Here is a 142,715-nt window from a genome sequence, read left to right on the forward strand (position 1 = left end):
GCCCGGTGCCCTCACCTCGTTATCCGAGAGTCCCTCGCTGCGCCAGGCCTTCCTGGACCTCTCCGAGCAGGGCGAGGCTGCCAGTGGTATTGGGACCAATGCCCGCACGGGGCTGTTCGAGAGCGATTGCCCGCCGACGGCCCCTGATCTGCGGCCCACCTCCGAGGGCTGGCTCAAGCTCCTGGATGCCCCCTCCCTCCAGGCCCGCAAGGCCAGCTACCACTCAGCCTTCCGGCCCGTCGTGAAAGATGCCGAGAGCATTGCCAAGCTGCACGACGGCCTGGAAGACTTCGGCTCCGACCGACACCCGTCGCCCGGCACCAGCTGCAGCTACCAGAGCGAGAGCGGTGCAGAGAGCGACGAGGAGCAGGAGGTGGATGTGGAGACCAAGCAAGATGAGGAGGAGGCTGAGTTCACCAGCAGGGAGCAGCCGCAGTGTGGCCTGCATCTCCGGGGGCTCGCCGAGGGCGCGGGGGACAGGAGTAAAGAGCCTGGCTCTTTCACTGGCGTCACCCCCGACAACCTGGAGGACAAGCCCCGCTTGGCTGTCACTCCACCTGCCAGTATGAAAGCACCGAGTCCGGTTCACACCTTGCTGGAGGACACGGCCTACAAAAATGTAAATATTCCCTCAAGGCTGTTTAGCTAATTATTATTTAAATGCAGCTGCGGGCAGGGTTGATCTATATGCATGACAAGATTGATAGCCATGGCTCCCAGCAGAAATGAAACATTCAGGGTTCTGTGATTTCTCCTAATAAGCCCAGTCACGTATTGTTCAACGACTGCGTTTTTGTGTGTTCTTTCCTTGTCACCCCTGCCTTGAAGCCCCTGTAATCTTTAACCTGTTGACACCAGGTTGCCTGGAGCCCAGCAGCTCAGCCCTTGTGAGGAGGCGATGGGGGGGGTGGGGGGTGGGGGGGTGGTTATCGCTGCTGTACAGTTATATGAGCGGCTTTTTTTTTTTTTTTTTAAACAATTGTGGTTCTGCTTAAAATCAAAGGGTTGAAACAGCTTAGTTAAGGTACACTGTTTTTTTTTGGGGGGGGGCGGGCGGGGGTTGCTTCTTTGTAGCGCTGCACAATGAACCTCTGCTCTCATGGGCGGAAGCAACTCTCAACAGTGTCCCCTTGCCACTTTGTGTTCGCAGGCCCACAAAAACAGGGGGGACGGACAGTTAGTCTTCGGCACCAAAGACAGCAGCAGCCATTTAGGTGAGTGGCTTCTTTGTGCCGCGGCGTCATTAAAGAATTCATTCTTCCTGTTTTTATTCAATCAAAGCATGTAATGCAAGAAGCCCTAAAAAATTTTCTTTTTACATACCGCTGGTTTGTAATGGGCCTTGAGGTGTGATGTTTTGTTTAGAAAATGCGGAGAAATGTTGATTAGTCTAAGATAAGTGCTATTTGGGCTTGATGAAACCGCAGAAAAAACCATATTCCTCCGTTTTTAAAAGCAATTGCGCTCCTTCAGACAGTAATGAGATATTTAGATGCTGCAGATTGGTATTCCTGCCTCCAGACAGAGAGCAGGATTAATGGCCCCCTCAGTTTTCTCTGATTATTTTCCCCCAGATGAAAACAAAGATCAGAGCAACTTTTTCGTCGCTGAGTCGGACCTTTCTGGAACGGAGTACTGGAGGGAGAAAGCAGGTACGAGGCACGGCGAGCCCCGTCGGAGGGCAGGATGAGCCAACGCTCATGTCCTACTTTACGGTTTAAGATGTTACAAAAGCAACATCGTTCCTAGTTTCGAGTCCTCTATAATACCGGGCCGTGTGTCACGGTGTAGCGTTCAGGAGTTTCAACAATATCGCGAATTAATAGGCGAAATAAAAAGATTGCTCAAAAATGGAGCAGCTCCCTCGCAGTGTTACAATGTCATTGGCGTGCACGTCGTGTTGGGACCCATTACAGCTCCAGAAGACTATCAGCTCAGCACAAGGAAGGTGACAATCACCATTAGAACAATATAAAATGGATATAATTGCCTTTTTCTCCACAAAACCTTCCATTACAAAGATCACAGCTTATTGCCTTTTATATCTGTCAGAAAGACATTAAAAGTGTTTTATGACATCTATGCCAACATTTATATTATCTAGCCGATAATGATCTCTTCACGTAATGTATAATATATTTCAAAAAATTACACGGAACAAATTAAATGAAACCACCTTTTCTTGATTGCCGAACGTCTCCAAGGGCTGTGAGGACGTGATTAGAAGTTCTGATTCCAAAGAGACTCAGGCAGTGTCTTAGGGAGAGTTCTGTTTCTTGGGAGAAAAATAATCTAATTTTCCATTTATGTAATGCAAACTGCCTTGGCTTTGACTATTCACGGTTAATTGACTGTCAAACGAGGTTGTTATCCCGAGGCAGTGTCTGCAAATTTGCTTGTCAAATGAGACAGAGAGCAGGAGCGCCTGCGCTTTCCGAAGGAGGGAAAACGTGGCGGGGGTCGGGAAGCCCAGGCGCCGAGCAGAATATGAGTGAGAGAGAGAGAGAGAGAGAGAGAGAGAGCGAGAGAGAGAGAGAGAGAGAGAGAGAGAGAGAGAGGGAGAGAGAGCAGGAGAAGGAGGTTATACACACAAACGGGTTGGATTACTACATATAAACCCAGACACACACACACACACACACACACACGTGTCCTGCAGGTAGGAGTGTCACCTTCTGGGACCTTCGGCGAGACCAAAACATCGGATGGAAACATCTTGGAAAAAAAGATGCCATGAAAAAGACATAAATATACAGTCACCTTTAAACAACACTTTATTCTCGGTTTCTTGGAATTAATTTTGTGGATTTATAGATTTGTGCATTTTTTTTTTCTCCAAAAGTGCTCTCTGTTAAGTCCTGATCACTTGTGATGGAAGAGAGGTCAATTTAGTCACATAACAGGAGCTAAACACACTATGCAGACTGATGTAAAGAACCAAGTGATGTTATTTGTCCTTCAGCAAAGAAATTTGCAGGAGGAAGCTGTGGGAGGCGTCATGCTGGGGAGCCTTTTGGTAAAGGGAGCCAATGACGTTGGTTGAACCGTTTCTCCCCAGCATCGTTGCAGAATCGCACAGTGAACTCTGGGTACGTTCACTTAGACGAATGCTTGATTTCTTTACCTTTCGCCCATTGAGTTACCGTCAGCTCTCTGGCGCTTTCTATGCTGGTGGAAAGTGGAGCTGGGTTCATCGCAGAACCCTGAACAACAAATTGGATTATATCGCCACCTTTTGGAGAGAGTGGGGTTCGAACTCAAGGATGGAGTTTGTGGCTCGACATTTTTACAGGTTCGCTTGGCTTTATTAGTTAATGTCAGCTTGATCAAATGTGATCATTGCCATTGGCATAAGGGTAGTTAACCACCACCCCACCTCCCTGTGATAATCAACTGAGTTAACTAGGGAGCAGCAGGTAGCATAGCGCTTCGGGGCGTTCTCCATGGCCCTGGAGGAAGTGAAACTGCCGTTTTTATTTAAGCGCAGCATCTGAACCATATATTTCAAAATAGGTTATTTTTTTATTATAAAGGAGCGAATTGTGGTGGTGTTGCTACTGTTGTTGAAATGGATGGCACAGTGGCACAGCGGTCAGCTGAGGTGCATCTTCGAACCTGGGCTGTGCGATCGGACATAGGTTCGATCCCTTTTCAAGCTGGAGTTTGCATGTTCTCCTCGTTTGCGTGAGTTTCCTTTCATAAATCAAAGACATGCGTTGGTGAACATGAACTGGCGACTCTAAACTGCCTGTAGTGTGTGAATGCATGTGTGGCCACGATGCATTGGACTGCCATGCCATCCAGGGTATTCCCTTCCTAGCCTCGTGCCCTATGCTTTTGGGATAGGGTTCGGAGCATCACGACCCTGCAGTGTACAAATGATTATTAATTTGTACAGAAGAACTTTTTTTCCACAGACTTTTCAAAAAATATGTTTTTTTTTTTTTTGTAGGAGATCAAAGTCAAGATACAAATTCACCAGTTTCTCTGAAGAAGGATGTAGAGAGCATGGAAAAAGGTACGACCCACAGCAGAGCGACACAAGGGCAACTCTGGGTAATGTTGTGTATCATATGCGAGAGCCAATCAGTCGACTTTAATGTTCCAAAGCAGCATGTTCCGAAAAGTACAAATAAATGCATGCATTCTACATACCTGTCATGATCAACATACTCGGTAGCAGTCATTTGTACTTGTGACATGGTACTTTATTACGGAATTCGTTTATTATTTTATTAAAAGTCCTTAAGCAACAACCATTTATATCAATAAACAGTACAATACCACAAAGACAACTTAAAAAGGGGAAAACAATATCTCCAAGTGATTATAAAAGAGCCAAGAAACATGTGCAAGGCCATGAAAAGGTTAAAGCACAAAACACAGATAACTTGCCTTCGGATTGCTTTGTGACTGAATTCCCCCCCCCACCCGACTATTTCAGAGGAACTCCAGAAAGTTCTCCTAGAGCAAATTGACCTGCGAAGAAGGCTGGAGCAGGAATTCCATGCACTCAAGGGCACCGGCTCCTTTCCAGTGTTCCGTAAGTCCAGCATTTCACTCTCCTTTTTCTTTAAATTCAGTTTTACTGCCTCAATCAAGATGCCATATTATTCAGTCATTGCAGGTGTGACTTTGGGATGAATCATCTGTAGTGAATAAATTCTTCTTAAGTTCGCTTGAAATAACAATACTGATACAGTAATTATAACAACAATAGTAAGAATAATACATTATTATTATTATTATTATTATTATAAATAGTCACCTTAGTCAGTGTGTTATTTCTTGCATCAACAGATAACTTCCAGGACCAGATGAAGAGGGAGTTGGCTTACAGAGAGGAGATGGTACAGCACTTACAGATGGTAAGGACTGTTCAGTACAAGCCCCAATTTGCCAGTACGCAGCTGGGTAATATTTCTGTTACATTCAGTGTTAGTGCCTAGGTTTAAACAGCACCATTAGTGGGTACCCAAGCTTTAGAGAAAATAAATGTTGAAGACGATATCCCAGTACGAGATATGGCTAGAGGTTTGATGAGCTTGTTCGGAGTTACTGGCACTTACAGTGAATTAAACCTCTGCCTTAGCACTGAAGGGGCACTCGTGATCAAACATGTAATTTAATCAGTGTGCCGTCAGCTTTGGCGATGTTTTAGTGATCACATTTATCACCGTTTCACATTTATCATTTCAATAGAAAAAAAGAAACAAACATACCACATAAGCTGAGTGGCTCTGGCAGTGATTTTTTTTTTTTAATTTGTTGGAGTTTGAGAGTTAGTTTAACATCGTGTTGTATGTTTCAGATCAATCACTCTGACACGTGAGTGGTAATGCTCACTGACGGTGTGTTTGCTTCTTGTCGTTTAACATCATTCGTCAAGCGTGTGGATGGGGAAAAAAAGTCGCTCCTTTAGGGGACTGCTGTGTCTCTGCAGAGTGTGATGGATATGTTCCACAGCAGATACATTCACGCTAACTTAGCGGGGAATCCAGTACACAACACATATAAAAACACAGCATGCATGATTGCCTGTTTTATCCACTGTGTTGCTGAGAGGTTATTTGAAATGTGAGCATCACTTGGATCTTTAGTAGTCTCTGTGGTGAAGAGGGGGGGGGCATCAGCTGCTTGTTTAATAATTATTTCTTTTTATTAGCACATACAGACACCGGATTTCAGCCTGATCAGGATAATGACAGCAAACTTCATATTGAGCTGCATGCGCGAAAAGTCTGCAGCACCACTATAGTCAATTTCCTGTGTTGTCTTTCAGATTCCCTATGCAAACATCATGAGAAAAGAGAAAATCGGCTCACATCTCAATAAGAGCTAAAAGGTATGACAATGACTGCACCTCAATGTGCGGCTTTAATGCGAAACTGTGCATTCTATAACCCGATGGCACAAAGAAACATTTCACAAGGGTGCAGGTTGGATTTAGGTATAAGAAGGTGGGGTTCAGATCCACGTGCCTCTGCGCTAATGATTGACTCGCGTTTAATTTCTGCAGGACAGCTGGCCGAACCTCCTTCACCACCTCCACCAAAAACAATCGCCTCTCCCAGGGTTTTCCTGAAGCTCTGGGGTGGGAGAACACAAAGTCACCCTGATCCATGCGAGGACTTCCCGAGATGCAAGAAAAGTGACCTCATCCCTGTCCCTGGACTTCTCTCTGTGTAGGAAGCTGTGTAGTGACAGCAGGGGCGATGCCGTCCGTCAGTTGGCTGAGCACAAGCGACAGCTTGAACCTCAGACACTGCTGAGCGGCTCAGCCATGGAAGGACCACCCTACACAGTTATGACAGACATGACACACAAGAGATATCAACTTCAGTCAGCCAATCAAATCTAAATCGTTCTCAAATATTGTTCTGTACAGTGACTCCACATGCTGTTTTCTCCCCGTTTGTTTATTTATACAGTATAACTGACTGTGCAGTATAATGCTTCTGAAGATGGAAATAATGATGAAAAATGTAAAAGAGAATGCCATGAGGAAAAAGCTCTGAGATTAAATGTCAGAGAACAGTTAGATGAGCAAAATCAACACTTTCCCTTGCTTTGGGACTAGAACTGACAAATTTATTGCAAAGTTAAGAATGTTATTATGAACTGTTTACGCAAATACATTTAAAATGTGTTCCTGCAGTTTCTCTACTATTTATGTGGAAAAATAAAAATCTATAACATATTAATCAGATTTCTGTTGGTTTTATGTCATTGCGTTCTGTAATTTTTAACAGTGTCTTTGAAACTTTTAGAAAAATGGATGTAGTATACTGGAAACCAGTACCATTACCATTAGTTTTCAGGGTTTTCAAAGCAGACACAGCATTTACTGGTTGGAATTCCAGGAGATATTAGTAAAAAACATGAGTCCGTATCTGTCTACTAGTTATTAGAAATAGACTTCAGATGTCGCACAACACACACACACATTTTCCGAAACCGCTCGTCCCAAGCGGGGTTGTGGCGAGCCGGAGCCTAACCTGGCAACACAGGGTGCAAGGCTGGACGGGGAGGGGACACACCCAGGATGGGACGCCAGTCCATCGCAAGGCACCCCAAGCGGGACTCGAACCCCAGACCCACCGGAGAGCAGGACCCGGTCAAACCCGCTGATCTCAGCAATGTATAAATGAAGCTTTTCTAGATGCACTATGGTATTGGCTAGGACAACAGAATTATTATTGATTATTAATATTCATATATACATTCCTCGCATACTTTATAGATAATCATCACAGTTACACAGCACTAGTAAGTCATTTATCTTATTCCAAAAATACTTGGAGCACATTAAAGCCACATGAAATCTTCACAGAAAGTAAGAGCTGAAACTCTGAAAAAAAAAACCCTAGTAAAAGCAGATTCTCTTCAATATACATTTTTCTAGCAGCCAATGGGACACGGGCAGAACAAGTACATTTTCACATCAAAGCTGTGGTCACCTACTAAGGACACACCTCTTTAAACAATATGTCTGCAATACGTCTTTGGCCAGCTCCCCTCATTTTTCTACTGCGCACGCTTCATTTAACGTCTTCAATTGACTTGGCTCCTCTATCTTACTAATAACCCATGACTTACCTCTAAAAGGCCAGGACTTTTTTCCCTGCAGATATTTTTCCTTGACTTAGTTATGTGTTAAATCACTTTCATGTTTATTGTAATTCCGTGTCATTGTGTATTACATCCTGGAATTGTATTCAAATGCATTTTTTATTATAGAACTGGTTATTACAGTTTAATAGCCTATGTTTTTTAATTTGCCCTGAGTAAGAACATTGGCTACTGTACATAACTATCAAATAGCAAGCTTATTTCATTTTCTGATGTAAATGTGCAAAAATTCAAATAGCTGCCTGCAAAGCAGTACAAGGGGAATTACTGTCAGACATTTGCCATGTAAAGCAATAAGGATCTACATTAACCATGTTAACAAAACTTGCCTGCTGGCTTATATGTACACATTTCCATATATTACATTACCCTAATACTTACAGTGTAAGCTCAGCATTAAATATCGTTAAAGAAGAATAGGGCAGAAAGCCAAGTCTCCCAAGTTTTCAAACAAAAAACGTTTTATCAACCAGTTACCCATAGAGGCACCTAACTTCTCTTTTGTTATATCAGATATCTGAACACATGCACAGATTTTTCCTTTCTCTGCCAGGGTTTTCATCCAGTTATTCCCATTCCTGTAGGCCCTACTATGGCTAATTCCATTATGCATGAAATTTTGTGAAATAAGTAGTGTCCAGTGGACATAGGCACTGTCCAAAATCTGCAAAACAAAGCAGAAATGTCAACTGAATTATGTTGATCGACATGATGCACGTTCTATTCATGCAAGTTCTATGCATGTACTAATGCTAAACCTGACTGATAGAGAAGTCAAAGAAAGAAACTTTCTCAGGAAAGATATTATTTATTCTATTTTTTAAGCAAAAATTTGAAGTTTTAGTGGCATCAAATTTCTGTCTCAGTCTTTTTCCTTATTTTTTCCTGAGTTTGTCTGCCTTTTAAAATTGTTTGCCTCTTTATTAGGGTCTCAAAATTTTGTAGGCCTTAGGCAATGTGCCTACGGTGCCTAATGGGAAATCTGGCACTGGCCTTAGACCCCCCATGGCCGGCAGTAAATGTCATCTCTTTCTATTCCACACTGGTCACCATGGGACATGTACACTAGTAGATCTTTTTCTTCAAACTCCTGCTGTGAAAGCATGGTCTCAGAAAGTGGAGCTTGGCAGTAAACAAGGAATATGTGAAATATCTTGATGATCTAGGGTAGCAGGTAGTGAAGTATTTATAGCTGTTGCCTTTTGGGTCTGAAGACTTGTGTTTGAATCCTGCTTCTGCTTTTGCTGCAGCACCTTGATCACGGTTCTTAGCTTGAATTGATACAGTAATAATATTATTAAGTGACGTCGAACTGACTTTGACTCGGCCAAGCAAATAAAGAGAATGCCTCAAACATTCTGTCTTCCATTTGCATCCATAAGGTTTAAAGAAATGTGTAGTAAAAATATTGGTGTAGTAAGAATACAATGGCATATAAATGGATAAATCATTGTAAGATGCATAGTTTGCAAAATAAGTTTGTAAGTTGGCCTAGACAAAGCCACCAGCTAAGGACCAAAAACAACAATAATGAACGAAGGAATAGCAAATAGTAACATCCCTCCAGGTTTCCATTTTTAAAATGTGCAGTCCATGTGCTGTTTGTGCACTGGATGAGAAGTGTCCAGGCAGTTATTGTTCACAGCGCCTGGTAGTGATTTTTCATAGGCCTACTGTGTGCAGCATATCGTGTCCATGTGTTGGACCCGTGGAATAAAAAGAACGCGTCCCGAGCGCCCGCCCCGTTTGTCCCTCGCCGCCCACTGTCCATAAACACGTCATTAAGAAGACCGAAAAGGTGCCAGCATGGCGTTCACTCTCTACGCGCTTATTCAAACTGCTATTTTATGTGTAAATGCTATCGCAGTCTTGCACGAAGAGAGATTCCTTAGTAAAAGTAAGTAATACTTAAAGTTATGTGCATTTTAAAATTTTTGAATACATGATGGCTGGCTGCAGGAGTCATGCTGGCTGATGTTTTCTGAATGTACTGCTTAGATTGTTTGTTTGTTTGTTAACATCCGTGGCCGATTTAATAATTATAACTCCCTCATAACACAGACAGTTGTGTCGTATCACAGACAAAAGTAAGTTGCCCTTGGCTAGCATGTTGTTTAAATCGTCACGAACGTCGTCGTAGTGTGCAATCGGTTTGAGGAAGTACGGGCTTATTAAATATATATAATGTTTGTTATTATTATAATTATTAGTATTAATAGCGGCCTTTACCACTCCAACGAACGAAATGCTAATGTTTAGACAAAAACACAGTTACTGAACTCTCTGTCTCGTACAAACTTAAGTGGCGCGACGCGATCATCATGATTCCTTCGCTTCGGCTCCGTTTCCGTTCACTGACTCTCATACTTTCTGGGTCGTATATTTAGGACACGGATCTGCATTTTTAGATTGCTTGCCTTGTCCAGCTTAGCTACCTGTCTGGGAGATGGAGAAGCGGTTATAATTGGAAGGAAGGACACGAGGCAGCGCTTCCTGTCTCGACCGAGTCCCCAATAACTGCAGTGTGTGAATGACACGACATGATGATGATCCACGTCTCGTCTGTTTCCCTTTTCTCATAGTAATAATAAGAAAAGCTAATAACAATAAGTGATCATTTTTAAAAATAAGATATTCTGGCGCACAGCGCCGTGGGTTTGGATGGGGCGAAGAAGGAGGCGGAGGCAGCGCTTACAGCCAGCTTGTCTTAGCGCCTTTAGGCTCTCCTTCCAACACAGTGGCAGACACAGTCAACCCACCATTTCCCCCCGAAGTGGCCCCAGCGGTTACAGACATTATTTACAGATTTCCCACAATGCAACTATTTACATTAAATCAGTAACGCGGGTCGTTACAATACCATACCATTCCACCCCCCCCTTGCAATTTTCTCTTTTACATTTTACAGCATTTATTATATTGTTTATGTAGCACCATGATCCTGGAGGAATGTTTTTTTTATTTCACTGTACCAGTTGTATATGGTTGAAATGACTGTAAAACTGCTTGACTATAATTATTATAATATAGCAATATAAGCCTTTCTTTAGCTGCTAGGCAATAACTAAAAAGGGAAGAGCCACTGATCATTATTGTTTCTTGACTCCCAACAGTTGGCTGGGGTGCTGATCAAGGAATTGGAGGCTTTGGCGATGAACCAGGAATCAAATCTCAACTGATGAACTTGATTCGTTCTGTTAGGACAGTGATGAGAGGTATGTGGCGTGACCGCCACGTAGTCCACCTGACCGTTTGTGTACGGTCAGTGATGTAGTCAAGTTTAAGACCGGTAAACTGTAGTTTTAGGAGAAGCTCTGTTGTACCTTAGAAAATATCCTTTATGTCAGCTCCTTTCATACATAACTGTAATAGTTACACAGGAAATCCATTTTATTAAAAGTATTTCCATAAATGCGGTTTGTGTAGAAGAATGATGCCTGGATATATGCAAACGATGATTGCAATTTCGGTAATGTTTTAATCAGCTTTATATCTAGTGGTATGTCTTGTGGATGATTCATAGTCAAAGTTGCATGCTTAAAATTTGATATTACTTTATTGTATTGTTAGGCATGTGAAACCCTTTCATAAGCAGAAGAATCTATTCTGACCCTTTTCTGAGCAAAGTGGTTTCTTAAAGACTTTCTGTGAAATTCTTATGTTTTTTTTTTTTTTTTTTTTTCCCCTTGTTTTGCTCTACAGTTCCTTTGATAATAGTGAATTCCATCTGCATTGTACTGCTGCTCCTTTTTGGATAAGAAGCAGAGTGGACAACAGGACCCCCCCCAAAAAAAACACAAAATGGACTGAACACAGGAATGAAGACCATAAAAACAAAATGGACACATTTCATTATCAATATCATGAACAATATCCCCATGGCTGCCATCCCAGGGAATAACATCAGTTCCTGATTCTCATGATTATCCCATATGAAATTCTTAGATTCCACTTCATAGATTTTTTTTTTTTTTATTTTAAATATACATCTTTCAATGCCTGTGAGTAGTTGCTGTTTTCTCACATATATGTAAAAAAAGTTTTTCCAGACAAATCTTTCAGTTGCTTTATACGGGTGATTGCCAATTCATATGTATACAGCTGCCTTCAAAAAAGTGCTAAGGTCATTGTGGTGGGAAACAAATGTCGGTGATAGAGGGCAGCAGCAGAATGCAAATGGCACTGATCCAAATAGTAATTGCTTGGTTTTGAATAAAACCAGGCTTTTGACCACCCTCTTAAAAGTAGTGTTGCAGTCTAGTCACACTACAGAGGCTACAGTCATGGGAGTTGACAAGGAACTTTCAGAGAGATGTAAATATTCTGTGGGCCTGCTGCATGGATGGACTTTGGGGGAAATATAAAGTGGCATAAACATGCAACAGAGTGCAATGGGAGAAGATAAATGGGATACCTCTTTGGCTTTCTCTGGGCCTTTCCTGGATATTTTGTAATCCAGTGCTGTGCTTGCATTGGAAAACCCTGTCATTTTATTAAATTTTGTGAGAGAAAAAACATTGATCAGTCTTTTTTTTTTTTTTTTTTTTTTTTTTTTTTTTTTACAGCATCACAGCTACACATGAGCATACTAGTCTTCCTTTGTGTTCCGAGGTCTTCGGAAAGCAAATGAAGTACTGAGTACCATTTTAGCAGCCGGACGCAGTGTCGATGTTATTTGGACTGAACAGGGCAGAGGAAAGTTAAATGGTTTCATTAGCGTCAACGAACCGTGCACCCTCTGTTCTTCATTGCACAGACTCACCAGCGGGCTTTTAATTTGGTGGAACGATCCTGTCATTTTGAAATCTAGTTACCGGCGCCCCCCTCCCATGGTCTTCACATCAATGTGATAATTCTCCAGCCAGTACCCATTTGGAAATGCAAATGCCACTGTTAAACAGGCCATTAAAATTGCCCTAGCAGGGAAAGCACAAATGTTGATAGCAGTGGTTTAGGTGGTGGAGGTTAGGATGTTGGGGGCATTGCTAAGCAAAATACTAAGTTATTTTATTTTTAAACTTTCAGTCATTTGTTGTGTACTACATATGTGCATACTCTGTGGCTGCATGCTATATAAAAGGATTATCTGACTTTCAATGCCTTGGTTTGCAGACCAGTACAGGTTTCAGATTATATTTTCAATGTAGAAGTTTGTGTACAGTATGCAGTCAAAATGGAAAGTACTGAACTGAAATAGAGGCTTCCCTTACAGTAAAAACACCCCTTTTAAGAGAATTCAGATGCACGAGTAGGTATAATTTGTACTCTAAAGGCAAACAGCTCCATGTGTGGAGTGACTTTTGTTCATCTAAGTTGTCTCATAGCAGTATGCATGCTGGCAGCATCTCTCAGAAATCTGGTAACTTTGTCATAGCTTCAATCCATTATTAATCAAAATAGTAAGAACAAAAGTTAGAAAAAGCCTTAAGGTGCCAAAAGATGTTTGGAAAATGTAAAGAAGATTTTGCTTTTAAGTCTTAATGTGAGCATGCAAATTTGTTCAAGCAATTTTGAACCTATTGGTCTTAAGCCAGGATTTAAAGGTGTCCACAGTAATTTTGATATTCTGGATTTAGTTTTGAATGAGATGTTTTAAAAGTTAAGGCAGGAATTTTAAATGTTTGGTGAAAAAAATGGTGAAAATTTTGCAACTCTGGAATGCATTGCAATGTTTTGTTACATAATGGTGTCTTATACAGTGAAAAATTGCTATAGGGCTTGTGGAAATATATGCCCTTTTTTCCATGCAATAGGCACAGCAGCCTTTTTTGCCAGTTAGGCAATCCTTTTACTTCCATAAATATGTTTTGTGTAGCCCTGACAGAGATGAAACAGGCAGTACAACCACACACTCAAACTCATATAGACAATTCCCGACACTCACACCCTAGTTATTGGCTCAGTCATTCAAAACAACTGTAACAAAGCAGACATGGAATAAACACTCAAATTCCATTCCACTTATTAAAAAAACATCACAGATTAAAATAAACTTGTTAAGATATGGACAGGAATTTGGACTACATGGAAGAATAATGCTGTGTAATGAATTTTTACTTTTGCATTTAAATTACATTATTACATTTAGCTGTCAATTTTCTCTCAAGCAACTTACAATGTTAAGCTGCTTAAAGTGATTCACTCACTCACTCAAAACTATTGATTAGTGTCAATGTAATATCACAATCGAAACTGCAAATTTTTTTTTATTATTATTATTAATACTACTACTTCTACTTGTGCTACTACCACTAATGCTTTTCTCCAAAGCAGCTTATGGTGTTTTCTAAACTACTTACAGTTATTTAAACATATATACAGCTTGTAATTTTTTACTGGAGTGAGTCAGGATAAATACCTTGATCAAGAGTACTATGGCAGGAGGTGGGATTCAAACCCTGGTCCTTTGAGTCCTTGTAGAAATAAACTATAAACACATAACTATCAACTCAGTTAAATAATTGTGACATTGTGTGTTCTTTCAGAGAGCATGACTAGGGATGCTCAAAGGTATGTCTCACAATCATAGTGTGCTTCTGAGATGGGCTGTAGATCACATGACCCTGTACTGGACAAGCAGAGATTTATAATTAATGGATGAATGTATGTGTCACAGTTTCTTGTTACTTAGTATGGTCTTATCTGTAGATTTTACAGAACCTAACCAGTAAATAAGTGGAGGAACATCTGTATTACGTTTTTTTGATTGTGATAAAGGTGATTTTGGAGTCACCAACAAACTTGAGTTGTGAACAGACTTCTAAACCCTATTGTGGTCATAAACAGAGGATCCAGTATATACACGTGGCCTACATTTTTTTACCATGAGTTTTTTAAGTAATACCATTGGCAGCTGACCGAATGTTGTTCCCTTTTGAAAATTAGCTGCCTGTTGTTAATGGGGCTGTCTAATTGCTTAGGAACTATAGTGATGACACAAGATCAAGTAGGTTTCGTACACCTCTTGTTAATTCGGTTTGGGTGAAGACTATGTGTATATGGAAAAGCCAGTCTGGTTCATACACACTTTACATTATGGCTAAAGGACCTTTCCAGCTCTACACTGATGATCAACATACAAATGCGATTATCTGACATCTGTTTAAATTTGCTGTTTTGTGGGACAGAGGACCTTTTTCATTAACACTCATTTCAGTCTAAGTATACAAATGCAGAGGATTTGTTGAATTACAACCATATGTTTATCAGCGAGATCAAGCTTAAATCCAGTAAATGTAACATTAATTCTCCATAATCTTTGTCCAAGATAATGTGGCTACATATCCAGCAGCAATGGATCACAGGTCATGGATAGTGAGCATGGAAAATTGAACATGTTGCTGAAAAGTTCTGAGGTGGGCTTCTCCTGGGTGCTCTGGTTTCCACAGTCCAAAGTGCAAAACAGGTGAATTGGTAAATAAATTCACCTTTGTGTATACATATGGATCCATGAGTATATCCTACAAGGAACTGGTGTCCTATTAGGGGTGTACCTTGCCTTACACCCTATGCTTCTGGCATAGGGTTCAGACCAGTGTGACCCTGCAATGGACATAGTTATCAATAATGGATGGATGGATGGTTGGATGGATGGATGTAATACTGCAGATTTCTACGGTAAACCGTTTTCTGTCTGGTAAACCATTTATGTTTATGCACACACTGAAAGTGCTCATATTCAAAATGCAGATGAGTATTTTGGTGATAAAATATATACCAATATTGTTTCATGGAATTAAATGATTTTCATTATTTGAAGTAATATAATATCCATCTTGAGTTTACTTTTTTAAATTCATTTCCAAAATGCACAACGTGTGTTAATGTGCTTGACTGAATGCCTCTGAACTGAACGCATCATATCTTCTGAGAAGGCTGTGCTTAAATAGGCAATTAAAATGCTGTAGTACACATGCTCTGTTAAGTATGATTGTCCTAATGTGTTTACGTATCCAGTACTTTATTGACAAGTTAGTAATTATATGTAAGATTTTCTCTGGAGACCTAAATAAATGATTACTCTTAAAATATTAGAATGGCTATAATTTTTTTTTCTTTTTAGTAGGAATTTTCCTGTGCTGTGAGGCTAGATTTTGGATTATGGTTCTAAATTCATGTGATTATCATGCTTTTCCACCGTTTTAGATTTACAGAAATCTTCATAATGCAAAACATCTGTTTGTGGCTGATGACATACGTTTTTTAAATGAGTGATCAATCTGTCCCCATGCTAACCCTCTTAAGTGATTATTAAAGTTGCCAGCATGTTTGAAACCACAGAGCTTGTTCACCCTCCACAGCACATCCTCAATAAAGTAAAATGGAACCATTACACTGTAGAACAACCTTTCCCCAACACTATTTCACACCGAATAGGTTCTATTAAACATATGTGTATAAATTCCAACAGCTTAAATTTATTTTCCTAAAGGATGCTGTGCAACAGGGGTTCTTAACTTAGACCTCTGGGGGTCTGCTAAGCAGAGGCTTACTTTGAAAATAACACTAACTAAATAAAAGTTACAAATAAAACAAAATATTACAGTACTCTTGCTATGTATGACATAATTCTATGTGAAGGTAATCAGCTTTCAGTGCGATATTTTTGTACATTTTTCTGGAAGGCGGTTCTTAGCCTTCACCATAATCATAAATGAACCCAAGGCCTAGAAAAGCGTGAGGACCTTTGGTCCACATCAAGTTGGAGGAACAGCGAATGCTACAAAGCACTATTAGCAGACATGTAGTTTATACATATAATAACAAATAATAGCAGGAAGAGTAAAACAAGGAAATGTAAAAACAAAGATTAGTGATGCTTTTAACCTGCTGAACTGATTGTGCCCTGAACTTCCAGGATTGACGACTGAAAACTAGGACCCTCACTTGGCCAAGTAAATATGAATATGAATTCTAAACATGTTTGTTTGCTATTGTGACATCTCAATGAATACTTATTACGTTTTACATTTTATTATTATGCTATTACTTAGCGATAGTTATTTTATACGATTAGTGAGTACATTTTAAACAAGTACTCAGAACACCAATTGAGCTGGTAGTGTAGGGGTTAGAACTGTGCCCCCTTTTACCCAGAGGTCGCAGGCTCGAATCCCACCCATCTAGTGCCCTCACTTAGCAAGGCACTTCATCATCTAAATTGCTCTATTAAAAATTCCGCAGCTGTATTATGGTAAATAATGGTAGGTATCTTAACATTGTGACTCGCTTTGGAGAAGCGTCAGCTAATGAGTATGTACACTACTAATTTCGTAACACAGTCGTGGTGGTCCGGAGGCTACACACACTAGACGCCAGTCTATGGCAGCAGAGACTCCTGAACAATAGAAACATTTACACAGGTTAAGGAATAATTTTCCCTAATAAACATACAGTATCACTCAAACGATCAATTTAACTCGACTCAGGCATCTCCGCGGACACCTTTTTCCTCTTCTCGCTCCTCCGGAGCGGGAGGACCCTCCCGGAATCCGCGCGCACCTTAGCGAAGGGTCGCGAGCTCGTTGACTGCACGCGCGTCTCTCGGTGTTATAGGACCGAGAGCAACGTTAACACGGTACTCGCAGTGGGACAGTATGGCGCGAAACGCACGTCCTTTAGCCCGCTCGTAGTGTGTAGCTGTACCATACAGATGCACTCTTTTTTTTTTTTTTTTTTTGCTTGAAAAGCTATTCGCAGGTTATTCATAATTCAGTGAGGTTCATAATTTGTTGGATTAAGCTAAGCTAAGTATCAGAACATGTACTAGCATCCATCGACGCTAAATTCGCCTCAGCCCACACTGCGAACTCTTATCATGTATTTACTCGTTCGCATAATTGTTTGAAATGTGTACACAGTCGGTTTTTGGCGCGGGAGACAACCTGGTTTACACTGGGTCCGAATGTCAGTCGCTGGACAGCACATTTTCAGCGAAAAAAGGCTGGCGCATCCAAACAACACACTCGCCTTGAATTAAGAGCATTAATCGTGCACCCAGAACGATAACTAAATCGAATCCAGCATTTCTAAATAATTCAACGGATATTCCCCCGTCATTCGGCTCCAAAGCGGCGCATAATCTTTGCATTACTGGTTATCTGAGGAGAATTCAGGGCAGGTGGATGCATTCGGCAGGCAGACATGTAAAGATTATTTGCATTTCAATTCTGTTTGTTAGCTGGTGATCAGTTGGGTAACCAAATGACATACAGCTCTATCCTTACGCACCACAGTGTTATGGAAATAGTCACTTTTTAGTCCCTCTTTTCAGGGTTCAGTGGTAGGAAACTTTTTTTTTTTGGGAACATGTCAAGATGCTCTATCTGATTGTTCAGGGCTATGGTGCTGGTGATGCATGAAAGTGTTTTGTAAAAAGTGCTAAATGTGACCTTTTTGTGTGGCAGCCGGTGTCATGGCAGCAAGACGACGGCTGAAGGCTGTACTAATTGACCTTAGCGGGACGCTTCACGTTGAAGACTCAGCGGTGCCGGGCGCTCAGGAAGCCCTTGCCAGGTCAGTCATCTCAAGGTTGTTAACAGTTTGGTGGTAGGGACATTGTCCAAATCCATGTCCTCTTCCCACATAGGGCCACTGTTATGTCTGCACCGCCAGAAGTTTAGATGACCGTCTGACGTTGCTATGTTCCCGTAGGGGTGTTCCCACACTGAGTGACTCACAACATTAGTGTGTATTCGGTTTATTTTATGTTTCAGGTGTCAAGTCCAAGCATTTTTTTTTGTTTATCTTTCATTTTCTTCACTTATTTTCTGCAATTTCTCTAGTGGAGCAGCCTTGACTTGTTTGTCACTAGTCAGTAGATTTCAATAACATGCACCCATATAGAACAGGAGCATAAGACCCCATTAATTTAACTTTTTTTCTAGTGTTTACAGGTCTTGCCTGGTTTTTGTCACTGTCTGAGATCAATAGCTAGTGGTGCACATGAACAAATGGCATTGGGTCGGAGTTTATGGAAAGTTGCGTTATTTGAAATCGGTTTTCATGTAGCTCTAATATAAAAAAACACGACCTGTTTTTTTAAATAGCTATATCCAAGGTTCTTACAGAATCTAACCAGTGCATAAATCAAGCGTTATCTGTATTATAATTCTCTTATTTATTGGTTCAGAAGTTGAGGAGCATGCGTACTACTTTGTACTTGCTCAGGTTGCGGCGTGCCCCAGTTTCTGTGCGCTTTGTGACCAACACAACGAAGGAGTGCAGACGGATGCTGGTAGAGCGCCTGCATGGACTGGACTTCCATATTGAGGAGCATGAGATCTTCACCTCGCTGAGTGCTGCTTGTCGCCAGGTGGAGCGGGCGGGTGTGAGGCCTCTGTTGCTGCTACATGACAGTGCTTTGGAGGACTTTGCAGGTGGGTCACTCTTTCTGGGAAGGAGTATCACTGGGGGTTACTACTGTCATTAGCTCAATATGCTAGAGCTTTTGTTGTTTTCATGTCCCTTAGTGTCTTAGTATAACAGTGCTAGTGAGGCTTACCTTGACCCAGTTTCTCAAAGACTCAAAACATGAACAAAAGTTCTGCTGAGGGTGTATTACATTTGTGCAATCAGGCTACAGTTTTTGCCAGTCATTGCATAGAAGACCTGTATAAGCAGCCTCAAGCAACATAGTATATGACTGAATTTGCATGGCTTCTGTGACTGTTTGCTACAGGCATTGAGACCTCTGACCCTAATGCTGTGGTGATTGGGTTAGCTCCTGAGCACTTCAACTACCAGACGATGAACAAGGCTTTCAGGTGACACAACGTTTGCACTTTCAGTACATAAGCTGTGTTGACAGGATCACATATTTAACAGTGATGACAAAAGAAAACTGTCTTGCTTGGAGTTTAGCAAGACTTAACAGATTCTTTTGTGCAGAAGTCAGGGAAACAGAGGTGACTTAAGCAGTTTGAGTGACAGCTGACAGTAATGCTAGTGTTGAGTAACACAAGAATAATAAGGATCTGAGAGAACCTGTGTTATACCTTTCCTGCCTTCCTTTCGCCTGTAAAACATTTGCCCTCCCGTTTTTCCCTTCAGACATTAAGGTCTGAACTGTTCTTCTGTCTTCCATGGAAGGCTTCTCTTGGAAGGGGCTCCCTTGATAGCAATCCACAAGGCCCGATACTACAAGAGGAAGGATGGCCTAGCATTGGGCCCAGGGCCCTTTGTGACAGGCTTAGAGTATGCCACAGATACCCAGGCTACTGTGGTGGGTAAGCCTGAGAAGACCTTCTTCCTTGAGGCCCTGCGAGAGCTGGATTGCCAGCCTGAAGAGGCTGTCATGATTGGTGATGTATGTACAAGCTGCCTGTGGTGACCCAAGTATTATCCTGTTGATGTCCTTAATCTGATCACCAATGACAAAAAAGAGAAACCTGGTGTGTATCTATTTTTTTCAACAGGATGCCAGAGATGATGTAGGTGGGGCTCAGAACTCTGGAATGTTGGGAATTTTAGTCAAAACTGGTAAGAAAGATTCCAATGTGTAAGGTTCTCTGTTGGTCTACAGTGGCAGCTATAAGCAGAGGGGATCATTCTCTTATGCCTGCACTATGTGCATGAAGAGTCCAGGAACTAAATAACAATACCTATCATCCCTACAGGAAAGTACCGACCTGGAGATGAAGCTAAAATCAACCCTTCGCCTCATGTGACCTGTGACAGTTTCCCTCAGGCTGTTGACCACATCTTACAACACCTGCTGTAACCACAATGGCTTTAATAACAAGAATGGGGATAGGGAGAGTACAGACCAGGAGACAAGGTTGCTCATTCTTCTTACAAGAAAGCAACAGATATGACTGTGACACAAACGATAACCTTAAAACACCACCATGACTCTGAACTCAACACACTTTCATGAACATTTTAAACTCAAACTTTGGCCCAAACAGCTGGATGGAAAGGCAGTACCATGGATTGAAGCGTAACACTTGTTTGATGACTCTGTATAGCATTTAATTAGATTAATCCTGATTGTGTTATGTTTAGAATCTGAACATCTCCCAAAGTTGACGAACAACATCCAGCGGAACAGTATGAAACAAAATATACCATGTAACAGCATTTATAGAAGTCTGCTACATAGCACCATTGCAAGGGCACACTAGAATCAGTGTAGTGTTCATTGTTCAGTGCATGTACCTCAGTCCCACTACTGTAGTGTTTTTTCTGGTAGCGTAGTGGTTGAGTTGTTACCTTGCAATCAAAAGGACCCGGGTTTAAATCCCTGCTCCCACTCTAGCTAGCACCCTTGGACAAAGTATGAGTTTAAGTCAAAAAGTATCTTTGTAGATATTTTTTACTTAAATTTGCTGCTAAATTTTTTGCGAAATACTAACATATTGTGGATACTTTTTTCACTTGAACTTGGCCAGAATTGGTACACTAAAAAGTTATCCTGCTGTATAAATGGATAAAAAACTCTTAGATTAGCGTACAATGCTTAAATTTTAAATTGTCTTGGACATAGGTATTAGCTAAATGAATAAATATCTGCATGACAAGGTGGTGTGGGGGTGCGGTGGCGCAGCGGGTTTGACCGGGTCCTGCTCTCCAGTGGGTCTGGGGTTCAAGTCCCGCTTGGGGTGCCTTGCAATGGACTGTCATCCCGTCCTGGGTGTGTCCCCTTTCCCTCCAGCTTTATGCCCTGTGCTGCCGGGTTAGGCTCCGGCTCCCCACGACCCCGTATGGGACAAGTGGTTTCAGATGGTGTGTGTGTATGATAACAAGGTGGTGTTTCAGGTTGCCCTTAATGCTAAGAGCCTACTGTATATAAATAAATATATTCAAAACATAAGTTGTAGATTATGTGTGATGAAGTCCATGTAGGCAGCTAGTATGATGTAATTGCTGAGCCACGGCAATAAGGTTGGAGTATGGGAGCGTTCCTTTTTTCAGACAGACTCGTACTCTTTCTCCCATGCCATGTACTTATCAGTCAGGTTTCTGGCTGAAGGTTTGGTGTGAGCAATCACCTCCAGGAAGTCATCTGTTGTTACGGTCTCCAGCTGGATCACAGGCATCTTTGAGTTACCTACAAGATGACATTTCGTATCCCTCAGTACGGACGCTCGGGCCAAGCATTCCGCGATAGGTATGGAGTGTGTGACCTACCTCCTTCATGGTCCTCGAGTGCATCAAATATCTTCCGAACGGGCCTCATTGCAGCCTCCTTACACACCAGCTTAATATCTGAACCAGAGTAGCCTTCTGTCTCCTTAACCACAAAATAGTTTAATGTAAAAACTTGCATGTGCATGTCTAATTATCAACGTAGTGGCTTTGAATTGAATGTGGCTCCTCCCACCTGTGCCAGCATGCCGTAGTCCAGCTCCGTGCGCAGTTCGACACCCTCTGTGTTGCTGAGTGGTGGCAGCCAATGTGCAATCATAGCCTGGCGAGCAGAACACGAGGGCAGACCCACCAGGATCCGCTTGTCCAAGCGACGCAGCATGCCATAGTCCAGCTCCCTGGAGCAGGTGAATATGCGGGAGGAGGGTGTAAGAGGACCAACAATAAACAGTCTCCCCCTGAAAACATCATGGGTTCTTCCTTCTCTGGGTGTTTTAAACTCTCACTCTCACCAGGGCAGGTTTGAAGCAGCCAGCACAAAAACCAGGTCATCAGAGTGTACCAGACCATCCATCTGTACCAGGAGCTCAGTCTTCATCCTACGGCTTCCCTCATGCTCCCCTCTGGGTGTGTCGGATAGTAGATGAGCCCAGGGAAACAAAGACATGAAATCAGTGTAGGGTGGAGTTGGTTCTCTACCAGTAACTGTGATACACTTCACGAAACTCTGGAAACCCAGCAAATTAGAGAACGCTAAAATTATGGTCTGGAAATTGCGGTGGCTGGGAGTATGGCTAATGTGGCTATAATACACAATTGGAATCTCACCCTGGGCCAGTTCCTCTCTGGCTCATGACAGACTCCAGCTCATCTAGAAAGATGGTGGAAGGAGCATGGTACCGGGCCAGTTCAAACAGAACCTGAATGGGAGCAGACAAGTCCGTTGGGAACAGTTTGTTTTGGAAAAGTAATAGTAGAAAAACCAAGGCTGGAACTGACTGACAGACAGGAGGACATGTCCCTGTGCTGGGAATGCTGGGAAATGCTATCTGAAACTGTAGGACTGACCCGGACTAGCTTCTCTGAGTCGCCCCTCCACTTGCTGACTATGCTGGAGGCGGAGATGTTGAAGAAGGTCGTGTGGCACTCTGTGGCAACTGCCTTTGCAAGCATGGTCTTCCCTGTGCCTATAGGTAAGAGAAAAAGACAGCGGTGTTGCTGTTGATGGTGACACATCATTACTCAGATGGGACAGGTGAGCAACACAGAAAAATGTTTGAGAGACAAACATGGATAACGGATTTAGAAAACTAGGATTGAATGGGGCAATGCTAGGTAGGTGCTCTGGTGCTGTAGAAGTCAGATGGTTGAGTGAGGTAAGAGATGTTATGAAAACACTAACTGACCAGGGGGTCCATAGAGTAGGAGACCCTTCCAGGGAGAGAGGATGCCCGTGAACAGCTGTGGGTACTGTTAAGGGAAGAAAAAAGAAATCGAACTAGTTCTTTAAGATATTAACATGTTTCTTCACTCACTGACACTAGTAAGTTCTTAGTATCATGCGTCAAATCTCAGCAAAACCTTCATATGGACAAATGTGATCTATATTTTAACGGAGACTATGTGCATAGTTGATGGTACACACTGAATTGCGAGATCTATTGAAGTATGGGGGAAGTTCAGGAGTAGAATAAAAAATTCACTGGACTGTTTCAAGACGTGCTGTTCAACATGTGTTGTTACAAGGACAAAAACTCAAAAATCACTTTATTTTCAGTTTCTTTATGTCAGAACTCCAAAAACTAATTTATGGTCATCACCAAACAGGCAGGTGATGAAGGAAGGGGTCTCCGGGCCAGATTGGATGGTATTCAAGTATAGATTTAATGTCATGTTAAGAAATAACTGGAGCCTTGTTTTCCTGTACCCTTTACAAGAGATGTATTCAGAATCGAATTCCAGCGGCGGTTTGAGAAATACCAAGGCGTTCCATGGCCCCGCACCTTAATGGGGTAGACGACAGCCTCTTTGACTAATCGCTTGGCGGCCTCCAGCCCGATAATGTCGTCCCACCTCACATTGGGGTTGTGTAAATAGATGTCCTTTAGCAGAAGACATGAGGGAGATGGGATTGAGACCTTCATTAATACATGTTTGCACACAAATGGCAAGATGCAGTGCTGCCCTCTAGTGGGGAAAACATGCAGGCAAAACATAAAAATTGAGTCTTGGTGTTAAGGTTCATTTGTACCCAGGTTCACTTATAGCTATCATCACAGTAATGGGGTGTCTCTTCTCTATATGTACTTTTTATGATGACTCTGAGATCACTGTAAGCTGCTTTGCCTTTATCCAAGACACTGTCAAGCTAACACACATGCTGGTTTTTTCCACCCCAAAGCAAGCACATCTTTGGTGTGCGACTCTTACCCACCATGATATACATGCAGAAACTTGATTTCTCCCCACGGAGTTGTTGGTATCAACCCATGTTTTTTGAGCAAACTGGATTTTTCAGTAATATGACTTTTGTCAGTCACAGAGATAATTCACCTGCAAAGCACCTCAGTATCTACTATGATACAGTAGAGAAAAAAAAATCCATATATTTTCATTAGCGGTCCTTAACTGTTTCTAGGCGACAGCCTACTTTAAGGATCGAAGGAAAATTAAGGACCCCCTCTAGAAAAAGTGTCCATAAATCAGAGCAAGTACGGCACTGAATGTATTTCACTGAAACTCGATTATGGCCACACTCAAATCACAGGGTTCTGTTCAATGAAAAACCACAACAATGACTTATGAATACATTGCATATACCCTTTCTGATGTAGGACAGGCTAAATATTCAGGGAAATGGCATTTTTTTCCCAGTTAAGTCATCTTTTTACTTCCACAGTGTTTTTTTTTTTTTTACTGCCTATTAGGCCTTTCTCTCTACAAATCATGTAGACTTTACATACTGTTAACATGATATGAAGTAGAAAGTTTATAAAGTAGATGGTTTTGTTATGGAAAACCATCTACTCTATATACTTCCTTCTTCCTATCATGTTAACCCTCAAAGTAAACATCTCTCAACTGAAAAAGCAGGTTCAGTACTACTATTAATTAATTTAGCTTACCCTTTTCTCCTAAGTGAGCTTAAGTGTTAAGCTATTTACAGTTATTTACCCATTTATACAGCTCAATAGTTTTTACTGGAGCAATTTAAGTTATGTACCTTGTTCAAGGGTACTACGGCAGGAATGATAGTGGATCCTTGCTCCTTCAAGTCCTTATAGAAATAAACTATAATCAAACCATTAATGGATTATTTCAATTATATTGTGACACGTGTTGCTCGGGCAGCCAGATGGGGGGGGGGGGAACATGGGCCCTCAGCATACCTGAAGCCAGGCAATTCATAATTGACTGCCCGTTTCATACGTTTCTCCACTCAGTGTGGCAAAAACACAGGCAATTATCTTGCCTCGCACCCTGTTGTTACGGTGTAAATGAGTGAAAATACAAAACGGAGACATTCTAGGGTGAATAATTTTATCATAAAATGTTACTCTGATCATTGTTCTGTATAAAATACCTTTTATTTTGGTATTATTATTATTATACATTTTTGGTGATAGTTTTTTTATCCAGGAACTGATAATTCCACCCGTTAAGAAATTGTGGTAATTTGACCGCCTTGCAACTTGGAATTTTCCATGGATCAAATGTTTCCATTGTGTGACGAATATGTGCATGTCACAGACTGGAGGAACAAAGTAATGTTTTTGGCTTTGTTACATATTTTCTTTAGTGAGACAGTATTATCTTTAAAGCAAGTCTGACTTCACAGACCCCCCCGCCCCCCGAAGCCCACCCAGAGCTCTAGTTAACAACCCCCACCAGAGAGCATACTGCTGCCGTCCGGTTCCGCATTACCGCCGGGAGGCGCTGTCTCACCTTGCTGATAATTGCTGCAAGCTCTCTGGTCTCAGCGTTCATACCGCAGAAGGCGCTGATTGGTTTCAACAGGCGGTCCTTTCGCAGTGGTCCGGGGAGAAGCACCAGAGCGGGACAACGAGAGACATTTTTTTTCGTAAGACTTCATACAAAAGGTCCTCTGCACCGTGGTGGCTAAAGCACGGAGTCCAAAAAATTGCTGGTTCTAGGTTCAGCACCGGTCGTGTTGTTGTACCTTTGAGAAAAGTATTCAACCTGAATTCCTGAATACTGTATATCTGTCTATATGAAATGGTGTTTAAGATGAGTTGGTTGCTGTGTGCAGGTTTTGGTTAATGCTTTGAGTATCTCTTGAGCTCTTCGTTGGTAATTTATTTGACTTTTATTATAAGGAATTGTAAGGTATAGCTGGACACGGTGCATTCAGACCTGTGCAGCGAACCGTGTCTCCCGTCACCGCGGCAGTATACAGTCTATGAGTTGGAGCAGGAGCTAAAACGAATGAAAAGTAACATTTAATTGCCTCATGCTAGTAGAGAACCTACCGTGGGGTCTGAGTGGCAGGTCAGCTCACTGGAGACACCTCTCACAGCATCATGGATCAGGGTGCGATAGTCTAGCAGCTGAGCCTGCAGAGCCCGCAGACAAAGCCCATAAGGAGACGGTCAAGCACGCGGGGTTTTCTCAAGCTGTCCGCTACAGGTGAGCCCATGCCTGTCACTGAGCACTCTTACCCTCTTCACTTGTGCCGCCTCTCCCGCCCCGCTCCGGATGATGGGCAACACATTTAGGCCAAATTCAGTCATCTCAGGTGGGGATGACTGTCCATTCTCCTGTTGAGGGTTATGTTTAGGGCTCAGACATCAGCACATCACTGCATGACACCTGTCCTGCTGTGGACTTTCCGCTGGTCCACGTGACCCCCCGGAGACTGCAGTGACAGCACGTGGAGACTCACGCTGGCGGTTTTGCTGCCGTCCTTGGCCACCGTCTTGGACTCCGCCTTCTTCAGCCTGGATGAGGGGCAGTGAGTGGAGCTGATCCTGGGCAACGTGTGGGAGGCTGAACTGGTCCTGCGTGAGGATTAAAACACACGCCTTAAAAAGCGGTTTCCAAAGTGGGACAGTGGGAACAGAACATTTAAATACTCCTGGGTAGTCAAGTTATAAAAAGAGGTTATTTTTAGGTTTACCTTTTTTTACCACTACTTCGTGCCTGTCTGCTTTCACCTGGATTGAGAAAAGAAATGTTCACAAGAGAATATACTTTTTTTTTTCCACTTGGAGAGTATCAAAGTGAAAGAAGTAACTTACATGTTTCTGGTACCTTCTTGGTTAACTTGGGATACTTCTGGAACCTGATGAAATAATAGCTTTCATATTCCATAAGAATGGTTTCCAAGTCTATGTTGTCACAGGCTTCAAACCTATGGAGGCCAAAACTGGTCTCCTGCTCCAAGACCCCGGCAGCATCCATATACCTGAGGGAACATGAGCGCGAGCTTTGCTGTGACCGCCATAAAAGGGATGATGCTCTTCTACTTCCTGCTGCTAAACCTCCTGTAGTTTGCAGCAGCTGCGCTCACCCTTCCTCCTTCAGATAGTGGAAGATCAGGATCAGCAAATTCCGCCTTCTGGTCTCGTTTCTCAGTTCGTCCTTCGGGGAAAGGAAAGGGATCTGAGCACTTGGAAAGTGCAGCCGCATCAGGGCCGATTCCCCATCTGTCCACAGAGCGGCGCCATCGACTTGCAGGAACAGCACTTAATCGGCCGTGTGGAACGCGCGTCACGTGACGCTGTTGCCATGACAACTGAAAACTTGATACGCGCAGTACAAGTGGGACTTGCCATAATAAGAGTGAATTCTAGCTGCATGCGATTTATTTAGAGAAGGAGACCTATGATGGAAGTGTCCTCAATCTTATAGCCCTTCCTATGTTACCGATAAGTGCGGCCCAAGACACGCACTGTACTCCTCGCTAGACGAACAAACTGATCATGATGATGCCCCCCGAACGTAATTACAAAGGGAGATTTGCAGCGACTGATATTTCTCTTTGAAACATTCAGTTCAATATAAATATATTAGTGATCACAGCTTGTCGAGGTACACTGACTGAGTACTCACTGCTTCTCTCGCTTGATTCGCTGTTTTCATGGCTTGATATGAAAGTTCCATCGATTGTCGATTAATTCGTAGGCAATTTTCCCTACGGGAGTGTTTATTTTAATATTACCACAAATTAATAAATAAGCGATGTAACGATGTGCTCTATATCATGTCTAACACACATAACGAGTTCATTTACATGTGCGGGCTGTAGAACAGGTCTGCGCCTCCTTCGGACGGGCATTAGCGCTCACTGACTGACCGAGGATCTCTGGAAACCGTTGCGCGTTTTCATTGGTTCTCACTGAGAGACGTGCGCGTTTCATTGGCTGCCAGTGCAATGACGTAAAGGCATTTAAAAGGGTATAAGCGCATCCAGTTAGTAAGAATGGCCAGTTTGCTGGAAGTGTGCAGTTGTGTTGTAACAACCTGGAATTATGATTTTTATTTAATTGTTATGAAATTTTACTTGTTCTAATGTTGTACTTTGGACGAGAGCAGCCGTTTGCTCTAATTTGAGATAAAATCAAAGTTATTTTATGCACCCTGTTAAAAGGGCATTTAGGTCACAAGGGGAGAATAATTAGACTGAGTGTGTTTACCTGTATGGGGGTGCAGTAGTGCAGTGGGTTGGACCGGGTCCTGCTCTCCGGTGGGTCTGGGGTTTGAGTCCCACGTGGGGTGCCTTGTGATGGACTGGTGTCCTGTCCTGGGTGTGTCCCTTCCCCCTCCAGCCTTACGCCCTGAGTTGCTGGGTTAGGCTCTGCTTCCCTGCAACCCTGTATTGGACAAGCGGTTCGGAAAGCGTGTGTGTGTGTTTACCTGTTTGGGGGCACAATGGTGCAGCAGGTATGGCCAGGGCCTGCTTGCCAATGGGTCTGGGGTTTGAGCCCTGCTTGGGGTGCCTTGCAATGGACTGGTGTCCCATCCTGGGTGTGTCGCCTTCCCCTCCAGCCTTGTGCTCTGTGTTGTTGGGTTCGGCTCTGGTTTGGCGCAACCCTGCTTGGGACAAGCGGTTTCAGACACTGTGTGTTCGTTCCCCTGTCTAGAGTAGACTTTGGCATTGCCTCGGTCATGATCCCCTTAAGGGGATGAAATAGTTGTATTTTTGACATTCTTCAGGCTACACAGCTGTCTCAGCGCTTGAGCTATTAGGCCATTTTTATGAAAGCCGACCTAAAGTGGATTGAAGTAGTCGTTAAAAGTCCATTTCAGATTTATGGACACCGCTGGACGAGCAAAAGGAGAAGCGCAGCACAAAGCTGTGCAGTTTTATGGCAGCAGAAAAGCTGAAGTGCTGCAAAAAAACATTTTGCGGAAAAAAAATGGTAGGGATAGTAATTCTTAGCAGCGAGGCGAAGTGAGCAGAGCCTGGAGGAGAATGGATGAAATGGACTTTAGGATGGTTCAGTATCACAGACAAGCCGGGCAAATAAGTGGAGAGTGGGGTGCAATAGCTTCAATCTTTCTTTCTTTTTTTTTTTTTTTTTTTTTTAACTTTTAGGGATTATTTGGGAAGAATATTTAGTTGAGGAACACGGGGACCTTTGTCAACAAAATGTGACTTTTTTTTTTTTTTTTTTAAACAAGCCCACTGTGTATAACATTCAAACAAAGCAGCTCTTTGCTGGATGAAACAATTTCAAAACAGGATGCATGATGCATAGGCAAAACTGATTTGAAATGGTTACAGCGCATCATGTCCATTTTATGACTTTTCGGAATGATCCATCTATACATCGTCAACTGCTTGTCCCGAGCGGGGTCGCGGCGAGCTGGAGCCTTACGCAGCAGCACAGGACGCAAGGCCGAAGGGGGAAGGGACACACCCAGGACAGGACGCCAGTCCTTTCAGAATGATGAACTATTTTAAAGTGCATTTATGATTGACTGATACAGCTTTAGCTGATCAGTACTGTAACTGGAAGGAGGCCCGCAGGACTCCTGAGATACAATGGATCTTTTGGCATGAAGACACATTCAGTTCAGTGAGGCTCCTGGTAACCCTGGTCACACGATCAGCCCACGACCTGGTTTTTCTCTTATGACAACCGTTTGATGGCCTGCCGCAGTGCCAGAAGAAAATGAAAACAGAGATCCTTTGTTAAGCTTAGTTGTACCAAAAACTGCCTTATTCCTTTCACCGCAGGGAAACCCTGTGCCTTCACTACAAAGCCCCATCTTGGCCCCTGTTTAGATATTAATGTGGAACAAGACTATTACTTTATTTTTTCAGGACATTGATTTGTCATTAACACCACCATGTTATTGCAATATGTTCCTTGTTCATGTTACAACAGACTCTTCCAATAACAAATGGAACAGAATTCTGTGAAAACATGTGAATGTAAGACAAAATTAAACATTTCAAAACACGCCGGATGTAAAAGCTGTTTTCAGCTGTAAAATTGCAGTTGATTTAAAGCACAAAAAGATTTGATTGGATTTATCAAACTAAGTGCATAATAAATGTTTTTAATTTTAAATGACTTTTTGAATAAACTTTTGTGCAGCTACTTGTGTGATATATACTGGTTCATATGGTGGTGGAATGTGACAAATTAACTGTACTCCAGCATCACATGTCCGTATCCAGATCTCTCCTTCTGCTGGTGTAATGCATTGTCTCATTAGCCTGAGATGTACACCACCTTGGCGAGAAACATCTGCTAAATGAATAAGTGTAAATGTATTAAAGATCCTAGATAAAATGCATGGTTATTATACAGAATGAATAGATAAGTGAATATTTCTCTGTGATTGACTTTTTTTAGTCTCTAATCTGAAGAAAAGCATTTAACCAAGAAAACCTTAAGATTTAAAAGGCTTTAGATAAGGAAACTATAGATTTGACCGGCTGTCTGCAAGCTAGAACAAGGAACAGAATTTACATGAAAAAACTATTAATTTTTTTTTACTGAAAGATGCAAGTGAACAACACCATGAAAGGCTGCCTACATCTTGGATTGAAAGAATGTAGGGGGCTGAAATCAATAGGATGTTCATAATTGTACAGAAACAGCATGCTCTTCCCTGTCAATAAATACTTGAGTTTTAAGAAGGTGCAAGAAACCAAAGAACCATAACTGAACAAAAGTTGGTTTTTCCAAGAAAAAAAAAATAAAGTGACTCATGTATAAACAATATGCCAGTGTACTATTGACTACCACTGTCTGTTAAAATACCTTTATTCCTGAATCAGGTCATCAAAACTCCTTTTGTTGCTGGCTTCTGAAACAGTTGTATGAAAACAACACGAGCAGCACAACTGTAACCGTTTCTTGCAGTCTCCACATGACAACATTCCCAAGAGGTCACGCCAGCAGATGAAGAATATCTGGTCTATGACAACGGATAAACGGGTTAAGTCTCACAGCACTGCTGGGGTTCTTTGTTGCCAAAACCCAGATTCCAGATTCAGACGTTTCATCGGACAGACTGAACTGCTCTTCTGGGTTCTCAAAAAAAAAAAATTCTGATTTTGAAATTGTTTTGACATTTAAAACTCTTTGGGAAAGTGAACTTATTTCAGTGGTGCGATGTTGAAGGACGGAGGATGGACGGACTGAATGGGCTCACAAAAGCCCTGACTGGGTGAGTGCAGTGCCGGCTTCCAGGACCAAGGCCTTCATATAGACCCGCACGGTGTAGAACACGGTGAGGAAGTCCTGTGTGCTGAACACTGTGTCAGCCAGAGCAAAGCCCAGTGTGGAGGGGATGAAGCCCCTGCCGTACTCCACCATCCAGGTTCCTGCGCTCCACTGCACGGATGTGGCTTCTCCCACCGCGTGTACGATCGTGTCCCCTGGAAGGAGAGGCACGCAAGTATTACCGTTTCAGTTTCCACTACATTATGGCGATTTAAATGACTGTTTACATGTCCAGTTAAGTTTTCAACGTGTGCGTGTGTTCAGTTGGTCTTCGATGTCATTTTCAGTATTGCGGTAACATTTACTGACGTTTTCAAATACCGTATCAAAATTTATTGGAACAATGAAAAGTCTCAATGGGTAAACACTGACGTGCGCATGGTTCTAATAATGTTATTTTTTTCTTACCAGGATAATACACTTCACTCTTTGTTGTGCCCTCCTTCCATTGTCGAAATGTCCCAGAGATGACAGTATCTGATATTTCTGCCCAGTAGCGACCTAGTACAGAAAGTTAAGGGACCGTGATTTAAAGCCAGACTACTCTTCTTGTGACAACAACAGTGTTCCCAATATGTTAGCTTTACCACATTTCCTGATTAAAGACAGTATGAATCCTTTTGCAGAAACAACTTTTTTAAAAAAAGTCTGTAGCGACAGGTGCCAAGTGGGAACCTCACCAGAGTGGCCGCTGGTGTCCACTGCCGTGCCAAACAGAAGGACGTACTCAGTCAGTGAAGCGTGGAGGAGACACATGGAGCCCATCCACCCCCCCGCGTTCACAAACACCCACTGAAGGTCCTCGTCCGGCAGGATGTGACCCGGGTACTTCCTGCGCAGCGCCACCACCACTTTGGAGAAGGCCTGTTCCTGGTCCTGGCCTGGGGAGAGGAGCGGAACCAGTGATCATAACAATTGGCAACATGACGCAAGAGGATATTTAGAAGCCCCGAACGTGGTCTCCTGCAACAAGAAATGGAAAAGAGTGGGGTCATTTGGAAAAGAAAGAAAAGAAGAAAAGCACAGTGTAGTGGTTAGAGCTGCTGCCTTTGGACCCAAAGATGACAGGTTCGATTCCTGCCTCCAGCTATAGTACCCTGAGTAAGGTACTTACCCTAAATTAATACAGTAAAATGACTCAGCTGTATATATGGCTAAATAATTGTAAGTACATTAACACTGTACTTACAGCTAAAACTAATAAATGTAAATAAGGGCAGTTACAGCGAGTAGGCTGCCAAAAGAAGTTCCTTTAGTTAAAAAAAAACTCATTTTGTTAAGAAAAATACAGTCCTGTACAGAATAGTTTTGCAGGAAACCTTGTGAGGAAAAACGAGCCAAGGCAACGGTTTTGTTAAATGGAAAAGCAACTGAACTGGGAGGCAACGCTTTCGGTGTCGCGCGCCGGGGCTCAAGGCCGCGTGCCGCACACGGCTGTGACCTGCGAACCTCGTCTCGGGTCCGTGTCGCGTGGCGACTCGAACACTTTCCACAAGAGCCGAGACTGAGAACCGCCGACTAAGTAACTGACTGACATGACTCCCTAATATATCACAAATTGCGAAGCGCGTTCGCTTCCTCACGTTTTAGCCCTCGAGCTTCTGGCTATCAGGTGAAAGTCCATCATGCAGCGAAAGCGTGCGCGTGTTCGTAGGGAACTGCCGGCAAAGTGAGAAATTGCCTCGAGCTGCAAGGTGTGCTGGGAGCTCGACGCCGCCGCGCGACTGGGTTCCGCACGCGCGCATTTTAAAGTCGCGTTAAAACCGGGAGCGCAGGGGAACCCCGCTGGATTTTTAAATTCAATTAAATCAGTGACCAACGGTGACAAAGTTGCCAGAAAGTCCTGAGGAACCGCGTGCAAAACTCAGCAACGCGATCATTTCAGTGCTGAGGTGAGAAAGTGCCCGGCGCGAGCGCTTCCATTACTACTAGGCTCGTTAAGCGGTGACTCAGGCGCGGATATTTACCTGCGTACTGCTTGGCCAGTTTGGCCACATCTTCCTTGTTGAACACGTACTGTTTGTTCGCCATCCAGTACTTCAAGTACTGAACGACCAGCACCAGGACTCCAGCTGCCACCACGAGTTTTAACACCTTGGTTGCAACAGACATGGCGGGACAAAGAACGGAGACCGCACACGGTTCGGACAGACGAGGCGACACGCAACTCCACGTTCAATCACTGCAAGTGGGAGCCGCCGCGCTCCACTCAAACATTACAGCGCGTTTCATTGAATGTGGTGGGCTCGCTGTCACGGCCGATGGGAGGGACGCGAACTTTCAAAACTGACGTGTCGAGCCACCAATTACAAGCAAAGGTTTTGGCTTTTTCCACCAATGAAATCATTCGGATGTGTCTCGCGAGCGGGGTTCAACGGACTGCCTTGCGTGTCGTCACGAGTTACCCAGCGTAACTAAACTGAAGGCGTTCATAGGTAGCATGAAACTATTATGAGGCCCGTTTTTACACGTTTGCTCATTACTGTTCCGCCGTTGACAAAACAACTCCTGCAGCACAGCTTGTGAGTTATACGAAAGCGCGGTCTGCGTCTGTTCACCACTGTTGTTGACGTTTTTGACGAAGAAAGAAAGTTTGATCAGCTGGCTGACCGCGTGATCGTAGAAGCTTCCAGCCAATCAAAACATCCGCGAATGACAACTAGCCAATCGGAAGCACGAACGGACGGTTTCAGGAAACTGCTACAGTGAACCTCAGAGTTGTAACTCATCCGGCGGCGAGATCTCTGAACTGAAACCGTTGATCCGCAAAAACTCTTCGCAGAAATGGACAATAAAGACCAAGAAAATTTTGATCCTGGCGGTAATGTTTTTTGCATTTTGTCCTAATAGTAAGAAAAAGTATGTATAGACACGACGGTTCCCATTATGGCACATGACGACTCATGAGTTGGAGCCTAGACTCTGTTATGCGCGGAATTGCTCATGTGGGCATTTTGGGAAACTTTCCCGGTTGTGTTGAAACCGTTAAGTGTTAGAAGTGTCTTTTCCAGCTTTGGGATGAAGGTGCGTGTGCGCGAGCTCGCGCGATTAATGGTCTGCGAGTCACTTCAGGTAGACAGACAGACAGACAGACAGAAACGCCCACAGACACTGTGTATGTGGGGCAAAAGAAGGAATTCTGGTGAAAAACCTTAAGAGACGAGACTTCAGATCCTTAAGTCACTAAACCTGAACTGATAGAATAAAAAACAATACCCAATTCTCATAGTAGATTTATTAGACGTTATCAGACACTGTAAATTGCTTGCCATAAAGTAGTCAATGTTTGTTTATATATATATTAAAACATATTATATAATCATAATGTTTATATTTATATATAGAAAATTGAGCAATAAAAATACACACACACACACACATTTTCAGAACCGCATGTCCCATACGGGGTCACGGGGAACCGGAGCCTACCCGGTAACACAGGGCGTAAGGCCAGAGGGGGAGGGGACACACCCAGGACGGGACGCCAGTCCGTCGCAAGGCACCCCAAGCGGGACTCGAACCCCAGACCCACTGGAGAGGAGGACTGTGGTCCAACCCACTGCGCCACTGCACCCCCTGCAATAAAAATAATTTTATATTTATATAGCATATGTATATATCTATATATCATATTATTATTAAGAATGAAAATGACACAAATGAATAAAATGTACTTTTCAAGAGCACTGGACACCTACAAAGTAACCGTCATCAAGCCAGTATTAAACTGGTAAAGTAACATTGACTGCTTCCTGTTTGCTCCAGTTGATTAAGTACAATTGTTGGTATTGTGCTGAGAAAGAACACGATGTGAAGCTCTTTCCAGGATGCAGGGTTCATGATGGGACTGTGAGATCTTCCTCATGCTCCCGTCTTTCTTTTCCCCTCTCAGAGCACCAGCACTTGCGCTACAACCCACTGAGAGGTTCCTGGGTTCTGGTCTCTGCCCATCGGATGAAGCGCCCATGGAAGGGGCAGATGGAAAAACCTCCCGAGGAGGACATTCCTCGACATGACCCCACAAATCCTCTGTGCCCCGGCAGCCGAAGGGCCAACGGAGAGGTAAAGGAGACCTGCCTGTGTAACAGTAGCAGAGCCGCCAGAGTATTACTAGCTCATGCTGATTTGGGCAGTTTTACCGCTATCAGGGGTATAAATTGGCAGGTTGATTTGTTAGATAGTGATTGTGGATCTATAAATGTGCAATGGTGGTAGAGGGGGATCTTAATAAACATTACACAATGTCACATTTTTCACGCGGCGGGCTTGGCTGGTGCCCACTGTGTGGCAGGTCTGGGGTTCGAACCCTGCTTGGGGTGCCTTGTGACGGACTGGCGTCCCGTCCTAGGGGTGTCCCCTCCCCCTCCAGCCTCGTGCCCTGTGTTGCCAGGTTAGGCTCCGGCTCGCCGCGACCCCCCTCGGGACAAGCGGTTGTTGAGGATGTATGGATGGACAACATTTTTCAAAGTTCTCAGTTATGTCGATTTTTGCGTCAATTATGATTATTTACAGTTTACTGATTACAAAAATACCACTAATTCTTCTAGAGTGTCGGTTTTAGTTTTGCACTTTACAGCCTTTCCACCAGAACGTTCTAGAAAGCGTCAGATCCTCAAAGGTACTGGAATATTTGGTACTTGGATCCCAGTGCCAAAATTCACTGAAATTTATTAATAACAAATGTAGAATATTTTTTGAAAACTGACATACGGTATGAAATAATACAAAAGTGTGTTTAATCTAACAAGGCTGAATGCAAAATACAAAAAATATGGGCATAAAATTTTTGTTACGATGTGTCATTTTTAACCTTTATGTGGCTGAGCTCTTTGTTCAAGGTCACTTACAACTTTAGATATGAACTTCAGGATGATTTACCCATACAGTGAGGTATTCTGACTTTTCTCATTTCAGGGGGTAAGTACTATACCTTAAATCTTGGGTACAGCGACAGGGGTTGGGTTCAAACTGGGGACCTTCAGATTGCAAGGCAGCGGCGCTTTAGCGCTACGCTACCTGTTGGCCTCGGTGCCAAAGCGATGAGCAACCCAAGTCAAGGCCCAGTCGATGATGTTGGCTTCGTAGAACTGCGTGTACGTACTTTTTACCGGTGTAACTGCGACACAAAGCCCCACTCTGGGAAATGCCCAACCGCAGTTTTACTTCTCCTAAGAAACTCTGTCGGCTTTGCAAAATTTAATTTTGCACTTTGTTCAGCTGTTCTGCTGTGATGGCAAATTGTTATTCAGTAGGCATGTATCATCCACATAATGTTATTCATCCTGCGAGAGACTACATTGTTCACGTGTAATTATAAAATTGTTCCTGTTTATTATGTTTTTGTAGACTTAAATGATTTGCCTTGAAATTTAATTGGCATTATGCAAATGCAGACATGTCAGAGGACCTATTTGAGCAGACTTTTTAAAGTCCATTCACACAGACAGCTCCTGGATGGGGGGGAAAAAGTTTAATCAAGCAGACGTAATTGTCTACAAATTAGCTTGCTGTCGAAGATGGGCGTTTAATGGATGCTGCAGTTAAGCTGTTTTCTGTGCCTTGTGCTGAATTCCTAAGTTTGCAGGTTTTTTCACTTCATTGCTGTTTTTATTAATTTGCTGCTGAACTGGCTGGACTGAGACTAGTGCCACTTCTGCTGTATATTTACATTTATTCATTTATCTGACGCTCTTCTCCAAAGCAACTTACAATAATTTGCCCATTTAAACAGTTGGATAATTTTACTGGAGGAATTTAGGGTAAGTACCTTTCTCAAGGATACTATTGCCAGAGGTGGGAATCGAACCTGCAACCTTTGGGTCAGCCCAAAGGCAGTAGCTCTGACCACTACCCTACTAGCTGTCCTACAGTACTAAAGATTTGTCTGTTTTTTACAGTAGTAATGCTGATTGCAGAGGTAACATTCAATGGAGCCACTTTTTTCAACCAATGATGTGTACGGCTCTTTTCAGTAGAAAAAGAAAAAAGCGCTGAGTAAGCTTTCGATTTCTGAATGAAACGCACACGCTGAGCTGAACTCTACCTCCTAGATAAACCCAAACTACGAGAGCACCTTCCTGTTTGACAACGACTTCCCTGCTCTCCAGCCGGACGCCCCAGATCCAGGTGGGTTGCAGGTTTACAGCTATTCACTAAGCTGAAGCTTCTCTCCTAAGTGACTTACAATGTTAAGGTACTTACAGTTACACACACACACACACACACACACACACACACACGGTCTGAAACTGCTTGTCTCAAGCGGGGTTGCGACGAACTGGAGCTTGACCTGGCAACACAGGACGCAAGGTTGGAGGGGGAGGAGAGCAGGCACAGGCCAAACCCATTGCACCACCACACCCCCCCCACTTGCAATTATTTACCCATTAATACAGCTAAGTCATTTTACTGGAGTAATTTTGGGTAAGTACCATGCTCAAAGGGGGGCATCGGGTTTGGTCAGGTCCTGCTCTCTGGTGGGTCTGGGGTTCGAGTCCTGCTTGGAGTGCCTTGCAATGGACTGGCATCCCATCCTGGGTGTGTCCCCTCCCCCTCTGGCCTTGCGCCCTGTTTTGCCGAACTAGGCTCCGGTTCACCACAACCCTGCTTGGCGCAAGCAGTTTCAGACAGTGTGTGTACCTTGCTCAAGTGTACTAAAGCTGGAGCTGGATTCGAACCTGTGACAGTTGGGTGCAAAGGCACTAGCTCTAAGCAGTACACTGTCTGGTTCCTGTGAGTATTCATAGTGAGGCTGAACTAATGTACCTGTGTTGTCTTTGATGGCTCTTTCTGGGACCGTCCATCGCCAACAACCGCTTGTCCCAATCGGGGTCACGGCGAGCCAGACGGCGGGCACTGGCTGAACCTGCTGTGCCACCGCAACTCTCTTTGTGGGACCAGAACATGTCATTTGACAAGTGCCAGTGCACACTGGCTGGTCAGTTTAACAGCACAATCAGGACTGGAGGGCTGTTTGTGCCTTGTTTTCATTTGTAACTAATTTTTCCTCTAAGTCACAATCAATAAAAGCCTAATGGTACTGAAATTCCCTGATTTATTCAGCGGTTAAGTTCTTGACCAGCCTTGGATTTAGTGGCAATAAATATAAAAAAAAAAAAAAAAAAAAAAAAGAGTGGGTTGACGGAGTGGTGGCTAGTGCTGGAGCCTCGCAGTGCCGAGGCTGTGCAGTTGGATGTTGGTTCTATAGCTGCCCGGTGCATGTGGAATTTGCATTGATTTCTTTTGTGCGTTCTAGTCTCCTCACACCATGCAGACACATACGTTTGAGGTGGATTTGTGAGCGAATTGCTGGCCAGGGACCGGACCCCATCCAGGGTATACCCTGCTGCCTACCCTAGTACCCTCTTATTCAGTGCTGACTGATGACACACATTACACACACTTATGAAATTCATCTTGTTACTGATCTCCAGCGCCCAGGAACACCTGACAGCAGGTGTGAACGTGGCAAGTTGAACTGAAGTGATGCAATTCTCTTGCTACATTTATTCCTTTATCTGACACTTTCCTCCAAAGCAACTTACAGTGTTAATGTACTTATAATTATTTACCCATTTACTTGTTTTTATTTGTAACTAAATTTTCCTCTAATTCACAATCAATAAAAGCCTAACGGTACTGAAATTCTTATTTATCCTAAATTTACTGTATACAGCTGGGTAATTTTTACTGGAGCAATTTAGAGTAAGTACCTTGCTCAAGGATACTAAAGCTGGAGGTGGGATTCGAACCTATAACCTTCGGGTCCAAAGTCAGCAGCTTCGTGGGTTGTGTGAATACGGGTCACATTCATTCCTCAAGAAAGCCAAGTTTCAAGCAAAGAGATAAATGAACTGGAAAATATTCTGAAACCTTCAACTGCGGGGTTGATAACAGAGGAGTGAGTGTGCAAGGCTGACGTGTGAATGTATGATGTTGCAGCTTTCTCTTTCGGAGCACAGGGTAAAATCCCGGGGGTGATTGGGGGGCTGGGATGCAAACAGCTGTGCTCACAAGGGCTGATTCAGTGGCACCTCCTCTGTTTTCAGGTGCTGCGGATCATCCGCTTTTCCAGACCAGAGCTGCCAGAGGCGTTTGGTGAGAACTGGTTTTATTAATGTGCCATTCAACTTGTTGGATCTGTGTGTGAGTGAGTGTGTGTGATTTCATTCAGTGGTTTATTCAGAGGTGTGTATTGTGAACAAATACCGTATCCATCCCCCCCAGTGTGGATCAAGTCAGTTTCACGTAGACCTGTGGTGGAAATTTAAGTGCCTGTTTTTATCGCTCAGTGTTTTATAGCGGAACGTGTGGCTGAATTTGGGGGGGTGGGGGGGGATTTCTTTTATTTAATGTTGTGCTGGACTTGTGTATTTTGTTGGTGCTGAAATTTCCAGAGGGATCGAACGTGTCTAGGTTTCTGAGCTCGGACTGAAACCCCAGCACGCAAAACCTTGTTTTCTATAAAGATTTTTGACCGGACAGAAGTGAATGAGCAGTGCTCTGCGGGGTGTGACCGATGCAGGGAGGGGCAGGCATTGGGAAAGGGGGAAAGCCGAATCGCTCGTGCACCGAGACACTGAGCTTATTGAGGTGTGCCGGGTTAGAAGAGGTTTCTGGTGGGCGATGGACGTGCCGCAGATTGCGGGGTACAACATTACCGAGAGAGCGGGTTAAGTGGAGCGCGGAGGCTCTGCTCTCACTCAGCATCTACGGTAACCACTTTCTTGGGCCTGTTTAACCAGGGGGCTTCGCCGGGGCGCACACACGCGCGCCAGGGGTGCCCTGCAGGTGGCTGCACCTGCCTCCCCTCACTGTGTTTTATAGCCACCAGGTGGCACTAGCGGGTCACAAATGTTTGATTTTTCCACAGTTCTTGAGTGACAGAGCACTGATTTATTTAATTGCTTTGCACACAGCTTAATTTCCATTTATTCATCTCTCTGGCACTTTTCTCCAAAGCAGCTTATAATGTTAAGATACTTAAATGGTAATTTGGGGTGCTACAGCTGGAAGTGGGATTCTAACCTACAACCTTTGGGTCCAAAGGCAGTAGTTCTAACCACTACGCTACCAGCTGTCCTATGAAAGCAACTTTGTGCCATTGCACCATGTAAAAGTACATTGTACAGACTAAAGTTTTATCCTGTTGTCATCCTAGCAGTTTTTATTTTATGCTTTTTAAAATTCCTTACCTGTTTATGTCTTTGTCATTGTAAATGGGACAGCTGGTAGTGCAGTGGTTAAAGCTGCTACTTTTGGATCTGAAGGTCACAGGTTTGATTCCTACCTTCAGCTGTAGTACCTGTGAGCAAGGTACTTACCCTTATTTACTCCAGTAAAAAATTACCCGGTTGTATAAATGGGTAAATAATTGTAGGTAGATTAATGATGTAAGTCACTTAGGAGAAAAGCTTCAGCTAAATGAATGAATGCATAAAGGTAAGTGTCACAAAGTTGTTGTGGGAGTTTTGTGTGTCTTGCTGACCTGGGTGCCATCGTCCTCCCTCTACCATTCTGCAGCAAAGTGATGTGCTTCCACCCCTGGTCTGACATCACCCTGCCCCTGATGCAGGTCAGCGAGATCAAGACAGTGATTGACAAGTGGGCGGAGCTCATTGAGGAACTGGGCCCCAAGTACCCCTGGGTGCAGGTAATGCTGCCGTTGACCGACTGTGTCGCTCAAGCTCTCTGTTCTACGCATCTTGAAAGGGCAGCAGCAAATAGTCCCAGGAGAGACAGTGAAAAACAAATGGCCAGATTTGACCCAGTCTGTGCTTTTTTCCTTGATGATTCACCGTCGATTAGGCTTAAAAAAAATGGCTTAGTTGAATTTCACCAGATAAGATGTGAACAGAAGAGAAATGTTACTGTGTGCTGAGTTTAGTCTACTCTGGCGTAGCTCAGCATGACCGTCTTTCTTGTCTCTCCGTGGCGGAGAACACAACCTCCTGGCGTGCCGCCTAATTAAAAAAAAGGACCCGAACCACAGGCGGCCCGTGCAGGATGAGAGAGTGGATTTACATTCGCTCCTGCCTTCAGCCGCACTGCGCTTTGAATACCGATTCATGCCAGAAGAGGGAAGGTTGGTCCAGAAGCCCTATAAAGCCACATTTGTGGCTTTTGCCCTGTTTTGTGCCCCCCCGGGGGAGGGGGCGTGGGCGTGTCTACGTCGCCCCAGTCCCTCGTTGCTACTAATCGGTCTGCTAGAGAACGGGCGGTCCGGTGCCGGTCCCGGTGAAGGTTTTCGGGCCTGGTAATCAATTAAGGATCCAATATCCTTGTGTTCCCTGCTGTCTCTGAGCAAATTAACGCCTCTTTAATGAAAAGCTAATTGAGTCCAAAGCATCTCAGTCGTGTACTTTGGAAAGGGATGCTGCTCCTGGCTCAGGCCAGCGCAGGACCTCAGTCAGCGTTTTTGTGGACTGTCCAAATGTGGTCTCTCCTCCTTACTGCTTCGCTGCCATTAAGAGGACGTTAAACGAAGCGAGGAGTCCTTTCAGAAGGAAGGCCCTTGATGTTTTGGATCCGTCAGTCCCTTAGCGTAAGTGTTGCCTATGCATTCGATCTGCTGCTCACGCATTCTCCACCTATCTCTCTTTTACAGATATTCGAGAACAAAGGTGCCATGATGGGGTGCTCAAACCCCCACCCTCACTGCCAGGTACGTCTCCTCACCCTGTCTTGTGCGAGACATTAGCCCCTTATTTTTATTATTTGTTCATTCATTTAGCTGATGCTTTTCTGAAATAAAAACTTGCATTCTTAAGCTACTTATAACTATTTATCCGTTTATGCAGCTGGGTAATGTTACTGGAGCAATTTAGGGCAAGTATCTTACTCAAGGGTGTTACAGGTGAAGGTGGGATTCGATCTCGGAAACTTTGGACCCAAAGGCCGCAGCTGTAACCACTACGTTACTATCTGGCCCATGTAACTACTATTATTACAATATTAGATTTTCATGCCAAGCTGCTCTTGTTGTTTACCCATTTATCAAAGCTGAGTAATTTTTCTTTTGTAAGTGGAGCAATGTGATGTAAGTACCCCGGTCAAAGGTGCTGCAGCAGGAGCAGGAATACAAACCCAGGTCAGTCTTTCTGATGGTAAAGTGATGATGGATTTAAACACTATACCTCTTGCTGCCCGATGGCTAGGTTTGGTCCAGTTCCTCACTGGTGGACAGGTGGTGGACTTCCAGATCAAAGCTTTCAAGAAGCTGGAGGGTAGCTGGTAGCATAGTGGGTAGAACTCTTGCCTCTGGGCCCGAAGTTGCAGGTTTGATTCCTAGCTGTAGCACCCTTGAGCAATATACTTACCTTAAATTGCCCCAGTAAAAATTAATCAGCTGTACAAATGGATAAATAACTGTGAGAAGCTTGGAGAAAAGTGTGAGCTAAATGAATAAATCTAAGGAGTGCACAATGAGGTTTTCATAAAAGTCATTGTTAATAAGCCCAATACAGTGCAATTAGGGCACAGGACCACTGAGCCCTGGAGACAACAGCAGGCTGTTAAATGGTTAGCAGTGCCTTCCCTGTGCCCGAATATGCTTGCGTGTCTTCTCGTGGAGATCCGGTCTTTTCTCTAGAGCTCCTGGATGCCGTTTCGAGGCTCTCTGTGCGCAGTAGTGGCACAGCCCACCAGTAGGGGGCACTCTGGTGCCGGTTATATGGACCGACTGAAATGCCTCTGTTCCTGGCCTCCTCAGCTCGCCACCTGTTCCTGTTTTCCAAGTTAAAGGGGAAAAGCCTGCCAGGATGTCCTTCACGGGCCGTGTTTATCATAACTGAGGACTGATTAGAGCACAAAAAGGTGCTAAATCTGTCCAGAATAGGAGCTGGCACTTTGTAAGGGGCACTAACTGTGGGATGGCTGTAAAGTGCACCTCAGACCATTACGCTGCTCGGTGCTGTCAGGCCGCTTCCGAACAGCCAATGGACTGGTTAAGGGCCACTGGTGCTATTATGCTTTTAAGGGGGGGAGGGGGTAGTGTCACTTAATGTACTTAAATGACTGGTCGTTTTATAGATGGAAGATATTTCTTTGCGATAAACTGGGGATGAAAATATTCTTTGTGAATAGTGAAGCCTCTCCAGGTTTCCTCACGCTTCCTCAGCACGGTACCTAACCGCATCTGGGTTTTTCTTGGATGTGCTGTTGATTACGGGCTGAAAATCCAGGCACGGTCCTGGGTCATGTCAGTACTACCACTTGGAGATGTCCGGTGGCGGGTGGCGGCCTTCTCTCTCCATGCGGACCCAGCGACAGAGCTGTTGGAGAGTGGTGGTGTACAGCCGGGTAACGGACTCCGTCTGAAGGTTCAACGGCAGCGCCTCTCATTAGGATTGACTCATCCGTGCTATCGGGAATTGAGCAACTGCTTGCCTCACCCATGAAGGAGCTGAAGAAGGAGGCTCAGTATCCAGTTCAGCACCCTCACGAGGAAACGTGTTGCTGACAGGTCGGAACACTCGTCTTAAATCTTTGTCGCAATGTCCACCTGGCCAGGTTGGCGGCACCTCTGTCCCACTTTGGACCCCGTTACTGTTGAACTTCGACCACCCATAGACACCAGGGAAAAAAGCACTTAGCGGTTTCTTGAGGTGTGCGGCTTTTTGGCACTCTGGAGACGTCTCGGCAGCCAGCGTTGAATTCTTGACAGGACACGTTCGGCGATCCCAGCCCCGATACGCTCGCTTTGGGCTTCGAGCAAAGAACCGATGTCACAGGCAACACGTTAAGCCACGCAGTGCAAATTCCTGCAGAAGATTCGTGTCGAGATACAGGCGCCGCACGGGGAGCTAAGGAATCGTCCCAAAGTCCAGGTGTTACCGGGAACCTTTGGGAACGCGGCTGCGTTCAGCATTCGCACACACCACACACAGGCGTCTCTTAACGTTAAAGGAAGCAGCTATCGTATAGAAATTAACCATATCTCTGAACATGGCTCACAAAGAAGAGGGCTGAAACTGAATTTCTGGTGGGTTTAAAGAATAAATGAAGGAACTGGGTTAGATGCTAGAGGGAAAAATAAAAGAACGCGATAGGCCGTGTCGCCCCCCCCCCCCACCTCATCCGTATTCATGAGGAACAGCAAATTCTTCTTTCTAAAGTACAGCTCATGTTTAAAGGCACGAGTGGGAATTATCACCTCTAATCTAAATTAAAATATTCACAGGTAAAGGAAAAGGGAGAGGCTTACAAACCGATGCTGGATTTACAGACTTCCTGAAAGTCTCCGTGTTTTTGGAAAGCTTCACAGGTTTTGTTTTCTCCACTGGGACCTAGGAGGTGTTTGAAATGTGCAAAAGATGCGCTTCCTGCTTCTCATGCAGGAAAATGAAGAACTGCCCTGTTAGCGAGGACGATCAGTTGAGTTTAGAGAACTGAAAACCGCACTTCGGTTCATCCGGCTATTATCGATTGCTATTTGTCGAGCGCAGGGTCGCAGTGGTCCAGAGCTTATCCTGGAGGCATGGTGCCTGAGAGAGGGGATGCTCTGGGCTGGATTCCACTCTGTTGCAGGGCAATCTCTCACACACACACACACTCTCTCTCTCTCTCTCATTCACTCACTCATACATACACACACTGCAGGCAGTCCAGTCCACCCAGAACTTTAGCTGAAGTTCTTACCTTTATGAAGTGTTTGTCCACTCCTGCCCTGATGAAATGAGAAGGGGATAAAAAAAAAAAAAAAGTTAAATCTAAATCTGTTTCCATTTGGAGAACTTTCCAGGGTGTGACTTTATTTTTAGGAATGTGACTTTATTCAGCTGAACGAATGCTACACGAGTGCTAAAGATATGATGTGATCCAATAAAGTCCAGATTTTTTAAAAGGGAAAAAAAAAAAAAAAAACAGCCCCAATATGAAGATGTTGAGCAGGTTGGAAGCTTGACACATGAGTAATGAACCGTTCTCCTTTTGTAATCTCTCATTTTAAAAAGTACTGGAGAGGCCAGACCATTTGGCTTCCGGCCTCGAAAAGCAGAATAAACAGGACCAAACAAAGGCGCGCTCAGCTCCAGATGTTCTCCTCCATGCGTTCATTGCTATAGCTTGTAAAATAAGATGCTGAGTCTTGTGTTGTTTAAGTTTTATTGTAGCCATGTTTTGGGGTAGGGGGGTGCTGGACTGTGTAACTGGTGATGCCTGTGCTGGAATGGTGTGACCAGTGGTTGGAGTTCTGCTGCTGGCAGACCTCCTTCAGTTTGGTGATGCTTTAGCAGGACATGATCTGCCTCTCGTCATGCCGTTCCCCTGGATCTTCAGCTTAATCCTCTCTTCTTATTCCCCCCCTCCCCTGGGTGTGACGGCTGGGTACCTACTTGTTTGGGAGCTGTAAGGTCAAGCTTCCAAGTCTTGCGTTTTTTGTTTTTGAAGCACATTTTGTTAAAGTTCTCCACATTTTTCTTCCAGATGCTTTTTTTAACTCAAAAAATTTTTTTTTTTTTTTTTTTTAAATTTTGTTTCATATATTTGATCTCCCTTAACACCTACCTGCTAGATCAAGGAGTAAAATCACCCAACAACTTTGCTGCCTGTGTTTTATTCTGTTGCTTTGTTAGCTGTCAGGGACACGAATGGATATGAATGCTGTACTGCGGTGAGTCAGGTGTCTTTCCCCACTGTTGGCCTCCATCCTTGATACTACCCACCACCAGGGGTAGGATTCCCAGTCCTGTTGTTTATAACATTTAGCTTACTTTTCGCCCCATGTTTTCCACCTCAAGCAATCAGCCGTTATAAACTCAAATGTAATAATTTTTAAAATTTTAATGTATATTATCTAAATGTCTTTGAAACATCCATGTGTTATGTAATCTCATCAATTTATGTAAAACAGCAATTAGTCTTCTAATTCCAGCACCGTTTGAAATCTGCATGTAAAGATAGGAGGTGCGCTATACAGGAATGAAACAGCCCACGACATGGAGTTAATGTATGAGATGTCTGTGCCAAACTTTTTTTTGTCCGATGTCTGATATTCATATACATTCTTGGGTTTGAACCATCCTCTCGTACTTGGGTACTGTCCAGCGTGGTTGGAAAAGGGGGGTAAAAAAACAGCAGTTATTTACAGCGGTAATATTACAGTATGGTGTTTCGTAAAGTAATATTTTATGACTATTGCAAAGTATTTTCATTGGCAAAAGGGAGAGTTCCAGTAAGGACTGCTGCCGAGTTAGACTGCGTACAGACTACACTTCTGACTCATCTAAAGGCTCTTCTACACAATCTTGAATGTATTTCTTAGAATCCTTGTATAAATAAGGAATTAGTCTCTGCTGAATGTGCTATAATGAAGCCCATGTTTGTTTAAGGGCCCGGTTCTGATGTAGAGAGTACAGTTGTGTTGTGATTAGCAAACCGTTTTCCCTGCTAATCTGTCATTTTAACAAGTCCGACGTGACCATGACGGTTTGGCTCCTCGCCTCAAAGATCACGGTAATCGGGACCGAGTGGAGCGGCGCTCCACTCCAGATGTTCCGCTGGATGTGGTGTTTAAACCTGCAGTGCAAAACCTCGAGTGTTTAATTGTTGTTGTGCATTAAAGCAGGTTGCTGGAAACACCACGTCGTCGACCGGACCCCGAGCAATAGGTGCAGTGGAGGAAAAAGTGAGATAATGAAATCATACCACTCATTGAGGTTTCTCAGGATTCCCTTTTTGAACTGTTTCGAAAGCTATTTCCGCTTCTCTCCCACCATGATTTAACAGTAAAAAAATTTGGTTTGCATTTGTGGAGACGTCAACGTGGAGTTTTGTTTATGTGTGTAAATGCTTGTGTGTTTATGTAAAGCCAAGATGTTGAAAACAGAACTGAATGCGATGACAAGAGAAGCAACATCTCGTCTTCCTTTCGTTACTGTGACGTTCTCGATGGATTCTCTTTCCGAAAGTTGCTGTGACATTAGAAAGAAGGACTTGTTTTTTTGTTTTTTTTCCCCTCCCCATTTCCTGAAAGGGAAAGAAACTTCGTACCTACTTTGTACCGACTCGCTCTGCAGCCGGAGACGGAGCATCGATGCTCTTACTTTTTACTAGTGGAGCTCAAGGAGGAAGCGGAGGTGTTTTAGGAAGTGTCGTTTGCTCATTGCCCATATCTTGCAGGTGTGGGCCAGCAGCTTCCTGCCCAATGAGCCCCACCTGGCGGACCTCAACCAGAAGATGCACTGGAGCAGCCGAGGGGAGGTCATGCTGGTGGAGTATGCGCGGCAGGAAGCAGAGCGAAAGGTAAGGTAAGCCCCAACCCCCTTCTGTGGAAACATGGGGTGGGGGGGGGCAACAGAACTAGTGTATAACAGAACTTTTAAAGTGCTGCTAGATGTGTGCAGAACCTGGGGAGGGTGACCAGGGGAAAGGGGAAGAAGAATGGAGATTAAGTTTGACATTCCGCGGGTGTTTGTGTACCGTGGTGTGCCAAAGCGGTGCAATATCAAATCTCGACGCAGTTTTCGCCAGTTTTTATTTGATTTAATGACTCCATTACTTTTCCTATTTGCTTTCTATTAAAAACCAAGGCTTTGTTCATTTTTGTAAAGGTCGCAGTGGAGAAAGTGAAATTGATTTACTGTAAATAAAGAACATTTCATCTCCTACCGCTGCTCATTGTGGAGTGGCATTGCACCCAAGTAAATTCCTGTAAAACAGGGTTTGTTTTTTTTTTTTCTTTTTCCCCAGTAATGCTTTCGTATCTGTTTTTGTTGCCATCAGGCTTTCGCAAGAAAGTAACTCCAGTCCCATATGGTTAGGAATACAAGCCTTGCTTGAGAGAATATGTTTACATAACTGTTTGTTTGCAGCAACTGAAGAAGAGCACTAAGACCCCCTTGAATGTGTATGAATGTGTGCTGTAAATTGGTGTCCGATTGCCGCCGTAAAGCTCACGGTGCTGTATCGGCCAGGGCCGCCCGCTCGGTCTATCTCAGTGCTTTCACTGTCACTGGCATGCTGCAAGTGGCCGCCGGGGGACTGGAACACACGCCAGTACCCCTTCTGCTGAAGGCTACACAATGTCTGATTTAGGGACGCTGCTTTGAGCTGAGTAAGTGCCGCTTAATGACAAGCGGCCCGTCCCCGAAGGAACGTGCCACACGTAGCGCGTGTAATTACGGCTCCGGTTTGCCGTTTCGGTTATTCAGAGGAGATAAAGCGCTTTGAAACTGCAAAGATTAAGGGACGTAAATGCACCGACTATTTAGCTAACTGCTGCGGCAATTGACAAGTTCGAAATTTATCGACGGCGGCTTCAGTTGAGCTATGGAGTAGTTACCTGCAGGGAACGTTGATGTGCTCTGCAGTGCTGCCTGATCGCCTGAGTTCCCCATTCGGAGAGTTTTCACCAGGTGTTCACGAGCACAAAGGTGCGTCACGGTCCGTTTCCCGTGCTTGAAAAATGTTTGGTTTCTTCTTTTTTTCCCCTACTTGGGTCTGAATTATTGGATGGGTCAGTGGTAGAAGGTGTGTGGGATGTTGCTGGGTACTTGGAGTTGTGTGGAGCTCATAGGCAATTCCATTCATTGATCCATTATCAATAACCACATGTCCAGTGCAGGTTTGCAGTGGTCTGGAGCGTATCCCAGAGGTGTAGGGTGTACCCACCATACAAGGGTACACGGTGGATGGGACATCAGTCCATTACAGGGCATCACTGGGAAATGATCCAGTGGGCCATTGACCTGTTGAAGAGGAAGTCGTACCATTCAAGACGATCATGTCTCTTTTTTTCTTAGCCCTTATTGAAGTGCGTGTGTGAACATGGTAGGACTCCCATTCCCAGCTTACTTCCCCTCACCCTGACCCACTGTGTGCTTTTCATGGAGGAGCTGTGACCCTGAAGTGGGGGTGGGGGTTGAGTAGTACAGCAGTTCCTTTTCCCGCAGTACACTTTTTCTCGGCCGGCTGATTTCCTCTAGATGGTGCCTCTGTCTGCCCCCCCAGGATGCCGTGATGGAGGGCTGTATTTCCGAAGGCCTGCTGCTACCCCATCTGTGAAGCTTCTGAGATTTTCTCATCCCTGTGCATCCGGGCATCTTTGCCTTTGCGGCTTTATGTAGGTCTATACCGAGAACCTTTTCAGAGAGGAACAAGGTAGAGTTCTGTTCTGTCAGCAGTACTACCTGGGGCTTATCTCTTACTGTGGTTTACACTCCCCACACACTCCATTATGGGTAATGCTGGCACTGGTTTCCCAGCAGTCAAGGTTACAGAGTAGACGTTGGAATGACTGCATTGTCACATGAGTCTTGGGGACGATGCAGGATAAAATGGTTTGATGATGGAGAAGAAAGTTTGTGGGCTGGTAACGCTACATAGAGTTCGTTGGAAGTCTCTTTTAAGAAAAGCATCTGCTAAATAAATGTAAATGTAAAGCTGTTTACATTTACATTACATCTGCATTTACAAATATAAAAATGTTTTCTATGAGATGTATGTTGCTTTGGAGAAAAGCGTCTGCTAAATGAATAAATGTGAAGTTTGGCTCCTTAACATTGCTGATTTTCCATTCAGCAGCAGATCGCACACCGTCTGGCCATAATCCCATGGAACTGAAATCTCTCACAGAGCCGGGACCCAGTACTGTCCAGAGTGGCCTGACTCTTACGGTCGGGAGCTGTTTGTGGAATGTCACCGTGGAAAAAAGCAGAGTCCCTCAGTTAAACACAGAGGGAAGGTAACAGTAGCTTTAAACTCAGAATGAGTTATAAATGTCACCAAAGGCTTTTCCCCCCAACTGTGAATAATGATGTCTGATTGACCGCAAAAGTCTTTACAGTAACAGTCTTGAGCTTAGAATAACGCAACGCAACAGTTTTTCAGAGTTCTCAGTTCGACCGATTTTTGCATTGTTTATGATTACATAACATTTATTGATTACAAAAATACCACTAGTTCTTCTACAGTGTCAACTTTAGTTTGGCACTTTACAGCTATTGGAACATTCTAGAAGGCACCAGAACATTATAGAAAGTACCAAAACATTGTACAACGCATCAGGTCCTAAAAGGTACTGGAATATTCGGTGCTTGGAACCCGGAGCCAAAATTCACTAAAATTTGTTAATTTCAAGAATGTGGAATATTTTTTTATAAACAGACATAGTATGAAGTGACACCACAGTATGTTTAATGTAACAAAACTGAATGGAAAATGCAAAAAATGTATACAGTGTTATCTTGAAAGTGTGGAATGGCAGGTGGGGGGTTGGGGGGGTGGGGATATCATTTTCTCTGTGTTGAACTTCCTCTGTTTACCTCCTTTTTGCTCTCCTCCTGTGGACACACAAACTGACAGTGTGAAGAAGCTCTTTAGATATGCCTTAGATAGAGATGCTGAGTTTCATATTCAGCTGCACCTGCTCCCCCCCCTTGTGTCTGACCAGCTGACTGAGTGCACCTGTGTGTGTCTGATTATTGCTATACGGATCCAGTTGTGCAAGTGCGCCGAGCTCGAGTGAGTCGCTCAGGTGGTGATGAAGTCACCCCGCAGAGATGTGGCAGGAGAGCTCCGCTGACTTGGCCTTTTATCCGAGCGCATCGGTTTTCTTGCAAGAGGATGTGGAGGCTGGTGGTTGTCATTTTTGGAGGGGAAAAAAAAGGTGGTAGACCCTGGAACACATGGCTGTTTTGGGCCGTTTCTGTAAAGTGATGGCACAGTGGCACAGCAGGTAGAGCTGCTGTCTCACAGCGCCTGGGTGGTGCGAGAGGATGTGGGTTTGATCCCCGCTCAGTCTGTGTGGAGTTTGCATGCTCTCCCTGTGTCTGTGTGGGTTTCTTCCCACAGTGGAAGGAAACCAGAGCACCTGGAGGAAAGGTCGGGTCCCTCCATAGTGTGTGAGTGACAGAGAGAGTGTGTTCCACTGATGTATGGATGAGTGATCCAGTGTAAGTAGTGTATCTAGCAGGGTAAGTCACCACAGTGAATAAGGTGTGTGGGCTGATAGCACTACATAGAGTTCATTGGAAGTTGCTTTGGAGAAAAGTGTCTGCTAAATAAGGAAAAAATAATTGTAAAATGTAAACAAAAACACATTTAGAGTGCTGCTTGAAAGTATGTGAACTCTTTGTGTCCTTTAGTTTTGCCTCTAAATCTTTATTCAGTGAGAATTGGTGTTCCTCTTGTGACATACTAGGTGTGTAATGACCAATTCTGTATGTTTCTTTCAAGGAAATCATGTGTGTAGTAGAAACACACAAGTAGTGCAGGTGCAAAAATAAGTGAACCCCAAGTTTCAATGGTTAAACCAAGTAGATAAGTAGAATCAGGGGTGTAAATCATAATCATTCATTTTTTTTCATTCAGGTTTATTTAAAGAAGATTTTTATAGGATCATTTTAATATTTCCTATGAGAATAATGGCCATCCCTGAAGTGTTTACGTACTTTCAGGCAGCACTATTCATTTGACTGACATTGCTCTTCAAAACAATTTACAATGTTAAGGTACTTAGTTATTTACCCATTCATACAGCTGGGTAAGTTTTGCTGGAGCAGTTTAGGGCCAATACCTTGTTCAAGGGTACTACAGCAGAGTGGTGGGATTCAAATCTACTACCTCCAAATTCCCAGGCAGGAGCTCAATGCACTACACAAGCAGCTGCCCCAGTTGAACAATCCGTTGTTATTAAGTACTTGTTTAATGCAGGGTTTCAGCGTCCTGCCCAAGAAACGGAGGGTGCGAGGCAGGTTTACACCACTGACGGTTCACCAGTCCATTGCAGGACAATCACACATATATGAAGGATAATTTTGAGTGTTCACATGCAGAATGTCTTTGGCTTGTGGGAGGAAACCAGAGCACCTGGAGCAACTGCACATCAACGCAAGGAAGAACATCCAAACTCCACAGAGAGCGAGCTGGATTTGAACCTACAGCCCAGGACCTACCTGCTGTGCCACTCTGTTGCCCTTGCTGTTATCGGCTTTCACGTTTCTGTTACTTCTGTTGTATTTTCACGAAACACGTTGGAAAGTTCCCACAATAGTTGGGAAACAAGTGTCTGTTTTAACGTTTAATTGAATTAACGTCTAAGTGTCCGTCGTAACTGGTAAGATGTCCCACAGGAAGCTTTCCCACCACTCCTTCCTTTCGAGTAAAGGGATCTCGAGTGAAGCCGTACCTTCTTTCAGCCAGCAGTGGTTCGAATGGAGCTCTTAGTCAGCTGGCGGATGTGAGCGTGCAAGAGGAAGCGAACCGGATGAGTAAGAGCTCTCCCGCTTGTTTGTGAAGCGGACTCGTGCGCCAGGGCCGGCAGACAGCTGCTTCGCAATCCCTCTCTTGCTTCGTCCACTAATGCAGTTTATTTCCTTTGTGAGCCGGATTCCGTTCAGTCTTCATTTACGAAATGCCGCTGTGCTCTCGGCTTCATTGTGTTTGGAAATCTGCATTTTAATGGTAAAAATGTGACATTAAAATGTCACCGGAAACCTTTTTTTTTTTCCCCCCGTTGAAGTGGTTGCCTAGGTAAAGGGCTGCGTTTGAGCCATGTAGAATCAGTTTTAATAGTACTTTTAAAACATTGTTTATATAGCCTTTCCGTCGCGGTGTCGTCAGCTGTACATGGGTGGATGCAAATGAAGACGCCGAGGGAAGAGCGATCAAAGTCCATAAACGTTAATTTAAAAAAAAAAAATACATTTTAATTTGTAAGACTCAATGACTCGCGTACTTTGCAGAGCTCGAGAAAACGGGTGTCCGACTCTTACACCTTAATCCTCTTGAGAAGCCTGTGGAAGCATAAAACTGTCAGCGTCACCATTGGTCATCTTTACTACGCTTTTCAGATTTAAACTCTTTCTAAGGTAGAATTAATCAACTGATCGCAACAATGCATCTTTACTCACAATCGTATTACATTATTCATTTAGCTGATTCTTTTCTCCAAAAAACCTATTCAAGTAGCTGGGCAATTTTACTGGAGTAATTTTGGGTAAGTACCTTGTTTCAAGATACTACATGTAGAGTTGGGATTCAAAACTGTGACCTTTGGGTCCAAAAGCAGCAGCTCTAACCATTAAACTACCAGCTGTCCAATATTGAAAACACCAACAATGTGATCACTTTGTTTTTACCTTGTGTACTGTGATCGTTCCTTCATTTGTGCTAAATACATGGACAGTGGTCATTTTTCTGTTTTACTCTAGTTTTAGTATGTGGTTCAGTGTCATTAACTGGGTGGTGCCAATTTATAAATTTCTTCAAGAAGTGGGCATTGATCATCTTTCTCTGAATCTTCGAAGAGCGAAACCATGTATGAAAACAGCCTTATTTCACATTAATTAGGTTTTGAACTAACTTAGTGTAACATTGGAAGTGGCCCCTGCAAAGGCTGGACACTTGGCAACCAGTGGAAGTCCCAGGTGACAGGGATCAAGTGAGCAGCTCTTTAGCCTGCTGGTTGTATGGTTCCGTTATTGATCGGTAATCTATTCTGTGATCCAGAAGATCCCAAGGTAATCTTTCCATTTGCTGTCATAGGGAGGGAAAATCTCCTTAACTGAGTCGCCATGTGTGTTTGCTGGGCCTCTTTTGCAGCGTATTTGAGTATTTTGGCGGGATCTTCATTGAGGTCCCATGGAAACCTTAATCTTTCCTTCATTGGGGAGTCGAATTTGGCACCAGGTGTTACTTACTTTTTCTTTTGTCTCTAAATGAGCAGTGGAGCTGAGACCCTGAATGAGTGCTGCTTGTGTATCGCTGTCAGTTTCACGCAGCTGTATTTAGGGTTACATTTATTTGTTTAGCAGACGCTTTTCTCCAGACTGACTTCCAGTGAACATTCTGTAGTATCAGCCCACCAAGTTGAATTACAATGGTAAATACACTTCTTCCGATGAATCAATCATCCATACGGAAACCAGAGCACTCCAAGGAGACCCATGCAGACACAGGGAGAACATGCAAACTCCACACAGACTGAGTGTGGATCGAACCCACATCTATTGCGGGCACTGTGAGACAGCAGCGCTGCTCACTGTGCCACGCGGTGTGTGTTTGTGTGTGTGTACAGTATATGGTATACCCTGTTTCCGCATATGTGCATGTGCGCCTAACTTCCTCTGCCATACGCAGGCTTTATTTAATGTCGATCTAAACCTTTATTTAAACCCTAATGACGAGGTGTCATTAGTGTTTACACCAAGACGCCGGATGATGCCTCTGAACGAAAGTGTTACCAAAAGTTATTTTCCTCCACAAATCACAGTTTACTTTTATCTCCTTCTGTCTCTAGTGCAGAGATAAATCGCCCCAGGGGACTTCTGGGAGCTGTCATTGTTTGATTGGGAGGAGAGCGCTTCAGGGTTCTTTCTTTTTTTTTGGCTGCTAGAATGACGAGTTAATTACATGCTTTCACTGTGCTTCTCCTGTAGCGAGATGTTCACGAGCGAATGAAAGGCCCTCATGCCAGAGGAAGCGCTGGCGCAGCTCCTTGATGGTGGAGAAAAGGATGGATTTTTAAAATGATTTTTCCACTTCTTCTGCGGCAGTGCTTTTAAAGTGGTCAGCGGGCCGTCCCTGAGCGTGTCTGTCTAAGGAGGTCCGGTCAGCGCTGCCATCCCACCTTTGCCACGCAACTCCGCCAGTTCCACCCCGAGCTCGGTCTCTCATACATCGCCAGTGGCAGTGGTTGTCATGGCCATGTCCACCCTTCGCCAGGTCGAGGTTGTCATAGTGACAGTACGGGGAGGGGTTATGAGCGAGGGGTGGGCTGCTGCTCCCATCTCTGGCTCTGTCGTCGCAACCTGCGTTCCCCCCGAAGAAGCACACCGACATCTGTCCCTCGACCGGGACCCGGAGTGACAGGTGCTCAGTGGAGGCGACATCCGCAAGGAACGTTCGTTGTCACTCTTGCGTCTGAGAAGCGCTCTAATGGTTCTGTAATGCAGCGGTTAACTTAATACTGAGGCTTCGCTGGAGAAACCAGACGTTTCTGCGAGCCTTGCGCCGTTCCTTGGCAGGGTATTTGTCTTCTGCCGTTGGCTTCATCTGACACAGAAATCCTAGAAAATCAAGCTTGTGTGTGTTTCTAAAATTTTTTTTTTTTTTTAAAATTTAATTTTTTTTTTCATTTTTATTAAATGTAGAGCTCTAAGTCTTCGACGGCGAGACAGCAGTAATCCACTTTTACTTTGTCTGAAACCCACTGTAGCCGTGCCCATCCATGTCCCGATCCGTTTTGGCACTTGACACGAGTAGTTTAGCGATTTCAGCTGAAAAACCTGCATCCCGGTGTGTGCTTTGGGCTTGGCGTGGCCGTCTTCGTTCTTCAGTCTCCTTGTAACTATTTTTGCCGTTTTAAAGATGCATTTTTTGTTCGGCAAACCTCTGCAGAGCGAATACCTCAAGCAGAATTAGAATACAAAAAATGGCATAAATGTAGTGCATAGTGTGAGAAAGTTTAAAACTAAACTATGAGTCAACTAGTTAAAAGCTTTCACTGGGAAACTTGACGTAGCATAATGTACTGTAGTGTAACAAAGGAGTACAGCAGGGTAAAGCAGAAATACTGTAGCACTGTAGTGTGGTGTAATTAGGGATTTCAACAGCATAATGTGTTCTGATGTGAAAATACTGCAGGGTAATTTAGTGGCCATGTGGGATTCTCTTTGTGTAACTTTGTATGTTTGTAGTACATTACGTTTGTTCATTTCGCTGGCACTTTTCTCCAAAGCGACTCACGGTGTTAATCTACCTACAATTATTTGCCCATTTATACAGCTGGGTAATTTTACTGGAGCTATTTAGGGTAAGTACCTTGCTCAAGGGTACCACAGCCAGAGATGGGATTCAAACCTATGAGTGCTGGTCCAAAGGCAGCATCTGTAACCACTACACTACCAGCTGTCCCTGCATCAACACAATAATAGCAGATTATTGTGGGTATGTTGGGGAGTTTCTCCTTTGTCTAGGAGTAGCGTGGTGCTTAAAGTTTCTGCTTTTGGATCTAAAGGTCCCAGGTTTGATCCCCACCTCTCTCTGTAATACCTTGAGCAAGGTACTTACTCTGAATTCCTCCAGTGAAATTACCCAGCTGTATAAATGGGTAAAAAACTGTAGGTAACTTAACATTGTGTGTCACTTGGGAGAAAAGCTTCAGCTAAATGAATAAATGTAAATGTCCAGATGACTGCCACAGCACGTGTGTGTGTGGGTTCCTTTCTCTTAACACTGACGAAGGGTTCTTACTGCTGGAAAGGGTATGTATGCTTCCTAAAGGTCATAGCCTGTATGTTCAAAGAACACAGCAAGAAATGTAAATTGGACACCTCCGACAGGACGCCGACATTCCTCTAGTCTACCGGTGGCCCTGGGGAGACAGTGGATGTTCTTGGAGGTCCAGAGGTCTTGGAGTTGAACTACTTTCAAGGCTTCGGTGACGCTTTGGAGCATCCCCCCTCCCAACCCCCACTCCGGTCTCTCACTGCAAGACTTAAATGGGGGCACTAACAGGAAGAGAGTCCTTCATGGAGGATGATAGGCCCAGAGCTCCTCGCTCTTCCTGGCCATCTGTCCCATTGAGCCTCTCGGTGCAAAGAAACGGCACAGGGAAAAATGTCAGCTCGCCTTTTCTTTTTCCTGTTTATTTTGTTCTCTTTAATCAGTGAACCTCACAAGCTCATTAGCAAGTTATTTTTCATTTTTAAAAATTTTCCATTTTAGACACAGACGGCGCATTTGAAGCGATGCACAACATCGGCGACAACAGGGACATTTTCGAATTTGGGGGGGGGCAAAAAAAAACAACTTTCACTTCGCTGCAGGAAGTTTGCCAGACCCGATTTAAGATCTCATTCATGTCCACCAGGTGTTGCTTCTTTTCATGTGCAAATGGATGTCCACAAAGGCAGTACAGACAGGTGTTCATGTGTACTTTGGGAGCCCGTAACCGTGGGAGCCGCTTGGTACTTGAAACCAATTATGTGCTCAGAGAGTGCAGAGGGGCCAGTCGTCGTTAGTGCAGGTAAGTACCCATACCGGACCACTTGGTTGATAATTTGCAGGAAAAATCACTATTAAATCTGTGTTTGATACAGTACAGGTGTGAAAAGTAAAGATTTTTGTTCATAGCAATTATATTCGTATGGTATCATGAGCATTATATTTAAATTCAGTGTTTGTTATCATATTGCCCAGTGAGAATTAGGTGTGTGTACAGTTCAGTACTTTTTTTTTTTTTAATATTTACATTTATTCATTTAGCCGACACTCCACATCTTCAAAGCGATGTACGTCTCAGAGAAAAATACAAAGAGTGCATGACATCAGCAGAGGGAGCGTCTTGGATGCAGACACGTGATTCTAGAGTAAAGTCACAATTCACCATATGAACCAGTGTACATGACACGAGAGGCTGCATAAAGGTTTATCCATGATTCAGTAATTTCTAATCACAACATTTTTCAGCAAACATTTATACGTTTTTCTTTTCATGCAGTAACCGAGGTTTGAAAGGTCACGAGGAGAAATCACCGGACCACGAGTATACTTACCCCGTCACAAATATTTCCGGAAGTGATGGTACGGCTCTAGAGCACCAAGGAGTTTGTTGGGTTAGGAGCCATCGGGGGTTGTGTGTCCCGCTCTGCTTAGACTCCTGCACACCCTGTTTGTGTGAAATCACGGTGTGTCTCGTCCCTCATCTTTCCAGATATTTCTTCCTCTTATGAAGAAGAGCTTTATTTCCAGTCCTGATATGTGCTTGTGTGGGTGGGGGTTTCCTGCCAAGGAACAGAGGAAGAAAGAGGGGAAAAGGGTAGAAAACATTCAGTGGATAAGAGGTGTTGACAGCACGGACAGTCTTTGGGGTTATACTCAATTAGCCACGAACTGTGCAGTCTTTGTGGAGCAGCAGTCATGTGGTGCCTGGAAGTGAGATGAATGTTGCCCCAGACACCAGCATAGACTTGCCTTTGCTCCCCTCCCTTAACCCCGTGCTCCCTTGTGACCTGCTGGGACACCTTCCCCACGGAGGCCTTCATGGGCGTGACTGGGTTGTCTTGCTGGCTTCATCCCTCGCAAGGTTTTTGAGGTCAGCCTTGGCTCTTGACCAGCTGTGCTATGGGCACCAGACTGATCACAGTGGCAGCAATTGATGGGGCTTCAGTGGAAATATGAAATTGTTTAATCACTGGGAGCAATTAATGGTTTCAGCTTTTACATTCATGTGATTGTGATCTAGGTACAGAGTCTAATCCTCTAGCCTTGCACAACCTCATGGGGGTCTGTATATATCAAGGTGGCACCACCACCATGTCCTTAGTGCCTCCACTCCTAAACCTGGTGGCTCTGGTTTCTCAGACGGTGGCAACATACATTCCACCAAAGCAACTTGACAGCGTTACTATGGACATTGCAGCCCTACAGCAACAAACTCACCATGTAGAGCTATTTTTTTTGAAATCTCAGTGCCCTGGGTTGAAATCCTTGTCCTGCTGTACTGCCCTTGATCAAGGCACTTACTGTGAATTAATATAGCAGCAATACCCTGTTGTATAAATGATTCAGTCATTGTAAGTTTGCTATCTATCATTGTAGGTCACCTTGGACAAGGGTAGCAGCAAAATAAGTTTTTAATAATCATATTATTCTTCTAAGAAAAACAGTCAAGTACTTTGGTGCCAATAAAGCATAAAACAGTAAGCTTAGGTTGTTGATACTATAATAAGGGTTTTGGGCCATGGTGGTGTATTGGGTGATGATGTAAGGTGTACGACCCCTAGGGTAAAAAGTTGAGGACAGCTGGTAGCGTAGGGGTTAGAGCTACTGCCTTCGGACCCAAAGGTGCAGGTTTAAATATCACCTTCGACCATTAACCATGAGCAAAGTACTTACCCTAAATTGCTCCTGTAAAATTACCTGGCTGTATAAATGATAAATGGCTAAATAATTGTAAGCAGCTTAACACTGTTAGTTGCTGTAGAGAAAAGTGTCAGCTAAATGAGTAAATGTAATTTTTTTTTTTTTTTTTTTTTTTGGTGACACAGCAGGTAGTCTGGTGGTTAGTCATGCCTTGTGGCTTGCCCCAAACCCACCTCCTGTTCTAGTGCCCTTGATCAAAGTGCTTTTTCTTTATTGCTCCCATAAAGTTTACCCGACTGTATAAAAGGATAAATAACTTAGGTAGTTTAGCAGTGAAATTTGTTTTGGAACGAATTTACTGCTTTTAATGCACTGGGCCACCATGGTAGGACATGGATGATGCAATAAGGAGACCAGACCCCCGCCATTGTAGTGTGTCCGAATGAACACTTTCAGCTCTTGTGAGCATTTCAGGTCGCGCATCCTGCTTTTTGGACTTGTCCAGCCAAGCCTTCTCATGGGGAGACCCTCCGCCTCGACCCGGTGCAGTCCTCTCTGATTCTCGCCAAGCCGCAGGCCTGCTCACTAGATGGCAGGAATTAAATGGGCTGTTTGTGGGATCCGGTCTTGTCTCATTACAGAGGTATGCTCCTTATCGCGGCCCTCATTAGCACGGTCGACTGTCTCACCCCCCCGCCGCCCAAGGCTGAAGTTCAGCGTGCGTGGTCCTCTCCTCTCCCTCAAAGAGCATGGTGGTAAGGTTGTCAGAGCAGACTCGTTCAAGCTTGGGAAGCTTAAGTGCTGTTTAGGAAAGTGGAAACGGATGCTGTGCGCACACACACACACACACACAGACACACACACACAGGGCTGTCTTGATTGGTACTCTCCTTGACAGAGATAAGATGGGATAAGCAATTGCTTGTTTTGCTTTGAATTCCAGGACGTGGAAGTTCTACTAAAAATAATCTTGTGAAACTTTAATGGTTCTGTAATGGGCAAGGGAAGCATATGATTCCACCCCCCCGCCCCCCCCCCCCGTTTAGACAACGAGCAACAATAACTCTCTTGTAAAGCTGTTAATAATAATGAGGCTTTTAATAATAAAAAATAATTCTTATTTGATGTGTGCGGGACTTTAGAGGGCAAACCAAGTTGTTCCGCGTGATGCGATTGTGTCGAAATGAATGTTGAAGTTTCATTCAGTTTCCTCTGAAGGGCATTTCTAAGTCTGTCTGGCTTTGATTTCTTTTTCTTTTTTTGAGAGGGAAAATGTTTAGTACTGAATAGGGAGTTGAAAACTAGAAATAATGCCTGTCAGAACAATAGGACTTGCATCGAACCCTCAGAATGAACTGTAGAGCAGCGCCATGGCCGTGACACCTGGGGAGAGCTGATTTGGTGACATTAGTAACACGGAAGAAACAATTGTTATCCCTCACTGAGAGCTACTTGGCAATGCCCTTGGACATGTACTTTACTAGCAGTGTAACGACCCCCGGTGGAGTAATTGTGGTTCTGGGGAGGTTGTCTGTCTTCTGATCAGGTTTGGTCACGTGTTGCCGCTGAGGGCTCCTCGGGACACCGTGGGACATCATCAAACCCGGACGGCATCGTTTTATCAGCTACGGGCAAGACAAAACACCTGGTCTTTGGGTGTCAACAAGACCATGTGGTCCAAGATCGTCGGCCCTTTTAATAACAGCGTGTGTGAAAGAGTCGTAACCACAACAGATGTTTGCCGCACCATTACCACAGTTTGGATGGGAGCGAGGAGAAGTTCCCCGATGTTATCTATGATCGGAGCTGTGTAAACAATGAGAGAGTAACTGCTGTGAGTGTTCGGCTGGAGGGGGGCATTGCTTTCAAATGCCTCACTCAAGTATGTGGAATGTGCTGCATGGAACGCATCTGGTGCGCAGTATCAACACCCTTTTCTCGCAGTTTCACCAACTGAGAACAAAAAACTGTGCTAGTGAGGTGTTGTCACTTCCGAGGGGATGAAAAGCCTGAATTGGTGATTTATCCTCAGTTGAGTTAATGCCTCCCGTTGGCTTCCTGGAAGAAAAACCGGTGACTCTAGAGTCACCCATAGCACGTGTGTGTGATACACGGAAGGTGTGTTCCACTGATGTATGGATGAGTGACCCACTGTAAGTAGTGTATCTAGCAGTGTAAGTCACCTTGGTGAATAAGGTATGTGGGCTGATTACACTACACAGTATTTGTAGCTTTGGAGAAAAACGTCTGCTAAATAAGTAAATGTACCATAGTGGTTAGAGCCAGGGGGCGCAGTGGCGCAGTGGGTTGGACCGCAGTCCTGCTGTCCGGTGGGTCTGGGGTTCGAGTCCCACTTGGGGTGCCTTGCGGCGGACTGGCGTCTCGTCCTGGGTGTGTCCCCTCCCCCTCTGGCCTTACGCCCTGTGTTGCCGGGTAGGCTCCGGTTCCCCGTGACCCCGTAAGGGACAAGCGGTTCTGAAAATGTGTGTGTGGTTAGAGCCACTGCCTTGTACTAAAAACCAGACAAGTCACTTCATAGCTTTATTGTAATATGTTCTTCCCTTCAGTAGTATTATGACATTTTGGAAGAAAATAAGTTATAGACAAGTTTTAATATTCTAATCATAGAACACAAATTGTACATTAAATGAAGATTTCAGCATGCTGTGATTTTATTTAGCAGAATTGTGTTGAAGTCTAGGGGGGTGCGGTGGTGCAGTGGGTTGGACCGCAGTCCTGCTCTCCGGTGGGTCTGGGGTTCGAGTCCCACTTGGGGTGCCTTGCGACGGACTGGCGTCCCGTCCTGGGTGTGTCCCCTCCCCCTCCGGCCTTACGCCCTGTGTTGCCGGGTAGGCTCCGTGACCCCGTATGGGACAAGTGGTTCTGAAAATGTGTGTGTGTGTGTGTGTGTGTGTGTGTGTGTGTGTGTGTGTGTGTGTGTGTGTGTGTGTGTGTTGAAGTCTAAAGTAACAGGTGTTCAATTTTGCTTCTCTAGAAGTGTGCGCCGGTACCTTTCCTTCAGTTTCAGTGGAGTTGTGTGTCGGGTTCTCATTGTCATCCTCTCTGTGTGGGGAAGGGTTTGTACTGAGGTGGTGTATTTTTTTTATTTTATGTTTTGTGTGTGTGTGTGTGTGTGTGTGTGTGTGTGTGTGTGTGTGTGTGTGTGTGTGTGTGTGTGTTTTTGTGTGTCTGGGGTAATGGCCTTCCATCGCTCAGCGCCAGAAGCACGATATGGCACCCTGCTCCTCCTCCTCCTCCTCGCCGTGTCTGCTGTAGCTGGCACCTGTCAGCCCAGTGCACGGTATAATCCATCATGCCCCAACCCGCACACCCCCCCGCCGTTGTCGTTGGCTGCTCCTCAATCCTGTCCTTGAGATTCTGCTATTAGTGGGGTCATTTTGTAAATTAGAATTAAATATCCAGAGCACCAGGTGCTCCCTGGGTGCATCTGGACAAGTGTAGGGCTGGTGCTACTGGGAAATTTCCATTCATTCTTTCAGCAGATTATTTTCTCCAAAAGCGACACAACGTTGGGCTGCTTAAGTGTTTTACCTGTTCATTTACATTAATTCATTTAGCTGATGCTCTTCTCCAAAATTACTTTTTAAGGTACTTATTATTTACCCATTTATACAACTGTGTAATTTTTCTTTTTAGTTCAGCAATTTTAGGATAAATACCTTGCTCCAGGGTACTGCGACCACAGGTGGGAATTGAACCTAACCAAAGGTAGTAACTCGAACCACTGCCCTACTGATAGAGCAAGACTGGTTTTACTGATGGCATCCCTGCTCTGAGGCTGGACAGACAGTACTATTCAAGAGTGTGTGTATACCCGGGCAATACTTTTAAGTGACGAACTGGACAAAAGAGTCAAAATGCAATTCTCTCCACCTCTGGGAATTGTGAAGAAGACTTTGAAAGACATGTCAGCTGATTTCCTGCTAGAACTTACTCCCTGGGTGCCTTGTGAAGAATCTGGTCTCCAGCAGGCGTACTCAGACTTGTAACATACATGTATTGTACGTGTTTGTATCTGTCTTGGGCACATCTGCTGTTGAGGGTTGATCTTCACACCCAGGTGTGTGTCTCGATTCCAAGGTGCTGTTTGCGAGTGTACCTGTCCTCAGGTGTGTGTCTCTGTCTCTAACGCAGGTGCGTGTGGTGCTGGAGAATGACAGCTGGCTTGTGGTGGTGCCTTTCTGGGCTACTTGGCCCTTCCAGACGTTGCTCCTTCCCCGTCGCCACGTGCTGCGTCTCCCGGACCTCACCTCCCAGGAGAGAGATGGTAAGACCCTCCGTACCGTTCTCTTTGCCAGCAGGACTCTGGCACAGCAGCCCGATCTGTTCGGATATTAAAGTGCGACAAGAAGCGAGGTGCCAAAGTGCGACAGTGACGAGGCAGGGGTTGAGTGAGCCTTGGCTGGGGGTTGTCATTGGCAGTGGAGATGAGGAGAAGGGCGAGTGGATCGCAAACGAGTCGCACCGTCTCTCCGTCGCAGAGTGAGTCACACCAGTAATTGATTTTTCCTTCTCTGACCCGCCTGTCACCTTCCTTTCTGACTTTCTGTCCAGATCCACGGATCTGGTCTCTGCTTCACAAACATCTGTTAAATCCACTTTAACGCACCACCTGGGGCTCGCCACAGCTGCGACTGGGTCAAGTGAGCGGTGGATACAGCTGGACCGGCGAGCTCAGGGACAGGTTTCTCTGACCGCTTGCACTGAGTGTGACTCCTCATTTCCACAGTAAGCGAGCGGTCAGCGAAGGCTACGTTCCAAAGATGACCCGTCACACACTTTGCAGCCGTCGGAATGTAATCCCTATACTTGTGGGGGTTGGCTGGGACACGGACCCTGGCGCCTGGTCTATGGGTGACAAAGCGTACGAGAAATTGCCTGCTTCCGCCACTGCGAAAGTACTCGGAGGAAATGCAGTGAGTTAGTTCACCATGGCTGCTGTGGCGATTTTCTCCACTTCCATAGTAATCTGGGCCTACGTATTATGCGTTCAACACTTTACCTTAGTAAATTACAGTGAAATAAAGCAATATGGCCAGGAGTGGTAGATGATGGATAGGTTACTTCAGAGGTCACATGGTTGTTTTAGTGGTCAGTGTCTTATTTTTTTGTGCTTATTGAGCTGAAAATCTCGCAAAAGGGTCTATGGAAGGATGCGACGGCCTACAGGGACACCCCAGCACTTTCAGAAACTCTACACACCCTTTTACTGTGAAAATTGGCTGCCTCTCTGCCCGAACGTAGGTCAGAAGCTAATGAACCCCACAGTTCGGCAGCCCCTTGTCTTAAGGACCAGATGAATTTATTTATTTATTCAGTTATTTTTTAACTTGCCACATCAGCGTGCAAAAGGCACTGTTAAGAGTCCTGCCCAAGGAGGAAGAAGGACAAAGCTATATCGTTCTGTAAAGGACCCAGTTTTTTTTCATTTTTTTTTATTTTTTAAATTTTATTTTTTCATTTAATGACCTGAGAATGTTCTTGGATTCTTAAGCCAATAAAACTTTTTATTTTTGCCACTTTTGCTAGTGTTTCTTTCTCCCAGCTGGCTTCTGGTCCCTTTCCCAGCCTCCACAAAGAACCTGCGCAACATAGGTCGCGATGTTTTCCGCAGCCCTGCCGATGACACCAGATGGAGAGCCCGGTGACAGGCGCCTGTGATGGCGGATAAATATTCTCGTCATGGAGGCGTGAGCCCTCGCCGGGCCGGCTGTCAGCACCGCGGTGTGACGAGCTTAATCCACAATGTAAATAAATGTCAGGGAAACGACGGGTGCGGCCGGCGGGGAGCCTCTACCGTCAGGGCTGGTGTCAGGCAGACAACCTCCCCACCCCCCAACCCCCCCCAGACAGAAAGTAATTAAGCTGCTCCGCAGGCCAATTTGGAGATGGATCTGCAAAAGACGTTTTCCATTGCTCCCGTCAGCTCTGTGTGTGTTCCATAGGTGTGTCCAGGACTGCGGCGGTCACTGTGCAGTTTTCAACCCTGAACACACACACACACACACACACACACAAACACTCACTTGCAAATACATGATGTGATGCTCTGCCTTGAAGCAGGTGGCAGAAGAGACAAACTAGCAGAATTGCTGCTTGGATGGAGCAATCTAATTGGTCCTGGTCCCTCCAGGCGAACCACATCATAGGATTCAGTGACTGCCCTGCGGGGTGCTTCCCAGTTTGGGTTGTATCAGAAAGAGATTTGTCCTTTTACTACAGTGGATTTGCAGCAGGTGATTGAAGAAAGGGCTGTTTTTTTCACCGGAGCGTTAACAGGGCTTTCATCTGGCCGTTTGCAGCGGAACTCGGGTCTTCACGAAGACACCACGCAAATGCGCAGCAGTGCAGCAGCACCCTGGAGGGTGTGTAGGTTAAAAGTGGGTGGGTAACCTACCTGGTTTGGGGCCCCGATCCACAAGACCCTTGATCAGAGTTCTTGTCCCCAGTTGCACTTGGTAAATATCTAGTCCTTTGAGAGAGCACCTTACCAAGGTGTGTGCTATGCAAATAAATAATTTATATATATATATATATATATATATATATATATATATATATATATATATATATCAATATTTAATGGTATATGTAACTTCCTGCTGAAATGGTGGAGGTGCTCCAGATTTGTCCCAGTATAACAGATGACACAATGATTTTATTCTGGAAGATTGTCAAGCGTGAAAGAGCTCATGTGCGTTTAAACATAAGGCAGGTGTGCAGCAAAACAGGCTACAGTCAGAAAAATAATAAATTTGCCCTCAATACTGAAATGTGGCCCTTGATAATAGTTATCAGAGACAACGTTTCCACCATTATGTCCATGATCTTGCAGATAGATTTATTATTGTTTTCATTCTGGGGAAATGTGCCTATGCCATTCTTTTGATGCCCTCAGAACTTGTTTGCTGCTTTGCATTATGGGACTCTATTGGTGTCCTGGGTAAGCAAATCATCAAGCAGAATGCAATTTCATATGCGCATATATTACACAGGCGACACACCTGATTTCCCTGGGAAATTGTGTCTGGCTTCCTGTATGGCGTAGATTAGCAAACTAATTAAATGCCCCCTGTTGACAAACTGGAGATGGATCTTTGTAGAACGAGTGGCTCTACAAAGCCAGCTGGGTCATTTGGGAAACGGGTCTTCTCTGGCTGACAGCGAGCCGGGGTGCGGAAGAGCTTGCAAGCGTCCTTTCCCAGGCTGTTGGGATCGATTGAAAAGGGACAAAAATCTGCTTTTTTTCCGTGACAGATAATTTTGGCAGCGGTGCTCTTTAAAGATGACGCACGTTCAGTGTCGGCGCAGAAGAGCCATTACCGCGGTCAGGGCTTTGACACGGCATGGTCCTAAAACAAAACAACAAAACCATCGCCATAGCTGTGAACAAAAAAAAAAAATCCTAAAACCTATAAATAAGGAAAAAAAGTTGATGCAATGAATGGATTGAATGGCTTTACAATCTGTGTGTTGAAAGGAGTCCTTGGTTTTAAATGGCAAAACCTGTTTCATTGACATTGTGTTTAAATAACCAAGGCAGCTGTTGCTGTTGCTGGGGGGGGACAAGTTATGTGAATTTGTACATTATTTAAATAAGCATTATATCTGAAGGACAAATTTTATTTACCTTCAGTGCTGGCAGAGGGGTGTATTTTCCCTAAATCACATTGCTGTCTTTTAAGTGCATGAAGATAAATGATTGAATTCTTGAAGCACCTGTGTAGGTGTGTGTGTGTGTGTGTGTGTGTGTGTGTGTGTGTATTAGAATTTGCTTGTGTGTGGCAGAGGTACATAAGTAAAATTTGTGCTGTCATTTCTCCAGAACAGAAATGCTTTTGGTGATAATGAGACCTTGCTGGGTAAACAGTCCCCAGTGTTGGGCTGCATGTCGCCGCTGCGTTTCTGAAATGTTCTTGTTTTTCTTCCACCTTCACAGCTCTGGCATCCGTAATGAAACGGCTGTTGACGAAATACGACAACCTGTTTGAGATCTCCTTCCCCTACTCCATGGGCTGGCATGGTAAGCTGAACCATTTGGGTGGAGAGGTGGGGGGTGGAGGGAAGGCAGTGTGGACTGCTGCCTCTATTTTGGGAGGAGACTCCTAGAGACAGGTTCGGAGGGTTGGAAGTTAAGACCCCCTCACAGCTCATGGTTCCAAAGCTGTTGGGGCTCCACTGCGACCCCCCCCCGTTCCCATGAACCCTTCCATCCCGGTTTCCTCTTGGCGTCACTTGGAACTGTGTTGTCGACGCTTACTTGGGGGTCGATTTTTTAAATATTCCATTTGACCTTTCTTTGGCCCGAGTGTTTTGGTGGATTGAGTCCTGGTGAAAGGGAAGCTTCACAGCATACTCACAAGTGGTAAAATTGTCCATGGTAAACACCCTTGAGTGGGGATGTATGTTCACAAAAGTACTGAAAGCATCCTCAGTTCTGATGTTGGCGATTTTGGTTGGTTGGCTTTGTCTTGTGAAGATTAACTCTACGGTGTCCTTTATAAAATGTTTGTACACTCATATTTTAAGATTGTAAGAATTTTTTTGTACACATCAGTCTGAGACAGCAGTGCTGCGGCTGTTTGGTTATAGTTCAAATCGAGCTCAGTTCGTGTGGAGTTTGCATGTTCTCCCTGTCTTTATACGGGGTTCCTCCTGGTGCTCTGGTTTCCTCCTGCTGTCCAAAGACAAGCAGTTCAGGTGAATTGGTGCTGCTAAATTGCCTGTACTCTGAATGGCTGTGTGTGTGTGTGTGTGTGTGTGTGTGTGTGTGTTTGTGTGTGTGTGTGGCTGTCCTATGATGGACTGGCGTCTCATCCAGGGCGTACCCCCCCAGCCTTGTGTCCAGTGATTCTGGGATTGGCTCCTGACCGCCGTGACCCTGAGCAGGACAAATGAACGCCACTCTAAGTCACTTTTGAGACTTAATGTCTTCCTCACCATTCTGTATGTTCAACTTCTGGATGTTTTCTAGTGTCACGGTGCCAATGGATTTCACCTACTCATGCATCTATTGCGAAACCTAAATAAATAATATAAATGAGCTGTCTGCTGTGCTGTTAGTTCAAATCCCTTGTTAGGCCCTGAGCAAAGTACAGCTTTAATGGATTGATTTAAAAATGCAGTTTCATGTCCTGTAGTTGTCTTTGGGTGAAGCTAAATAACAGTAAAGTGAGAGCAGGGCAGTGTGCGTTCCTGGGTTTGGAGCAGTAAACAGCTGACCCCGGACCCTGCTCCCCCACCTCCACCCAACACGCAAACCCCTGCAGATTATTTAATGATGTAACAGCGGGTCTGCCCTGACGAGATCGTTCCATTCCCAGCGAGCCATTTCGATGCGTTTTTATTGATGTCAGGATGCAGTCGGACGTGTTCATTAGCGTCCAATGGCATAATCGCTCCCATCCTATCAGTTTTATTTCATTTCCGACGTGCCAGCGTGTCGCCACGCTTGTTATGGATCTCCAGCGTGGAGAGGAACCATCAAGTAAATAATTCATATTACTTCTGTCCCCAAGCGCTCTATTTGTACGTTCAGACTGTGTGTCTTTCTACTTGTTCAATTAGTGAGGCTCACAGTGACCATCGTGTGGTTCCGCCTGAATCGACATCAGTATGCAGGCGTGACAAATAATGTGTTTGTCTGAATAGCGTTGCCTTGCAAGAAACGGCGAGCTCACCTGGCAGATGTTGAAGTCAGGTTCCTCCTGCTTGTGCTTGGCTTACTCTGTCCTCTGTGCAAATACGACGAGCAGAAATGTTCTGCTGGTTAGGGCCTGTCAGCCTGGCGAATTGAGGTCGGGCACTGGGCAAAACCTTTCTTCTTCCCCGTCGTTTAATGTGATCGGCCCCTAGATGAGATGCGATGGCCCGTGGGCAGGGTATTTGATTCCGGGTACGAGCTCTGCTGGGCACGCGTATTTTGGGAGTGAGCGTAGATGTTATGAAAGCTGTCGTTTGTCCTTAGAAAAAAGGGCACTGGTTAGATGATTATACAATGTGGATCCAGAAGGCATTTGAGCTCTCTTCATCAGTGTCTCTTCTAATAAGGAGAATGTCCTTTCACTTATGAAAGATTTACTGTATGATTTTTGAGAGCCTGAGCAGCTAGAGTATTGAAGGATTAAGGATGGCCTTTAGTGCATGGGACACATGGATTTTTAACCCAAAGGTTACTGCTATGAAGCCCAGTCCCTGCTGCCCCGTTGTACCCTTGAGCAAGGTACTTACACCGAATTAAAGGAAAAATAATAGGTTATTTAAACAGGTGAGGAGCACAAGTTAAAAACAGAGTGAGTTGGAATGATCAGTGTTTTTTATTTTTTCATTGGACGTTTCTTACGCTAATGCAGTGTCGTTAAAAGGAGGATCTTATGGCTGGAAGTGAACACTTGCATGATCTGAGAAGTCTGACCAAACGGCTAAATACACCAGGGTCCAGTTAGTGGAAGCCCAGCCAAGGAGGTGGCTGTTCAACGCTTCTCTTCCCACCAACGGGGCCGGGTGACGGCGGCTCCCCGGAAAAGACGCGGCGGCGCCATAGTGCGCGTGTTGTGAGGCGAGACCTCAATGAGCCATCTCTGCTCGACATGTGCACGCGGCTTCTCGCCACCCGCCACCGCTTCGCTAGCACCTCGCCGGGGTGCGAGAGGAGTAATTGTGCCTCGTCCCAGAATGTGTCTCTCACCCCCTTGACAAGTGTTGGTGGAGAAGCATCAGCGAACGAAGCCTCCTTTTTCACAGGTATCGAAAAAGTGATGGAAAGAAATGATACAAATAATTTAAGAAAAAAAATGGAATACATAAATGATATCAGTGAAATGTGTATTTTGGAAAAGTGTTCATTAAGAACTCGTGTGTCGTTCTTGTGTTTTATAGTCGGAAATTGAACTCCTGTTGCTGCCGTACCTGTGCACAGGCTGCATGCTGTACAGGTTGGTCCGGGGTGAATTCCCCCCCCCCATCGCTGGAGCCACAACATCACGCCGTATACCTGTCCCTCATTCCTCTTTGTAAAACATGCCTGTGAAGTGCCGATGGGCCACGCTGTCTTTGTGTCAGGTGCTTTATGACAGGGAACACAGTGGCGCTGCTGGCGCAACTGTTGCCTCTAATAATATGGTGCCATGAATGCCTTTTAATAGTCTAAAGGTAGTTTTAGTCACTGCAGAATATTTGTTTTTCTAGAACAAAGACGGCTCCTCTCTTCCAGGTGCTGTCATCTGCTGAGCCACTGCTGGCACAAGGGTAGAGCTCCCACTTTATACCTCTGCATATGCTTAGAGTTGCTGTTTTTCTTCAGATCCGTGTACAAAACACATATTTGTCATCTGTGAGGTCCTTCAAAATCGAAGAGGATAAATTGTCCTGTTAAATCCCTTGCTTTTATTTCATCTTTAATTCTTTTTTCCTCCTTCGCCTGTTATGTTGTTATAATGGGACACAGTGGAGCTTGACAGGACCGTCGGAGAATACATGAGGTGAAAATGGGATAAGAACGACGATTTCCCTCAAATCACAGCCACAGCCCGGAGTTGCGCTGGCCTTACCTCCTACCCGCATGGGCGCCATTGCCAACATCTCGCCCAGCCTCCAAACTTGAGTTCATTTTCTCATTCTCACAATATATGCACTCCATCCGAATGGCCTAATGCTCTTTGTCTGCCCGTTCTGTCCTGTATGTTTTCTATTCCATTCACTTCTGCATTCCACTCCATTCTGTATTGAATTCCATTCTAACAGCATCACCATGGAGTGCACTTAAATATAAAACTGTGTATCTCCAAGCACACAGGGGACAAAATCCTTTGAGGCACAATGGTGTTTACTGAGTAATGCATACCCTCCTGATCCATGCGTCACACTGTCCTAGATAATTCCAAGTGACCTGTAATTGCACTAAATATTGGTATTCACCATGACTGACTGTAGTCTGTTGTGCTTACCAGGGGGACACTTGCACAGGAGAGGTGTCTGAGACAGACATGACACTTTATATGCAGTGGGTATAAACCACGGCTGCTTTTCCAGTGGCGCACGCTTTTGTGCCTCTCCCAGCAGGCGCTGATTAATTGCGGCCTCACGCTTTGTGATCCCCCCATCATTTGAAGCCGATGATTTGGGAGACAGTGATATTCCACTATCCAATGCACCTCCATTATCCTTGAGCTTAACCAAGTCTGCGCTTTTTCCGTTTAATTCTCCCTCCTCCCCCCAGCCTGGTGCTTTTCAGAGACGCTTGGTGTGATTACGCTCTGGGGTGTCGGCCACCCTGACGCTCGCATCATCGTCATCTTCAGACAGATAATTGCCGAGAGCAATCGGCTGTCAAATGCCCCGATGACGGAGTGGCCTGATGTAGCTTTTCAATTATATTAATGGCAGTAATGGAGCCGATGAAAGGGACTGAGCAAAGCCATTAAAATATATTTCGAGACCAAAAAAATAAAGCGATAGACAAAGTTTAGAATTAACAGACTTATTATCTTCCTGTACCGTTTCCTTGCTCTGCACAGTTACATTCAGGACTGTGGTTGCATCACTGGTACATTGCAAGTCTTTTAGAAAGAAAGAGAAGATGGTGACTTAAAATGGAAAACAGTTTTATGAATCCCCTTGGTTCATTGATTAGGTGTAGATTGTTAGATCATCACTGTGTGCAGAGCCTGGTGTACCCAAAGCAGGGTCAGACACCCCTACATGTCAGAATACCAGTCCCTCTCAAGCCCTCTGTGACCTGATGTGCTCTCCAGCTACCATAGTACCATTACATTTATTTAGCAGATGCTTTTCTCCAACAAATTCTATGTAGTGTTATCAGCCTACACACCTTTTTCACCAAGGTGACTTACACTGCTAGATACACTACTTACACTGGGTCACTCATCCATACATCAGTGGAGCACATTCTCTCTCTCACTCACACACTATGCGGCATGCCTTTGGGAGGAAACTCACACAGACACAAGAAGAACATGCAAACTTCATACAGACTGAGCAGGGATCAAACCTATGTTCTCTTGCACCACTCTGGTGTTGTGAGACAGCAGCACTACTCGCCGTGCCACCGGGCCACCCATAGTAGAAGCACTCATACGACTGCACTAGACTGTGTAGAGACATGCTCCAACTAGCATTTTACTCTGCTCACGTGTCACAAGCAGGCTGGATACCGTGCAGCTGTACCACGTGAGCATGAGATGGCTATAAATTGATCAATAACTGACAGTGTTGACACGGTTTTCCTGTCTTAAATCGTACAGATATGCATATCTGTCACTTCTACGTTAATCCGCCCTGTGCCACGGCCTCTGGTTGTCTGGGGCCATGTCAGCGTCTGCTAGCAGTGGTCGTCAACAGCCCCCTGGGTGGCTTTCAGTTTTTATTTCACGACGAGCAGCAGAGGTGTCTGAAGAGGTATGTGGTAATGTCGTAGCCGTCAGACGTCGCTTGTCCTTTAGGGCCAGAATTTCATCGTTGATTTGGTAGAAACAGGAAGGAGGCAACAAGAGGAAAGCGATTTAAGGAAGCAGCATCTCTCTTCATTCAGGACCCGTCTGAGACAGCGGGGGGGATTGCTCACCTCGTCGAAGCTGACAACACTGGCAGGCCTCAGATAACCTTCCCCGAATAGGCGAGGATGACGGGACCTGAACATGCAGCTTTTCACCCGTTCCAAGCTCTGAACAATCTCCTCTACTCGTCCTTTCATTTGCATATCGAAGCAGTTGCACACAATGTTTATATGTCTCCCTCAAGCTGATGAGTATCTTCTGAGTGCTGCTGCTGCGCCTCCGTCTCTCCGTTTGCCTTCGTTGAACTGCGTGCCCCGAAACGTGAAGTTCTCGCCGGTCCTGACTTGTCTGCACCCGTTGACACAAGGCAGCATGGCCACCATTGTTCGCTGGCCTTACGCGCGCTGCCATCGTTCGCCACGTTGTTGTCTGTGCTCCTCTGTCTGCTTCCTTATCGTTTTGTGTTTTTTTTTGGCTCTGAAGTGTCACGCTCAATGCAGGCCAAGCACCTGGCTGGGGAAAAAAAGCCTGTATCTGGAATGCAGTCATTATCTCGTCTTTAAACAAACAGTAAGGCATGTTGATTGTTGAAAATATAGATGTAGAATAACTTTTAAAGGAAGCGATTTCATCCCCCCCACACACACACACACACACACACACATTTTCAGAACCGCTTGTCCCTTACAGGGTCACGGGGAACCGGAGCCTACCCGGCAACACAGGGCGTAAGGCCGGAGGAGGAAGGGGACACACCCAGGACGGGACGCCAGTCCGCCGCAAGGCACCCCAAGCGGGACTTGAACCCCAGACCCACCGGAGAGCAGGACTGCGGTCCAACCCGCTGCGCCACCGCACCCCCCCCCACACACACAACAATGATAATCCCTCAATTTTGTTGTCCGCAGGTACCCACAGTTGACAGGGCTCGGTTAAGATCGTTTTCTCTTTTGTTTACATGTTCAGAATACAATAGCAGTCTCTTTTTTTTTTTTTTTTATGCACACCCTGTGACTTTGTAGTTGAGGCACAGCATTGCCACTGCATTGTACCGAAAGATGGTACAAGGAGTGATGTGTGGAGCCCTTAGTTTACACTGGATACCACTGAACATCTACCTAGTGGAAGTAACCCAAGGGGCTTCCACAGCATGGTCATTTCGATGCTCACTACCGTTGCATTCAGGGATCTCTTAATGGGTTGTGTGCCATGAAAAGGTGCTGGGAACACTGGGGATGCCTCAGACGTGCGTCCAAAGCTGGCGAACGTGAGACAGTGACAGCTCCGAGATGAGGTACAGGCTGCTGAGGGGCGGTGTGTGAGGAAGGGGGTAAAGATGGATGAGGTGTCGCAGGTTGGGATCTAGTGTCTTGTCTAGGAATTTGTCAGAAAAGACACATTATCTGCTCAGAGCTCACTAGATACCGAAATGGATTTTTCTTTCTCCTCAAAGCTCAGAAAGGTCCTTAAATTATAGTCTAGTTTTGCTGGTGCAAGAAAAAAGTTTCTGCCATTTTTACTCTGCAATCAAAGAAACTTGATTGCTGTGTGTGGAATACTGTGATCTTGCCGGCTCTTTTTTCCCCCTCCATCCTTTTTATATCACGAAACAGGAAATGACAGTGGATGTTCAGCAGCCTGTGATTGGAATGGGACTGGACCCCACTCCACCTCAGGTCCAAGTTTTGCCCTCCTCCTGGGTGGTAGGAGGGGACCTGTTGCAGCAGGCCAGCTTTAGCCCCGGCTAATAAGGACAGCCGAGCCGAGTTAAACCCAGAGAAACGACTCTTATTTTACGGCTTTGTAAAGTGCCAGTTCCTCGGCTTCAAAGGTAATAATGGTCACGCTCGTACGCACCCCGATGCGCCGTGGTCCTAAACTGCCGTCTGCGAGTCTGACAGAGTCGTTTGGGTTTTACAGCCAATTAGAAGTCAGGCACGTAACGAGGTTGCGTTGGTCGGGTTTGAATGAGTGCGCTTGGCACGCAGGCAGGGCCCCGCAGCTGTGCACATCTGCCCACATGGACCCGACTCTGTGGCATTTAAGGAAGTGTCAGGATTTTGCTGAACTTCTGCTTGGCTCTGGAACCAAGGGTTGCCATGACCCGGTGGAAAGGTCTTTTACTACTCTTTGGTGCCAGAGAACGATGCCTACGCAGCCACTGTGTCTTCCGTAGGTCGGGGATGTCAGGCTGCCGCATGTTCTGCGGGACATGGCCGTCGACCTACTGGTTTATCAGCAGAACATAGTGTCTATTTGTGAGCTGCTTCATTCTGAACAATGTAGGAAATCACAGGTTCCCTTTTTTCTGCCTAACAGCTTTCCAGGTAGCCAAGACAGTGATGGTCATAAAACCTGAAACCGTACTAGGATAACCACCACATGATTTTGTGTTTTCAAAAAAATTACCTTGTGAAACTTTTCTCAGCCTCAAGCATGATAGTTTCCTGCTTGAAGACCATCCCGGCTTGAATTGCTCCTTGAATCCCTGTAATCTTATGGGCAAATTGTCTCACAGGTCTAAACACTGGATTTGGACCAGTCAAAAGTCAGTCTGTTGTTTTTGACTTGCCACATTGGACCCACTCCTTCCCCACACTTCTTCTTTGTCTTAGAGGTATTGGCAATCAGGAGAAAAGCTTAATTTCATTACAGTGTGAGCCCATCTCTGTCACGCGAACGAGACGGAAGGTTGTTCTGTCTGTGAGTCCAGGTAATTGACCACCAGCTAAATTGCTAATGAAGCAGGACGTTTGACTAGCTGCTTCCTTGAAGGCGTTCTCTAGAACCAGCCAATTTATTTGTCTTGTTTGTTTCCACTCAAGCCCCCCACTGGCAGACCACAAAACAGCATGAACCCTCCAAGCATTGCCACCGATGCGCATTGAAGAATCGAGGACTGTTTCTGTTCCTGTGGTTAAGGTTCAGTAGATGTGACCCTTTTTTTTTTTTTAGGGTGGAGACACAACATTTTCGTTTTTTCCTGTTTGTTGACCTTTTTCTCCAAAATTCTTTACCCATTTATACAGCTGGGAAGTTTTTCTTAGAGCAGTTAAGGGTTAGTACCTTGCTCAAGGACACTGCAGTGGTTGGTGCAAGTTGACCATGCAACCATTACATGTGCAGGTGGAAGCCCTAACCACTACACTACCAGTTGCCCCATTGTTTTCTTGGGTGAGTCCCCATAGCATCTTCTGGTGTACTTTTACTGCCCTCCCCAACAAGACCTCTTCTCTTCTCTTCTCTTCTCCTCTTCTCAACAATCCTTAAGAAAGAACTGAAAATGGGAGGATGATAATGTTCGCCCTCTGTCACTCTCCTAGAACAGCCAGCAAGACTTGTACATGAAAGAAAAGATGAGAGGAGGTTCTTTTTCAGTTTTCCAAAATGGTTATTTCTTATATTCAATGCATCGCTTTGACTTCTCATGCCAGTGAGTTGGTCCTTCGTAGCCACAATGAGTTTTGCATTTGAACCTCAAATGAGTTTCATTTGAAGTTTCTCTTTGTGTCACTGCACAATTACAGAGACCCCAAATTGTATAGCTTGGCAAAAGCTATCCGACATTCATAGCTGGAGGGAAAAAGTGCATTTGATAAGGTCATCATTGTGCTTGCGAGAGTGAAAGGTCTTTATTTCACTCCAGTGAAACTCATTAATTTTTGTTTTGAGCCTCAGAAGCCGAAAAGTCGCATTTTAAATGACCTCCGACCTCCTAAGGAGTCTCATTACCTCTGGTGTCGGCTGGTTGTGTATGATGTTGGTGTGTTTGGGTAGATTGAGCCCATTATAGTAATCGTTGCCCTTTGTGAGTGTATGATAGCTTGCACAGTCTGGCCCCAGTACGTCAAGCTCTAACTAGCTGCTTTAGTCTGCGGAATGTAAGAATTTATTTACTGTAGAACAGTTTTGCTTTGCACTTGATCCTGTTAATTTTTTGTAGCGATATCTTTATTACATTCATTATGTTGTTGGTGGTTTACTTGAACTAAGACCTTGTCTAGTTATATAAAGGTTAGTATTATTATTCTTATCCTCAGCCAGATTTAGATTTTTCCCTTTTGGAAGTTTACTTTGCTTAAGGGCACAATGCAAAAGAATCTTGCTTTAGGGTAGCGCAGCAGATCCCCTTCTAGGGGTGGAATCTGAAACTCTTTGGCTGGTAGACCAAGTTCCTTATTTAGGCTCCCTCATTCAAGGTCTAAATAGCACCCACACACCATGGGTTCTGAGTGGAAGGAGACTTGGGCTTCACTGCGGGTCACAGAAGGTAGCATAAGAACACGTGAGACCCTTCCCAAGCCGAAGTGTAGCCTGGAGCGGCAACACCTCGACCGGTGCTCGGTCTCCATTGCCTCGGGCTGAATCTGTCTGCAAGATGCAGCAAAAAGGAAGAGGAAAAAAATCATGCGTAAAAACATCCGATCTGAAATTCAGGCCATGTCGTGGGATTTATATAACTTCTCTGGACCTCCCTTCAGCATTAATGGAATGCAATTTGTACTGAATAATTTAATCAGGACATTGACAGACTTTATGAATTTGTTTAATTTTGTCTAAGGAGGAGATCGGCACTGAGTGGAGCCATGAAAGGGACGTACATACAGCATGTAGAGGCTGCGCCGGTAATGGAAATGTACTCCTGAGAGTCCAATTGAACAGACTTTCCAGACCCGGAACTGTAGAATTAATCGCTCTCCTTTCTCCCATCCCGATTCCATTTGCATTCCTCAGTGCACCCCCCCGCCCCACGCGCCTCCATTTGCAAATGGCTGTTATCCCCCCTTATCATTGGGACTCTGAAGATGTCGGCCTGGAGCTCTTCATTAATGATGGCACGATAATTACTGCGCACGTGTGACCACACCGGCTTAAGGGTTTGCGAAGTGCGTTGGGAGGATGAGGAAGGATTGGAGTGGGTTGCTGGTGGAGGAAATAGGATGGGGGTGGGATGGCAGAGTTTTGTCATGGTGAATGAACAGGCTAGTATACTGAGAGTGCACAATATACATTTCTCACTTGGTCATAGTCAGCCCTTTCCTTGTGAGATTTCACTGCACCAGGGATAAACGTTTAAAGGCATCTTAAATGTACTGAAGACCAGGTTTCAGCAAGTTCTTCAAGTACACATTGAGTTGTAGTGCTAATGAGGTTATTTTTGGTTCTGCAGTACGGAATAAATGGAAATCACATGATGATACAGTTGTAGTGTCCTGTAGCATATACCACATCCCTTTTTCCAGCTCCCCTGGTGTTGTGTGGCATTTGAATAGATCACCAGATCTCAAAATATTTTTAATTGTTTAGACCTCTATTGAATCACAGACCCGAGGCTTTAGTAGCTCTTCATGTTAAGACTGGGAAAAACCATACATGGGGGTTGAGGGGGTGTGGAATGTAAACTGAACTAAATGAGACTGCTCTAGATATGGGTGTGTGTATTTGGGAGGTTTAGGGTTAATGGCAAACAGTAAGGTTCTGAGCCTGGAGAAAGAAGCAATGTTTCGGTGTAGCTCGCTGGATGACTCCAATTTAAGTTGCATGATACGGTTTTTCATTCATAATGTGGGGGATTGGGGACCGGGACTCCTGCCAAACCAATGCTTCTCACAGCCGTTTTATATCTTAATACGCAGTATCACTAGGGGCTCGTGGCTCGTCTGGGCCTTTGGGACGGGGGGTGGCGCTACGGCTCTTAGATGACTTTCTGGAGACAACTCCTGGACTGCCTGCTTGGGAAGAGCTTGGGGTCTTGATGGTTTTAATTCATAGTTTTTGGCTGATGAGAGCTGTACTGGTTTTACCAATGACCTGGACTATCTAAAAGGCAGACAATTGAGAATGGCCCATATTTTTTGGTATTCACTTGGGAGAGAGTGCATTCACATAATGTATGTGTAATAATGCTGGTTGATGACCTTAATGGGGTTTATGGTAGTGATATTGATGTGAATTGTTGTGATGGTGGTTGGGCAGATACTGATAATGACGGTAATGCCAATGACAATGATGGTAGAGGGGTTGTTACTTTTTCCACTGCTTTCTCACTGCAGGTGCTCCCACTGGACCCCACCTAAAGGAGGACATGAGCCACTGGCAGTTGCACGCCCACTACTACCCACCCTTGCTGCGCTCGGCCTCCGTGCGGAAGTTCATGGTGGGCTATGAGATGCTGGCCCTGGAGCAGCGAGACCTCACTCCCGAACAGGTGGTGACGTCTTCTTTTTTTTTTTTTTTTTTTTTAACCTCGGTCTTCACCACATGGCCCCTCCCATAGTTTGCTCTCTCACACACTCCCCCAACCCAGTGGCCCTAGGAGAAGCAGTCAGGATTTGTCTTTTTGCAGCATCTCATACTTCTCTCAGCCAAGATACTGGGTGACTTCTGCCAGAGCCGCTCAGTAGAAAGTGGTCTTGTCTAGCCTGGGTGTGGGCTCTGATTGATAAGGCCCCAGGCATGGTGACTATGTTGCCTTCCAATTACGCATCACCACTAGTGCCCAGCGAGGCCCAAGACACCACTTCTAATGTTCCCGCTGGTGATCTGGCCTCTGTTAGTCGCAGGCTGGCCATTTGTGTCTATTGCACACTGGTTTTTCTCCATTTTGTGCCTGGAACCTGGACAGAAGCCTCTGGTGTCATTAAAGTGCAGCAGCGGCAGCACGGTTTATCACATCCTCCCAGTTCAGTCCCTAGTGGAGGTGACAGTGTTCGCAAGTGTGACGAATAGGTGCCTGGTAAACACAAGTCTTATGTCTCCTGTAGGACATGGCAAGAAAACCTCTACAGGGCCACATACAGTCAATTGGGGATTATGCCACCAGACCCTTTTTTCTGTGGGAATTTAATATAAGCAGAGTGCTTTTGTACTTAAAATCCCCAAATGATGCAGATTTAAAAAGAGAGACCTCTGAGTGTACCGAAAAGGATGTGAAATATTTTACTTCCATCCATTGCTTATCTGTTGTATAATTACCAATTTTTGTTCTCTCTTTTGTAAACATTTACATTTATTTGTTTAGCAGACGTTTTTCTCCAAAGCAACGTGTATCTCGGAGAAAAATACAATAGAGTGTCACACCAGCGGAAGGAGAGATCTGGATACAGATACATGAGTACATACATTCTTGAGTACAGTCCATTTGTCACATACCACCAAATGAACTAGTATACATTACACAACTACCTGGGCTTTTCCATTTTTAAATTGTTATTAAGAATTATTAAGCATAACAAAGCATGTGCACGTTTAAAACAAATTGCAGCTGTCGTTGAACAGTTTGGACAGCAGTGTCCAGCCTTAGCCTTGTTGTGTTGGACTGGATTCCTGTACGACTCTTTATGTAAGTGGGGTTATGAGTGAATGTGTGCTGCTGCTGCTACCGTGTGTGTTCTTGTTAGGAGTGTGTATTTGTGCGAGTTGATGTCCCTTTCTAGCAGTGTTGTTGTTGTGATGTTCTGCAGGCAGCAGAGCGCTTGAGGAACCTTCCTGAGGTACACTACAAGAACCGATCCAAAGAAGAAGGTGCAGGAAGACAGGGCGAGTGAGGATGACCTATCACTTCTTCTCCCCACGGTGGTGTCAGACCTGGAATGCAATGTCCTCTGGTCCATGTCTTAAGATCCCCCCTGAGATGTGGGGGGTCTAGCCCTGTGAAGAAAAACCTAAAGCCTGGAATAACTGATGATTGATATGCAGGGGGAATGAAATGTGTTGGTGTGTGAGCTAGTGGTGTCGGTGTGTTCTGAATCACTTCTTTTCTGCCGAATGTGAAAATGGAATGTAGATCTACTGTGAACCTCATGAAGGAGTGGACACTAAATACATAGGGTTGGACATCTGTGAGAGAAAGGTGTACGACGACTGGTTCAGCAGAGGGGTGACTACTGCCTTGGCTTTAACTGTGGTATCGACACCACTGTCTAGATATGTTATTTTTTTGCCTGGGTAAATGGGGGGGGGGGGGGGGGGAGAGGGGATCAATAATGTTTGCCAGTGTTTTTTAGGATACTGTCACATGAAGAGGGGAAACATTTTGCTCACTAACATGACGAGCCATCTTTCTGGAACGCTCCAAATCCAACTTGGATTCTCGAACAATGGGAAATATCGAGCGGTTTCACCCAGTGGACAAAGCCCTCAAAACCAGTTTTTTTTTTTTAAATAAATTTTTTCTTTCGCCCCTCTACAACGAGCTTTGTGAATGTTTCCTGGTGCAGTCCGTTGAGCTGGGGCACTGGTGGATTCACACAGTGAGAATATTCAACACTGTCCGCTGCCTCCCGCTTCTCACGGGCCCACAAAGTACCGCACCTGAACCAAGAAATAAATCACGGTCCATTCAATCGCATGCTTAGTGCCACTTCTATTTCAGGATGACTGATTCAATAGTCTTCAAACATTCTTTTACCCCGGGCATTCACTGATTTTATTATTGTCTCCGGTTAGTTCTTAGCACTTTATTTGTGTTAAGGATGTGTTGTGAAATATTGAAATATTTGGCTCACATACACATATCTCTGCTTAATCTGAGGCCATAGTTGATGTGTTTTTAATGATGATATAAAAAGATTTTTCCAGTTTTTTCATTGAGAGATCATCTTAATTATGTACAGAGCAGTATTTTTTCTCAATCCTCAAAGAATGTATCTTTTGTTTTTAATTTGCTTTATGCTCTTAGCTTTGTTCCAGGTGCTTTTTGGTATATACCTGTAGGTTGAACACATTGAACCAGTTATTCTGAATTTACGGACTCATTATAGATTATGCAATATTAGTTCTCATTCGTTGCTAATTAATAAGCAATTATGCAGCAATTTCATTTATAAAGTAAACTTATTACAAACAGATGTTCCTAGTGTATTTATGTTTCCCATCATGGAAATGCCAGTTAATTTTTAATAAAAGTATTTTGTGAAAATGTGCAGAGACAAGGTGTTAAATGAGTTTTTGAAGTAAATTTTTTTTTTTTTTTGGCAAGACTGGCTGTTGCTGCACAGTTTGGCTGTGTCCACCTGTTAATGTTTCTCTTTTTCTTTTTAGTAAAAGGGTACTATTATTTTATACATTTCCCAGTTGCTCTTCTGCAAAATTTAAGATTGGTTTTAACTTACCGTTATAACTCTAATTAGTAGTAGTAACTAATCAGTTAAAGTGGTCACGTGAATTTTTGGTGTATTGTTTCCTCAATACTGCATGACACTTCAAAAGGATATTTATGCTTATCAACACTAGTCATAATATCTCTAACACAGCGATGGCTTTGTCTTGGACCTTGTTTCAAAACCTTTGTGTTGACTGTTCACTGAAAATCTCCAAATATTTTCCTGCCCTTCAAGGTAAAAGGAATTTGAAAGCAGTAAGCTCATCAAAGGTATTTTAAACTTTTTTTTTTGTGTTGTAATGCAGTTTCTGCAGGAACAAATGGTACCTTTGATGATAAACTAACTGCATCTTAAATGTCAACATATGAAATTTCTGCCAATAATAATATAAGTGAACAAATATGATTAAATTCACTTGCTTTCAAGAAAATCCCTGTGGTAAAAAGCAAATGATTTTCTTTGTTTTATGGAATTAGCAAAAATCAACCCCCAGAACATAATCGAAAGTAACTCCTACATTTAAGCTCTGGGCGACACACTGCTAGAGTTACATTTTTCAGCCTTAACAGGTATAATACAATTATAGCTCTCTGTCCTGGTAAAATATCCTTTCAGCGCCTGAGTTCCTTACCCAGACGTTATCTAGATGACAGTCTGTGATGTGACTGGGTTCTCATCCCTTCAGCAGCCAGATTTCATATCTGTCCTGTTTGCTCAATGCCCCTTCCATCATATCTGCTAAAACGCAGCCTTTGTTACACTGGCTGCCCCATCTAGATCATCGATGCATTATGATGGATGTTATGTGTATTGACTGATATGCATTATGCACATGGCCGGATTGATTACTGCAGCATTCCGAGCTTCTTAATAGCAGCTGGGCTGTGTAGAGTTCTTGAGTTGCCAAGGTGACGGAGGGCCGTTGCCTGGTTGGTGGGTCACTTCCCTTGTGCCAGCAACATGTCAATCATCTGGAGAACCGGCGACTACGTAAGTGATAGTTTTCTGACTTGCAGTCCATACTGCACTCCAGTCACATGGCCAGAGATGGACTTTGAAAGGGCTTGGCTTGGGTCCAAGGCCAGGTTTCCAGACCCCCTGGATTTTTTCCAGATGTTGCCATTGCCTCTGTCCGTATTTCATGAGTGAAAAAATGTGGAAATCGCCGGCATTCCTCTGCAGGATTAGGAGTTGTTCCTTGTAAATGATATCTGACACAAGTGTCAACCAAGTGGAGGAGACCGTGGAGCCAGATGTCTGGGAGGGGAATGCTGGCGTGTGTTTAAGGTATCTGATCCCTTGTCCCTTGCCTGTGCAGTGAGTCCTGCAGCCGGTTCCACGTATTCAAAACCATTCTTTGCTTCGCTGAAAATGGTTTAGCAGTTACAATCTGATATGACTGCACTGTGCACGGTTCAGACTGTTCATCCTGTTTGTTTGTCCTGCCAGGAAGGAACAAACCCGTGGCAGCACCACAATGTAGTTGCACAAATAAGCTTAGGCGGGAGCGGTTGACCGACTGCTCTGGGTGCCATGTCCTCTGAATAGATCACGAATCGTGGACTCCAGGATGCAGGAAGGCTCTGCATGTTTACTCTGCTGAGCGGTCCAAAGCGTGGCAGCTTCAAGCTGAGGGCTTTGACCCCAGAGGGTTTGTCTAGCTTCCTCTTCCCACGCCTGGCTCCTCATGCTGACCTGTCCCACAGCGGAGCGACGCGCTATCCAACCACACTCAGCTGTTGCCAACGCATCTGTCAAACACTGATGGAATGTTGGCCGTTGACCCAGACTTGCATTCTTAGATTCCACAGTATGGAGACCCTGAAGGCCCATGTCCACTGCTCAGCAGAGGGGAGGGAGAATGAGACGAGTTTGATCTGGTGACCCCTACTCCCCCCCGCCCCCCAGAATAAAATCCCCAGTGCCCGTGGAGAGCCAAGCAAAGAGTTTCACAACAGCAGTCTCGATGCCCCTACTGTATATCTTTGGTGTATGAAGACAATACACCATCTAAGGGAGGGCTGCCCAAACTGAAAAACTGCCAGTAACTTTCTTAACATTAATTTCACACCATCATGTAGTACTCGTGAGAAATTCACGACATATTTTCATAATTGTTACCATATGATAGTGATCAACAGGAAGCACTAAAATCAGTGTGTTCGGCGTGAAGCGTTTCAACCATTCTACAGTGCTGTTCCTGAGCATCAGAGAGCGCTATGCGGACAGAGTTCAAGTTGTTTCTTAGCTTGTAAGATAAACCTATAACCCACATGCCTCCATCTGGCTGTAGGCTCAACAAGACACAGCTCAGACAGGGGGATTGAGACCCCTAATGAGATATCTTGCTGCGGTAGAGGTTATTGTTGGGTTTCTTGGAGAGGGTGGTCATCATCGGGAACTAAATCCGCTGTGCTTATGAGCATGCATCGTGCCCAAGGAGTTAATGTAAACGTGAAAAGGAATGGCAGCATCCCAGCGCACCTATGCCTTGTCCATTGGTGACATCTAAGGGATCAAAATAATGTGTGAGATCCCAACACACCCACCCCCATGTGGTTTGTTGCCTTTTCTCTGCTTTTTCATTCCCGACACATTGACTGTCATTCTAAGGTGCCAGTACGGATCTGAACTCTAAAATACCAAGGTTATCGATGGTAAATTTCAGGTATAAGCTTACATAGTTGCTCTGTGGGCAGCTGCTTGTATAGCATGAAGAACTTCTACCTTTGAACCCAGCGATCGTAGATTTGAATCCCAGTGGCTGTAGTATCCTTGAGCGAGATACTTATCTTAAATTTTCCAGCTGTATAAATGGGTTAGTAATTGTAGGTAGCTTCGGAGAAAAGCCTTAACTAGATATAAATGTTACGATACATTTTTTTTCTTGGTGCCGGAAATGATGGCCTACTCAGATCCCTCTCCTCTTCCTCCACTCTCTGCGCTAAAGACAATGCAGGCGATCAGCGAGGAGGAAACAGCTACGTTCGAGAAGCTGTTTCATGCTCTGTGTTCCCACTGCTTCTGCAGCCCATCCTCCTGGTCTCTGCTGCACCGAGTTTCTCTAATTTCCCTCTCTAGTGCTCAGGAGCACGTGATTATTTCATCAGGTGGGGCTATATGCTTTTTGCATAGTCCCCCCCCCCTCCCCAAACTGCAATGACTAACACTATTGCTCTGCTGAGATCTCACTCCTCTTGTCTGCCTGGCCTGTTTAGGGTTTTCGTGTTTCTTTAGAATGGGGAGACACCAGCCTTTACAGTTTGGCTCTGTAATTCCTGAACCCTTCTTGTAAAACCTGCTGAGGGGAGAACTGCTAGTGGAGCGGTTAGAGCTTCTGCCTTTAGACATAAAGGTTGCAGGTTTGAATCCTCACCTCTGGCTGTAATACCCTTGAGCAAGGTACTTACCCTAAATTACTCCAGTAAAAATTACCCTGCTGTATAAATACATAAATAACTGTGAGGTGCTTAATGTTGTAAGTCACTTTCGAGAAAAGTGTCAGCTGAACAAATAAATGTAAGACCCGCCTCTCTCTGGTCCTCCAAGGCTTTATAAATGAAGCCGACTTGTTTCCCGTATCGCATCGCCGCGTTCTCGTATCTGGGCTCCTTGCGGACCTGTGATTTCAGCTCTCTGTTGCTCCTGGCTCCGCGAGTTCTCGTGCACAGCTGGCACCTTTACTTTGCATTTCCACGGCTCTTCTGTCATATCCCTCATGTCCGGTTTGCCCTTCTGTTCCCACATAGAAGCATTTGGCTCTGTGACTCAGCCGACGAGCTGCGGATAAACGATCCATACCGGTACCAGCGTTTGGTCTTCATGCGTCCCGGAGGCGACATCGAGGTTCAGTTGTATTCGTGCGTCATGCTAAGTATGAAAAATGTCACCGCTAACTGTACTGACACGGTGCAATTTAAATTAACTTCAGACAAAATAAATTAACCGTGGATATCTGCCAGAGGAGTGGATGGCTGGATGTAAACGGTGGTTTTTCTTACCGGTTGATCTTCTTTCTCTTATTTTGCCTCAAGGGGAACAGTCGCTTACAAGCTGTCTTGTATTGATAACAAAGGATATCAATACACTTGAAAATACGTTCTGCCTGTTCCTTTAAAAATGTCAAGAAACAATTAAGTCGTTAATCATGCATATTTATAGCAGAGATAGTTCCAGCAGAGAATCAAAAAATAGGCTTTGGTCTTGGCTCAGCTGCTCGTAACTGCGTTCCAAGTCATGTTCCAGCATTATCTCTGAGCGTTATTGTGAAGAATCGCAGTTCTTCGGATTTGACGCGATGACTTGCGAAGCCGTTTTATTCTTTGAGCTCGCGGGCAATGAATTGGGATTTCATATTTTACTGGTGCTGGGAATGATGCTGTTGATAAGATATATGGAGTGATTTTAATTTAAATTAGAAAAGGTGTTTTTTTTTTTTTTTTTTGTTTTGGTTCTCTTCTGTTGTGAACATTTTCAAAAACAATGAATAATTTGACATGTCCTCCTTCAAGCACCAGACAGCCGCACGCGGCGTCTAAGCCTTACCCGTCACCAAAAAACATTCGCGAGAAATGTAATGCGGCCACCGCACCTTGGCAGCTTTTCGGAAACTGTTTGGGTTTAGCCGTTTTGTTAAAACGGCAGAACAATTCGAAAATCCATTTATAAGAAAATATGAACCGGGGGAATAAGAAGTTGTGGTGCTTGGCTTCCTAATAAAAACCTAATTGAACAGAGTACAGCGTTCTCTGTAACGTTATGAATAATTCAGAACAGGATTATGCTTCACGTTGGGTAGAAAATGCTAACCAGGCAACGTAGCTGGCCTGCCTGATAAGTCGTATTTGTTTCCGAACACAGGCCCACGTTCACATCGCTCGAGACGCATCGGGCTTTTTTTATATACCGCTCACCGTAACGTACGAGGATCTCGGAAATGCGGCCGCAGATGAATCGTCTGTGAGTGAGAATACATTACCTGTAGCGGTCCAACTTCTGCCCTTATACCACCTCATTTCCCCTCGAATGAATGTATTACCCTTTCGTCTGAGAGATGCGATCTTTCCGCTCGGCTGTTTTTCTTTTCCGACTCCTTGACGAACAACCTTTCGGTGTCCTTCAGGATGCGAGAGGCCGACGTTGCGGAGCCCAGTGTTTGTAAACAGTCGGTAGGCGCCGCAGCTCCCGCTGGAACGTCGTCGCACCGGACACCTCGTGCTTTGCATTTGGAGGAATGAGAAGAACAAATGAAATTTATCGCAGCTTCGTGATTTATTTCGTTTACTCACCTTCATCCGAAGTGATTTACGGCGTCGGGATTGTCGAACACCTCCGCGCCTGAGATTTGAGATTATTCGCGTCAACGCTTGGGAAGAACAACGAAACCACGGTGCGTACATACGCTCGCTTGCTCACACACACACTTCTGCTGAGGAAACGGGCAGACGGCCCTAACCACATTAACACACCGTTCAGCGCGTTGTGTATTTAAGGGTCGTTTGAGAACAACGCATGTAATGGCTACAGGGCAAATCCAACCTCGACGTCGGCGCCTTTCGGATCAGTGGTTAGCGCGGTGTTTTGAGCTGCTTGGAGCGCAAGGAGCCCTTGAGCAAGGTACTTACCTCTGAACTGATATGGTAAAAATTACTCAGCTGTATAAAAGGGTAAATAATGGTAAGTAGCTTAGTTTACAAAACCAACATGGTAAATTGCTTTGGAGGGAAGCGTGAGCTAAATAAATAAAGAATAATAATGTGTGGATTGGTATACGACATCCAGGAGGCTGCAGAACTGAGGCATAACCCGCCTTGGGATTTGCGGGATAATGAGTAGCATTCTGTATTAGGTGGTACATCAGATGGTTTATATCACACATCTTGCAATCCAAGCATTTGGACATGGAACCTTCAAAAGGCCCAACATTTTGGAGGGTGAAGTTACTTGGAATTTTTTGAAGCTTCCCGTGGCACATGGAATCATGTTGCACAATAATGTTTTAGCCAATAGGTAAACATTTTCCCAGGGGCAAGCAGAAAGACATCACCCTTTTTCCAAACACACACACACACAAACTGGCCGGCCTCAGCTGTATACAAGTCTGCAATTTTGAGAAATCGTCTAATTAGTCCTCCGCATTTAAGTGGGACCTCGTGAAATAAGTGACCTGCGGGACTGTATTGCGATTTTTTTCCTGCCTGTTGACTCTGGCTGAACACTTTGAGTCTGCCAGGAGTGGCTCTGCAGCCTGTCGACCAGGTCATGGGTGGTAGACCACAACAAGAGCAAGAGGATCAAGCCCAAGAGCTGCAGGGAAAACTCGGTCCTCTCTCAGTTTCTGCACATTCCTGCTTCATTGCACCATCTATCCAAAGGTTAGCTTTTCTTCACTCGGTTATTACAGCTGGGTGTTTATCAGTCTACGTGCTCTTCTGAGGAGTACAAAGGGACCTGGCTCCTTTCATGCAACTTGACCCATCAACCTTTTGTTTTCAACACCTTGTCCTTAACCGTTGCACCACTTGTACCGAATCGAGAAAATCTGAGAAAACAGCATGTGAAATAATTTTTACCTCCAGTTAGTAATTACCACGTTCCACCTCAGTTACCAGGTTCCACCTCACCTTTAACAGAAAAATGACTCTTTAGTCGCCCTCCCTAGAATATCTGGGATCATGCTCATCTAGAATTCAGTCAAGGTTTAATGTGTATTATTTCTTCTCTGAATAGTATAGTGAATTAACGGTACGGTTGATAAACATGTGGTGTTGTAGGTCCTTTTGAGCCTACTGTTTGATTTTAATCATTTTCCTTTTTTCCAGATGTTAATGGACTCTTTTCACAAGCCCACCTGGCAAGGTCCCTCATTTGGAGCCAAAAGAACCCCAGCCCTTATGTTTGATGTAATGCAGTTCAGTTGGCATACCTAACCCTGCAGGATTGGTGGGCTCCATTCTTCTTCATCAGACAGTGATTTGCCCCCTTATTTTGAAATGTTCCTGAACTGATGGATCAGCTAGTTTCTGCAGCACGAAGAAATGTGCGTTCTTCAGGCATTTTGTTAGAAGGAGCTGGCCGAGGTTTGGGGATTGCTGATTGGGAGCGTTTCCCATCTTGCATTCCTGGTCTGTGTTACCATACGAGTGATACACCTCATTGGCAATTCTGCCATTTCTCATTGTGCACATTTTAATTGATGCAGAGAGACTTCGCTGGAAGTCATTATGGTTTTTACCCATATCCTGACTATATCCTGACTTTGTTATTATCTCTTCCAAAGCTGTCGGGCGTACGGAATGAGAGGAAGAGAGGGGGGGATAATGAGTGGATGCACCCAGGCTGCCCCAACAGGAAGGGTCCCTCCAGGGCTTGTCATGCGGTGGGGGGGCACTATTTGAGTGATAAAAACTGTCAAAAAAAAGAAGAGAAAAAACAGTGTCCGAGCAGTGCTGCAAAAAATTGGCAGAGCAAAAATGGTCACTGCAGTAGACTCTTCAGTGATGACAAGTTCACGTTCAGGTTAATGTACAAGTTGCTGATTAACAGCTAATTAGTCCCTCTGTTGCAGGCCAATTAGATCCTGCAAATAGTAGTTAACTGGCCATTAGTTCCTTGTTATGTTTTATTTATTTGCGAAACATCTCGTATTCGCAGATGTCGACTAAGTGGATAGAACATTCCACACAGCTGCCTATAAACCGATGCAGTGAGTTTCTGGTGCCTTTTAGAGCTCATTAGGAGACAAAACACAGACGATGGTATATTTACGTGGTAAGTATGTGGACGGCCGCTCCCTGATGCATCGTGCGTACGAGCTCAACGCAAACTTCCGATAACTTGCTGGTGCTTATTTAATCTGGAGCAAGGGCTGAAAGGCATTATCAGGGAGGATTAATTTCGGGTGGTATCGATTCCCGGTACAACTATGTGTTTTCTTTGTGTTATCTCTGCCGAAGATAAGTTCAGTCCACGTAAACCATTCGCTTGACATTCTAGGTGTATATAGAGGGGGGTTCCTACTGGAGCAGTCTTAATTCCCAGTGTTTCCTGGGATCTGATGGTAAATAAAGTCCAAGCGTAGAGTTAGGTAACCCCTCTGGGGTGTGTTCCATCTGTTGGTGACGTTGTTCTCGGCTTCCCGTGCAGGTCAGATGTTACCGACGTCCACGTAGCTCAGGGAACCCCACACCTTCTCTACCTGCAGTGTTTCAATCTTCTCCACCTTAGTGGGGTCCAGCAGCTCCCGCAGAGCTGGCAGAAGCGGTTCGGACGTTAAGTGCGTTTCTCTTAACACTTCAGTTCAAAACAGAGCTCGTAATCACCATCATTACCTTATTCCGAAATGAGTGTTTCATTTCTGATGAAGGACTTTTGAGGGCTGGTTTTCTTCGCTTTGATTCATCTGCGTGAAGTGGTAGCAAATCAGGCTTTGGGAAAAGTTGGCACCATGAACTGTAGTTGTAGTAGAGATTACACTCTATTGATTCAATTTCTGCTTATTTTTTCATAGGAGAGAGAAAAGATGGATGGAGGATGAGGGATGCGCAGGGGATCGGTGGAGGATAATTACAAATTAATATTTTAGATGATGAATGGGCTGCTATAAATTATTTCTCAAGATTGGCTGCACCCAATCTCTGACTCAGTCATGGAATTAAAATCGTTGTGTTTTACTGCAGAAATAACATGACAACTGTATGTGCCATTGACAGTAATTCACAATAATTACATTTAGATGCAGGTGCTTACTGAGAAATAAATTAATAGAAACAATTCATGATTAGCCAAAAAGAAATGTATTCCTTCATACTGAATATTTCAATTCTTCAGCTCCTTCAGTCAAAGGGAAAATTTGGGTGCAAGAATAAATTATAATTTGGTGTAACTGCGTGTCTTTGTTTTAAAGGAAGATGGAATAATTGTATGTAACTGTCTGAAATGTAATTTCATAAGTGAGATTCTGACTGGGCCCCAAACAAGCTACAATTAGTTGTGAAAGGGAGAAGAAAAAAAACCGTATCTGGAAATAAAGCCTATTGCTAACACAAAAAATCGCTTGGTAGAGGGAAGTTTCTTTGGAAACCAGTGTCCGCCACGACAGGCACCGCTGCGATCGCTGGGTTCATTACGTTGGCGGCCGTCAGGATGACGTGGGGTCCGTGCGCAGCGTTCCGGCCGCGATGTTCAATCTGCACGCCTTACACTTCCCTTTACTCCACATCAGAGCATTTAAAAAAACCCCCCCACAAACAGACTCAAAGCCTGTCTGAAGAATATTGTGTCCAAGACTCCTCCAGCTCTCTATTCTCTTCCCTTTTTTTACCTTCTGCAAATTCCCTTATCCTTGGTTTTCTGATCGACCGGTGATTACTGTGATCGCTGCTGGGATGACCGTAGGTATCACTCCTGCACTATAAAACCCATTTCAGAAACCTAGAGATGGTTTACCTTTTCGGGTCAAAACCGAGAGGATCCAGATAAATCAACGTTGGCTCTAAAAGCCTCCAGCGGGTTCTGACCCCCCTCAGGATATTTCACTGATATGTCGAAGTAAATGTTATTTGACAATGGGAGGTCTGCAGTCCGTTTGAGGAATTGACGAGTCATGCTTTTGTACTTCATACCAAGTCCGCTAATATTCTGTCGTTGGCATTGATGCTTAATTAAGAGCAGAGACGTTACTAAACACCATAAGTCCGCTGAAGGGAAAAAAAAAAAATCTTCTCAGACTACCCTGTGGTCCAACTTCAGAGGAATAATTTCCTGTTTGTCCCCCAAATTGGAAGACTTGGGAAGAGATCTTTGAAATTATTTTCATTTGTTATTAAATGGATGAACAATCCCATTTAAAGTGACTTACGAACCGGGTGAACTTGCTTTTCTTCCCCCTCTCCCGTCTAAATGAGAATGGGGGAAAAGAAACAGCTGATTGAAAACTCACCCGCCTCTGTTTATATTAAAAATCCTGGCCTGGTTGTTTGGTATGGAACGCATCCAGAGATGTGGATCCTGCTGCACAGCCGCCCGTTCTCACGAGAGAGGGTTGTTTTGTTTAGCTTTTGGCTGCAAAATCCACTTGTTGTGTCTCCCTCACCTACTGTATCTATTAAGGTCACTATAATTATTATTGTTATTAGTCAGAAATATGGCAATAACAGTTGACTCTAGATTGTGCATATCCAATCACATCGCAGGCGTAACCCAATCTTGCAGACGTATCTTCTTCCACCTCTGTCGGATCTCCCAGTACCTTATACCCCGCTCTACCCTGCTCTTTGGTTCAGACCATGGTGACATCTCACCTGGAATACCGCAACATCCACCTGTCTGGTCTTCTGACCTCTGTCATCAAACCTTTTCAGCTGTGGCACGAGATGCTTGACCTACGAACATTCCCATATGTCTTCCCTCCTCGTCTTTGTCCTCTGGCCTCCTGCATGAAGTTCAAGTCTCTGGTTATGCTCCTTCAATAGAAGGATTGTCATCCTGATACCTTTGGAACCAGATCAGTCTCTACCCCACAGCAAGAGCCTTTTTTTCCTCTGCTTCTGGGAACCTACTTATCCCACTTCACAAGGGGTCCAAAATTTAAGGTCTTTTGAGTCTGTCTTGGCCATGATGTGGTGGGAAGAACTCCCTCTTTCCCTCAGAACTGCCGAATCCCTTCCAGCATTCTTGAAACTCAACTCATTTGAACCCATTACCCCACCCAAACTACTGAAACCTCCGTATGTTAGTCCCTCGCCACCCGACCCTTTTTATTGACCTATTCTCCTATGCTTCATATACCACTTGTATAGTCAGCTACGGGAAAATGTGAACTTTCACAGCAGTGATACTGAACAAACAAGCTGTCCTTCATTAATCTTCTGTTTTTTTTTTTTTTAATCTAAATGCTGCATCAGGTGAGGGATGCACTTTTTTTTTCAGCAAAATGTTGCTTTGAGAAAAGTATCTGCCAAATGCATAAATATAGATGTATTAACACTATTATTATTTTTACAGGTTGACATTTATTTGCTTGTAGATAAGAACACTAGATTATGCTACTACTGCATTAGATCATTTCAAGGTACAGCTTGACAACTTCTTTCGAGCTTGTAATGCATGTGCTTTGTCTTCCCACACGAGGGTTCAGCCAATGAACTTTTAGCGAGTTGCTCTTGATCCCACCTAAACCGAGCCGGATCTCACTGTGGACCACGTGTTGCGTTGCTTGTCCTCTTTTTGACTCATAGCTTTTGAATCAATAAATGTTTATTCAGACGGAGGGAACACTACCCCCAGATTTATGAAGGAGATCCTTTTCTGGGGGAGGGGGGGGGGTCACTTGGGTCAGACCAGGGAACCTGGGTTCAAGACACCCCAAAGAGTGCTAGAGAAACATCCTGTCTGGGATTTAGGGATGATCTGAAAGGGCTCAGTTTATCGCTCTTAACAGTGTGGGAACAGTCCTGCAGCCAGAAGCAGCTCTGTTTACTCGAGCTGAGATGTTCCTTGGTCACGTTGCGTGTGATGCTTCCAGCAAGGCCCGTTCCGCAAGCCTCCCCATCCCGTACCTCGTTCGCTAGCGGAAAAACAAGCACCAACTCGTGAGGTGTCTGGACTCGGAAATTTACCACGAACGCACTTACGAAGCAATGCGCTTCATTTAGGAATTTCACAAACACTTTGCGCATGTGAGAAATATTATTTTGCACTGCCTATTTTGCTCTGCGGTGGGGGGCGGTGGCGCAGTGGGTTGGGCCGAGTTTTGCTCTCCGGTGGGTCTGGGGTTCAAGTTCCGCTTGGGGTGCCTTGCGATGGATTGGCGTCCCGTCCTGGGTGTGTCCTCTCCCTCTCCAGCCTTACCCCCTGTGTTGCCGGGTTAGGCTCCGGCTCCCCGCGACCTTGTATGGGACAAGCGGTTCAGATGGTGCGTGTGTGTGTGTGTGTGTGTGTGTGTGTGTGTGTGTGTGTGTGTGTGTATTTTGCTCCATTTGCTCCAGTCTCCCTTTCCTCTTTCTGCACTGCTGTACATACAAGAAGCTCTTCTGCCCTCGAGACTCCTTGCACGGACAAAATAAAACAGCAATTCCTGTGGAGCAAATGCCTGCAGCTCCTGGAGATGTTGCTCTGTTAGGCACCTGTATGAATAAATATCCCGAAAATAACATAACGCTAAATCTGAATACCCTAATGCCCGAAACAATATTATTTTTTTACTTTCATGTTGCTACCAGTTCTTTTTGCTTCTAAATATTTTATTTGAGGAATATGCCGAACAATTAAACGGTCGCGAGGAGGTTTCGTTTGCAGCAGGGAGCAGCGGTGTCCGCGCTCCTTCTGTGCCATGATTCATCGGCCCCTTGGTGACGCTGACAAGAACCTGTCCCCATAAATGATGGTCTAGATTTGACCTTACCAGTTGCCTCAATTAATCAAGGGAAAAATGGGACAAGCAATTCCCGCCTCCCCCCCCCCTCCCCAACTTCCCAAGGTCTTGTAGAAAACGTGCCGTGCCGTGACTTAAGATTTATTTTCATTTCCGACCAGTCACTTTTTTAAGAGGTGACGGCAGTCTCGTGGGACCGTTAGGGAAAGGACTTCTAATCAGTCCCTACGAATGGCTCCGGCTTCTCCTCACCGTCTCTCATTGACCTGCGATTCACGCCATGAAATCCCGCGAAACTAACGTTGCCGTCTGCATGGTTGACCCGCGCTCTGAAGGCTCCCGTGACCTTTAAAAAAGCATAACTTTGCAATCATAAAAGGAATTAAAGGCCGCAGAAAAAGGGCAGTTTGCGTCGTTCCATTTTGTGCGGTAACTCCGCCAATAGCGATATCCACTTTAGGCGGGAGAATAGCCTGTGGAATCGGGAACAGCTTTAATATCCTGGGCTACCTGGTTTCAGCCCTCTGCATGCAGTATTTGCACAGCTGTAGAGCATATTATCTAATCATCAGTAAATTGAGCAGATACCATAATTTAAAGTGAATTATTTAGAAATCTGCACATTTTTCAGCCTGTATAGCTGGGTGTTTAATGGAGCACGTTAGGTCAACTGTCTTCCTTCCTTAAACTGCACCATTCTGATTATAGTCCGCTTCTTTTGCCATTATGCTACCTACTGCCCTACATCCATCCCATATCCATCCTTGCAGAACTGCTCAAATACATTAATGCGATAAAGATGGAAATTGGGGAAGGCTGGCGTATTGCTGACCGATGACAATGTAAATGGGATGATGATCACGGTTCACACGTGACGGAATTCTAGTTCGGAGCTGCCGCTTCGGGAGCGCGGCCGGCTGCGAGCGTTGCGTAATCCCTCGTGATCTTTGCTAGATGGAGGGCGATTGCGATGGGCTTTGGAAGGAGACGCCCCCGGTCTATTGTCAGGGTATGTGAGTCACATCTTGAATTGCTTTGCGTCTAATGCCGGCTCCCTCGAACTATATTTATTTACTTTGTTAGCCGCCTGCCTTATCTGGGTGACTTACACGGCTTACGCTTTGCACGCCATACGTTTACACAGCTGCATTTTAACTGAGGAAGTTCCGCTGAAGTGTTGAGCGCAAAGGTAAAATCTAAATGTCTGATCGGAAACTCATCAATTCACAAATACATCGATGCGAAAATCATTTTAAAGAAATGATTTCTTGTTAACCATTGACGTCAGTTCGGCTGGTTTTATGCTGTTTGTCGTCTTTGTTCTGTAACACTCTGATGACATTTTAGAACACACCGTGGTGCTCACCCACTGTATTGACAGCCTTTCACTGAGTATATTTACATTTCCTCCACTCTTTTCTCCAAAGTTGCTCACAACGTTAAGATACCTACAATTCGTTACCCATTTATACAGCTGGTAATTATTTACAGGAGTAATTTAGGGTAAGTACCTTGCTCCAGGGTACTACAGGTGGGTTTGGGATTCAAACCAGCAACATGCTGGGTCCAAAGGCAACAGCCCTAACCACTACGTGACGAGATGCTCCTACAGCATATATAGTATTATTCCACCTTTAGACTTATGTACTGGACCCAGGCAGTAGAAGTTAAGAATTCAGAACAATACAGTAGCTCAGAGGGGGGCGCGGTGGCGCACTGGGTTGGACCGGGTCCTGCTCTCTCGTGGGTCTGGGGTTCAAGTCCTGCTTGGGGTACCTTGCAATGGACTGGCGTCCCGTCCTGGGTGTGTCCCCTCCCCCTCTGGCCTTACACCCTGTGTTGCTGGGTTAGGCTCCAGCTCCCTGCGACCCCACATGGGACAAGCGGTTCAGATGATGATGACAGTAGCTCAGATCTCCTTATGGCACCATTGAGTTGTCATTGTATTTTATTTGCTTAATTTATTATTGAAATGTGCTGGTGAAACATCCCTCCATTGATCCATTATCAATAACTGGTTATCCAGAGCAGGTTTACGGTGGTTTGGAGGCATAAGGCATGAGGCAGGGCTCTGTGAAAATGGGATGCCAATCCACTGGTAAAACAATGGTTCAAAACTCACAAAATAACAGTAACAAAGTAACAGTACTTGTGTCACACTTATGTGCCTCTGTATGAAGCGCTTTGTCTATCACTAAATGCTCTTACTGCATCCTCTGGACCCTAAGCCTCTTTGGAGAAAATTCAACGACTAATTCGTTCATTTTCACTGCTTGTCCTGGTCAGGGTCACGGTGGTCTGGAACCTATCCCGGAATATCTGGATGCAAGGCTGGGATGGGAGGGTTCACCCTGGACGGGATGCCAGTCCATCACAGCCTTTGGAAAGAAACATGTGCTAGATGAATAAAAGCAAAAGTGAAATCAATACGTGTAAACGTATTAAAAGCGTAAACACATGGCATTCCGTCATGTAGTAGAGGAGTGTGCCTATAGCAACGGGTGCTGGACGCAGACCGCGGACGCCGGGCTCTGGACCGATGACGGCTACTCAGGAAAACTATTCCAAGCCCTGGCAAGAGAGTCGCTTATCCAGCAACGCCCCGCTAAAAAATGGATGATGATGGAACAAGCTCATCAGCACCAGAATACGTCTGAGAGTCGTGATAAACTGCAGCTTTTTAATTTCTTTGACATGCTTTGTAACCTCCCTGTCCGCATAGATGCAGGGAGCAAATTTCCGCTCGATTCTCTCGCTTTACAAGCTAACCTGCGATGGTCTAAACGGCAGCAGTGACTAATGTTTAGGGGTGCGAGAGAGAACCCCTCGGTCCTGTGGCTTTGCTCCGATGGAGAGCAATACCTGGTTAAAAAAAACTATTCGATTGTACTCTTCAGCCAGAAAAGTTGCAGACTTTGTATTTCCCCTTGCTGCCCCTGAAACCTGATCAGACGCTCTGGGACTCTCATTTGGGCGAAATAGCACTTTAAACCGGGATGAAAAAACAGGGCCGAATATCACAAGTTTTTCCCAACTGTTTTGACCGAGAATCGACACGCGGGACGTCGGACCCAAGCGCTGGATCTTTATTGCGAGCGGGAGGGATGAGGCAAGTATCGTAGCCGGGGACAAGCGAAGGGTCAGGTTGATTGGCGGACGTTATTGGAGACGAGGTCAAAAGGGACGAAGCGGTGGGTCGTTATCGTGGGAGTCGTGGAGCAGGGCAGGGCGACAGGGAACAGGTACCGATGTCTAGTGAGCGCAGGGAGGACAGTTACTGTCTCGGTTGAGATTCCGTGACTGGAAGGCAGTGATTTGGTGCCTTTTATGCCTCACCGCCCTGATTGGTACCAGGCGTTCTTGTTTGGTGTGTGGAGGTATGTGTGACATCAATGTTTTCTTGTGGCTGATTTTAGTGCATCTTCTCTTTTTTTTGCACTGGTCTGCCTTGAACAGGTGACTTCGGTGCTGTGATTAGCTCATCGTTATTAGGATCATCTTATCAGTGCTGTGATCAGCTCATTTATATTTATTTATTTAGCAGCCACTTTTCTCCAAAGCGACTTCCAATGAACTATATGTAGTGTTACCAGCCCACACACCTTATTCACCGCGGTGACTTGCACTGCTAGATACACTACTTACACTGGGTCACTCATCCATACATCAATGGAACACACACACTCTCTCTGTCACTCACACACTATGGGGGAATCTGAACAGCAGGCCTTTGGACTGTGGGAGGAAACCAGAGCACCTGGAGGAAACCCACACAGACACGGGGAGAACATACAAACTCAACACAGACTGAGCGGGGATTAAACCCACGTCCTCTCGCACCACCCAGGTGCTACTCGCTGTGCCACCGTGCCACCCTAGCTCACTGGTGCTCTGATTAGCTCTCTGTATTATGGGGCGGATCCACACTCCTCCATCCAGGATACGCCGGGCGCTGGTTGCGCTGCCAGTCACGTTGTGGATGAAGGGAATGTCGTGAAACCTTAATCGGCCACCTGGTTTGTCCTCGAAAGCCATCTTTTCCGAATCAACAGAAGGACCCGGCCGGCCCAACCTGCGGTGACAGGAGTAAATAAGACCTTTTAAATATTTATGTTGTGTCTCTTTGATGGGGTCTAGCTCTTGACTCAGCTCTGCCATGGAGTGGGGATGGCTTCCATAGCCGGCAGGAGATGGGGCCCAGCGCTGATGAGACCACTTTGTTCTTAGTGGAAGAAATGCTCCACTCCTGCCAACGCGCACACACGCACACGCGAAGTGTATACCTTGCAACACGGAGGCTGAAAAAAAGTCTTTTGTTAGCAGACCGACACGGAAGGATGCCTATTGTACCTTTAGTGATGTCTGTGGGAAATTTTTGATCTTCGGGCAACAATAAGGTACGAGAGGAAGCTTTTGACTTCTCTTTGCGCTTTTCCCAGGTGCCCTTTGCAGGATGAGGTGTGTGGTCAGCTCATTTTGAACGAGCCTTTGTCCTCGTACAAACTAGCCTGAAGAAACCATGCACATTCCTCCCCCCCCCCCCCCCCCCCCCTTTTAATAACAGCAGATGAAAGGGAACTTACCCTTTAGTTGCTCTTTGCTTGAGTCCGAACTCTTTATGTGGCCTTTATTGAGCCCGAATGCCAGTCTGTAACACTTGGCTGCTTTGACCTTCCTTCTCCAATACCCACCCGATGAACATCTCATTCTTCATTCAGATTACATACGCAGCTGGGTATTGTTTCTAGGGTAATAGGATCAGTGCTATTATAAACAACAGCAGTTGTTTTTAGCACTGAGGAAACACTGGGGAAATATACACACACACACACACACACACACACACACACACACACACACACACACTGGCTAAAGCCGCTTGTCCCAAGCTGGGTTGCGGCAAGCCAGAGCCTAACCCGGTAACACAGGGCGCAGGGCTGGAGGGGACACACCCAGGATGGGACGCCAGTCCATTGCAAGGGACCCCAAGCGGGACTCAAACTCCAGACCTCCCAGAGAGCAGGACCCAGTCAAATCCACTGCACCACCACACCTCCACTGGGGAAACAGATGGGTGTAATTTTGAGAAATGCATGTGTTGTAGGATGTGATAGTTGCAAATAAGCACAGGTATCTGAACTCCTAGGTAAGTGGACATGCTAACCTGCCCCAGAAGTCACCGTGACTGCTGGGACCCGAGGACACGGGCACACGGATCTTGGTTCAACTGTAACTTTATTTCGGTCTGGGTGAGGTATCGGGAGGAGCGCGTAAGCTCATCTGATACATCTACATTTACTTTTATTCATTTAGCAGATGCTTTTCTCCAAAGTCACATACATCTTGGAGAACAACACACCAGTGTGCTGCACCGACAGAAAGAGAGATCGGCGTAGACGTGTGACTCCTGAGCACAGTCAGTTTGTCACATACCACAGTATAAACCAGTGTACACTGCATGAGTAGCTGGATATAGAGTTTTTCAGAAATTTTTAATATAGTACGTGTTTATGGAGCACATAGGCGATCAGGAAAGAAGTGAATCAAAAGCGATGAGTTCTGAGACCCTTCTCAAAAAGAGGGATTCAGCAGTTCTGAGTGAGAGAGGGGGGCCATTCTTCTACATTGGAGCCAGCACTGAAAGCCTTTGTGCTTTTGATTTTGGTCCTCTTGTGCGTGGGACTACCAAGGTGCAGAGGTGGTGCAGAGTAGCACCCCTGTCGGGGTGTAGGGAGTCATCACGTCTTGCAGATATCGGGGAGCAGATTTGCTGATGGTCTTTCAAACAAGGTAAGAGCAAAAATCTCTTCACGGCAGTTCTAGTTTTTTCTAAATCTCGGCTGTAATTTAGATGTGTGCATAAGATGAAATCTGCTGAGTTAAATCTGAGTGTACAGAGGTATTAAGAACGAAGGCGCAGGTCCGTAAATGAGGCGCCCTGGTTTGGTGAAGCGCAAAGAGTCCTCACTGCTTGCAGTAGAGTAATTTGCAAATTCCCCTGTAAAGGGTGGGAGTTATTACTGTCTGCAGTGCCAGGGGAGGAGGGAGGAGGCAGGAGGGGTAAACCACGGTTCAGTCCCCAACTGGCTTCCCTAAAGCAGCCCTAACGTTTATCACTGGCCGCACTAAACAGCGGGCTGGGAGACGCCACCGCGGTGCGTAGGTGCCAATTAGGGCTGAACTCGACGCCGGAGATGAAGTGCTCCTCGCTGACCTGGCGCTGCACTTTCATTCTGTTCGTTTTATTAGATAATCATTGCGTTCCCTCCGTAATCGGCCTGGAAAGCCTTCGGGGGAGACACGTTTGATTTATTTACCAGCATTCGACAGATGTTTTTACATGTGTACTTGTTTCCTGGAGCTGCTGGATGACTGAAGGTGCAGTGTGTTGCACTGATTCTGGGAGGGACGTTTTTTATTATTATTTCATTCATTCAGCTCACACTCTTGTCCACAGTGACATACAGTGTTAAGGTTACATTTATTACAAGCTTACAGCTATTAACCCATTTACACAGCTGGGTAATTTCTTATTGGAGTAATTTTTAGGTTAGTACCATGCTCAAGAGTACTACAGCCAGAGATGGGGATTGATCCTGCAACCTTTGGGTCCGAAGGCAGTAGCTCTAACAACTACACTACCAGCTGTCAGGCATCATTATCATCATCAGCATCATCATCACCACCACCACCACAAGGGTTCAAGGGGATGGCAGTGTCGAACAGGAAGTGCTTGGAGGTGGAGGAGGAACATGGTGATCAGGCAGTCGTCTTGCAGAACAGACACCGGTACTTGGAGGAACATGGACACGGCTCCACGCGGCGCTTAACCGCAACGGACGGTCAGTTCTGAAAAAAGACGGACGACCCCGCGAAGGCGCCTGGCCGTACACCTGTCCTTCTAAACCGGTTCGATTCTCAGTGAAAACGCTGCGGCTGGGAAGCAGAATCTGTGTTTCGCTGAATGCGAGAACCCCTCCCAGCATGCCGCGGGGCGACGGGGTGTATGCAGGGTCACCGGGGGCAGCCTTAAACTTCGCATTCCGCCGTCTTGTGTTTCTGGTTTGGGGGAGTGAAGCGTTCTCAGGTTTTTACGACCCCCATTCCGGCACCGTGGGCACGGCTGGGGGGCTGTATGTGTCGGTTGGTGGTGGGCTCCTCTCCTGGCTCTGTCTGCTCTGAGCCCCCACAGTAGAGGTCCCACCCTTTACCATGCCAGGAAACTGACCCCCCCCTCCCCCAGCACCCATATCCCCAGTTCAACCTCTCGCCACGATGTCCTTGTGCATCTTATTTCCAAAGGGGGGGGTGGGGGTGGGGGTGGGGGCGTTACATACGTTTACTTTTCTACTTCTCATTCCAAGGGTCCAAACATGCATTAAGTCTGTGTTTTTTTATGAGTTTTTGGTTGCAATAAACACAGGAATGGCCTCTTAAAAGTTTGCTTTCCACGATTCTATTTCGGATTGTCGGTAACTGTCCGGATCTCAGACCGCAGAAACAAAACAGGCGACGGTTTCATCTACAACTTGTCAACTGCTATTTCCTGTGTCCGCAGCTGGGTGGAATTAAGGGCGCTCTGGTCGTCTCTCGCGGTGGAAGCTGACGGCCTGGGCGCTGCGCCGCCGCTCCCCTGTCGCCGGGCAGGATGATGACTTCTGGGCATCTTCTGGGTGGCGCTGCTTGTTTGTGCTCTTGGTTCTCGTTCTATTATTGTCTGCCTGAACCTGCTTGTTTGCATTTCCCTCCTCGGCTGATGGCTCAGGAGAACCCACATGCCACCGCACCCCACTATGTGTGCTGTAAACCTGGTAAAGAATAATACAGGCAGTCAGCATAGAGCTGTTCGCTATATGTGCCGATACCTCTGGGAAGTTCGCTGATGCCAATTCTTTATTCCGGGTGCTGATACCAGTGTAACGGTGCATGTGGAGCAGCTCGTAACACACAGAACCCTCCACATGAATGGATGCACCAGAGGGTTACCCTGGCAACACAGGGCGCAAGGCTGGAGGGGGAGGACACACGCCCAGGAGGGGATGCTAGTCCATCACAAGGCACCCCAAGCAGGACTCAAACCCCAGACCCACCAGAGAGCAGGAACAGGCCGAACCCACTGCGCCACCACACCGCTGCACCGTTCTTCTGAAATAGCCTTAAAACAAAAAAGAATACGCAACGTATTGATGTCTCTCATTTTTATCATTTATTCATTAAACTGACACTTTTCTCCAAAGTGTCTGACTACATTAATTATTTATTTATATTTCATCGAATTTAATATGCAATGTTTAATTTATTAATCTTAATTAAATGATTTAATTGTTCTTACTCTCTGCGCAGCTGGGTCAAAGGGTGCTACAACAGGAGATGGGATTCGAACCTGAGACCTTTGAGAGCAAAGCAGCCGCTCTAGTTATCGCAAACCTACTGGCAGAGGGGTGATGACAGGTTAGCAGTCATCCGATGACCGTTTAATATGAGCTCATGTGCAGAAGTTAGTGCGACAGTTTCAGCTTCAAAATTTGTGCAAGATGTCAACGCTTTGGCTGTTTGAATACGATGGGAAAACTTTCCCTGATGCGATCATGTCCCTCATGACCTTGAGGACAAGAACTTGAGAGGCTGTGGGATCTGGCATCTTCTCCGCGTTAACCTGATCACTTGCGAGAGACTCTGCCTCTTGTGTTTGATGGAAGAATAGAACCAGGTGGTTTGCGAGGAGAGCTGATTGTTGTAGCCCTCTATATGTCCCATATACTGTATGTACCAGCCTGGAACAATTAGACAGCAGGGGGCGCGGTGGTTACAGATCTACATGCGTGATGAAACAGGTTCCGAAGAGAAACTTCCGCGACACCTAAGTGCGCGAAGCATCATCACGCATAAAATGAAAGCATTTAGTCGTGTTTAATTAGGTTTATATGGCAGTGAGGCTCTCCATCCTCGATACTCTGTTTTACCTGGGGGTAAAAATACCTCTCTGCATTGGATTTGACTGAAGGTCCTTTGGTGGTGTGTGAACTCTCTACAAAGAGCTGCTTCCAGACACGTAGCTTTCCTTTCACCCTCAAGGCTTTGCGTTTGGCATATTTCAGAGTATCTGTACTTATGCTTTCATTATTACTGGCGATGCTGTGCAGCCGTCACTGAGTAAGAGACTGGTGTGCAGGGAAAGAAATGCAGGAAGTGTTTATTCCTTTTTGTCATTTTGCGTCCGACGGTTTCCCTTCTGGGGCGCGGTGGCGCAGTGGGTTGGACCAGGTCCTGTTCTTCAGGGGGTCTGGGGTTTGAGTCCTGCTTGGGGTTCCTTGTGATGGACTGGTGTCCTGTCCTGGGTGTGACCCCTCCACCTCCAGCCTTATGCCCTGTGTTGCTGGGCTCCCTTCTGAGTCCCTGGAGGTTTGTCCGTCCACTTGGATCCACACCTCCGCAGGTGGACACATTGAGCTGAGCTGAACTCTGATGTGAGAGGTTGCAGGCTGCCGTTGTACCTTTGAGCAACATACTTCTGCTGAATTGGAGAACTGCTTTTCTGTGCTGGGGAAAGTTCTTGGTGGGCGCGCGCGCACACACACACACACACACACACACACAGAGACACTCATTCTCCTGATGTTCTACTGTCATTAGAGCTGCAGGTCGTTCATGTCCAATTTCACTGAGAATCTCCTCCGCCGCAGCTCGTCTCAAAGCTCTGGAGCTGCGAACCAACACGTTGAAAAATTCAGCGTCGAACTCCCTCATTACCCTGAATTGCAGAATTACCCCTCAGACCCTTTTGTCTTTTCTTAATTTAATTTTTATTGCTAAGGATGGAAGTGACCTGCATTTGCTCTCTGCTATGGGAATCTCCGCACATTTCTGATTGTACCTCGAGGCTCTTCATAAACATTTCCACTCCGCTTCTGGGAAGGAAGGACTGTTTTTTTTCCCCCTCTTGCGGTGTGTAATTATTTCATGCTGCAGTGCTGTGCTCGGGTCAGCAGGTGGCATATTGGTTGACACGCTGGGCAAGTCTGCGTTCCCGCAAGAATGAGAACATACACACGTAATTCCACCCTCTGAGCTGTGATTCTGGGATTCTATTAAGTTGCTCTTTTCAAGGTGTATTTCTCAGAACATGGGGCAGCAGGTAACAGGAGTGTTAGAGCCATCACTTTGCAATTGAAATGCTGGTTTGAATCCCTCCTCCTGCCATAACTGCCCTTGAGCATGGCATTTACCCCAAATTGCACCAGTAAAATACCCAGCAGTGTAAATGGGTAAATAAGGGTACGCTTAGTATGCAAGCCTAAGACATTTGTTGCCTTGGAGAAAGGCATCAGCTACATGTAAAAACGGTAATAATAATAGTAATAAATCTGGGCGGCACAGTGGCACAGCGAGTAGCGCTGCTCTCACAGCGCCTGGGTGATGTGAGAGAACGTGGGTCCAATCCCTGCTCAGTCTGTGTGGAGTTTGCATGTTCTCCCTGAGTCTGCGTGGGTTCCCTCTGGGTGCTCTGGTTTCCTCCCACAGTCCAAAGACATGCTGTTCAGGTTCCCCCATAGTGTGCGAGTGACAGAGAGTATGTTCCACTAATGTATGGATGAGTGATCCAGTGTAAGTAGCGTATCTAGCAGTGTAAGCCTTCTGGGTGCTCTGGTTTCCTCCCACAGTCCAAAGACATGCTGTCCAGGTTCCCCCATAGTGTGTGAGTGACAGAGAGTGTGTTCTACTAATGTATGGATGAGTGATCCAGTGTAAGTAGCGTATCTAGCAGTGTTAGTCACTGCGCTGAATAAGGTGTGTGGGCTGATACCATTACATACAGTTCATTGGAAGTCGCTTTGCAGAAAAAGCGTCTGCTAAATTAATAACCTTGCCAAATTCAGGTGTGCATTTCCCCGTTCTTGTTATGTTAATGAGAGAAAAAACAAAGTTCTTGCTGATTTGTACCCCAAACATGAGAACGCAGCATCCCACCTCCTCCGCCTGACCTCGCCTACTTACTGCATGCAAATGCCTTCCCTTTTATCTCCCGTTTTATGAGATGAATGTAATCAAATTATGAATCGCCACAAACAAAAGCTACAACCCTTTTAAAGAAAAACTGACATTAGTTTCTGTAGTTAATTCAAAATGCACATATTTGCATAATTTAAAAAAAAAAAGGCAACATTATGATTCCAGTTTGGTGTCATTTCTTGTATGTGCTCTGTTACATTGTTTTGTCCTCAGTGCCTCCTGTTTGACCCCCCTGGAGCAACAGTCCATGTACCGTCAACCGTCTGCTTGTAGATACGCAGTAAACGTCCTTCCACTGGTGCAATTAACAGCATTAACAGGATTAGTTAATGCAGTTTGATTGTCTTTCTGTCGCGGCTTATATCATTTTCTTTGTTACGTCCTCCAATAATTGCATTTGGGAAAGGCAGATGTGTAGATCGGCTTGCTTGAGTTCCGAAAGGATGGAAGGTCATAGAACCTACTTCTCTACGCAGAGGGGACATCGCAGCCGTGGAGAACAGGCGCCTGTTGCTGGATTCCTTGCCTTGAACAAATCTGGGTGTTTAAGAGCCTCTTATTGCTGTTTTTTTTCCTTTGTGGCGATGTCAGCGTGTATTGGGTACGATAGGCCTGTGAGGGATACTTCAGGCACTGGAGCCACGCTTGCAGAGCTGTGAGGTCACACCTCAGGCGTGACACCTCCGTTGAGCCCTAGAGGGGAATTTGCCAGCTCTGTTGCGCATGTAAGCACAAAAACCAGAGCCTTCAGGGCCATTATTGAAAACAGGGATCGAGAACTCCTTGGCTGGAAATTTCTCCTCGCGAATCCAAGTTTCCTCAGCGGACATGAGAGTCGAGGTCCCGGGCTCAAAAGCGCTGGTAGCAGATGTTGTTTTTTTTCTCCATTAATGCTGGCCCATAGTAACACGCATTCTCATGCCATTCTAGTGCTTCTCGAGAGCGAAATCTGCAGGACAATTTCAAGCTCCTCTGCCTGAACGGTGTTGTCATTTGCACCCGGAACATTGCCGGGGATGTTGTACCGTATTTCGGAGGACCGGGCTGCGAGCTACAGCCCACGGCGGCTCACGTTGGGTCCTCACCGTACCGTGCCTCTTAGATCCGGCTGAACTTTCACTCAGAGCTCTGCGGGAACACACTTCCACCACCGCCGCACGTGCGTGCAAAATCCCGCTTACGGATTTCCATGAAACACGCCAGCCTCTAGGGGAAAATCAATAAAATTTTAGCTATGCGATGAATTTGCCCGCATCCGTGATAGAGGGTAACAATAGAAAGGGCCTTTGTTGAGCTGCCAGTTGTACTGATGCAGAATAAATAAATGGAGGGAAGAGCAGCAGGACATTAGAAAGGCTGTCCGGCTGACGCCGAAGAGAGATTCTGGCCCGGATTAGTTAGGTCCAATAGTAGCGCCTTTGAAAAGCTAAGCTCTGATGTGGAGCAGCTTTGGTGCAGAGGATTAATTTACAGTTGTCATGGAGCTGATGGCTGTCGCAGCCGTGGGGTAAATGATCCCGTCAATCACGAGTTGGCCAACCACCTCCTGGTAATTAATTTATTTCCGTTCCCTTTCCCAGTTGCTCTGGCGTCTATGAGTGATATCCCGTGACAGGAAGCGTATGGAGCGGTCCATTATGTCAAAGCGCCGCTTCGGTTAAACAACTTACTAAACGCGGTCTGTGAGCCAAGTGCCTTTTTGTGGCGTTACACACTATTACGCCACTTGCCTCTTCCTCCCGGCGAAGCCTCATATTTGCTGCTCTTAAACAAGCCGTCGGAGCTGGCCGGACCGCTGAGCCGCCATCCGGAGCGTCGTTATGCCGGGTCCGGAGAAAAAAAGTGCGCCGCAGCAAAGACACCATTATCGCCGCCTTGTTCTTGCCTAATTGCCTTCAATTTATCACGGGGTGCAGAGGCGCGCGATTCGCCGCACGCCGAGATATTTCCGGAAGGATTTTCGAAGCTTCCTCTCATTGGTCTCTGAGCAAGAAGTCACGTTAACTTGAGGCTTTTCATGTCAAGGTTAAACGTCACGTGAGGTATAGGGGAAAACAACATGCGCACCGATCTAACATATTCAGAGCAGCGTCGTCATCTGAAACCGCTCGTTCCATGGGGAGCTGGAGCCTAACCTGGCAACGGGCTGGAGTGGGAGGGGACGCACCCAGGACAGGACGCCACTCCATCAGAAGGCACCCCGAGCGGGACTCGAACCCCAGATCCGCTAGAGAGCGGGACCCAGTCCAATCCACTGCACCTCTACACCACCACACCCCCTGCTCAGAGCAGCGTCGTATGGACCATTTATCGATTATGGCTTTTCAAGACTTTCTATACCATAGTTTTATAGTCATGCTTTGACAAAAATGACTCCTTGGCCAAAAATAATAAGTAATTTTTTTTCTTAATAGAACTTTTTCTTGTTTCCTTCTTTCAAAAGAACGCCATTATAGCGTATCGTTTCGTTCACTTTTATAGTCGTGAAAGTGACACGTAAATAACGCATTGCATAGAGGAACACAAACATCTTCGGCGACCTTACGCAAGGTTTTAAATCAGTCGGGCATGAAGGCCAATGACATTTATTACATCCATGTGGAGTGGAGATGTTAAAACCATCCGCTTTGCTCCCTGCAAGTCTTCGTGTCCCCCTGCTCACGCTCGGTTAACGCTCATCGCCAGTCCGACGTGTCCGCCTCGTCCAAACACAGGGATGGCGCGGTCGACGCGGGGAGCGCATCCCTCTACATTTCTTCTGCCAGAGACGCGTCAGGAGGGGGAAGCGGCTGTCGGCCGTGAGTTACGCCGCTCTGCTTTGTTGCGCTGGCCCTCAGGAACCCCCACAACCCCCTGACCCTCCTCTGGGGAGGACATGGGGTCATCATCCCGGCATGCTCTTGTCCGTAGACCTCCGGGCAGTGATGGATGTGATGTCGCCACCTGACAGGACACCGAGAGCTATATTGCAGCCCGGTGGCGCTGGGATTTCCTCCCCCAGCCCTTGGAATTCCTTCCACCTATGAAATCTCAGAAATCTTCACTCCTCCAGGTGGCTTTAATGGAAGAGTGTGTTCCTCCCAGTGGCAAGTTTCACAAAAAGGTAGAGGGGGTTGCGGGGGAGAAACCAATTTGAATGTAGCCTGGGTTCATCTCCCGACGCAGACTTGCACGCACATCACACCTCCTCAGTTCCTATTCCACAATTTGTTCCCCCGTGCTAAAATATGCATCGCTCTGTCCTCAGAACACGATGTTCTTCCCGCACTAACGTCAAGCTGAATGCGCCATAGAGAATGAACGGCAGCGTTTATCCATTACCCCGTTCCTTTGATTACACGTCAGTTGGAGTTCTGTTCCCCATTTTGAATACAGAGTGCCTCTTTTTAGTTCAGAAAGAGAAATAGGTCGTAAAACGCCTTCCCTGACATGTTTCTTTGGGTATTTCACATACTTTTGACAAGTTCATATCTTTCATTAAATTTACATTACAGCTCTTGTTTAGCAGGCGTCTGCGTTCGGAGCCGAGCAGCACTGCGCCCTTTACGCGGCGGGCTGCGCTTGCTAAACGAGTACCTCCTTCAATATTTCTCGAGAAATAACCTTCTGAGATCTGATCAAGGAAGCTTCCAGTCTCCCGCCTGCTTGCTTAATGACAAGTGAGGAGTTTTATCAACAGTTTTGCTCAGTCATCCGTTTACTTCTCCCTGGAAACTCATGTGGGCTGTTTGATGATCCAGGGTTTGACATTGTTCACCAGTGAGTCTGTAGTCCGATAACTCATCTGCCTGTCCGGCTGATGCATCTCCCGTTCCTCATGGGATGCACTGTTAGAAATGGAGCCCCTCTCAGTCAAGAAATATGTTCTATGGAAACTAGACCTGCCGACTGCACATATGTAAGAGTCGGTAAGCAGTGGATTTCCATCTTCCTTGTCCTTTTTTTGTTTCTCAGAGCCTGAGTTTGAGAATTTTTTTCTCTAGCCAACGTAATACAAAGTACAGGAGAGAATTGCACAGCCTTGGCCCCTCTCTGTCGGGGTTAACATCCTGCAGAGCGGCCATGGACGTGACTGAAAGAAGGAGCAAATGAGGGAGGGAGAGGTGTTGAGCACTTCTTGTGAAGATAAATATGAGGAGATGGAAGAGGGATGTCAAACAGAGAGAGGCAGAAGGAGGGGAACCAGGAGATCATAGGGGCTCTGAGTTAAAAGAAGACCATGCTGCTGTACCTCCTCCAGGAGCTGAATAGGGCTGTTCAGATTTTTTTTTGGTGGATTCTGCAGCCAAGGGGTTGGAAAAGTCTGGTCTCCAGCTTCTGGAGGAATTTGACCCTCACTTTTTCTGAAGTGCAGAGCTAGAAGGTTATGCAGGTGTTTAATGGGTCAGGTAAGTTGAAGTGGCCTGTTGGCCCGACGTGAGAGGTTACGGATGGAGAAGGCGGCCATCCTGATGTCTGATATTCTGACTGATAAAGCTGTTAAATATCGGTGGGCCTGTGCAACAGAGGACTCTGCGATGGAGCTCCAAACAGATTTAAGGGTCTTGCAGCCAGGAACAGCTGGAGGCTTGAGACCAACCAAGGAGCACGGAGGTATGAGAGAATGTGTGGCCACCGCCTGGGTGTGTCTCCGCACAGAGTGGGAATGCAGTCGAAAGCGGTGGGCAACGAGTGACGTCACGCCAGCAGAAACTGTGTCAGCAGCCTCTGGACAAGCAGGGAGAAGAGAAGAACTGAGTGGATGGGTCTGGATTCCTGTGGAGATGAAGCACATGCAAAAGGGACTGAGCTCAGGTCCCATGTGTGGGGGTGGGGAGTGAGAGTGGGGTCTGAACCATGGATCAGCGCAGGGGTCAGGTTTCTGTGGTTACCTTTGTGGAGTACAGCTGGTACCTGTGCTCTCTGCCACTCCTGCCATGTCAACCACTGCAATTCATGGTAAAATGCAGAAAATACAGTGCTGCCCGAAACCCCCCCCCCCGATGTCACTCTACAAATGTCACAGTCGCACCATGATTGCACGGTGCGAGTGTGACATTTGTTCACTCAAAACCAGTCCTCACTTATGAAAAAGACGGGACTTCGGCCCCCAAATTCCCCAAAGTTTTCGAAGCAATCAGATGCATGTAATTATACAGAGAGATGAGGTCAAACAGGAAACCGTGCATCTGAAAAATGCGAACCCCGACGCACATTACCTCGCTCAACACGTCAATTATAATCACATGCTTAAAATCTGCATACCGTGTAAATCAATCAAACGAGCTTAATTCCTGGACAAAGTCTGGGAAGCCCTTTCACGCTCAAAGAAAAGAAATCTCGCCGGTTTAGTTTTATCCATGCAAGTTAGCGCACCGAAAAAGCCACAAAATAAAATGATCCGAGCCCATCGGCCCACAACCAGCTATGAAAGCAGAGCAAAATAGTTTGGTGTTCATCAAAACCCATGGGAATTAGGGTTCCTCTTGGTCCTACGCAGCACTGTTGCTCAGGAAACCCACACACTTGATCAGGGGGTTGCATTATATATGAGGCAAAGCCCCGCTTCCCGTTGGGGTCTGACGACATACTCCGTCCACCACGTGGTCGCCTGTCTGGGTCCAAGCGGTTCAGCTCAGGCCCATTAAAAGCAGACCCCGATGACCTGTTACACGGAGACTGTTTAATGGAAAGAACACAGTTTTGCGGTCATTCCCAAAGCTCGGGCCAGGGGTTGGCGCCTTGGTTGCGGTCCGCATGTGATCTCGGTGCAACGGCATGGCACACCGCACGCGGTCAAGTCTCGGGTCTCTCTGCCGGGTTCATTTATGCAAAAAGCCTGCTGCACGCTGCTTGAATGTGCGTTAATGGAACAACTGCTTAAGAAACATTCAGAGTTGTAAAGCAATTTGTATTCTCCGCATTTCTGGGTTGCAGACCTCGATGTCAGCAGTATAATGAAACTTTTTAATGGATCTTTATGGATGCTGACAAGTTCCGCATCGGAGGCGGTTCCAGCTAACGGCGATAAACTGTGCGAAGAGCGTAATCTCGAGCAGGCTGTCCCGAGGAAAAGGGTACGTGAAAAAAGGCAATGCGAGCAATTTTGTCGAAACTGTCGGAGGAGCTCCTTCCTTTCTCGGCTGGGGGAAAAAAGCAGCCGTTTCAGTGGGCCGAACCGGGCGACATTAAGTAAAGTGGAGCTCCGAGGAGAACTCGGCTCGCCGGAAGAGTCAAAGTGCAGAAACGAGTTCCTCAAACTACCCAAGTGCCTGGCAAAAAGAAGAAAAATGAGTCTTTGGTGACTCGGGTGCAGTTAAACATAAGGTAAAGTGAAATGAGGGAGGGTAAATGGAGGGAAAAACACTGAGGAAAGAGGGAGGAATGAAGGTTGTCTGAAGGAGGCCGGAAAAGTAGTCGTTCAGCTGAACCAAGCTGTGTGCGAGAGACACCTCCGATTCTCCTCCTTGCAGTTACCATCTTCTTTTCACATTTATTCAATTCGTTGACACTTTTGTCCAAAGCAACTTGCAGCGTTAAGCTGCTTACAGTTATTTACTCATTTGTACTGCTGGGTAATTTGTTACCGAAGCAGTTTTGGGTAAGTCCCTTGATCAAGGGTACTGCAGAGGTAGGTCAAGTTCTAACCCGTGAACCTTTGGATTCAAAGGCAGCAGCTCTGACCATCACGCTACCAACTGTCTTTGAGGTGATGACAGCGTAAATGCATGGATACCACAGATCCCGGCGTGTTGGATTAGGGTGTACAGACTGCATACCGCCCACTACCCGGGTTACTGTTAGCGTTCCCTGAAAACGGCAGAGAGGCTCCGCCGGACCTGGATCGGCTCCACGGGGGCTGCCGAGATGTTGGGCCTACCCATCAAAGCGCGGAACGTGTTAGACGCTCGCGAAAACAGCACCCTGTGCATTTCTTTATTGCGGGAGCTGTTGTGCAGATGAGGCACAACAAGTAATTCCTTCAGGTGATTCAGACAGCTGAAAAGTAATGGTTGGAAAAGGATGGAAATCCGCGCAGCGCTGTTTTAATACACTCTGCTGATTAGGGACATGGCCAGGCCAAAACGGAGGGAAAAGCACATCTTACCTTATCAGTCTTCATTGTGACATTGGTAAAAGAAGGCATATATCCTGATGCCGCAGAGGTAAATTATGAATGGCAACCAGACAGAATATGTTTAATGCACAGACTGCAGGCGGTGGGGAGTCGAGTCACAGAGACCGCTGGAGACGGCATTAGATATGTATGCAATTTACACTGGGTAATGCCTTTTAGATTGCATAAGCCAGACGGCCAGCTCTCACCAGCGTTTATAGGGGATCTGTGCCAGTAAGTGCCTGAATTCCTAAAATCCCTCCAGCCTATTGCGCTGGACACACACACACACACACACACACACACGTGCGAGTGCGCGTGCACACACACACACTGTATGCCCACAACCTCTTTTAAATGAAAATGTTTAAATAATTGATTCACTCTGAAATGTCAGATGAAAATAAATAAATAAGTCCGCTATAAAACCCACTCCAAACCAAATTAAATACCACCATGTCTGCAAAACGCTCCCCGAAAATTAAATACTTGGGAGAATTTGTCTTCTTGTGATTTATCTATACCCTGACTCACTCTGCAGGATTATTCTGGGAAGAACTCTTGGTTAAATAAAAAAGCATATATATACCAACTATATACATGTAGTCAGTCATGTGTGATTGTTCATTTGTGCTTTGATTTCATTTGTCGTGAAAAGTGTGCAGTAGCCCTTCCACTGACCTGAAGCCTTTCTTTCCAGTAACGAAAACTCTAAAATACATAGTATAATAATGAACATTAATAAGATACATAATATGTAACATGCATTAATACTCAGCACTGAATAATTTTTTTTTTTTTTTTTTGCAAATTATCTTTTTATTCAGTTCAGATTTGTGTGGCCGGAAGCTGCAAAAGTCCAAAAAAAAAAATTCCCGAGTTGCGATATTACGCACACAAACTGAATTAGTGACGTTTAGTTGACCGAGTGCAGCGGTCGTGCTCTTCAACTAACAGGGACAATAACCCGCCAGGTGTGGTTTTTCATCAACCCGCAGTCCCAGGAAATCACAACGGTTGAGGCTAAGTACACAGAAAGTATTCCTGACAGAGAATTACTGGTGGGTACAAATTCGTGGGGGACAGGTGGAGAAGAGGGCCTCTTCCCTCCTGCGGCGCTCCTCTCGAGCCCTCGAGAGAGCGGGGGGCTCGGACCTCACGAGTCGTGTCTAGGAGCCACGGCGCGCACGCCAATCCCCCCTTGAGGTTCGCTTTCCGCCTCGGTCCACCGATCCCCAGAGTCCCTCCCCGTCACAGTCATTTTAAGAGGGTTTGTGCGGTATTTATAATGCTTTGCCCTGATCCCAAGATCCGTGCGGGACGGAGGCTATGAAACAAACAGTATATTAATGCTGTGGGCTCCCTGGAGGCCCGAACATACGAGATTGAGGTGTGAAATACCCTGGCTTTTACCGTGGTTCCGACGAAAGCGGCCATTCCGAGCGTTCGCTGTTAGGATTACCGCGACTGCCCCTGTCCGCGTTCAGATTTACGGCGTGCTCTGCAATTGTAAGGCAATAGACTCGTGATGAGCTTTTTGCACAGACTAGCCTTTCAATGGCTTTACACTGTTTTCTATTCTCTATCATTTGTGCAGCCAACACGATGCGTGTGTTACGCTATCTGGTATGTGTTCCTCCCTAAGGGAACTGTAGGTACAGGAAACATGCTTGGAGAGGAGTCTCAGATCTAATGTTGGTGAATTTTACATAAAACAGATCACAAATTTTAAGGAGATTTTTTTTTCTTTTTTTTTTTCCCCCCCAAATTACCAACTGAAGTTTTTAAATAGCATCATGAAAAATGTGGATTTGGATGTTCAGCGCGGAACTGAACCGTTCCTAGATTTCAGCTTTGCAGGAACCTAAAGCCCTAAACGGATCATCTGGAACCTGCAAAGCTTTAATTAAACCATCAGAAGCACGGTCCTCTCCAGAGCATTGTGACTGTTTCACAATAAGGAGCCGCAACAAGTTTTGCCACTTTACTTCTATGGAAAGTTGGCCTTGATGTACAAGGACTTCTTTTATCATATGCCTGCCACATACAAAAAGCATTACAGTTTTTTTTATTTTTTTTAAAAAAATAGAGCTGTCTTTCTCTGTTGAAGCAGAGAAAAAATAAATATTTTAAGTATTAGAAGGAAAATCTAAAAAAATGACTTTTTGTGTTTGTGAACTATAAACGTCCACATGACAGCAAGCAGGCATAGTTTAACATTGTTTTAAAACGGATTCATGTGCACTTGAAAGCACTAACGACTCGCGGTGAATGTATTACAGGGAGATATATTAGACTTATAGAAAAGAAAATCCAAAACACAATCTCAGAACTTGTATATTAACAGACTTCTTATGTTTTAAACCTGTACACTAGAGTAGGGGGGAGGGTGGTGGCACAGTGGCGTAGGGGGTTGAACCGGGTCCACCTCTCCGATGGGTCTGGGGTTTGAGTTCCGCTTGGGGTGCCTTGCAGGGGACTGGCATCCCGTCCTGGGTGTGTCCCCTCTCCCTCCAGCCTTACGCCCTGTGTTGGCAGGTTAGGCTCTGGCTCCCTGTGACCCCACATGGGACAAGCGGTTCAGACAATATGTGTGTGTGTGTACTAGAGTGGATCTCTGTGGTATCAAGCTGAATGCCCTCAAGGATCTTGGGGTGGCACGGTGGCACAGTGAGTAATACTGCTGTCTCACAGCCCCTGGGTGGTGTGAGAGGATGTGGGTTTGATCCCTGCTCAGTGTATGTAGAGTTTGCATGTTCTCCCCATGTCTGCCTGGGTTTCCTCCATGTGCTCTGGTTTCCTCCCACAGTCCAAAGACAGGTTGTTCAGGTTCACCTGTAGTGTGTGAGTGACAAAGAGAGTGTGTTCCACTGATGTATGGATGAGGATGAGTGACCCATTGTAAGTAATGTATCTAGCAGTGTAAGCCTTCAGGATGCTCTGGTTACCTCCCACAGTCCAAAGACCTGCTATTCAGGTTCACTTGTAGTGTGTGAGTGACAGAGAGAGTGTGTGTGTTCCACTGATGTATGGATGAGTGATGCAGTGTAACTAGTGTATCTAGCAGTGTAAGTCACCTTGGTGAATAAGGTGTGTGGGCTGATGACACTACATAGAATTTGTTGGAAGTTGCTTTGGAGAAAGTGTCTGCTAAATAATGAAAATAACTCCTTTACATCAAGTGTCTGTCTGGAATAACTCAGTTTTCTGCAGGTGGAAAAGTGCTGGAATATGTTTTGCAATTTCAGTATTGTGTTAAAGTGGGGGTGCGGTGGCGCAGTGGGTTAGACTGGGTCCTGCTCTCCGGTGGGTCTGGGGTTCAAGTCCTGCTTCGGGTGCCTTGCGGTGGACTGGTATCCTGTCCTGGGTGTGTCCCCTCCCCCTCCGGCCTTATGCCCTGTGTTGCCGGGTAGGCTCTGGTTCCCTGCGACCCCATATGGAACAAGTGGTTCAGAAAGTGTGTGTGTGTGTGTGTGTGTGTTAAAATCAAAAGTGTACACACAGATGAATTGTCACAACTTCTGCTGTAGACCATGGAATCTTTCTTGTTCTTGAAGTCCAGTCACACACATTGTCCAAACTTGTCCTATGCAGGGAGACAGAGCCTAACCTGGCAACACAGAGCATGGGGGGGGGGGACACACCCAGGACAGGATACCAGTCCATCGCAAGGTACCCCGAGCGGGACTCAAACCCCAGACCCACCGGAGAGCAGGACCCAGTCAAACCCACTGCACCACCACGCTACCACATCCCCCCTTGACGTCCAATCAAACAATCCTAATTTTCACAGTGTCTTTTCAACTCACATAGCTTTTTATATATTTTTTTTTTTTAACATCACTGCTCTTTTATTAGTGCCATGGTCAGCATCTGAGTCATTTCACACATGCAACGCTCTGGAATCATGGATATTGTCAGCATCGGAAGGAGATTAGTTGCCTTTTCATTGAGAGAGACCCCAAGGATGTGGACAACGCAGATTAAACCAAGGTGAACCTGAGCGGCACACAAATGATGCGACATATAGGAGTCAGAAATGATTGGTCAATGGGGAAAATGTGAGTTCAGACAACGCTAGCAGTGGTGGCTGTTTGTTCGAGGTGCCCCGTGGCAAAGCAGCCGGAAGCACAGGGTATCTGTACTGAATGCCTGAACATGACAAGTCAATTCAATTTAATTCAATTCAATTTATTTTTATACAGCGCTCTTCTCACACAATGACACAGAGCGCTTGAACACAGGCATGAGTCAAAGAAACAAATACATCAGACAAAGAAACAAAGAAGACAGTTGACTACTGACTATCGTAATACACTATCAATGCTTTTATAGAGCTGTAAGTTTGCCTACTGGCAACGGAGGGAAGGAACAAAAAACTACCAACTGAAAGTCAAGGGAGAAAAAACCTCTGGGGGTCCAAGTGCCAGTGGTTGCCCACCCCTCCTGGGCATTCTAGATTAAATAAGCCTTCTAAATCACATTACAGGTAATAATGGCATTGTTGCTGTTCGGTGGCTTGATTTCCCAGTTCAGCAAGGTACGTCTTTTCCATCGTGGTGGTTGCTCATCATCTTCAGTCAGCATGGGGGTGCGTGTGCAACAGCCGACTGGCCTCCTTGGGCCTTGGGTCTTATTGTAGGGAGACAATGCTCAACAAGAAGAAATCCTTAGTAATTTATAACAAAGAAATAAGTTTAATACGTTTTGATACTAAGGTGGGGAAAACAGAAACATAGCCAAATAGAATTAAAATTTCTTGGTGATATGCCCGAGTAAACATATAAGTCTTTAGTCTGGATGTGAAGACTGAGACAGACGGGGCATTTCTGACAGTAACTGGTAGACTATTCCACAGTTGAGGCGCTCTATAACTAAAGGCATGACCCCCTACTGAGGTCTTATTGATCACAGGTACTTTAAGGTAACCTGCATCCAATGAACGAAGATATCGTCCTGGGATATAAGAATCAATAATCTCACAAAGGTAACCTGGAGCAATGCTATTTACTGCCTTATAAGTCAAAAGTGGGATTTTAGAATCGACTCCAAATGTAACCTGGTGCCAATGCAATGATTTAAGTACCGGTCAAACTTCCAAGTTCTAGTGACAATTCTCGCAGCTGCATTTTGTACCAACTCTAGCCTGGATACCACCCGATAATAAAGCATTACAATAGTCCAGCCTGCTTGAAACAAACGCCGATACAAAAGACAATACAAACTCATAATTTATATTTCTGAGTTCCAGGTATCTGACCTTGTTGCTGACTTTGATGTGAAACAACCACAGACTAGATCCCTGAAAAGAACTGCAGTTTGGAAGCCACAGAAAGAATGTATGTTGACTGACGCAGCAGTGAAACATAAGCTTCTCAAAAAAAATCCAGTTAATGTAAAAAAAAAAAACCTGAATAATTAGACAGGCGATAGAAACCCGTGAAAATTACCACTTACATTGCTCAGATGCAGTCAGTAAATTTCTCCCAGACATGCAGAAATATTGTTACTCACGTCCTTCATCATTCCAGGGGTTTTAGAAATGTACCTGGAACATCTCTACTTTCGGCCCGGAGATCAGTTCTCCAGGCAGAGCAGTCTCTGGGAGGATTTTATAAACAAGTTTAGAAGCAAAATCAAACCAACAAACAAACTACAAACAAATAAAATCCTCAAATGCTGGCATGGACATCAGGAGTCAGATTGCCAAGTTCATTTGAGGACCTGGGCTTTGAAGAGGAAGTGACCTTTGAAAGCAAACAGAAAAGCAGAGCCTTGAGTTGTTGGCACGACTGCTGGAGGTCAAACTTCCAAGGTCATCGATGGACCTAGGTTTGGAAGACGGTGTGAACTTTTGAAAATACGTCTTCGTATTTACCGTGGTCGGTCAGCAACGTAAGCTGAAAAAGGACAGATTGGAATGAAACGATCAAAACGGATGTATGGTATCTTCTCGGCAGGACGTAAAATGGTGACTGAATGTGTTCGCACCGCTTGTCATCATGATTGCATACATTGCGCACATCGGTGTCACTGTGCTAGAAGCGAAAGGAAGCAGGCTCACGCCAGGGCCAGTCTGACAGGTAAATATGTTCCTATTTGCACAGCTGAGTGAGCATGTCTCTTTGCGGCACTCTGCTGCTGATGGGAAAACGGAACAGATCCGCTCAAGTCGCCCTGACAGTTTGATGAAAGACTAGATGGGATCCTTTGCTGTAATCAATAAATTGCACCTTGACTGCACTTCCCCAAGAGAAGAACCTGGGTCTGGGACCTTCACGGAAGATGTGCCACCTAAAACGTAATTCATTTGGACCGAATGCTACACAGGAAGCCCAGACATGCACGTGAGATGCGATACTTTGAATTCCCTGGAAACCAGTCAGCTGTTAATATGTTCCCAGCCCCCAATGGTGAATCACAGCATGGGAATCGTGCAAGTAGGGCCTTAAAGGGGTTTGCTGGCAGGTTCCCATTCTGGGCGCCTGCAATGCACTGCATCCCTTAATGAAGATGACAGAGAAGTAGAGTGAGTATAAAGACACACACCTGCTAGGAGCCTGACTGTGGGCGATTTGTCAGGTAACACACGTCCCGGCAACCCGGTGCCAGAACTCCAGGGAATGGTGAGCGCTGCTGATAATTCTAAAACCACCGTATCATGAAAATTTCCCCGAACTGGAGGTGTTATAGATCATTGTGACAGTGATGACCAGGTAGGTCTAAACGGAACAAAAAAAGTGTGCATAAATCTTTGCTCTGATGATGAAAAAAGTCGCCCCGAAAAGGTCTGAATTGTACTGCCTTACATCCAGTTGAGAGATGCGAGCTCAGATTTATGGCAGCTGTGTTCCTGCAATGTAAATAGCGACCAGACGGATTTTGGTTTAAGTCTCCTTCTAGACCCTTGTTGTGCATTACTGATATACAGTAATTACTTAACATTAATTGCATCACTAAGTACCCAGCTGCATGAATGGGTAAGACTATGAAATCGTGGCCTCCAGTAGGTAAATTGGATAAAAGAGTCTGATAAATAATGTAATCTAATACAACTGTGTGTCAGTGACTGCTGTACAACACAGCCGAGGGATCAGGAGGTGGATGATCACAGGACAGAATTCTGCAAGACCAGTGCTGAAAGACCTACTGGTCTACTGGTTGCACAAAAGTGTTCATGGAGTGAACTGGAACTTTTAATAATTGATAGCTCATGGACAGCCTTCTCTTTCCAGACTGCTTTTTCTAGCAGAAAGGGATTTTTAAGTACACTTTAACTATTCAAAACATTTGAAATATTGATATTTATCATAGCTGTGGGAGGGAATTATGCTCCCTGAAGTAGGAAATATTTCATGAAATAATTTCAAAAAGGGCTCATTAGGAAACTTGGAATATCTGGGCAAGCTTCCAACGAAGCGGCCTCATCTTGTTCGGATGCCACACGGTTAAGGAACCTTATAGCGGTGTCATGGTGACCGATGTTGCTTTACACGCTTTGTACACGCTTCTTATGGTCTGCTGCCAAATGGTGTAAACAGAGGGCCGGCATGGTATTCCATTTACAGTAGTACATTTTGAACCTCAATCAGACCTGTCCCTTTAGACTGTGCTAACAGAATTTTGTCTGTGGTTGAGCTGTAGCTATTCATGTCTTGTATGACCCAGCGCTTGGGCACGACAGAGATCAACACAGTTATTCCCTATATTCCACCCAAATGGTCTCTAGTTGCAAACCTGGAGAGGCCTCTTCACACCGAGAAGTTACATCCCTTTAAGTGACCCAATCACGCTTTGCTTCTTCATGGCACTGAACAACCTCTTTCTGATGGATAGGGCTACCTGTCAATCACGGTAAAACCTATCCAGCAGCTTAACAGGATGGCCAGCGAAGGGGATTGTTTGATGGACATCTGAGAAGAGCTCTCTGGCTGAATGGAATTCTCCAGTTAGAGGGCGACTCAATTAGACCAATCACAGTGGTCAGATGACCCCAATTTCCCACCGAGCGATGAGCGATCGGACGTCTATAGGCTGCATTCACCTCCGTCTGTGACAACTGATTGTGGGCTGAACTTATCCATCTCCTTTACTCTTGATTAAATTCCCTGAGATGGAGAAGCATCAAAGGTCGTGAGTGACAGGGTCCGGGTAGGGTGTCTGTCGGGGAGACACCGAGAAACTAGACGTCGGTGAACTTTTCGGTCCAGATGATTCCTGCTTGGTAAAGGACTTGTGCAAATGAAGAATGTGCCAAAAATTCTGCAGAGTGATGAAAGTTCCAGCATTTACTTTGCACATCCACAGCATCTTCCTGAGTCAGACTTTTAAAAATCTACCTCCATAATGGACAGACCCATTCATCCATTCCTCAGTTGTCTTGTGAACTGATTTTAAAATGGAAACACAGGAGCCCTCCATGCAGGCAGCTTCATTTTTTTTTTTTTTTTTTTACAATCAGGCGGGTAGAACCAAAGAAGGAGCTAAACTGCAGGCTGTGAAGGGCTGCCGGGATTTCTCGTAGGCCTAATTGGCAGAGTCGCAGTGGCGGTGGTCCTTTAGCTGTAACGGACCGCAAAGCCCACAGTGGGTAAATGAGGGTACCAATTATTCCATTTGGATCATGGGTGGTATTTAAATGGCAGACGCCTGTTTGTCCCCCCACCCGATTACGCACACAAATTGCTAGGGTTTTACATCCTGCGGAACAGAAACAGCCAAATGTTCATCTGATAAACGCCCCACCCCCCTATCCTGAGTTATCACGTTCCAAATAACTCCCCAAAAAACAAAGTGCCACAGTGGAAACGCCATGTATGGGACACATATGTTCGGGACGCACATGTTGCATGCTTTTATTGGTCTTGAGCACTTTGCAGGGTAGCCCCCTCTCTCCCGCCACTCCAGGCAAAAGGAAACGGCCACTTGCCTTCCCTCAAGCCCCTGGTTTTTATGAATCCGAAAAAAAAAACCTGCCACCTCTCTACCTCCTCAAACCTTCTTTTGCTTCCTTTAAAATTCCCTTCCCAGAGTGGTGCTTAACCGCTGAGCAACGTGTAACTCTTTCAGGAGTGTTACACGAGAACTTTCGAACCACCCGAGTGGAAAACTACAAGTCGACCCGGGGGGGGCCAGGAGCAGCATGAAAATCAGGTAGTGCATTAAGAGACAGGTGGCCAATCACGACCCGGTACAGGATTGGCTCTCCTTCCTCATTCTGCTGCTGCTCTACTCTTTCTCATAGAGCCGTTTTGGTTCTTTAATGCTTGGTTCTTCAGCGGCAGCTCAGCTGCACCACCCTGTCTGGAGTAAAAAATCTCCCCGGAAGACTGCCCGGTCATTAAATTGAATGAGAGGTGTTTCGGCAAATGGTGGCGCAAACTGGACGAGGAAAGGCAAGTAGGGAATGCTTAGCGTGTTTCCTACGACCGCTCGCCAGGGTCAGTTGTGGACGCAGCTGCCAACTTTCCATAAATTCACAGTCCCTAAAAACCAGTGCAAATTAAATCTCTAAATAACTGCAAATGTCCATAATTTTGTTTGCTGTTATTTAGAGGTTGATGGACAGCGGTTCATCTATAGAGCAGTTCTTCTGGGCAACTGGCCACTCTGGTAGTATAAATGTTCATCACAGTGTTAGTCATGGAAGTGGAAGGTTTCCTTTTGGGTAAACATGATGTGTTGGCAAATGTCCTAATCACGTCTCATCAAAACATGCAAAAATACATTCTAAGGTCTAACGGCCATGTAGCTGAACCCGAACATCAACTCATCAGCTTATTAGCTTCTAGTGACTGTGCTAATGTTATAACTAGCTGTATCAGTTGGGTTAAAAGTCCTTTTCTATTTGGAATGATCTGGAATGCCCAGGAGGGGTGGGCAGCCACTGGCACTTGGACCCCCAGAGTTTTTTTTTTCTCCCTTGTCTTTTTGGTTACGAGTTTTCTGTTTCCCTTTCCTCCGTAGCCAGTTGGCTTACTCATACATTTCATACGATTCTTGCTGTAATTTAGCGTATAGCCATCCTTTTATTTATATTATGTCTCCCGATCCTTTGTTCAGTGCCGCGTGCCACCGTGTGAGAAGAAAGCTCTCTAAAAATATATTGAATATGTGTATCAGTCCACCTGCCTGCTGTGTGGTGGGTCTGGGGTTCGAGTCCTGCTTGGGGTGCCTTGCGACAGACTGGTGTCCCGTCCTGGGTGTGTCCCCTCCCCATTCGGCCTTGTGCCCTGTGTTGTCGGGTTAGGCTCTGGCTCATCGTGACCCTGCTCGGGACAAGAGGTTGTTGACGTTGGTTGGTATCACTCTATCCATTATCAAGAAATTATTGTTACCAGAAGAAACAGGAATAGGAGCAACTGTAATGTTATTCAGTGGTAGCAATAGTGGCATTTAGTAATACATTTACTCATTTAGCTGAAACAACTTACAGTGTTAAGCTATGGACACTTTTCACCCGTACAGCTGGGTACTGGAGCATTTCAGGCAATTACAGCTGGAGTGGGATTCAAACACACACACACACACACACACACTTTCAGAACCGCTTGTCCCATACAGGGTCACGGGGAACCGGAGCCTACCCGGCAACACAGGGCGTAAGGCCGGAGGAGGAGGGGACACACCCAGGACGGGACGCCAGTCCGTCGCAAGGCACCCCAAGCGGGACTCGAACCCCAGACCCACCGGACAGCAGGACCGTGGTCCAACCCACTGCGCCACCGCACCCCCCTGGGATTCAAACATTTATATTTATTTATTTAGCAGATGCTTTTCTCCAAAGCAACTTCCAATGAACTCTGTGTAGTGTTTTGAGCCCACACACTTATTCACCGCAGTGACTTACACTGCTAGACACACTACTTACACTGGGTCACGCATCCATACATCAATGAAACACACACTCTCTCTTTCTGTCACTCACACACTATGGGGGAACCTGAACAGCATATCTTTGGACTGTGGGAGGAAACCAGAGCATCCGGAGGAAACCCATACAGACACGGGGAGAACATGTTCTTCTGGAGTATAAACATTGCTCACAGGCTGGCACTTGGCCCTCTTGACATGATGCTTCTGTGAGCCACTTCATGCCATGGTACGAGTATTGAGCTTTCCCTGGACTGGGCTATGCTAAGGTACGGTAAAGTGCCAGGTTAGCAAAGGTGGACAGGAGGAAATGCGGTGGTTAGATGCTCAGCACTATAGCCGTAAAGTTGCTGGTTCAAGTCCCTCAAGAACTATGCTTCGCTGCCCTCGGGTGATGAACTTATCTCTGTTCTTCCAGAAACAAATGGAGATGCGTTAATTTAGAAAGTAAAGTGTCTTTGGATAAAAGCATTGGCTGAGCAGCAAAAAAAAAAAAAAAAATTGTAACAAATTGTTCAGGCACTTTCTTCAGTGTTTCTAACCTCCGCGTTTTAAAACTGCAAGCAGATCAGTGGCAACCTTCAGTATACTCATTGAAATCAATTTAAAGTATTAAACATATTTATAAATATTCAATAAGATTTGGTGCAAAGAAGGGAGATTATTAACAAACGCTCTTGTTTTAAAATATAAATTTACATGTATATTTCATGTCTTTGATAGCATTTAAAAAGGGTCAGGTGTGCTGTGATGTGAATGTAATGTGATGCTGAGTTTTAAAGACTAAAGATAGTTTAAAGATATGTGTATTGTTTTATTAATTGAGAAAGATATTTAAGTACTAAATATTTATGCCTTCAGCAGCGTGCTGCGGATTAATTTGAACAAATGTGTAAAATTATAATTAAGGCTTGTTGGTTTTATCAGAAAGACGCGTGTAACATGCTTGGAACATGCGCTGATGTGAGTAGGTGCCAGCATGGACTATTCTATGCCAGTAAGAGTCGTATTCTGGGAGGTGTGGGGGTTGGAGGGGGTGTTAGCCACTCTCCTCAGGTAGACACAGGTAAGCCCATCTTCTGTTCATCACAGATCCCATTTCTGTGCTTTGCCCCGTCAAATCGGGAGCTCCGGAACTCGCCTGCGACCACTGCTGGTAGACTTGGGGGGATAGGGGTTGGGGGGATGGGGGTTGGGGGGGGGTGGTTCACTCCATGCACAGCAAATGATGTTTAATTTCTCTCCTGTGTCCAATTTGCTCCCAGTTTGAAGTTACTTTTTATGTACTCTGTGAAGTAGAGCGGTTTCAGCTGAACTGCCGACTCAATTAGAATTAAACTCCGAATCCTCTCCAGAATGACTGGACTGAAAACTTAAATAATTGCACAGAGAAGTGGAAACTCCTTTTTTTTTTTTTTTTTTTTTTTCCCCCCCGCTCATCCCATGACAAATGGAGAAATACCGAAAGCCCGTTCTTGGCCATCTGCCTCTCTCTCCCTTCAGCCTGACCCGTTGCCCAGCTAAGCACATTTCTATCTTCATTTTCTCCTTTTTCGAGTGACTACAGCTCACTCGTAACCCCTGCAGGTTCATCCTTTGCCCTCAATTTGTCTGTGAGCAAGGTATGAAAACTGAGACGCAGACCCGCCACCTGCTAATCCAATTTATAAACACGTTAAGGTCGACACGACGTGTTTTTCTTGTCAACTAATATTCCCACCTGCTGCTTAAAAGTTATCTTTTCTGCACGTGCTAGCCGCACATAAATCAGCACTGTCATTTTACAAATTCTCAAACGTTCCTGTTACTTTTTTTGCTGTAAATTCACCCATTAATGCAACTGCTGAGGATTTATCAAAGAATTAAATCTGTATCAATAAATTCTAATACTTAGCCGTTGTGAGTCCATTCGTATTATTAATTAAATAACTACTTTCATCTGAAATCACAGCTTGATTTGATAATTAAATGTAATTATGTTAGCTGGCCAAATTTTACTTACATTTATGAGACACTTGTCTCCAAAGTGACTTCTGATGAACTCAATGTAGTGTTATGAGCCCATACACCTTATTCACCACAGTGACTTACACTGCTAGATACACTACTTACACTGGGTCACTCATCCATACATCAATGGAACACACACTCTCTCTGTCACTCACACACTATGGGGGAATCTGAACAGCATGTCTTTGGAGTGTGGGAGGAAACCAGAGCACCCAGAGGAAACCCACACAGACCAAGCAGGAATCGAACCCACATCCTTGTGCACCACCCAGGTACTATGAGTTATCAGCGCTACTTGCTGTAGCGCAGTGCCATCCATGGCTACCTGTGAATAGATGCACTGAAAGGTGCTGCAACATCTTTGTTACTCTCCGTGCTCTGGCCTTATGCGTTCTCATCTGAAGTTTAATATGTTTTTCCACTCAGTTGTCTCATTATGAGGAAGCACTAAGCCCTTTTAAATAAGATTTCAATTATCTTCTGCCGAGCTGAACTGATATGTCTCTCACCGCATAAGTCATTCAGGTACGGTACGTCAAGTTTTAAAAAAAAAAAAAAATAAAGAATTAGCTAATGTGATACACCTGTGAGCGATTCGGAGAAGTTTTGTGAAACAAAAGCTTAACTTAACTAATGAAATGAATTCCACAAGGGATTAATACAACATTTTTTAAGCAATGAGAGAATTTGGCTTAGGGTCGACATTCCATTAACCCTAGGCTGATTGCCGAGAGCACGATTTTTACAGCTCGTATGGCAGAACGCCATTAAAATTTTAGTGACAGAACGTGTAAATTATTCAGTGCCGTAGTCTGCCTGATTATGGTTCAATTGTTCGGACCCCAGAAGTCCCGACTTTACGCTTTAGAAGTAAATATACGAAAGCGGGATTTCAGAGGCCTGACAGTATTTCCTTTCCAGATCCTAAAATACGCTGGAAGGCGTCACTCATGAGAAAGCAGCCGTGCACCTTTCACCTTCCGGCGACCTCCAGGAATCCCCTGTGGAAAATGTCATTTCAACCTGCCGCTTCCATGCTCAAGAATCTGCCAGTAAACTGCGCATGAATTCCCCTCCATTTGAAAGAGCCTCGGTGTAATTTACTGCGGCTGAAAGTGATACTAAGAAACTAGCACGTTGGAATTCAAAATCTTTTAACTATTAAACGCCAAATGTGCTTTCCATTAAGGCTCCCAGTGTACGACTGGTTCGCCTTACACCAACTCCGCTCTTTCCCAGTACACTGACCTTATAAAACGTATTTAAACCAGTTATTGGTTTTTTTTTTTCCCCCCAGTCTCCCCTAAGTCAAAGCATTACCTTGTTTTTCAAAATAAAAACACACAGATTTTTACCATTTATGTGGTGCTTGATTTTTTTTTTTGTCTTTAAATGGGCCTTTACTGTGGTTAATTCTGTTGACAGGAAACTCATTTACAGGGAAAACAAACAGATCTGATCATTTGCAAGCAGTTTTAATTTATTTGGAGAAGGATGATTGCTGAATGTATTTATTTTATTGTTTGTAAAGCCGTGACAGTTGTAGCATAAAACTGTACAAGCAAGGTTTACGCTGGTGGAAAGGGCGGGGGATTATGTTCCGCGGAGCTGTGGCGACTGGACAGGTCTGCATTTTGCTGTGTTGACACGGATCACTCGTGTAACGTGCCCACTGAAGACGGCTAAAGTAGCACTTGTGCTGTTTGTCATGTTTACCCAGGATGCTGTGTTTGCAAACCGAGGAACATTCTTTGGTTGACGTGGGTAAGTTTTTCCTGAGGGCCAGAAATATCGGCGCCAGCATGGCCCTGAGTGTGGCAGGAGGAAAACAAGGGGACCACACAGTGTATCTCATGGTAACATAGAGCATACATTTACATATTTAGCAGACCTTTTTCTCCAAAGCGACTTCGAATGAACTCTGTGTAGTGTTACCAGCCCGCACACCTTATTCACCGCGGTCACTTAAACTGCTAGAGACACTATTTACACTGGGTCACTCATCCATACATCAGTGGAACACACACACTCTCTCTGTCACTCACACACTATGGGGGAACCTGAACAGCATGTCTTTGGAGTGTGGGAGGAAACCCAGGCAAACTCCGCATAGACTGAGCGGGGATCCTTCCCACGTCCTCTCGCAACACCCAGCCACCGTGAGACAGCAGGGCTACTTGCTGTGCCACCGTGCCACCCATACACTGTATCCCACTCATGCATAGACACACACACACTCATGTATGCGCAAACACATATGCATGCATACAAAACAAGTGTATAGTGACTCACGGTGCGGCACACGCAGTTGTACACAAACAGCCCAAGTGTTACTGGACTGCACCGTCTCACCTTTTTCAGTGATGAAGGAGTTATGTGTGTTGCTATTTCTCAGCCACGATCTGAATGTGCTGTGTGTCTCAAGACTGTGGCAGCTATAACTGATAGACAAGGCGCTGGGGACCGGGTTTAACTCCGGATCGGGACTTGTCCGTCAAACCTGCCGCAGCTGCTGCTCTAACCTCGCTCTTGGCATACCTTGCTGCAATGTACCGCCAGATGACTGATGGGCTGTTGCTGTGATGACCTGATGGTACAACCTGTGTATAGGACTAATCAATCACCTGTGAGACTTGTGGCCACCGCTGTGTCTTGTATCCCACCAGACTACAGATGCTTTTCAGTGACTTCCTCTATCAAGCTGTGGATGCCCCTCCACCTCCTTCTCTCTCAGACTAGGGATGTTTTTCCATTTCCTCCTCTACCAGGCTGCAGTTGCTTTTCCATCTGCTCATCTGCCAGACTGCGGACACTTTTCCAGCTCTTGCTCGGCCAGACAGTGGACTCTCACCAATCTCCGTCCTTTATCAGGCTGCAGGCTTCAGGTGATTATCCATCTCCAACCCGCTCAGACTGAAGATGCTTTTCCATGTCTTCTGCTGTCAGATTGCGAATGCTTTTCCTTCTCCTTCTCTGCCACGCTGCAGACACTTATCCATTTTCTCGTCCATCAAATTGCGAGGTCTACAAGGTCCATCTCCTTCTCCGTGAGGTTATGAGCACATTTCAGTCTCCTCTGTTACACTACTGAAGCTTTCTCATCTCTTTCTTCAACACACTGTGGATATTTTTCCATCTCTTCATCTGCTGGACCATGTCTCTTACCTAAAAACAATGTATTGATCATGTATTTTCCTTTTTAACATTTACAGTTAAATGTTTCAAAGAGTCAAAGCCAACTGTACTAGAAAGGACTGTTCATTGACTGTTATTTTTATTCTTTCACCTGCAGTAGATTAACTTCCAGTCTGCAATCTTTACCTTTTCATCGAATTAGGTTTTTAGGTATAACCGGTTTTTACTGTAAGGGTAAGTGCCATTGTGCTGAAGATGTTTACTAGTGACAGCTTGCATGGTTTTCACAGTAGGTGAAGGTACCATTCGTCTACTTGTGTCTTTAGAATGTAGTAGGAAATTGACTGGTACTCAAGAAGTACATGCAAACTCCACACAACTAGAGCCAGATTCAAACCCACATATGAAACCAGAACCCAAAAGTTATAAAACAGCAGCACTGTTCACTTTGCTACAGTACAAATGTAGGGAAGGACATGATGAAGTCCAGTTGGACTAATTGTCAAGAACACACACCTGTTGCCATTTCATAACAAGAAATACATGTTTTGTTGAAACAGCACATCTGCTGGACTTATGGCCAGACTGTCTTTTATAAAACTAGAGTGGAAGTAAAGTCAATGTTACATCTCACATCTTGGGGTGGGGCAAGTGTGTTTCTTCCGGGTTTTTTCTTTAACCATTGGTAAGTTTCAACAACCGTTGTTAGTAGTAATGATGGGACAGCTGGTAGCATAGCAGTTAGCTCTGCTGCTGCTAGATCCAAGGGTCATAGGTTTGATTCCCCACCTCTAGCTGTAGTACCCTTGAGCAAGGTACTTACCCTAAATTACCCACCTGGATAAATAACTGTAATAATGTAATCTTAATATTATAAGTTGCTTTGGAGAAAAGTATAAAGTAAATGTAATAGCAAATTGTGTAAGGAAGAAACATAAACACACACACACACACACACACACATTTTCAGAACCGCTTGTCCCATACGGGGTCGCGGGGGAACCGGAGCCTACCCGGCAACACAGGGCGTAAGGCCGGAGGGGGAGGGGACACACCCAGGACGGGACGCCAGGCCGTCGCAAGGCACCCCAAGCAGGACTCGAACCCCAGACCCACCGGAGAGCAGGACTGTGGTCCAACCCACTGCGCCACCGCACCCCCTTAGAAACATAAACCATATGCAATATTTACAAAAGTCTGCAACACTTTTCATTCATTCATTCATTCATTCATTCATTCATTTATTTATTTATTTATTTATTTATTTATTTAGCCGATGCTGTTCTCCAAAGTAACACACATCTCATCAAAAACCCAAACTTTAAATGTTCCATCAGCTGCACAAATAATATACATCTACACCACTCATTGTATGAGAGCAAACAAATCCTTTAAATGGCCTCCCTTCATTCTTGCAGGAAGGACTGAACCATTCACACCAAAAAGGGGGTATTACTGATAGAAATGAGCCGGACAAAACATTAGCCTTCAGATGTTAACTTACAGTCAAGACTTTACAATAGGTTTGTCAACAAATATAATTTTCTCTTGTATAATAATCAATGATTTTCTTAAAACACAAAGATTATTAAAAACCGATTCATGAGAAACTTCCCCAGCAATGGGCTGTTCCATTTAAATCCAACTGGGAAACACTGAAACAGGCAATATTTAAGGTGACCTAAAACCTCACTTTGGTTTTCTCTCAGGGCTAAAAGCAAGCAATGCTGTTGGGTAAGTAAAGTGAAACAAAACATGATACACATGTATAAGGGACACAACAGGGAGTGTTGAGTGTTTGTATGAGTTGAAAATATAGCTCACTCACTGTGTGCACCCTCTATGTTAACTGTACTTTGGAAGGAGTGAGTGATTTTTTTTTTTTCTTTCTTCTTCTTCTTCTTCTTCTTCCTCTTCTTCCTTCTTCCTTCTTCCCTCTTCTTCTTCCTTCTTCCCTCTTCTTCTTCCCTCTTCTTCTTCCCTCTTCTTCTTCCCTCTTCTTCCTTCTTCTTCTTCCCTCTTCTTCCTTCTTCTTCCCTCTTCTTCTTCCTCCCTCTTCCTGATGTGGACTTGCTCTGTCACAGGCAAGATATGTTAGGATGCTGTTGGGACTGGAATCTTTTTTTTTTTTCTTCTTTTCATTTCAATGAAACATTAGACAGCAGTTCTTATTCCCCATAAAATGTCTGATAAATTAATATAGACTGGCCATTGCTTTTGTGACAGCCTGGCGGTGTCTTATGAAGTGTATCCCAAATTGTGGGTCATCCAGAGGCCTACAGGCAAATTCTGCCCAAAAGATGTTTACAACCTCAGTCCTGCAATGTATGAGATGCAGCCTTGGGACTTGCTCCAAAATATGGGGCTTTTTGCAGGAGTTGTTTTCAAAATATGGTTGTGTAGTGGACTGTGGACCTTTTCAGGGGTCATTTTGCATTAATTATAGAATAGATTGCTCACATGTTCTACATTGACATATTTATCATAAATTATATGGGGAGTGCTGATCTTTTTTGGAATGTGTAAATTACCTGCCAATCAGCTTAACTATGAGAACTGGCATCTGAATTGTTTTCTACACCCTTTTCTGGTACAGAATTTCATATCCCTGTGTAAGTCAGCACTGTAGAACGGAGGAAAAAAATGCAAAGATTTTCAGCTGCCGTATATTCTAAGTGGCTTTGGTAAACAGTTGATCCATTCAGTTTAATTAAAATTGGGTCGGGCCCCCTCTCTTCACCATCCAAGCTCCGAAGGGCCAGGCCGAGATAATTATCTGCTTAAATGGAGCGAGTTAGTCATTTGAATTGGGCCAACGGCTTGAAGATGGCAAGTACAAATTCGAGTTAGAAGGGGGTCCTCGTGTGAGACTGCAGGCAATGAGTAGAGCTCCACTCATACCCAACACCTTCACAGTGGATCTTCACTCACACCCAAAATCTTCAGAATGGAACTGCACCAACACCCATGAACCTTCGGTGTTGAGCAGCTACATTTTGTAGGAGTGTATGAGTGTCGGAGCCCTCTGAGTAGAGCCATACACATGAATGTTCCCTTCTTCCCAACAATGGTGTTATTTTTTTAAACATCTTGTAGTTTGCAGAGCAGCAGCATGGCTGCTGGGTTGCACACTTCCCCTTCTGAGCCGGAACGCAAGCACTCCCTAATCCAAATGAAATCATAAACGGTGGTGTTTTTGCTCTCAGGAGTAACGTAATCTGCGCTTGATTTGGATCCTGGGAAATGACTTTTTTTTAAGCTGTCAGCGGGTCTGTGAGACATTACAGATACTTTCACAGCTGGCAGAACCTTTTATAGAGGCGGAACCCAATATTGTTTGCAGGTGTGCAGCGCTTTAAAATAGGTCCATAAATTGTGCTCTATTGAGATGCAAGTCTCCCAAAGAATTCTTTGACGCAACCGGAGAAGCGACTTCTCGAATCTTATTTTTTTTTTTTCTTTATCTGTCTATATTTAACACTTGCAGGATGTGAGGGAACAGCTTCTTTGGATGCAGGAAAAAATGGAGGAATTAAATTTAAACATTTACGTCAGTGTCGCGCGTTCTTTTGGGGTGTGTCGTCTGACAAACTTCATTACTAACGTGATCAGCAAGAAGACTTCCTCACATATTCATCTTTTGATAAATGAGTTTTTCATTTTTTGTGAAGTTATGTATTTACAGCAATTATTGTCTCTAAATGCCATACTGTATCTCACTTCTGGTTTAATTTCCAGCTGCTGCTTTATTAGTTTGTCAAGCGTGGTCCATTCAAAGCTCCAGTGACTCATATACTTGTGGGCAAATTCATCCTACTCAAAATTGTTGTTTTACTTTTCAGCAGGAAAATTTAAATTCATAATTCTACCTTAGACTGATGGTGTTTGGCTGAGATTTTCCGGAAGGTGTGCTCCATAGAGGCTGAAGCCTCTGGGTTGGAGGCAAGATGAGGTGTTTTGGTGTCTGTGCACACGGAAGACTGCATAAAGAAGTAAAACCTGTCATAAATAAGCAACAGTCCCACTGGGCCCACAGATTTAAATAAAGACCACAGATGCCAAAGTGGAATTCCAGCATGTTTATCCCGCAAAACCACAAAGGGTCCTTCATGTGGCAAACGCCTTCCTACATAATTTATTAACTTTAACGTGCGGTTCTCTGTGGTGAGAAAGTGAGATGAAGAAAATAATGCTTTTCATGCCTGGGAAACCTCTTAAGAGGCAAAAATCAGGCATAAGACATAAATAGCAATTACAACCCTCTTTGCAAGGCGTGCATTAGGGGAGATTTTCCCTGTTCCTACCTTATTATTGCCCAGAAAAGGAGCTGTGATAGATTATGCCAGTGATATTGCAATATTTTTTTGAAGGCCACCAGGAATAACAATGTTTTCAGTACGAGCTGAACATGTCTGCTCATATACTGTCTTATTTTGGTAAGGACTGGGGTTTACAGACTTGCAGACCAGATGAAACTTTCAGGAAAATGTATCTTTCTTCTTCTTCTGAGAAGAAAGAATTAAAGTTCAGGGTTCTGTGCAAAAATGCAACATGCATAAAAAAAGACTTTTGCATCCGCTGATAAAGTGATAAAATACAATGAAAGATTACACATAAAGGGATTGAAGGAATCCAGGTATGCTGACCTTTCTTGAGAGGAGTTGAGTTCAGAGACCCCAGAGGAGATAGATGGAAATTCCACCTCCTTTGCTCTAGTGATCTTTCAGTTGAAGGACACCATTAATCTCTGACATGGACCCTACGGGAGAGAGGGGGGTCACCCCAGGGGCCAAGAGGAGCTTTACGATCCTTGCTGTCGCTCCATAAAGAGGAGCACTTTTCCATTACCCCCTGCTGTTTTACAGAAGCCCTATTATATCATTTTCTTTCTTCGTGAAATGACTTGCATGGTGTGAAATTATACATTCTGCTCATTTGTACAGTGAGGTCTTTTCCAAAACGTGTTTTCTTTTCAGTTTAAATACTATGCTCAAGAGTTCAGTAACACATTTCACCTCAGACTTGAACCCACAATCCTCTGGTCACAAATCAAGGCCTTTCATCAAAGTGCTGCCTGCTTTCCTCTGTTTTGAATTATTTATGTTAGTTTGCATGCGTGATAGGATTTATGAAAGACATTTGTACATTGCCTTCATCGTGGGTCTAGGTACATCAAAAAACAGGGTACTCATAATTAACTAAAGCACAGAGGTTCTTGGTTCTGGTTCCATTGTGGTGGAACTACTCCCCCCCCTTGCTCAGAACTGCTGAAACTGTCTACATTGGAGAAGGGTCTGAAAACTTACCTTTTCCAGACTCCCTTCACCCAACATCTCTCCAGCTCATGTATGGTGTAAATGTTCATGCACCATAACTTTATGATCATGCCCATAAGCCTTTACACAGCCACTACTCCTCCATTGTATGTAAATGTCTGGGTACCTTAAAAATAAAAATTTTGTAGGAGGTTATCAGGATTCATCTATCAATATTTATGCACCTACTCGAGCGATGAATATCGGTGCTTCAAGTAGAATGTAACAAACTAGGATTACTTAAGAATCACATGTCTGCAACTATGTCTTTCTCCTAATGTAATGCATAAATTTGTATTTTTGCCGAGATGTATGTTGCTTTGGAGAAAAGCATCTGCTAAATGAATAAATGTAATGTAAATGTAGCTAAAATAAAAGACAGGGCACATAAAAGTGGAAATGTTTTGTCATTATAATGGAAACACAGCATTCCACCATTGCTCAACATTGACATCAGCTGATAGGAGAAGGAGCAGAAACTTGTGCAGCCTGCAATCATATTGTTTCAAACCGTGGTGCTTTCTGCACCATCTTTTATGTTGCTCTGTTGAAATTATTGATGAAGTTTCACTGCCTGTTTAAATGTAGAAGGCCAATTTACACTAATGAGCACAAATCATTAGCAAATGAAAATACAGTTAACGGGAATTGGCGGGGATAGATATTAGCATTTGCAACATCACAGGAAGAATGTTAAAGCCATTTAAATAATTGAATGGGTAATTACAAATTTAGCATTTTGAATGTAAATGTGAAAATGTGATTTGGGTTCAAAATTCCTTGGCGCTGCTCTGCTTTGTGTATCAAGGCCATGCATGAAAACTGGTAAATGAAGAATGGCGAAAGAGGGAGAACTTTGAAGGACTGCATGCGTGATAACGTCCGAGTTATGGTTGGTCATGTGCCAGTGTGAAAGGGTGAAGAAATGCATGGGAGCAGACAAGAAGTTTGCAGTGAAAGCATCGGGTGTTTGTTGCTCACCAATGCGTTTCTTCAGCGGAGGAGATGGGGTTGCCATGGGGCTCAGAGGATAACGGGAGGTTGCCGAAGCCGCTGAGAACTTGAACATGACTGTTGGGAGGAGTGCCCACTGTCTGTCGTCCTCAAGCAGGGCTGGCTGCATGAGAAGTATATGGATCATGGGAACACAGAGGGATGTGGTGGTACCATATCCCCGTGGACCATACCCTCCAAGGTGCTGACTGTGCCGATACAGAGTCTGCAATGTGGAGAATTTCTTTCAACAGACCGAACTTTTGAAGAGTAGTATAAGACTTCAACTGTCTAAAGTGTCTTATAATATCCGCAGGATCTGTCCTTACCTCACAAATGACTCTACCTAGGTAATTGCAGGCCATGGCGATATCCCATCCGGATTACTACAACTCTTGTGTGGCCTTCCCGCTACTGCCATCAAACCTCTGCTGCTGATACAGAACGCTGCTGCATGAGTTGTTTGCCGAAGTGTTCGCATGTATCTCCTCTACTCATTTCTCTGCACTGGCTTCCTACAGCTGCCCGAATCAAATTCAAGACCCTGGTTATTGTCTACAAACGCATCAGTAGAACTGCTCCCAGCTATTTACAGATCTTGATCAACCACTATACCCCAGATAGACCCCTTCGCTAGTCTATTTCTGCTCGCTTGGTGGTCCCGCGCACAAAAGGGAAAGCACGGAGGTTCTCGGTTCTGGCTCTGTTGTGGTGGAACGACCTTCCCCTCTCGCTCAGAACTGCTGAAGCTCTGTCTACGTTCAAGAAGTGTCTGAAAACTCACCTTTTCCGGACTCACTTCGCCTAAGATCTCTCAACCTTGGGTATGGTGTAAATGTTCATGGACCGTAACTTTATGATCATCCCCATATAAGCCTTTACACAGCTGCTACTCCTGTATTGTATATAAATGTTTGTGTACCTTTAAAAAAAAAAAAAAAAAGTTGTAGGAAGGTGATCAGGAATCGTCTATTCTGAGTTTTACCACCTACTCATGTGATGAACATCAGTGCATAAAGTGGAAAAAACAAAGTTTACTTAAGAATCACACCTCTGCAGCTGTGTCTTTTTCCTAATGTAGTGCACAAATTGTATTTTTGCTGAGATGTACGTTGCTTTGGAGAAAAGCGTCTGCTAAATGAATAAATGTAAATGTAAAGACCCAGATGGTATTTCAATGTTGTGTGCACATTGTTCTTTATGGTACGTTCTATTATTTTTGAAGATTTTGGGATGTGCAATATTACAATGTAAACTGTCATTATTGCTGCTGCTACCCAACCCATTTTTGTGTGATGTAAGAAAAAAAAATCCTTTCTGTGTTCAGCTGAATAACGAATAATACTAATTGTGAAAATGACAAATTTAAAGCACATGAGGATAAATTTGTTCTGTTCTGGTTAAAGTTTAAGAGTTTATTGCTTTTCCACCATCCTCTCGAGGTCATTGATGCCCACATGTTAATTAAATATCTGCACATTTTAACAGGTTCTCTGGGATATGATAGGCCATTAGTCAAGATTTTGCAACAAGCTGTTGTTTTCACAATTTGCAGTCCACCTTTTCCCCCCTCTGCACAGTGCTTCCAGGAACTAATAGAAATCAGATTTTTGAATTAATCTTCAAAACAGTTTTTTTGCGAAGTCCTGCTTTGCCAAGCAACTTAATTGCTCCACGTTTCTTTTGTGGAATAAAATTTCCAAATTTATCTGATTATAGTCAGGAAGTGTTGCAGCATGCAAAAGAGTGGAAGTTCTACAAATTTGGTTTTTTTTTTTTTAAAAAAAAAACCAGAACTATGCCATTGTATCGTGATGATTAAAGCCTCCTGCTTTTTACTGTCATAATAAATATTAATGATGTATTAATGCAGTGAGCAGAAGGTTCAGTATATGGCTAACCAAATACTGAATGCTGATCGTGGAGAAGTGCTTGGAGCTCGCGGGCTTCTAGGCTGAGCTCTTCGGCAAGAGTACAGATTCCGACTGGCTATTCAGTTTACCTGCTGTGTCTCTGAGGTTCACAAGGTCTGAGAAAGCAGCGGGAAACATGTCGAAATGCATCCTGCGGGCCAAAGATTTCATGTCGTCTTTCTTACTGTGAGCCTGCAGCTGCTGTAGTGCTTGTTAGGGAGCTGCACTTACCACCAAATTGTGTTCAGGCCCATATCTGTGAAAGGACACTTTAATTTTGCCCTTGAACAAAGTACTCAACATAAATGGTTCAAGTAGATAGCTAGCTGTATAAATAGGCGAAAGTGTTGAATTGCAAGCTGTACTCTGAGTCACTCTAAGTGTGGATGGAAAATTCTGGGCACCCTTATGCGGCTCGTCTGAACAACGTGAAGGGCTGGGAAGAGGGTGGACTGCTGGAGATAATGAGGAATTAATAGAAAAGCTTTTTTTAAAAATGGTTTGATGAAGCTTCCTGCAGAAGCCAGTTGCGTTTGAGTGGTGAGAAATGGAGATATCTAATTAGCTGTGGGAGCTTTCCACAGATGTCACTTAGTTCCTTCATGCAGATGGGTTTTTAACAGAGGAGTGTGGAAATGGAATCTGGTGAGTGTGTGATGGCGGTTGGCTGGAGGTGGGGGTGATAATGAACAAGCAGCTCTTAAGAATGTCCTTGGTCATTTGGACCCGGTGATTGTCTCCTCTGCTTTGGAAACCATATTCTCATTATAAAAACTGGTTCTAGTGTATTAAATTATGGCAAATATACCATACAGAATGCCATATATAATACAGAATTGATCTGCAGCTACTTGTCAGTTTCTCTTTCTGTAGGTGCAGGAAGAGAGGGTCCAACACACTTCCAAGTTCATAAGACGACAATCAATAATTCATAGCAGAAAAAAAAGCATTTCCGTAAGGCATTTTCGCCCATGTCATTCGATCTGCTGGCCTTGACAGCCTTCGCCCTGCTCGCACCATCAGGCTTGGTGATCTAGTCTTACCTGTGGGCGAGTGTGAATGCTCGCCAGGTGTCATGCTAAAGTGTGTGGGGCTACCAGCTGATCCAGCTTCACTGCAGCCTGAGTCAGAGCTGCCAGGTTGTGCTTCTAGATTAACCCCCAGTGTTGGTGGGATCTCAACATGGCAACCCTGCACTTTCACAAAGGAATCAGGCACCCTGGACTCCCCCATGTATTGTCGTTCTTCCATAAAGCAAATCCCCACACCCCCTACCAAGATCATTATTGCCTCTTCTGCCTGTGCTAAACCCATGAAGGCATACTGTTATGTTCTTGAACCACATTTTAAATGTCACATCTGAAACAGCAGAGGAGTGTATATGGTAGGGGGCCTATTCTTATTATTATTCCTATCATCATGCCAGATCCATTCTCAATCTTGTTCTCCCAGACACCCTCAGCATCATTAGTTGTCTCAGAGCTGAAGATGTAACCTCAGCAATGTAAAACTTAGTGAGTGCAGAGAACTGAACTGCAATCCACTTCATGCCATCTGTTATTCGATAACAATCAGCCCTTCTTTGTGGTATAATCTGCTCTATGCCCACATTGGGTCTCTCCAGTTTCCTCGTGTGCCCTTTAACTGATCGGATCAGACCCGTGGCTTAGCACAGTGTACAGTTCACAATTACCCTCTCCCAGGCCACCTAGTGAGTCCAGCAGCCTGTAATTGCCTGGCTTCACCATTCCCCAGCTGCCTGTAGCAGCGTTACGTGTTTAATCGTTCTGGCCCTCTTACGTGGGGGTCTTGGACCTTCCAGGTTCCCTTCGGAGAGCTTTTGTCTCCCCTAGGAAGCAAAGACGACGGCGGCTCTCCAACACAGTAGACGTACCTTACTGACCAGTTATGCAGATGGACACATTGAGCAGGGGCAGTAATTAAAATGTGCAAAATAAAGGTTTCCTGAAAAGGATCCAGTAAAATAAATGGAAATAATCCATTTTATTTTCTCTGTGGGCAACAGAGCGATATTTAATGTTGCATTCCCTTTGTTAATTCTGCTACAGCGAGCCTTGGGATACAGTGTCATTTCTCAAAAATAATGGTGGCCTTTTATTATTTTCACTAAAAGCTACATCTTGAAAGAGCGAAAAAAATGTAATGAATACCAGAACGGCCAAAATAAGCATGTTAAAGTGTGCGTTACTTGTGAGTCCCACAGAGTGAATTACTCATAGCTAGTTTGTTTAGGACGGATAAACTGTTATGTCTGAGGGCTTATTTGTTTCATCTTTAGAGGAGGTAATGATGTCTTTTATCACAGTTAATTTGGACGAGGGACCTCAGGCGAGCTTGGCTGCTGAGAGAAGAACCCGTGTCATTGCGGATCATCTGTGGCCCTTTTTCATCTCGCCTGGCGTTGGTGGTGAACCGCTGGCCTGTCACTGGAGATGACACAAAGGCATGGCTGGAAGAGGCTGACAGGATCATCTAAATGCTGTCATTAGCAAACGAGAGTGTATTCCGCACTCTTCTCTGTGGAGGAAACCCCGCAGGCCACCCCGGAGCCCATGGCCACACACACACCGTTGCACTCGCACGCGGAGACGACCATTTTTGACACTAATCAACTCCCGTTTGGAGCTTTATCGTCCAACTTTTTAACACCCTTAATTGTCGGGGGACGTCTGCTAGGCTTGAAAGAGGATCATTACTGTGGTGCGAAGAGGTTTGTGGTGCGCAGTCGGCTCTCCGTTCGCTTTTATGTTGCGCCACTCGATTAGAGAGCTCGTACCTGACGCCATGGCCGTGTGATCTCCAGTCGTGCTCAATAACCCAACTACTCGCCATCCGCGTTTCCACCGCCTCTGCCGTTTAATTATCGTTCGCATGCTTATCTCTATTAGTGCTATCGAAGCTCACGACGAGAAGTTAGTCACATTTTTGCTGCTTTAATAATTAGTTTATTGAAATGTGTATCTGTTTCTTGGTAGATTAGTGGGACTGTACCTCATGCTTCCGCAGTGAGGCTTGAAACGTTTAGGAAAAAGATTGGCTGGGTGTGAAACTGATATTGGTGTATAAAACCACTTATGTGAGCTTATTTCTTTTTTTTTAAGTTTTATTTAAGCAATTTAGAATGAGTTTGGAATAGAATGTTTGCGCCAATTTTGATGTGCTATATCTGAATTCACTTTGAAAATTCAAGTTTATTGTCATGTGTACAGTAAACAGTTCGTTACAGCGTTCAATGAAGATTCTTACTCTGCGAATCCTCTCAGCAGCCTATGACATAAATTATAAGGAAAGAAGAAAACAAGGAAAACACAGGGCGTAAATCACAAATTTACAAAAATTACTATCAGTGCAAGGTCGCAAGTTACAAAAATTACTAAGATTACTATTAGTGCAAAAATCCAATAAACGAGGTTATATACGTAAAATGTAGCGGGTCAACGGGGAAAGGATGCACGAAGTGCTTCTCGAGGGCTGCTCTTCCATATTCGCGGGACAGACGTCGAACTAATGGAGACGAAGGGAATCCGGAGCCCCACGGCTGCAGAGTTCCGTTCCCGTGGCCCTGAGTGGAGCTATTTCACATCTGAGTGCCCTTCCTGGCGCTCATCAGTCACAAGCTCCAGGGGGCGGTCGGCCATCTTCCTGCCTGGAGGCAGGCGGTGGAAGTCGCGATGGCCCGTTAGAACATCCCTCACAATCCAAGCAGTAAGAACAGGAGGTTGGAGGGTTCAGTCCTGTTGTACAACCATCTGTTGTAGCCCCCACTGTCCTTCAGTAAGAGTTCACTTCATTAAGGCTCCCGTAACTGTGTACTTGTCCTGTGTTTGTCACTTTAGAGAGTGTTGAAGGAAGACTTATAATGGCCAGTATTTGTTTGGAACTCCGTTGAATACTACGGATAATATTTCTTGTGGTCCAATACCTGCAACTGACACAGAGACAGGAACGTATGTAATAATAAGAAGGATGTTGCACATGGTTATGGCAACATATGGAATAATACTTGAGTGAATGAATCTTGCATTTAGGCTAGTATATAAGGGTCCAGGCAAGAAAGTGTGCAATTAACAAATAAATAAAAATAATAGTACCGACAGCAACAGTTTACTGAGAGCCTCTGTTACCTGGTCTACAGAATACTACAGTTTTCAGTCTTACCTGGAGAATTCACAACAGGTACTGTATATGTTGGGACCGCAAGAAAACTATATAGAAGTTTTGGAAGAAATATTTATGTCTCTTTAGATTTATTTATTGATTTTGAAATTTCTATTTTATGAAGTAATAGAAGAGTGGCTACATGTTTGTATTAGGTCCATCGCTCCAATGAAAGGTGTCGGTGTTTGGGAGAAAATGGTCTTGCAACATTCTTGGATCATTCCCAAGTCCCCAAACGTGAACCGACACAACTCGGGTTGTTGATAGCTCTGGGCGCTCGTACCATAACGGCCTGGTTTTCACAGTCCTGACTGAGAATAAAGACTGCACTCAGCCATGGGTGGGGGGAAGTAGGCAGAAACTCCAAACAAGGTGAGATGCAGCCTTCCACTGAGGGTGAGTGGAATTTAATTTGTTGTATCTCCAATCCCCATCTCTCCTCTGCATTTGTTGTCGGAGGTGAACGTGACTGGCCTAGGACATTGCGGAGTCCCTATTTGAGTTTTGGCCTCTGTGGACTGAGACCGCCCTTCAACAGAGGGCTTTTATGCAAGTACTTTACTGGGAATGCCCTACATGGTAGTCCTGAGGATCGCAGTGCTCTGATTCTTCTTCTCATGAGCATTTGTCTGTGCAGTGTTGTTTTATGCATTATCACCACAGGAATTCCTGACATGCTACCTTCTGGTGTATTCTAAAGGGAACTTCCGTAGAGCATCACGTAACTTCGCTAAATCCAGATGATATCCACCCTGAACCAAATGGAGTTCGTTCAAGGGCATGTGTCTTTCTTTTGAGTTTGAAGAGCTTGCACCTATTTTGAAAATTACTGACATAATGAAGTTACCTAAAATCCAAAATGTTAAAAATGCTAATAAGTTATAGTCTAATGGCTAACACGTGTTAAATAAACACTAAGCCCATTGAACTGTTGGTGCTGGAAACTGAAGTACTTGACAGCTGTTTGCTGGTGGCTGACAGTGCCTAAACATGCATTTACTGCTATAATGAAGTGCCACTGGAGATTAATTTGTAAGCAGGTAAATGAAGTCTGTAATTGAATGGCTTTTACCAGCAGCACCTTGTTCATAATAGGTGGGATTGTATAAAGTACCATTTTTTTCCTGTTGAGTGTCTTGCTTTGCAGCCTACAAACTTATGGCCTTGACCACAGTTCTTAACCACTATGTTATGTTGTGTAGCTCTGGCTCTTTCACCCTGCCGCCCTTACTGCTGGTCAAAGAAAGATTTTCTCTGGCTTAAACCCCATCTTCCACTTCATCCGCCTATACCAATGCCAGTATCACCTCAACTGAATCCTCTCTGGCCCAAAAAAAAAATCACTGAAAGATTTTTTATTTTTTTTCCCCTTTCCCTTCTATTTTTCCCCCCACTGCATCCCTGAACCAATGATGAATGATGCATTCTGGGAGATCTACCACAGAAACGCAGAAAAGCCCATCTTCGTCTCCATTTCACATACTGGATATCCATTTACGGGAGAGATAGCAGGAGGAAAAAAAAAACACATTTGCTTTCAGTGTGAAGCGTCAGGTTTTAAATTGAATTGACCTCGTCATGTCAGCGTGATGTCTTTGAAGTCTAAAGATGCTGTGCTGTGGCCAGGCGAGAACTGAGGAGTTGGAGCCCTGAGCTTTCGCAGGGTGTGAACTCCTTCGTTTCATTCATCCCTGAAACAGTCACTCCCAGCTGCCCCAGTCACTGGACTAATTTATAGGCTCATTCATAATATTCATCCATCAGAACACATTTACATAATTTTTGGCTTCTCTACCACTCTAAAGCCTTTTACATATATTACCATTTAGCTTGTCTTTTGTTTAATTATCATTATTTAGATTTACAAATATAAGAAGTTGAACAGATATCACTGCATCTCCACGGGTAGCGCTGGTGCCTCACGGCTCGGTTTTGACGTGGATTTGAAA

At 44.9% G+C, this 142,715-nt stretch overlaps 6 protein-coding genes across 7 annotated transcripts in view; 4 read left to right on the forward strand and 2 right to left on the reverse strand.

Moving 5' to 3' along the window:
- skor2 (SKI family transcriptional corepressor 2) overlaps positions 1–6,408 on the forward strand; it is a 9,272-nt gene extending 2,864 nt beyond the window's left edge. Inside the window, exons 2-9 of the mRNA XM_018751551.2 lie at positions 1–619; positions 1,151–1,214; positions 1,575–1,652; positions 3,953–4,018; positions 4,445–4,543; positions 4,801–4,868; positions 5,783–5,845; positions 6,020–6,408. The exon at positions 1–619 is cut by the window's left edge and continues 1,199 nt beyond it. Of these exons, the coding sequence (XP_018607067.2) occupies positions 1–619; positions 1,151–1,214; positions 1,575–1,652; positions 3,953–4,018; positions 4,445–4,543; positions 4,801–4,868; positions 5,783–5,842 (1,054 nt within the window). The 3' untranslated portion in view covers positions 5,843–5,845; positions 6,020–6,408. The remainder of the gene's footprint in view (positions 620–1,150; positions 1,215–1,574; positions 1,653–3,952; positions 4,019–4,444; positions 4,544–4,800; positions 4,869–5,782; positions 5,846–6,019) is intronic.
- A 3,018-nt stretch (positions 6,409–9,426) lies between these two features.
- Positions 9,427–12,137, forward strand: ier3ip1 (immediate early response 3 interacting protein 1). Its single transcript, XM_018748706.2, has 3 exons — positions 9,427–9,529; positions 10,746–10,847; positions 11,335–12,137. Exons 1-3 carry the CDS (start codon positions 9,439–9,441, stop codon positions 11,388–11,390), a joined length of 249 nt encoding a protein of 82 aa, XP_018604222.1. The 5' UTR covers positions 9,427–9,438; the 3' UTR covers positions 11,391–12,137.
- A 4,994-nt stretch (positions 12,138–17,131) lies between these two features.
- On the forward strand, positions 17,132–21,156 carry hdhd2 (haloacid dehalogenase-like hydrolase domain containing 2). Its single transcript, XM_018748692.2, has 7 exons — positions 17,132–17,209; positions 18,039–18,147; positions 18,802–19,010; positions 19,313–19,397; positions 19,723–19,939; positions 20,049–20,112; positions 20,250–21,156. The coding sequence occupies exons 2-7, from the start codon at positions 18,047–18,049 to the stop codon at positions 20,351–20,353; spliced, it is 780 nt and encodes a 259-aa protein (XP_018604208.1). The 5' UTR covers positions 17,132–17,209; positions 18,039–18,046; the 3' UTR covers positions 20,354–21,156.
- A 150-nt stretch (positions 21,157–21,306) lies between these two features.
- Positions 21,307–28,017, reverse strand: katnal2 (katanin p60 subunit A-like 2). The gene is made up of 16 exons (XM_018751347.2): positions 27,793–28,017; positions 27,251–27,321; positions 26,979–27,145; positions 26,858–26,894; positions 26,624–26,738; positions 26,400–26,498; positions 26,211–26,294; positions 25,666–25,743; positions 23,724–23,822; positions 23,127–23,190; positions 22,789–22,907; positions 22,549–22,640; positions 22,233–22,343; positions 21,956–22,118; positions 21,763–21,865; positions 21,307–21,682 (listed from the first exon to the last, which is right to left on the reverse strand). The coding sequence occupies exons 1-16, from the start codon at positions 27,841–27,843 to the stop codon at positions 21,543–21,545; spliced, it is 1,593 nt and encodes a 530-aa protein (XP_018606863.1). The 5' UTR covers positions 27,844–28,017; the 3' UTR covers positions 21,307–21,542.
- A 2,616-nt stretch (positions 28,018–30,633) lies between these two features.
- sigmar1 (sigma non-opioid intracellular receptor 1) lies at positions 30,634–33,704 on the reverse strand. Its single transcript, XM_018755080.2, has 4 exons — positions 33,392–33,704; positions 32,105–32,305; positions 31,833–31,925; positions 30,634–31,579 (listed from the first exon to the last, which is right to left on the reverse strand). Exons 1-4 carry the CDS (start codon positions 33,534–33,536, stop codon positions 31,350–31,352), a joined length of 669 nt encoding a protein of 222 aa, XP_018610596.1. The 5' UTR covers positions 33,537–33,704; the 3' UTR covers positions 30,634–31,349.
- galt (galactose-1-phosphate uridylyltransferase) lies at positions 32,461–81,833 on the forward strand. 2 transcript variants are annotated; one of them, XM_018755066.2, is made up of 11 exons: positions 32,461–32,492; positions 35,317–35,486; positions 37,475–37,550; positions 39,473–39,521; positions 40,947–41,076; positions 42,031–42,087; positions 47,544–47,666; positions 63,387–63,519; positions 67,192–67,275; positions 78,820–78,974; positions 80,230–81,833. In XM_018755066.2, the coding sequence occupies exons 1-11, from the start codon at positions 32,486–32,488 to the stop codon at positions 80,311–80,313; spliced, it is 1,068 nt and encodes a 355-aa protein (XP_018610582.1). In that variant the 5' UTR covers positions 32,461–32,485; the 3' UTR covers positions 80,314–81,833. The 2 variants fall into 2 exon arrangements, with proteins under 2 accessions (XP_018610582.1, XP_018610573.1); XM_018755057.2 differs by lacking the exon at positions 32,461–32,492 and adding an exon at positions 33,834–34,245.
- Positions 81,834–142,715: the final 60,882 nt, after the last annotated feature.

Source organism: Scleropages formosus, chromosome 6 (assembly GCF_900964775.1).
Source record: "Scleropages formosus chromosome 6, fSclFor1.1, whole genome shotgun sequence".
Classification (NCBI taxonomy): Eukaryota; Metazoa; Chordata; class Actinopteri; order Osteoglossiformes; family Osteoglossidae; genus Scleropages; species Scleropages formosus.

Bases quoted from the DNA above. Each gene is read 5' to 3' on its own strand.
- hdhd2 (XM_018748692.2), top strand. From the start codon at position 18,047: ATGGCAGCAAGACGACGGCTGAAGGCTGTACTAATTGACCTTAGCGGG. The intron at 19,011-19,312 runs GTGGGTCACTCT...TGTTTGCTACAG, and splicing joins TGCTTTGGAGGACTTTGCAG to GCATTGAGACCTCTGACCCT. The intron at 20,113-20,249 runs GTAAGAAAGATT...TCATCCCTACAG, and splicing joins GGGAATTTTAGTCAAAACTG to GAAAGTACCGACCTGGAGAT.
- ier3ip1 (XM_018748706.2), top strand. From the start codon at position 9,439: ATGGCGTTCACTCTCTACGCGCTTATTCAAACTGCTATTTTATGTGTA. The intron at 9,530-10,745 runs GTAAGTAATACT...GACTCCCAACAG, and splicing joins AGAGAGATTCCTTAGTAAAA to TTGGCTGGGGTGCTGATCAA. The intron at 10,848-11,334 runs GTATGTGGCGTG...TTTGCTCTACAG, and splicing joins TGTTAGGACAGTGATGAGAG to TTCCTTTGATAATAGTGAAT.
- katnal2 (XM_018751347.2), bottom strand. From the start codon at position 27,843: ATGGAACTTTCATATCAAGCCATGAAAACAGCGAATCAAGCGAGAGAA. The intron at 26,739-26,857 runs GTAAACCTAAAA...ATCCTCACGCAG, and splicing joins CGAAGTAGTGGTAAAAAAAG to GACCAGTTCAGCCTCCCACA. The intron at 21,866-21,955 runs GTGGGAGGAGCC...TTTGTGGTTAAG, and splicing joins ACTACGGCATGCTGGCACAG to GAGACAGAAGGCTACTCTGG.
- galt (XM_018755057.2), top strand. From the start codon at position 34,209: ATGGACAATAAAGACCAAGAAAATTTTGATCCTGGCG. The intron at 63,520-67,191 runs GTAAGACCCTCC...CCACCTTCACAG, and splicing joins CACCTCCCAGGAGAGAGATG to CTCTGGCATCCGTAATGAAA. The intron at 78,975-80,229 runs GTGGTGACGTCT...GATGTTCTGCAG, and splicing joins GAGACCTCACTCCCGAACAG to GCAGCAGAGCGCTTGAGGAA.
- sigmar1 (XM_018755080.2), bottom strand. From the start codon at position 33,536: ATGTCTGTTGCAACCAAGGTGTTAAAACTCGTGGTGGCAGCTGGAGTC. The intron at 32,306-33,391 runs GTAAATATCCGC...TCCTCTCCCCAG, and splicing joins ACTGGCCAAGCAGTACGCAG to GCCAGGACCAGGAACAGGCC. The intron at 31,580-31,832 runs GTAAGAAAAAAA...CTCTCCTTCCAG, and splicing joins GAGTGAAGTGTATTATCCTG to GGGACACGATCGTACACGCG.